At 37.3% G+C, this 126,848-nt stretch overlaps 6 protein-coding genes across 16 annotated transcripts; 3 read left to right on the forward strand and 3 right to left on the reverse strand.

The window, feature by feature from the left end:
- Positions 1-7,318: 7,318 nt before the first annotated feature.
- On the reverse strand, positions 7,319-11,248 carry LOC104601254 (3beta,22alpha-dihydroxysteroid 3-dehydrogenase). Its single transcript, XM_010264534.3, has 8 exons — positions 10,111-11,248; positions 9,475-9,624; positions 9,139-9,390; positions 8,372-8,467; positions 8,195-8,273; positions 7,961-8,070; positions 7,726-7,862; positions 7,319-7,620 (listed from the first exon to the last, which is right to left on the reverse strand). The coding sequence occupies exons 1-8, from the start codon at positions 10,633-10,635 to the stop codon at positions 7,494-7,496; spliced, it is 1,476 nt and encodes a 491-aa protein (XP_010262836.1). The 5' UTR covers positions 10,636-11,248; the 3' UTR covers positions 7,319-7,493.
- A 10,525-nt stretch (positions 11,249-21,773) lies between these two features.
- On the reverse strand, positions 21,774-24,704 carry LOC104601255 (E3 ubiquitin-protein ligase AIRP2-like). Of its 4 annotated transcripts, none has more exons than XM_010264538.2 (5): positions 24,200-24,704; positions 23,180-23,330; positions 22,999-23,065; positions 22,598-22,832; positions 21,774-22,163 (listed from the first exon to the last, which is right to left on the reverse strand). In XM_010264538.2, the coding sequence occupies exons 1-5, from the start codon at positions 24,262-24,264 to the stop codon at positions 21,953-21,955; spliced, it is 729 nt and encodes a 242-aa protein (XP_010262840.1). In that variant the 5' UTR covers positions 24,265-24,704; the 3' UTR covers positions 21,774-21,952. The 4 variants fall into 4 exon arrangements, with proteins under 4 accessions (XP_010262840.1, XP_010262839.1, XP_010262838.1 ...); XM_010264537.2 differs by having other exon boundaries at positions 22,598-22,868; positions 24,200-24,703; XM_010264536.2 differs by having other exon boundaries at positions 22,598-22,871; positions 24,200-24,703.
- Positions 24,705-42,517: 17,813 nt separating this feature from the next.
- DDB2 (damaged DNA binding 2) lies at positions 42,518-68,127 on the forward strand. Its single transcript, XM_010264539.2, has 11 exons — positions 42,518-42,869; positions 42,998-43,088; positions 43,287-43,414; positions 43,923-44,045; positions 44,142-44,230; positions 44,354-44,474; positions 48,789-48,880; positions 63,658-63,787; positions 64,157-64,405; positions 64,483-64,679; positions 67,666-68,127. Exons 1-11 carry the CDS (start codon positions 42,636-42,638, stop codon positions 67,889-67,891), a joined length of 1,680 nt encoding a protein of 559 aa, XP_010262841.1. The 5' UTR covers positions 42,518-42,635; the 3' UTR covers positions 67,892-68,127.
- Positions 68,128-71,153: 3,026 nt separating this feature from the next.
- Positions 71,154-106,935, forward strand: LOC104601259 (ABC transporter G family member 31-like). Of its 8 annotated transcripts, none has more exons than XM_088897491.1 (24): positions 71,166-71,702; positions 71,989-72,109; positions 72,264-72,352; positions 79,870-79,954; positions 81,419-81,581; positions 81,945-82,021; positions 82,107-82,251; positions 82,426-82,727; positions 82,832-83,113; positions 83,443-84,013; positions 84,096-84,199; positions 84,340-84,496; positions 84,585-84,650; positions 85,086-85,216; positions 85,299-85,631; positions 85,717-86,007; positions 86,092-86,175; positions 87,833-87,966; positions 88,106-88,333; positions 90,208-90,379; positions 90,484-90,571; positions 92,004-92,170; positions 92,307-92,450; positions 106,391-106,935. In XM_088897491.1, the coding sequence occupies exons 1-24, from the start codon at positions 71,377-71,379 to the stop codon at positions 106,490-106,492; spliced, it is 4,362 nt and encodes a 1,453-aa protein (XP_088753617.1). In that variant the 5' UTR covers positions 71,166-71,376; the 3' UTR covers positions 106,493-106,935. The 8 variants fall into 8 exon arrangements, 7 of the variants coding, with proteins under 7 accessions (XP_088753622.1, XP_088753617.1, XP_088753620.1 ...); XM_088897494.1 differs by lacking the exon at positions 106,391-106,935 and adding an exon at positions 104,153-104,229; XM_088897492.1 differs by lacking the exon at positions 106,391-106,935 and having other exon boundaries at positions 71,175-71,702; positions 81,401-81,581; positions 83,443-83,759; positions 83,853-84,013; positions 92,307-92,816.
- LOC148802226 (uncharacterized) lies at positions 95,134-96,244 on the forward strand. The gene is made up of 2 exons (XM_088897497.1): positions 95,134-95,788; positions 96,109-96,244. The coding sequence occupies exons 1-2, from the start codon at positions 95,134-95,136 to the stop codon at positions 96,141-96,143; spliced, it is 690 nt and encodes a 229-aa protein (XP_088753623.1). The 3' UTR covers positions 96,144-96,244.
- On the reverse strand, positions 102,581-107,937 carry CPT4 (Undecaprenyl pyrophosphate synthetase family protein). Its single transcript, XM_010264540.3, has 4 exons — positions 107,223-107,937; positions 107,022-107,089; positions 103,102-103,576; positions 102,581-103,002 (listed from the first exon to the last, which is right to left on the reverse strand). Exons 1-3 carry the CDS (start codon positions 107,676-107,678, stop codon positions 103,132-103,134), a joined length of 969 nt encoding a protein of 322 aa, XP_010262842.1. The 5' UTR covers positions 107,679-107,937; the 3' UTR covers positions 102,581-103,002; positions 103,102-103,131.
- Positions 107,938-126,848: the final 18,911 nt, after the last annotated feature.

The raw sequence follows: 126,848 nt of genomic DNA on the forward strand, positions 1-126,848 counted from the left end.
GTAACTTCACTTTTAAACAAACTGTTCGATTGTAACAGGTAACCAATGAAATGGATCCCCTATATATCTGATGGAAAGTTTAAAACTCATCCATGTGAATGAAGGAAATGGGTTTATGTAATGGCTAACTGAAGGGTGGCTGATTTGTTGCAGCAGAGATGTGGATTCGATTCCTGCGGTGCTGCGCTATTCAACAGCCCCTTCGAGGATTTGGGAAATATCACCAAATACCAAAAAAAAAAAGGGTTTATGTAATGAAGCTCTCAATAAATATATCAATATTAAACATTTCGGCTCCTCTCGGTCATTTCATTTGGTGGTAAGTTATTTACCTGCATAAATGCTTGTATAAGAAAAGGCCAAAAGTTTTTCCATTCTAATCCACCCCTTCCGGTAGGGGTTAACATTCGGTTTTATTTGATTAAAAGAGAATCGAATAAATCAAAATTTTAAAAACTGAAATAAAAAATGAAAATTAAATTAAAACCGAATTATAAGAAAACTGAATAATCGAAATCAAAATTTTTGGTTTAGCTTTCGGTTATTTTGGTTAAAAACCGAATTTAATTTTTAATATATAAAATATTATATATTAAATGATATATTGTATATTATATATTATATAATGCATTTCAGCTAATTCGGTTTTTTTGGTTAATCGAATTCCTAACTCTGAAAATCGAAACCGAAAACTGAAATTCTTAAAAGCCAAATTACCCAAAAACCGAAAAAATCAAAACCAAAGTTTTTGATTTGGTATTTCAGTTTTAACCGAATAATGCTCACCTCTACCTCCCAACCCCAGGTAACTATGACCAAATTGTTTTAAATTGATCAATGTAAATTGATAAAAAATATATCATGTCACATCATATATAAGAATCACTTCAACTAGAAAAATGTATGTATTGAGGATTGATAATTTTATAATTAAAGGTAGAAAGAAGAATGGTACCAAATACAACCTAAGTCCTAAGTTGTGCAAAATTGTGTAACATTGTGGTGAGCAGGTAGCACATACCTTCTAAAGTTCGGTTTAATGTATGCTACTGTTCTCATCAGTGTCTATCAGAAAATTTGGAATTAAAAACTGCATTTTCATCTTTTAATTTTACTTGAATGATAGATTTTGCATTTCTAATCCTCACCTAATTATCAAATACATTCACCAGCTTCTATCAACTGAGGCTCTCCGACCTAACCAAGCTCCAATTTATTAAAATACTCATACCCTTTAAGTACCTAGTTTTGCCAGTGGGGTCGACTGCTCAAGTTCTAATAGAAATAACCCGTTGGTAAAGCACAAAAAGAAAAAAAAAATGAAGAAATCAGGGTTTAAAAGGTTGCAAGCAGATTGGACAAAAACAGGCATGTCGAGGCCCCTTCAAAAATCAACACAAGTTGGCCAATTTGAATGTAATTTTGAAACAACTTTCCAACAAATTAAAACCAATGTTGTCAAGATTCAAGTGGCCAAATGTCAAGGCATGTATCCATTTGAAAACATCCAATAAGACTGGTTGAATTTATTACTCAAGTTACATGGGACAAATGTTCAATTAGTAGTCTTGCTTGAGATCAGTAAGCTATTTGAGAGAGAGAGAGAGAGAGAGAGAGTTCAAACATGTTAAACACTAAGTCACAATTCATTAATTATCAAGATCAATTTGATCCTCCTCCATTATTGAATCACTAGTTGCATCCTCCATGTGCCTTGCACTTGGAGGACCAGACAACCTATTTTGTTTTTGAATCAAAGTAGTTGTTAATTGAAGCTACCCACACTGTTTGCTATAGAAATAAAAGATCGATAAATGGAATAATACTCACAAGAACATGAAAAGTTGAAAGCATCAAGTTGTGATAGCCTTCAATACCATCAAAGTATCATTTCTCTGTACAGTTGATACCTTTGGGATACCTGTTTATATACATTGAGCATGTAAGAGGAATGAATGTTGATCATGGAGCTATGTGTTCGTCGCTTTACAGTTGGACTCATTCAATGAATTTCATTGGTGGCAATTATGAAGCATTCCACGTATATTAGCTACCTACTCTTATAATTAGATGCCCTCATTGTGGTGTTGCTATATGTTAAAACAATGGAAAACCTAATTTTAAATAAGCAAATTAAGAGAACGATAAAGAGGAATAGGCTGTAGGCTCAATTTAATCCCGACCTGGCAAAAAGTTGACCCAACCCAACCCGAAAACATAGGGCTAGGGTCTCATATTTAGCTACTTGAATGTGAAAATGCTCCGACTCAACCCTGGGTTGGGTTGGGTCATGGGTCAATCTGCTGACCTGATTGTCAGGTCTAATTGGGACTATTTATGCATTGTTAGAAGTTTATACTCTTTAATTTTTTCTATTTAGTCTTTACTCTTTCAATTGTTAAATGTTTAAGTTTTTTTTATTTTATATTTGGAATTTTAAGGTTAATTTCTTTAATTTTGATATTTTCATGTATTTTTTTTTAATTTCAATTATTTTGTTGGAATGACCCAAATTGACCCATGGATTAACTCTAACCTAAACATTTAGGATTAGAGTCTAGCATTTGACAACCCAACCTGAAATCAACCTGAAGTGTCTTAACCTGATCCACCCAACCCAATTGCCAGGTCTGGTTAAAATCATCCTCTGGCCAATGTCATGCTTCTTCAACTCAATATAATCCCCAAACTCAATATGAAGTTGAATGGGCTTTAGGCCCTGTTTGTGTTTCGTTTGTAAAAAAAAAAAAGGAGGAACATAAAGTTGAATTGAATATCATTAGTGTTGCGACCTATTATGACCTCTTGTTGTACGTGGTGTAGGATGCTACTGTAACGTTTAGAAGGATAAGAAAATACATGTAAGAAGGAAGAGGAATTTATCGGCTGAAGCGTTTGTTTGGAACATTGTTTTTAATTAGAATTTTGCTTCTGCTGGGTGAAGTTTGGTGCAATACAAGTAAATTAACTTGAATAGCACCAAACTCGCAATTCAGTAATACAAAGACAACGCAATGCAAAGAATATATAATGGAGAGAGAGAGAGATTCATGTCGGTTTTCAGTGGGACATCGGAGAAGCTCTAAAACCACCAATTGTTCTATAAAGGAGAAAGCTCAGAGAAGAGTCCAGATTCTCTACTCTGCTTACACTGATTGCACTTCTTGCACTAAGCAATCAGTGTTGACAAAGTGCTACATTATATGAAGACCGAAGACCCATATAAGAATAACTGTGTTTTACACCATAGTCCTAAAAATCTGTCACATAGTGATTGCTTAGTGTAGGATAAAAATGTTGGAAATCCAGAGCCGACGTAGGAATAGACTTGGTGCATCTATCATTGCTAAAGACAAAGCAATAAGTCATTCAATTTAGCCACTGCAACACTTTCATAAACCTATTGGTGACCACAATACAACCAATATTATTTCACATATACAGTTGGATGAATATGAATAGCAATATGGGGAAACCATTTCCCTTGTTTTCTTTCAAACCAAACACAATCTTAGTAAACAACTTTGAGGCTGAAAATTCTCTTATGCACAGACTCACTCTCTCTCTCTCTTTCTCTCTCTTTCCAAAATCAGCCACAACCATCTCTGCTTGCATCTGTAGCTATTCTCCATCATCACTCCACAGTAGGATCAACCCCATGGAACTCCAGGCCCTGAGCCTCTGACCAACAGGACCTCCTCACATGCGAGTCCAGATCTGCCAGTAACAGTTAAACAACCCTAGACACAATCTGAACTGTTTCCACCCATCCAGTCCCTACTCACCAGTACTGACCCGATAATTGTATTACCTAAAAAACAAATGAGTTGAATGGATTATAGCAAAGAAGAATGAATGTAGCTTAACCCCGCCCGTACCAGACAAGAGCCTAGGATACTGGCTATATAATGAATGCCCTGCCCCAGCAAATATATCCAATGAATCCCTAACTTCAAAAATCTAAAATTCTCTGTTTTCTGCCTTAGCTAGAGCTAGGGCTGGATTATTATTTGGTTTCTAGGACAACATCAAGATCCACTTTTCTGGTGCATGATGGCATCCTGATAGCTAGAGCAGCTATCTAGGTTGGGATGACTTAGGTTGCCCTTTTATGCTTAAAAGGGTTGCATCACTGGAGGACTCTCACAACCCATGACTAAATACCATTCTACTGTAATCTTTTGTCTTCGCTTGTAGGGGCTACCATCACCTTATCGGTGGTGGCTGAAACCTCTAGAAATTGAAGTTTGAAAAATGAGGGAATTCGACAATATGGGAGCCTTTGGCATAATATCAACTTAGGCATCATCTCAGATCAATTTGAATAATATAAACTTATTGACTTTATGCAGATATTGCTATATGTTGAATTGTGATTTAAATTGATGTATATTGTAGATTTCAAAAAACCATTTAATTTAAAAGCTTAAGTTGTTAGATGAGATCTTTGAATAGAGCGATAAAGATGGAACACTAAACCATTTGATCAAATAGGTCTTAAAAAATCTCAAAGAATCTTTCAACTTAAAAACTTCAGCTGTTAGGTAAGGTTCTTGAACTAGGCTTTTATTATCTAACAGTATATTTTCTGCTCTTTCTCACTTGTGGGCAAATGCTAAAGGCTGAACTACGTTTAATCCCTAATTTCTCTTGAGTTACTCCATTTTTGTGTGTGTGTTTTTTCTATTTCTCTATTGTTTGCCACTACAGTATAAATGTGAAATTACTTGAGAAATCTCCCCTCCAATTTATCATTTCTCTCTAATCTTCTGCCAAACCAAACAGCTAGCCTTCTTTGGATTGAATTCTAATATTGGCAAATGAACACCATTGACAGCCCAAAATGATCCCAACTACATATATTTGCTCAGAAGATTAAACTCTATCTAGTGTTAAAAAAGCTACTCAAGAATTTAGAAAAGAAACTAGAGATAAAAAAAGATGAATGAAACTTATAGAGAGCTCCTCAATTGTAGCCTGAGTGAGCAAATAATCAATCTGGGTTCAGATGAAAGAGGACAATAATAATGTAAACGTCCCCTTGGTTTTGGTGGTTTCCCAAGGGGGGAAAGAGGAGATAGGAGGAGGGGGAGAGGGTCATTTCATCATCTGATTGTGTGTGTGTGTGTTAAGTAACTGTTAAATGAATGATAATAGCAGAGGCAGGCAGCAACTTGGACGTTGGACATGAAGAAAGAAGAGTGGTAGTGGCGTTGGAATGATATAATACAAGTTAGATAGAAGAAAGGAAAAGACAAAGACCCCACTCGGCCACTCGCAGTCAAGATTGTACGCAATCAATCAGATGAGAGAGAGAGAGAGAGAGAGAGAGGGGACCGGAAAGGGGAAGAGTCCGGGCCAAAATCCAAATGGAAGAAAGCGATGCCGCTGGGATGCAACCAAAAACGGGCCACGTCAGCGCATGTGAACGTCCTTGTGTCCGTACCCGGTACCCCCCCACCCCCCACCCCATCAGATCTCTCTCTGAGAAATAGAGGAGGAAGGAAGCTAGGTTGTACCTTTCCACCACAGTGCACACGTGTATATGAGCAGCAGAAACACATTGGGAGGTGGAGCAAGTCAAATCGTACCGCTGCGACAAACCACACAGTCGCACACGTGTGTATCAGACCTCGTGTCTCGGAGTGGACTACGAGATAGAGAGCGAGAGAACGAGACTCATTGTGTACCGTGCAGATCACTTTCACTCCACGCTACAAGCCTACAACCCCAATAACCTAATGATACATCACCAAACAGCCTCGGTTTGGATCTGCTACCCATACAACGCTCCCAACTCCACCCCAACATGTCACTATAGTCCCAAATATCTCATTTATGATTAGAGGTTTGTGTTAGGGGTGATCATCAGAAATTAAAAAACTGAAAAATTATACCAATGTAATCAAACCGAAAAATCAGATTTCAATTTCGTGTTTTATATTTTCTATATATATTTCATGCATATTATATATATTTTTCATATGTATTAAACATATATGGGAATATCTCATATGTATTTAACATACATTATAAATTCAAAAAAAAAAACAAAACAAAACAAAAAAGACAGTGTTGGTAGTAGATCTGAAGTCAAACACGGTGCATATGTCTGACTCATTTGGTTAGACGTTGAAAGTTGAAGCCCAACCGTTGGATACTTAACCCAAGGATCTACGCCTGGGATTGCAACAGCGCACTGCATTCTGGACTGTGGAGGCCCGATCCAACCAGAACTGAACCAGGCGTTTCAGCCCAAGGTGATGGTCCACAGGCCCAAATTAATATCCTGACAGACATTGACAGAGCAAGTGAGCAACTCACTAGACTAGTACCCAGCTGGATTGGAATAAGTGGCGAAAGAATATCACCTACCCACTCAACAATTTGCATGTGGTTATGGTTGTTACTTGTTTTGATTGTCGGTCGTCCTGCTCTGCTCTGAAGTCTGAAGTCTGATCCATACAGCAACATGGGCTGGGCCAGACCCATATCCAGGCCTGAAGCCTCCCGCTACTTTTTGTAGTATTTGTTTCTTCATCGCTGGTCCAGCTCCAAGCCTCCAAGCAGAGTGAACACGCTTCGGGAGCCCCCATTCCATTGTACTCTTCGTAATGCAATCGCCGCGGATCTCCAAGGGGCCCCATCCCATGAGAATGAGTGGGGGATCCCTCGGTGGATTTGTTTACATAGGATACTTCATACTTGTTCGGTGGCCGGTGTGGGGACCATCTAGCCGAGTCAAATTGAGTCAAGTTCGACTCAAAAACTCGGAGATTGAAATTCAATTCACGTTCGATCGAGTTTTGTGCTTTAAACTCTGAATTCGATTCGAGTCAATATTTACATGCTAGTCGAGCTCAATTCGATTCGATTCGATTCTTATGGGTTACTTGAACTTAATTCAGCTCGAATCAATTATAAATAAATTTCTATTAAAAATTATAAATTTAGCTTATAAGACTAATCGATTCGACTCAATAATCTTTGAGCTGAAGTAGAGTATTTAGGGAGCCGAATCCAAATAGTTTGGGAGTTAGGCTTGGCTTGCTTACAGCCTTACACCCCTAGGACCGTTGTCCGTTGACGCCTGTCGGATCTCCAGATCTGAATTCCGGATCTATCCGATCGATTAGAGTAAGAGGGCACACAGGGATTACAATTCACAAATGTCCAGATCCCAACAGTAAAGAGAAACTCAGTCGAGCGACTGGTTGGGGGCTCGAGGAGGACACCCCCAAGGACACGAAAGAAAGAAAAGAGGAATGGTCGAGAGCACGACTAACATGTCAAAAAGATGAAATAGATTCTGTACTTCTTTTTCTACTACCGTAGACCTTATCTTATTTTATTCTTTCTTATCAAGGTGGAACCAGAATTACAACAGAGCATTATTTCTATATTCTAGAATTCTGATATCTTCCTTCCTATTCTATCTTCTCTTACATTTCACGTTTTTTCTCTTTTCTTCTTCTTCTTCTTCTTCTTCTTCTTCATTTTTCGTCTTTTTCTTCTGTTCTTGCTGCAATTTTCCTTCTACGCTGAACGTTGATTGGATATCGCTTGAGAGTCCTGGTGGTCGGGAAGAAAACCAGTTTGTCTTCGTCGGCCGGATCCCAGCTACAATCATTCGTTTAGCAATTAACAAGTTAATTTGTGAAAACCCAGAAACAGAAACGCAAAAAAATTTCATTTTTCTTTTCCTGGTGCATGTATAAATCATACCTGAAGCGGGTGACAAGGTGGTGGAGGAAGACTGAGATCTCGACTCGAGCAAGCTCATACCCAGGACAAAGACGTGGGCCTCCGCCGAATGGCGTAAACAGATTCCCTGTCGCTGTTGCTGCTCCCCCCGTATTACTCTGTTTCAATTATATTTTTTAGGTTACAAAGGCTCTCTCATTGTTTCATTGAAAAAAATAAATGAATGAGTTCAACAGAAAGGGAGAGAGGTGGGGACCTGCTGCCATCTCCAGGGATTAAAGGTTCGAGCATCTTTATAGTGGTTTTCGTCCAGATGCACAGCCCGAAATGATGCAAAAACTTTCCAACCCTTTGGTATGGTGTAGCCTGATAATAATTAAATAATATATTTTTAATTAATTTAAAAAGTTAAACAGTTAAATAAATAATAAATTAATGATAATAATAATTAGGCATTAATTAATAAGTAAGAATGTTAGAACAAACTGACCCTTGATATTGACATCCGTCATTGCTCTCCTAAATACACCACTAATGATGTTTGCCACACGCAAGGTCTCGTTAATCACCTAAATAATCAAATTGAAACACGTAAACATAATTAATTAATTAAGCAAATACAAAGTCAATAACTCATTAACCCCACCCCCCACGACGAAGAGCTTACGCATTGAGTGAAGGGCATGGACTTATAATCGTTCCACTGTAGGCTCTCCTCTTCTGAGTTTCGTTCCTTCCGAGCCCTGATCTGGTCGTGCTCCTCCTGCAAAATGCGAATCCCCCGGCACACGTAAGATGATGATGGCATTTGATTTCATTTCACGACCAGATGAAAAAGAGCATGGGAGAGAGACAGAGAGTAGAGGAGACTCTCTGTGATGGTTTTTGAGTAGAATCTTTTTCTTGGATTGAGAAAATTCTCCTTGGAACAAACAAACAAATTCCACGTATGGCGAAATGCTTAAAATACTAAAAACGGACGAGACCACTTGGGATGAGAAGGGAGCAGGGAGGTCGATTCTCTCCATCCAATCAAAAGCGCAGCAGCGACACAGAGAATCCTTCCCAAGGCAGCATGGGTCAACTATAACTTACTTCTTATTTTCTTCAATTGGACAAAACATTTCTTTTTTTTTTTTTTTGATAAAACGGGATAATAACAGAGATTGGACAAAACACTTCTGCCTCTGCCTCTGCTTCCCTGGTTACCTGCCGGCTGCCGCATCCAGGAAACCCTGTAGGCTGTAGCAGCTCGAGCTGCTAAGAGAATTAATTACTCCGTTTAAAAGATTAAACCAAGTGAGAAATTCTGGTCCGGCTTAACTGGATGGACCACAGCCACAACCTCACTCGACGACAAAACCCCAGGAGAGGGGGAAGAAGAAGGAATATGGAACAGAAACAGAGTCCGCAGGCAGAAAAAACAGAACGCACCATGAGCTGAGCCAAGGCGGCAGGTGTCTCAGTGAGAAACTTCACCGCCAGTGTCATAATGGTGGAGGTGGTCTCGTAACCCGCCACGAGCAGAGCCAGCAGGAAGTCTACGATCTCCTCATCCGAGAACCCGCCTTCCCCACCTTCCAATAGTGCTGCTAGCATGTCTTTCTTCTTGACTTCTCCTCCTTCGCTCTCCCTTCTCCTCTTCCCCACGATCAACCGGAGAGCCTCTGCCACCTTCTTTCGGGCCTGCGAGAAATGGGGTACATGTCAAATTATCACAACAGTCCAAGGAATGGAATTAGAAGAGTGTCGTTCAGAGTTAATAATTACTTTGATAGCTCGGCCATAAGCGCTGAAGAAGAAAGGCAAGGGAACGGAGAAGAAGCCCTCGATGAGGAGAAGGTACTCCTTTCTCAAGCTCTCAGTCCATTCCCCTGGATCAAAGCTCATCAGCTGCTTCACTGCCAAATTGAATGTAATCTGCGAAATACAAATTATTTCAGTTAAAGAAACACTTGCCTTCAAAAGAAAAAGGGAAAAAAAAAGCAACAAAATTGGTCTCGTTGAGGGAAAAAATGATAAAGAAAAACAGCAAGGCAGACAAGACCCATGCACACATCTCTTCTTTTTCCTTTTCGGAAGACATTTCAGGGGGAGCAAGGAAAGTTTCTGCACTGAAAAAGTCGCTCCCTTTTCTTCTTCCTTTTACTAACTTGCGCCGGGATGTACCGGATCAGGAATACAAGCTCGCTTTAGATTTGTAGCTTGCACTAGAATTAGCAGAGACAGAGAACAGAACAATTCGAAAGTTTCTACGGTTTCGTTTCGGTAATATGCGCCGGAATCAGAAGTGACACGAGGAAAATATCGGGACGCAACAAAGATGCAGAGAGAGAGACAGAAGCAGAGACAGAGAGAGAGGGAGGTGTATATTCTGCTAAGATGAGCCGTTAGCATAAAGCGCACCTTCTTCGCTTCCTCTTGAAGGAAAACATGGCCGGTCCAGGAGTCCAAGTTGAGCCGAACCAGCCGGTCGATGTCGACAAGAAGATTGTCCTTGATGATGGAGGAATTAGCGAAGCTCATGGTGAGGGAATGCATCCGCTTATGGAGGCTTCCTTTCATTAGCAATAGAGAATGCTTCCCGAGGAGGTTGGAGATGGAGGACGGGTAGCTGCACTCGAACAGCTTGCCTTCGTTCTGCAGTATGAACCGATTCGCCTCCGGGTCCGCTGAGAACACGGTCGGCTCGCCGAACACATGAGTCGTGAACAAGTTCCCGTACCGAGCCACCCGCACGTCGATGAACGGTTCGGGGTTCTCGGTCTTGTAGGCCGCGATGAGTTGCAGGGTCTCGCCGATGAGTGGGAAACCAAGGTTACCTGGCGGGAGGCCAAGTTTTCGATGTCTGAATCGGAAGTAACGGAGGAGGAGAAAGAGGAGATACAGAGAAGAAGAAGAGATGAGGAAACAGAGTAAGAGAAACTCCATGGAGAGAGAGAGAAAGAGACAGAGAGAAGGGGTTCAGAGTCTTCAGACTTCAGTGAGTCGCAGAGTGAAGATTTGAAAGCGCGCACGGGGGGTCTCTGCAAATATGCAGGAAAATCTAAAGAAGACGAGAACGCGTGGTTTAGTATCTGATAACCCTTTTCGGTATCTGTTATGTTTGAAAATAAGGATTAAGGATAAGAGAAAGCTTTGATGTTTTCTTTTTTTTTTTCTTTTTCTTTTTTCATTTATTAAAATATCCTTATAATTTCATAAATTATCGAAACCTACCATATAATTTGTATTTTATTAAAACACCCATATAATTTGTATTTTATTAAAACCTACCATATAATTTGTATTTTTTCATTTAATAAACTTTCCATCGGATGAAAATAACAATTTTAATCCTAACATCCATTTGAATAAATTTAATTAAAAGAAAAGAAAAACTTAAAATAAATCATGAGCTCATGTCGTTGAACATTTTGCATTCTATTTAGAAGATCATGTTACTAATTTTAGACGTCAAAACAAATACTTCTTAGTGAAAATTTGATTAATTAAGGTGGTGTTTAGAATCAATGTCGTTTTCTGATAAACATTTTCACAAAAAAAAAAATCTCAAATTTTCTATTTAATACCATTGTTGTTATTGCCACAGGTGTTTTTTCAATTGCTAGCACCATTAAAAATAACAGGAAAACATCAAAAAGCATGTTTTCTCATATCACATCTACCCTGATTTTTAAGGCATTGTGTAAGAAAATGTTTTTCAAAAAATTGACCAACCCTTTTTTAATAAAATAAAAAGTAACTTGCAGGGGTATTTTAGTAAAATAAAATTTATATAATAAATTTAAATAAATCTATCAAAGTATAAGAGTATTCTAGTAAATAAACCTTTTTCTTTTTTTTTCTCACTCTATCACTACGGAAGAAAAAAGAAGGAATTCACGTACCGCATAGTACATGACATAGGTACCAAACAGAGAAGTTCGATGGACGGTCCAGGTTAGTGTGATCCCACCTCACGTTTGGGTCCCGCTCAAGAAATAATGCCAGCATGACAATTCACAGTAGTTTAATTAATCCGATGATTAATCGGGTTGTTTTGGTCATCTGATCAGACGGTTTATGTTGCCATAGACCCTTTATTGGTAGAAGTCAAACCCACTTTGTAGTAGCAAGAAATTCCCCTAGAACTGGTCCAAGGCACTGTGACATAAAGCTGACATCTTAACTAAGGAGTAAGGACTTGAAGCTAAATTTTGAGTTTAATTCTTTAATAAATGGCTCGTTGATTTAGCTGAGATTTCAGTTGAATTGTTGATTAGCGAATAAAGGATTCCTTTGCTCATTTTTTGATGGTCAACCATATAAAATATTCCTGTTCTGCTTAAAATCAACTCTACTCATTTTTGAATTCCATGATCCAAAGAAAAAGGGAAATAGGAATTGGGGTATGAAGTTCGTTTTCTTGCACCCAGACAAAAGTTCTGTTGTGAAAAAACAACCTCAAATGACGTCCTCATTCTTGTTCACGCATGCATCTCCATTGATTCTGTTGTGAAAGCTGATGCAAGGCATTGGCAAATACATAATAAAAATCACTTTCATATGAGCGTGTTTGGCATCATGATTAGTTTTATTTTCTTAAAACAAAACAACTATAACATCAGCAAAATCAATATATTTTTGTTGATGTTGCAGTTGTCTTCAAACGATAGTGGGGGAACGCTAATCAATGAAAATTCATCAAAATATAAAAGGAGTCCGGATCTGCTCCTCACGCACCTCACACTGGCCTCGAAACATGTCCTGGCCATACATTGGGAATATCTCTTATAGTATTTATGAAAATGTACGGATAGACCCAATGCAGATTTTTGAATTTCATTGCAAAACTATAAAAATGTCAAAAACCTCCACTTTATACATCAATGTCCGCCCGTGAATTGGCATCAATTCTAACCTTTTACCTATCCCAACCGTATACTTTGGGCCTAAAAATTCTGACCCTGGGCTGAACCGCCATTCTCCCTAGTATTTATTATTCATGGGAGATGCTCCCAATACAAGGTGGGATGGGAGATCAGTGAGGCATGCTGTGTGAGGAGCAGATCCCAATTCATGCACAAGATGGTTTTAGTTGATCAGACTCTCTAGCTTGAGGTCTTTGAGTATCATACCACCCATTCTCACATTTGAGTCTTGACTAGACCTGTTCATAAGCCGGGCTCGGACTTAACTTTTGTCAAATTTTGAATGAGTCCAGCCCGAAGCCCGAGACGAATATAATGTAAAGTCAGGCCCAAAGCCCAGCTCATAAACAGGTCTAATCTTGACCAATCAAAAGTTCAAAACCGCCCCACAAATTTTGATGAATTAATTTTCATTCGTTTGTGTACTGTTAAGTGTAGGGAGGTTTGGACTCTTGGTGAATGCCCACTAAGTTTCCCTTGACAGTTAAAAGCATCAATTTATTATACAAAAGCATAAAATATATTCTTTTAAGTGATTGTTAATGAAATCTTAGACAAAGGCAACTTGCAAAGAAATAATTTTTTAAAAGAATTAAATTCAGTCAGTTTTCTTCTTGTTTCTAGAATAAATTGAGGAATCTCTCTCTCTCTATTTCTTTGCATTGTAAACTGACCTTTAGTAGGTGATACAATGCTAATCACCAACCCTTGTACCCTTAACGAAGAGGAAGGGAGGTAGTGACAAAGGCCCAAACGCATCTATCTCATCCACAACTCCACATGGTCCCCATAAGGGACATTTAGCTGTTCAATAATGACTGGACAACCCATGAAAAAGGATAACTCCAAGAACAATTCTTTCCCATAAAAGTTTAAATTATTTCTTTTGTTAATTCTTTACCATAGGGAATCCCATGAAAGACTCTCTCTCTCTCTCCAACCTTTGTCCATTTAAGCTTTTTCTAAGCATATCCCGAGTAATCAAACATTCTCGCAATCTCATAGAATGTTAAATCACAACATTCTTTAACACAAGTCTTGCCTATAGTTTTATTGTATCTGAATATTTTAATCATAGAAACTTGTCACTACCCCTTCACACAACATTTGGAGAATGTGCTAGGTAGAATCTTGTTATAGAGGAGATAGTAGGTTAATTAGTTGCCTTGATATTAATACAACTCTTGATGCCATCCTAGTAGTGGTTGGACAAAATTCTCAATGCTTAGATGCCATAAAAAAAAAGGAAAGAAAAGAGTACTGCAAAAATTGCACTAACTTAATTAAAACCGGATTAGGGCATTTTGAATCCTAAAACCTAAACTCTAAACCTCTAAATTCTTAAAATTCTAACATTTAACCCCTAAAATTTAAGTGTAAAATGCATTTAGTTGGACGCACGTATACCTGCCCTAAGATGAATTCATTTTTAATTTCCACTGCTGACATGCCCGTGTTTCATTGGGGATCACAAGGGAATGCTGCAACCGCGGTCACAGCAGATGTGAACTCCTACATTCAGAGACTATTTCAACACTCACCAAACACCACCTAGCTAAGACATAGACAATGCAGATTAAGCCATTAAACATGGTCAGCAAGTAGTGAATTGCAGAAACAAAAGGCAATCAAGTAAGTAGTTGGGGTGAATTGTACTTTGAAGGCCCATGAGCATCAGATCCTTCTCAGTTGGATCAAATCATATAGCCACCCACCCATGTATTGGGGCACACGTGCCTCATCATGTACATGGCTGGGTCCACCTAAAGGAGCCGACAGTCCTCCATGGATGGGCTAACAGTTTCTGTAGGTAGCTTCAAAACCATATGCCATGTTAAGTGGATTATATCCAAATTAAACGCCATTGGGTTGGGGGACCAATGGTAGTGCCCATTTGCCCTTCAAATGGCCTCCAATTTATAAATCCCCATTCCACTGTGGACTCATAATAAACAAGGTCGAAGCCCATTTAACAAGATAGCAACCCTCAGCACTGAGCCACACAACCACCCCAATTCATGGGCTGCCACTCAGAATCGGAGAGCTAAAGAAAGAAAAAGGGAGATTTATATTATGTTAAAGAGTACTTAGATACGATGAAAACTGTCCTAACATGAATGCACATGCCGTGCATTTGTAGGGAGATTAAGACGTAACATGTATCTCCATGATCAGATAGCGAAAGTTCAATTATTTAAAAAGCGGAGCCATCCATCTCTCTATACCCTACTTCTATGTCCATGTCCACTGATGTTAATGTTTTGGCTTCCGCCTTCTCCTTTTAAATCCAAACAATGCTTGCAAAACGGAATAGAAACTCCGGCCTGTTCATAAGTCGCTTTGGAAAAGATTCAAACAAAGCTTCGGCCTCGATTAGGGCAAATCCGGATCTCCTAAGCTAAAGGTTTTGTCTAATTTGTACACTAACCAATAAGAATTCATCAAAATTCAGTGGGGTGGTTTTGATTGGTCAGGCTCAAAAAAGTAAGGGTGAGTGGTCATGATGCCTAAAGATCTCACTTTTTTGAGCCTGACCAATCAAAGCCACACCACCCCACTGAATGAAGGTGGACGAGTTCTCAGTAGTTAATGTACAACTTAGAACAAAACCTTTAGTTTAGGAGATGAAGACTTGACTTAGACTTGGGGAAGTTGGCAGATGGCTTATTCTCAAAGGTCTGCTATGTCATCTACCCACATGGCAAATAGGTATATTCAATCTGGTCATCTGGGAGAAGTCTAGCTCAGACTTCTTTCTTATAATATGGATGATAAACTAATTAATAAGGCTCAGTTTGGAAAGAAAGAATACAACCCCAAATATAAATATGCAGAGTGATAAACCTTATATTTTATATTATTTCGTATATATTTGTACCTTACATATTTGTATTTATATTCTTTTTAAATTGGGCTTAATACTCAGTTTGGAAAGAATATAAAGGCAAATATGTACAGTCTAAGTACATACAAAATAATACAAAATATAAGGTTTTGTACTCTACATATTTGCATCTGTACTTTTTTCAAACTGAGCCTAAATTACATCTTAAGACTCTTAACAAAAAACAAAAAAAAAAAATAAACATTAATTAGTTGATTATATGGTTTACATGAATGCCAACATCTAGAGGTCTCTGCTTCATTTTGTTGTTTCCTGATCAACAAACTGATCATTCCTACCAGAAACAAGAACTTGAACATTCTTAACATAAACTAAGGCTCAATTTGAAAAGATTATAAATTCAAATATGTACAGTACAATATATTCAAAATAATAAAAAATACAAGGTTTTACAATCTACATATTTATATTTATACTCTTTCCAAACTAACCCTAATGTTTTTTTTTTTTTTTGCTTGAAAACGAAATAAAAGAAAAAGCCAAATTAGATGACTATTCATTGATTGAGAAGCATCCTAATGACACAGATAAATAGTGTATATGTATATATTATTGTTCTCTTTTCAGGTACAGAACAGAATATAGGAATTTGTTTGCACCGACAAAGTACCAAAAATAGAAGATTGTACTACTGCTATGATCTTTTCTTCTTTTTGTCACGGTTGTTAGGTGGCAGCTGTAAGAGGGTGTATCATGTATGTAATGTTCTAGATTTTTAGTTCCACACTGTTAACTGTTACTTTTGTTTCGAGGTGTGGCCAGCTTATTCACCACACCCCCCCCCCCCCCCTTCCCAAATAATAATATAGTAAAGCTGGGCATTTAGGCATGTTTCTTCCTGTAACTCATGGATTCGCTTAGCTTGATGACAAGCCTTGAGTGAGTAGCTGCATTGTTAACACTTGCGAATGTTTCACTAGGCTTTGTCTCTACTTGGATTGAAGAAATCTGCACCACTGTTGCGTAGGGTTGTTCATTAAAAAAATAAAAATCAAATTGAACTGATGAAACCAAACTGAAAATTTTGATTAATTAAATCGATCAGTTCGATTTTGGTTAATTAATATGATAAACTAGACTGGTTAACTGGTGGTACTGGTTCGGTTTGGAAAATAAGTCTACAGTTTGATTAATGAACACCCCTATATGAGTGTTACATTGATGAATTCATATTATTTTACTGCGAATAGAAATTAGAAAGCTGTAATAATTTGTAAATTTTGTATTATTTGTAACTAGTTTTGAAACAGGCCACACCCTCAAAAGAACGTGTGGTGTGTTTCAGAACCAAACAATCCGCATATTTTCCGCACTACCAAACACCTCCTTAGTGGCCAATTGATAACGAAAGAAAAGAAAGCAAAATGGACACGCTGCTTTTAAAAGCCCATTCCACATGGCCCAAGGAAACTCCACACATTGAGCCAGCTAACACTCACCACTATTTGCCCTCCAAGTCTCAAAGCTCTCTTGTCGTATGCTGTGTGGATTAAAGGAAAAGGCGAGTAGAATTCTCATGGAAACATCCAAAATATGTATGGACAAAGAAAACTATTGATGGTCTGTCTTCATAGAAATGAATGTTGGGTTGGAGTTAGGCCCAGCCCATTTGCAACCCCAATAACTGCACTCAACCCCTCACAATTTAAAGCCTTCGCTTTCTAGTTACTAATTCACGTTAAAGGAAACCTTTCTATTTATTAAAGGGGGATGCTGCCTTAGTACTACAAACGTGGTACTACAGTGTTCATAAAGAATAAGCAGTGATCCTTGATGCAACGACTAAGACCCATCTAAGAAATTTTGACAGTCCTAAATCCCTGACCCAAATTCTCACCAATTTATTTCTCACAACAGTGTTCATTGATCAGATGATGTTGGACCAAGAGAGTGCCCCCCCCCCCCCCCCCCCCCCCCCCAATAAATTGAACTGTCCATACTAGTAAGGAGAGTACGATGCTAAGGGACCTCTAGGTGCATAGAGTGAAAGTGATGGTCCTAAGATAAAGCTTTTCTTTTCTTTTGTTTCTTTGGCTTTGTTGGGTCCACATGTGAACAGGCTTGAACTTGTGACCACTCACATGGAGAGAATCAGGGGTAGGGTTGCAAAAGGATTCAAACAAATCTAATATAGGTAGAACCAAATTTGATTCGTTCATTTTCGAATTTGGATTGGAAATTATCTATTGGATTCGTATCGGATTCAGATTGTAATTGGATATTATTGGATTGTATAAATAAATGGAACTAAAAGATCAAAATATTATATGTTATTTATGGAATGAAATAAAAATGACTTTGATGTTGTATTTTTGGATACAAGTATACAACATAAAGTGAATTGAAAATTACTTGTATGAAATTTGAATTTATGACAATTTAGTAAAAACACAGCATTCAAACTATATTTACAAATAGACTGGATCTGAACTCGAACCAAGCCTATGGGCTGAAACAGAAATATCCTCCTGGCATGGGCTTGGGTTGAGCAGCCCATGTTGACTACAGATGGTGGAGCTCCTTATCAATTCTTCTAATGAATGTGACCTGTTAGTTCTATGACATAATTTCCTTGGGCTGAAGTAAGATGCAACTATGTCGATAGGTGCAGTTTCAATCCGCCATAGGCCTAAAGTTTCAATGAGAGAGTACCTAGTTAACCATAACTCTGTGAGTGCCCGTTTGGGAGCCTCCTCAGAGAGCCTCTCCCAAAATGATTGTCTGAAAATCAAAAACATAGCTTTCCGGTGAAACTTCTTTAAATGGCTTCTCCAAAGCAGTTCGGTGAAAGCACCTCAACCACTTCAACCCTCCCAATCGAGCCCTTAGAGCCTGTCTGGGAGGGCTTTCATGTAACGGCTTATGAATTTAAGAGGTCAGTCCCACACGGACAGCCCATAAGCTATGTTTGGTCAAAATCATGCAAAGCCCAAAATAGCGATCTTTCAGCCAAAAATATGGGTTTCTGCTGAAACTTCAGGCCCTTGATTCCCTTCTAAACGTTGCAAAACGACTTTCCTTTCTTTCTCATTTATCTTGGAAGTTAGAAGTAGGGGTCGATATGAGTCGAGCCGAATATTTGGCTATTTGAATTTGGCTCATCAAAACAATATTAGGTTCGAGCTTGTGCTTGATTCAATCTAGAGACTTGAGGTCAAATTCGGCTTGACTCAAAAGCTCCCAAATTCGAGCTCAATTTGTCTTGACTGAGCTCGATTGCAAGCCAAACTTCCTATAAAAATAAAAATTATATATATATATAAATGATTTTTTATTTTATATACAAAAAAATTATTTATTGTCATACACATAAAAAATAAAAAAAGTCATATGTATGTATATATGTATGTATATATATACATATATATATTATATATCAGGCTCGCAAGCTTCACGAGCCAAGTTTCATTGGATTTGAGCTCATCTCGATTAGCATGACCCTATATATCGAGCTTGAGCTCAATTCAAAACTCGGTTTAAATCAAACCAAATCAAATTTTTTACGAGTCAAACTTGAATAACTTATGGAAAACTCAATTTATTTCCACCCTTTGTTAGAAGTTTGAACATCCCTTTTTGGTTTTCCTTTCATGTTTTATAAATGGATTTTATAACCAATACCTAAAGCCTGATTTGTTTGACAAATAAGAACGATCTGGGCCACTCCAATAGGAAGACAAAAAATGTCAAAAGAAAAATATCTTCTTGAATACACCAGAAATCAGTTAACCTACGGTTTGGGAGGGATTTTGTATTTCGGGTGCATTGTGTTAATTGAGCTGCGGTGGTTGAGCATGGTGTTATAGAGAAGCTATTTAGAGTAGCATCATATTTGAGTAGTGCTTTGGTCATTCAGAAAGACTATGTTGACTTTCCAGATATTTACCAAACACAGCTTCTAATCATGTGGGGCCCAGCTCGAAACTCTAGATGTTGCATTCCGAAAGTCCTCCCAAATAGAGCAATTTTTTAATAAATACCCTCTATTTATTAATGTTTATCATTTTAAATAGAGGGTTATTATTTCTTTCATGGGGGTATTCTGGATTTATCCGGATGTGCCAAAATCAGTCCCCATTAAAACTAGAGGGTGTATGCCAATTGTTTTGATTTTCTGAACAAAATAACTGCCACATCAGCGACAATGTAAAAAAAAAACATTTTATCCTTGTAAAAATAGAAAAACTAGTTTATTTTTAAACAATGTTTTCAAAACTGAATCGGACCGGATGGTCGGATCAGAGAAATTGGGAACCGGCCATCTGATCGGTTCTGTTTCACCCCAAAACTGTTTTTGGCCAAAAACCGTTGATTTGGTCAATAAACCACTGACCCGAGTGGTCAAACTGTCGAACCATCAATTCTGACAATAGTTTTTTGCCTTTTTTTTGTTGTTTAATTTTTTAATTTTTTTGTTAGAGTGGGCTGTCCGTTTGGTCTGAACAATCGGACCATTCAACCCAAGAACCGGACATAGAACGGTTTCTTGTCTGGTCCTGTTTTAAAGAGTTCACATTTGCTCCCCATAAGGGGGCACCCTACAATGTCCCACAGCACATCCTCACCATGTATTGGGAACATCTTCCAATGATGATATCATCATTTGGGATACTATCATCGAAAGATATTTCCAATACACAACGGGAAAATGCTATGGGATGTTGTGGGGCACCCCCTCTGTGGGGAGCAGATCTGAACTCCATTTTAAAAACCTTGTTTCTGAATGACTCAAAGGGTATTTGTCCACATATATGATTTTGTGTTCAAATGAAAAGCAACTGCCATATCAGCGACAGTGTAAAAAACATTTTATAATTGTAAAAGTAGAAAAACTAGTTTACTTCTGAATCTCAAAGGGTATTTGTCCACATATATGATTCTGTTTTTCAAATAAAATACAATTGGCATGTCAGCAAAAACGATGTTTTATTTTTCAAATAATAAAATATTGAAAGGTATAGTAACCAAAAATAATCCAACTTCAGGTTCAAGCCTTTAGGCTTTCAACCATTAAGGAGCTCTCAGTCACAACTCAGGACCTCCTAGCAAGACCATCTTCATACCATTTTCACAGCCCTTTGAAGATTTGCATTGGGAATATCTCTTCATGAATAAAAAATAATAAAATACAAAGGTATTCCTAATGAACGGTTGCAAAAGGTTGTGACGATGGTGTGAGTCAATTTTGTGATGACCAAATCCAATTTTAGGGTAACTTCATAGATTCAGATGTATAAACATTAAAATCCCTCGTTTCCAAGCATTCCTCACAACACCTCCCAGCCACACATAAGAACATCTCCCTTACTTTGTATTGTTATTCATTGGGAGATATTCCCAATACACAGAGAGATATGACCGTGAGGTTGGTGTGAGAATGCACTCTATGAGGAGCAAATCCCAATTCATCATTTCCCAGATACTGATTGCCTGTCCTCATTTAAAAAACATGAAGCAGAAAAAATCAGAACTTCCAAATGCACGGAGTAAGTTTAGGTAAGCACAAGCACTTTCTAAAATGGAGCAAATTACTTGTCTAATGTTAGGCTATGTTAGGTTGAAGGATTCTTAAGAATGAAGGTGGTATCAAAGCCTGTTTGACCAAGTGTTCTTGTTGCTCTATTATAATTAATTAAATTTCAGAACAAGGTGTGGGTGGTCCTGTGCTTTTCCACATTTTAAACACGATGAACTTTCGTGTGAGCGGCGTTAGAGAATAAAGTCCAGGTTTTCTTTCATTGCCTTTTTCTTTCTGTGTTTTGGGAAGAGGGATATTCATCCTTTAGAGGCAGTTCGTTTCTACAGGCTCATCCATTGATCTTCACTAAGCTTTCCTTTACACCATTACCTTTATAAGCTCCCTTCAAATCTCTTCAATGTTGTATGTGAGAGTCGGTTTCAGTTTATCCAGAAAATCAAACAATGCTATATTGCCAAACCAAACTCGTATTAATCCGGATGTCTGGATCTTATCACCTCAATATTGAATTTGCAATTGGTCGTCAGTTTTGACCTATATAAGCATCCAATTTTCTATTAAATGCTAAACCAATTTACCAAACAGATTTATATATTCAGGCCCTGAATCAACTGTATTGTTAGCGACTTTTCTCCTCGGTGTTGGGCAAACTAAACGTCCACACAGTAAGACCTGACAAGGGATTTGCATTCATAGCTTCATACACTATTAGCAGTGGCTACATAATTGTCAGCAAAGGAACTGAGCCTTCTATGACATAAAAAAGGCAAGATTCAACCAATCTGAGATATGAATAATATATTATATATAAATTTAAAGATCCATGAATCAGAATGTGATGTTGAAGCCTGTTAAAACAATGGCGAACCAGAATTTACGGTTGGGGAGAGAGAATCATATACAACCAGGCCTCTATGTACAAATTCTTTCAAGCAGCTGTCACAGGACACCTCATCTGACATGAGAATCATAGGGAATAAACACAGGCTCTGGAATAATAAGAGGCAACTTATCTATGTACATGAACAGCCTCTTCAAGTTCTCCCTGGCAATAGAAGGCAGGTCAAGAACATCTCTGCTGTCAGTGTAGATCCAAAGGTCCCCCGAGTTCACTCGTTTAAGGCTATCCCGACAGAAAGGACATGACTGGGATCGTGCACGCCTGAAACAACCAAGACATAGCACATAATGAGAACCTATCATTATACCTAGAAACAACTCTTTTGAAGTCCACTCCCCAGGACCCCAACACAGGTGTATGAAGACATCTATGGTACCTATCTAACAGAATAACAGTGTGACAACAACTTAGTGATGCAACCAATTCACTTGGACGGAGGTAAGACCCATCCATTTCTTACACCTTTGGCAATCTTACTGAAGAGCAATAAATTGATAAAATTTATTTATGTATATCTGAGAATTTTTTTTTTTTTTTGGTTCTTTCTTCTTGCAACCTAAGAAATAAAGGACATGAACATTAATGATAAGAGTCAAGACAAATAATGCTGTTTCCTTTTAGTCAAATAAGTTGAAGAACATAAATTAACACAACTACAAAGAAAATATATCACATGAACATTAAAAGATACTTACCAATCACGATAACACTTCATGCATAGTGCATGGTTGCAATTAGGCAAGACAACCTTATTACTCATCTCCATACAAATACCACACTCCTCCTCCCTCTCAAGATCAAGTTCAGAGAGCTTCCCCTTGTCCATCTCATCCTTCTTCCTATACTTGGTTTTACAAATTTCTCTCTGTTTCCGGTCTTCTACATCAGTGATTCCTCTATGAAGTTGCAATAAAGAGGGAAATATTACAGCTGCCCATGGACAAACCATTCTTCTGAGTAGATGAACTACTTAGATAGGAAAAATAGAAAACTTATTTTCAGAAAATTAAAAAGGAGAGACAAAGACATAAATACATTAAATTAACAACAACTACACAAATTGAAGATCAAACATTTGCATCAAAGGTCCACTTACCATAAAATTCTCTAATACTGGCTTTCCTTTCATGAACAGACATAGTGGTCTTGCCATCCTCATAAGCCTGAGAAAGCAAGCCACATAACTCATATGTTAAGGATGGGAAATAAAACCAAACATGTAAACTGATCAGAACCAAGATCAGCACATGCGCACCTAGTAATGGAAAGAAATGTACCTTGTAAATAAGGATTCTAAGCAATCCAAGGGAACCAGCAAGGTGGCAATCAGTCCACTGAACAAGAAACAGAAACAGGCGTGCTGCTGGACTATAAGATAATCTCATTTGAAGACAACCACCATCATATTCCCTTGGATAATCAGAAGCCCTACATTCCACAATAAAATAAATAAATATTCTACAAGTTGAGAAATGAGGATTCCAGTTTGAGAGTGGCCAGTCCCTTCTAAAACGGCAGAGCAACCAATCCACCCTTCCCGAGACCCGAAAAGGCCAGGATTAGAACATGGCAATGACCTTATAAATGAATATGTCATAACTGGTTAAATATCCTCCAGAAGTCATACCATTAGAAAATGGGGAGGATCAAACCCACCCACCAGACAATATATCGGCTTGGAGGGAGGATTCAAAGGAAGCAAATTTATGGTAAGCAATAGAGAAACTCAATGGATCAAAATCAAACGACTGAGCCAACAAGAATTTCATGAGCACAGATATCTTATACCTAACCCACTGAACCCCAAGCTTAATCCGAAAATAGACTTCCCATATTAAAAGAAAGGTAAATTTCTATTCCTGATACACAGTACCCCCGCCTTTTGGCTTTGTTTGGGGAGAGAGAGGAGATGTTCAGAAAACGCAGATACAATTGGATCAAATGCCAATAAAGTGACTAGAAAAACCGGATTAATCGCCGGGAAGGACAATAAAAATGAAACAAAAAATAACTTAAAAGTTCAAATAATGCTAGACCCACCTAATAGAACCTAGAAGAAGAAAAGAAAAAATGTATCAAATTCAACAAATTATCATGGGCAAAGTACAACAACCCCACCCCTTACTCACAGACACATACATAATACTAAAATTCATTAAATTAGCGGGAAAAGAAAAGAGCAAGAGATGAAAGAACAGCCGAAACAAACGGAAAAAAATCATATGCAATAAGAAAACTAAAAGCGAGAGAGAGAGAGAGAGAGAGAGAGAGAGGATTATATGTGCAAAGAGACTTACAGAGTATTGGCATGCTGAATATCTGCTTCGAGTGCTTTTAAAGAATCCTTGAACAACTTTCGCATGGCCGCGATTCTCTCTGCAACAAAAATCCCATCCAACAACACAGAGACTCTAATAAACCCTAGAAGTTTCCTCCCTCCTTCACTCTCTCCCCCCACTCAGCTCTTGTAAACTGTAGATTCTCCGAAGGCCTAGAAATCTGCTCCTTCGTTCATCTCTTCCTTCTTCTTCCCAATTCAAAATTTTAGTTAAATAGAGGACTCTAAATTCATGACTTTTGCAGAAAATAGAAACTCTGAATCCTCTCTCTCTCTCTCTTTGCAGACTTTTAGAAGGTTTCACTGTGTTTGTTTGTCCATGACCCCAAATTTCTTCGAGGTGGGGTATTTGCGTGTCTCTTTGGAAGGTAATTTGAAATTACCAAAATATCCATGCTTTTGCCGGGAAACCTTTAGGCTTCCTATCTTAACGCCCTTGCTCAGTTGCTCCTCAACTGAAATTATATCAACGGTTATGGGCAACGATACAATATATCTGCAGCGGCATTAATCATACGGGGTTTCCAATGATACGACCATTCTATCTCCCAAAGTGACCCATCAGAAAATTTCCAACCTTTCGATCTACTTTTATCGTCCAGAATGGCGAATATAATAATAAAAAAATGAAGACCCATTAATAAATTATACTAGGGCAGTATCCATCTTCGCATCACTTTTCTTGGAAGACTGATGTTACAGAATCTTCTGCGATTCCTAAACCATCGATTAATATTCTGAATTTCAGTCCCCTAGGCTACAACTAGCACTCTCCCTTATAAACCACACCCTGCCCGTGAATTTGATGCATTTCCTTGTACATTGGAACTATAAAATTCTGATCCGGGCTGATTGATCATTCTCCCATTAATAGATTAATGGCTGATCAAGATTGATCAGGTCCCACTTGAGGAACGTCCGATGACTAAAAATAATCTGACGGTGCTGACTTTTCGTACAAGTACAAGGAGCATGTTTCATTGGTGGAGCAGCTCGGATCAACTATGTCCCGTTCTATCCCATATCCCACGTCAATGATATACATCTTTCAAAGCGACATAGGATTAGCTGATCGCAATAGCTGCTTACCCGGCTGTGGAAACAATAATAATATTTCACATTTACTGACTTGAGTCATTATCGTAGTTCCACAGCCCAGTCTTTGAAAACATATTTTGTCACCGATTTTGGCGTCTATTTTTGCGCGGTCTGTAGGCTATAGGTTATTTAGAAGCCAAGCCCAGTAAATCATGTCGTGGTTTTTTTACATTTGGTTTATAAGAGATTTAACCACCAAAAAAACATTGCACCAAAAAGACATGCGAAATCGTTTTAGGTTATTTTTGAAAAGTTTTAAATGAATTGTTTTTTTGTTTTTTTAATTAGTTTTCACGTGGAAATATACGCCTAAACCACATCATTTTCAAAATGTAAAGATCTTGATATAAAAGCTCATTAGTCTTTTGACTGTCAGAATTTCCAGAGGATCTTTTAAAAAAGACTTATAAACGGCTTTGCACAAATTAGTCTGAACTGGGCAACTAGGTTTTGCCTCTTGAAAATCTCAACATGAGAGCCTAAAGCCCAAGGATGAGGGAAATGGAACCTAACAGTATTTTTTGCCTTTTTTCCTTAGAAATTACAAAATGCCACTCTCTACCAACTATTTTCTCTTATGCTTTTTTCTTTCAAATTACAAGAATGCCACCCTCTTCTACCAATTCTCTCTCTCTTACTTTTTTTCTTTCAAATTATAATAATGTCATTCTCTCTCCTACCAACTCTCTCTCTCTCTCTCTCTTATAAATTACAAGAATGCCACTCTCTCCAATTGAAGGAGACCTCAGTTCGACATTTCGGCTACTAGGGGACCAGCAATCAAAATAGATATATCATCATTAAGCACATGCGTTGCACGTAAAAAAAAATCTTCATATTAATTACTTGAATTTTATATATATCATCATTAAAATAGAAATTTTTCTTCATATTAAGGCGATAAAGTCACGTGAGAAACTCTTGACTGTGAAATTTACACTAACTAGATAGAAATTTATAACTTAATTGTACAAGTGGTTGGTTCCTTTAACTCTTTTATACAGTTTTATTAATATTGTATAAGTTTGTAAGAAAAAAAAAATGAATGAGAGAGGGAGCAAGAGAAAGACTGAGGGAGAAGGAGATATTGACTGAGAGGGAGAGTGAGGGACAAGAATTGGAGAGATTGAGGGAGAACGAGAGAGAGAGAGAGAGAGAGCTTTTGATTTGGCTACAGCTCGAAGCTTAGAGAGTGGGAGAGGCAGAGGGAGCGAGAAATCGAGAGATGACCGTGAGAATGAGAGATAAGGGAGGGAGATCGAGAGACAGATGGAGCGGGAGAGAAATTGAAAACCTATTTTCCATATAGGCTTTTTGTTGTGCCTAACATGGATTAAGAGTCCTATATTGATAACAACCACATAAGCCTCTGATGACATGACAGGGTTTTTATAATTTGAAATGTAGAGTCTGTTGTTAGAGTTTTGTTGGTTTCTAAGCCAATCTACAACCTAATTTTAAATGTACAGCCAACTTTGACTATAATTTTCCCTTTAAACTATATATTTTAATTACATTATATAAATAATTTTTACTTATCACACTTGATTTTTGTTTGTCTATGATATCATTTGACCCAAACCACTAACCCACCACCCAAAAAGAAAAATAGTTTTATTTCTATATTGACATTAAATTTTGGATTACATTTCCATCATTGATAAAATTATTTCTTATGTATAATACTTATTTTTGTTCAATATAATGAATGAATGATATTAAAGATGTACCCAATATTTTATTTTTTATAAATGTATAACATTAGATATGCATACAAAATTTTCTCTCTCTTTTTTCTTTTTACTTTTGTGATTCTTTGTATTTTCTATTTTTAAAAAATTTATTATTTGACTATGACATCATTTCATTTCTAGGTGGATTTTAAATTTGGCCTTCAATTTTCATCATTAATAAAAAATACTTCTTACACTTCATACTTATTTATTTTAATTTTTATACTATTAAAATTATGGCATTATTCGTTAATTCATTTGACCACAAATGGTCGAATTCCTTGCCCACCATTGGAAGGGAAGAAAATGGTTTTGTTTTCAAAGTATTTTTTATACTATTAAAATTAATATTGTGGATTTAATTTCAATAATTTACTGATGAGAAAAATGTATCTTAAATATAGGATTTAATGAGAGAGAATAAGAAAACATTTTCATTTCCAATTGGTTTTAAATTTTACGTTCCATTTCCATCATTAATAAAAACATTTCTTATTTATCATATTTATTATTGTTTAATATGTATGTTAAAAATGTTCCAATTTTTTTAATTTCTTTTTTTTCATTTTATCTATTTTTAAATTGTATTATTTAATCGTGGCAAAATGGATCAACCCATTTGATCCAAATGGCTTAATTTCTTACCACCACTTAGATGAAAACACTATTTTTTCTAGGTAGATTTTAAAGGCATAAACTTTTATGTTATTGGAGTTATTAATTTATTAAATATGGATTTAATTAATTGAACTTAATGCTGAGAAAAAACAAAAATGACTTAAATATATGATTCAATGAACATGAATGCAAGTTAATAACTTAAATGTTGGATTTAATGAGAGGATTGAATGCATTGAATATATTAAAATTACCCATTTTCAACTCATTTAATATCAATAACCGATTACCCTATTTGCCCTCATTTTTTATCAATAAATTTAAATATAGAGGGGTAAATTTTGTCTCAAAGAATTCCAGAAATATTCTTGAGACCATTCGTGCTTTTTAAAGTAGTAAGTATATATATATATATGGGTCCGTTCTGGGACCAGTTTCTAGGTCAAATGGTTTGACCTTATGGTTCAAATGAATGACCCATTTTGACTTAAAATAAATAACATAAATAAAAACAGTCAAAAACCGTTGCTCGGGTCAACGGTTCAACCACCTGAAGCAACAGGTCACTGATCAAATCAATAATGTTTTGCCAAAAAAGCGGTTATAGGGTAAAATAAAGTCAATTACCTTACCGGTTCTTAGATTTTTCGATCCGACCATCTGGTGCAGTCTGATTTTCAAAACCATGCCCACTACAAGGCAGCGAATTGTTCTAAGATGAACAGAAATAGCGAATACATATCCTATCCAGAAGATCCTCTATCTGATGGGTGGCCTGAATCGGCCATAGGACCTATCCATATGGTATAAATGGTTGGGATCGTGTAGGGAATCTCCCTAGTTGACCCAATAACAAAATTAATCAAACAACCCTCTTGAGAATGTGGTATAGAGCAACATGGCTTAACGGATCGTTTTAATGAATAATAATAAACTTTACAATAACCAAATACAATATTCAAAATGAGGAGCAAGAGGCCCAAGATGTACAGAATTTACGTGTATAATTATTCAATGAACATGTTAGGTTGTTGTACTTTTCTCTACAAGTTTGATGGATCTATTGGTAATGTTGATTGGTTTAGGTATTGGTGGGAACACAGTCAATATGTGTTCTTGTACTTCAATCCATCTCTCTTTCTTTACTATCTATAAGATTACAATATATATATGTTTGGATGATGGTGGTAATAAGATATTTAATTGGGCAATATTTTTAAAACTGATCCGGAATTGAACTGCTTTTATTATTGGTTTTTAGTTTAGCAGTTCAACAATTTTAAATAAAAATAAAAATGGCCAAAAATCGGGTGAAATGGGCTGACAGTTCAAACATCCGAGTCAGTGGGTCACTGGCCAAGATTGACAGTTCAAATATACAGTCTGTCGAATCATCGACTAGCAGGGATAACAGACCAACTTACTTGAGGTGAGTTCAAATTAACCCCCCACAAGATTGCACCCCCCTCCCCCAACACCACCACAACGTCCTACAGCACATTCCTGTCCTGTATTGGGAATATCTCCCGATGATATCATTATTTCTGAGATTATCATCGAAAGATGTTTTCAATACACAGTAGAGATGTTGTGAGGGGCTGATTTGGTCTCACTTGAGGTAGGCTAGAGCTCTAAGCACGTGGCTAGTTGAAAGGGTTGTCTATGTAATGATTCATGAAGAAAAGAGATAGATTTGTCTATTTGGAACACCTTTCACAGCAGAGTTATGGTATGAATCACAGAAGAAGTGAAAGAAAAAGTTGAAGAATGAAAGGAAGAAAAGACTCAAGGGTACCTTTCACAGCTAACAAGTCATAATTAACCATCTAAGATGATAACTCTCTTTGTCTATTTTAAACTTGAGGTTATGATGGTTGATGTTTTCCTAATGGATAAGGCTGGACAGACACCACTAACACCCCATCCATTCAATTCTAGGAACTAAGATGTCGTGTTTGTCTTTCAGTCTTTCTCCCTCAAATAACTTTATTTTATGTTGGATTTCTTGTTTTATTTTACTATTTTTTGACTTTTAGGTGTTACAACAAATACTTTTGAGTTCAAAGTTACTCTAAACAATCATCTTTAGATGATTATTGATTAAATTTTTGCAGCATTTCTTTCTCGTGATTTTAGATGGGAAGGTTTTTTAAGAATCCGGATTAGTGGCTGTTTAATCAATAACTAGCGGAGGGGCCTGCTTCGCAGGGATTGGAATGGAACCGTCGGCCCGTTGATTTATTGATTCAATCATTGGCTAAAAACCGTTGAATCGGTCAATGATCTATTGATTTGAGCGGTTGAATCATTAACTCATTGATCCGCTTAATGATTTTTGGTCATTTTTTTAATTGAAAATCATCTAGGCAATTGATTCCATTTTATCCTAATCTCAATCCCTGACCAAAAATTGTTGAATCAATCAACGATCCATTAACCCAGGCAATCGAACCATTGATCCGTTCAATAGTTTTTGGTTATTTTTTTATTTTTTTTTAATTTTTTTGTCAGAATGGGCCATCTGTTCGAACCAAACAGTCGAACCGTCGACCCAAAAACCAGTGGCTAGAACGGTTCCGTTTTCAGGTCGTATGAGTCACACGCTCGAATGGCATAACACGTATGGTACTACTTAATTGACATAACACACTTTTTTGCTTGTAATTTTTTTTGTTAGAACGGGTCATCCATTTTTTTGTTTTTTTAATTGGGATCTGTCCAGGCAGCCAATTTCGTTTTACCCCAATCTCGGTCCCTGGCCAAAAACCGTTGAATCGGTCAACGACCCATTGACCAGAGTAGTCGAACCGTTAACCTGTTGACCCGTTCAATGTTTTTTGGCTGTTTTTTTTATTTTTTTAATTTTTGTTGTCAGAACAGGCCATCTGTTCGAACCGGGCGGTCAAATTATCAACCTGAAAACCAATGGCCAGAGTAGTTCCATTTTTGGGTCGTATGAGTCACACACTTGAATGACAACACGTATCATACTGCTTAATGGACCTCACACACTCAATTTTTTGCCTGTAAATTTTGTTGTCAGAATGGGTCATCTATTCGAACCGAATGATCGAACCGTCAACCCGAAAATTGATGGCCATAACAGTTCTGTAATTTTTTGCTTGTAATTTTTTGTTGTTAGAACGAGCCGCCCATTCAAAACAAGCGGTCGAACTGTCAACCAAAAAACCAGTGGGTAGAACGGTTTCGTTTTCGAGTCATATGAGTCACATGCTCGAATGACATAACACGTATGATACTACTTAATGGACCTCACAAACTCAATTTTTTTCCTATAATTTTTGTTGTCAGAACGGACTGTCCATTCGAACCAGATGATCGAACAGGTGGCCAGAACGGTTCTGTAATTTTTTGCTTATAATTTTTGTTGTTAGAATGGGCCACCTATTCGAACCGGACCATCGAACTATTGGTTGTCAAAATGTTATTAACAACATTTATCAATAATAGTAAGTAATTATACTATTTAATTAAATAATCATTAATGATAGTTTTAATAATATTATTTAGTTATTTTTAATATAACAGTAAATATTAAATTTATAAATAGTATTTATTAATAATATTCATTAAATTAATAATTACCAAAATTAAATTAAATTAACAATATTTATCAGTAATAGTTAGTAATTATAATATTTTATTAAATAATCAATAAAAATACTTTTAATAACATTTTAATTATTTTTAATATAACAATAATTACTAAATTTATTAATAACAATTTTTATAATTTTAATTTAAAGTAAAATTAAAGTAAATATCTATTTATTAACAATTTATAATAATAGTAATTATTAATTATAATCACTAATTATATATTTATTAAATTACCATAATAATTAGTAATTTATTAACATTATTTATAATTTTAAAGTAAATATCTTATTATTAACAATATTTATAATAAAAGTAATTATTAATTATAATCACTAATTATATATTTATTAAATTACTATAATAATCAGTAATTATTAAGTTACACTAATTAATTACTGTAATAATCAGTAATTACTGTTATTTATATGGCAGTAATTACTGGGTTGCTCTCACGTGGGAATCTTGTGAGTAGATTCCATTTCCTACAAGGAGAAAGTAGGGATGGCAATTTTCCCCATCCTTGGTGGGGACCCGACTTCCTTGATCCGACGGAGTTGGGGATGGGGATTGTTTAGGCGGGGCGAGGATGGGGACGGGGATTAATAAGAATCCCCGATCGGGGTCGGGGATGGGGATTGAGGTCCCCACCCCGCCCCGACCCCGATTATGTATATATATATATTTATTATTATATTATTTATATTATATATATATATTAAATATATATTGTTATATTATTTATATTATATATATCAAAACATATTTAAAAATTATTTATTTATTTTAAGTAAATTTATTTTTCAAATAAATACTTTTATATATAAAAAATTTTGAGGATTTTGCAGGGAACCCATCCCCGTTGGGGATCAGGGATGGAGGACAAATTTTATCCTTGATGGGGATCAGGGACGGGGATTATGATCCCCGCCCCGAACTCGCCCCGTTGCCATCCCTAGGAGAAAGCACTCCTAAAGATGGAAATGGTTGTGGATAGGGGTGAGCATTCGGTTTTTTTGGTTTAAAACCGAACTGAAAAAGCCAAAATTTTAATAACCGATTTAACAATATGATAAATCGAACCAAAATCGAAATTATTTAACTTGAGTCTCATTTTAACTTGAGTCTCATTTTCGGTTATTTCGGTTAAAACCGAAATTATTTAACTTGAGTCTCATTTTACCAAGAAAAAAAAAATGTATAGCAGTTATGTGGTTACTCATTAAGTCAAGCCTTCTCTCAATATGTGTTTTGTCCAAAACAGAGAAGAAGAAGAAGAAGAAGAAATTGGAGATGAATGGAGGAAGATGCAAGAGGACCGGAGCTTGGAGAAGATGCAGCGGCAGCCGCAGCACTCGCCAATGATGGCAAGCCTTCTATCAGTTCGTGTTCTAGCAAAAACAGAGAAGAAGAAGAAGAAGAAGAAGAAGAAGAAGAAGAAGAATAAGGGGTTACCTATCCAACTGATGTTTGATTGTGAAGACACATTGACTTAAGCCCTTTCTGATGGTAATGTATGAGAAAAGCTGAGATAGAGGCAATCTCTTTTGTAGAAAAATAATTGAAGATGGTTGGGCTTGTGAGGCAGGGCAGCCACTAACCATCTAGCAACAGTACTCTGCCACGCTATGGCAATGCTGATCCGGCAAAGTAGAGTAGAATTCAAAACAGAGAGGTAGGCAAATGCAAGTGAGAGTCTCTACTTTTTGACCTACTGGGTAGTGGGTTCAAACATTCAGCTGCTATTTTAATGTTTTCTTTCACTCTTTTACGTTAGTCTCTGCTTTTTGACCTACTGGATAGTGGGTTCAGGTGCTATTTTAATGCTTTTTTTTCACTCTTTTACATTTTTCTTATTTTGGAAACTAGAAGGCGCCATTTTACTTGTCTTTTAGTTGTTTTTCACTCTTTCATTCTTTATAAATTATAAAATAAATAATACTAAAAATATATAATTATAATTGTAAATCGGTTTTTTCGGTTAACCGATTTATAAAGTATGATAACCGAAACCAAAACCCAAAATACAAAAAATCGAACAATAAAACCGAAATCGACCGAATAACCGATTAGACCGAATCGATTAAATTGAAACTGAAATTGCGGTTCAGTTTTTCGATTTTGACCGAATTATGCTCACCCCTAGTTGTGGGGCATATAATATACACTAATGGCTGATGTGGGCAAGCTATTATTGGTTAAACCAATGTTTTCAATTTGCCGTTGATCTGGTTGGTTAAACCGTTTGAATTGTCACCCAATTAAAATTCTGGGTCCGATTTAGTCAAGACTTACCAGATGATCAAAAACCATTGACTTGGTCATGAACTGTTTGACCTTTGACTTATTCAATCCAGTGGTTGGATTGTGGGTTGCGTACTCAATGCATGCAAAACTTTCGGAGGTCATAACTTTGCACTCTAGTGTCCGATTGGGGTGTTTTTTTATTGGGTAACTTTTCGAGATCTATGCATCCCAATGGGTTATAGGCACTTTGCCCCACTATTTTCACAAAAAAACCCTTTCTTAGCCTCAAATTGCAAATTTTTTATAAATAAAAAATTAAAAATTGAATTGAAAAACGTAAATTAAATATAAAAAATACATATAACAAATCTAAAACATATCTATACATTATTTATTGCTAAAATATATTTTTATACATACAAACACATGTATATATGTATGTATGTATGTTTATATATATATTTGTATATATACATGTAATACATATATGCAATGATGTGGCACGGTACAGCCTGTAACACAGCATCAATTGGAAGCTAATACAGGCGTAACAAAATTTTGGATTGACCCTTGACCTTCAGCTCTAAATAGACATGTTCACAGACCAGACTTCGGGAAGACTTATTCAAATTTTGGCAAAAGTCAAATATGAAGCAGGCCCATAAACAGATCTAGCCCCAATATCAATATTATACATTACAGGACATGTTAGGCATATATATGATATTGGGTTTCAGAGTCACTGATATATTAAATATTTTCATTTTTTAGGATAATACAAGGAAATAGATTAGCACCTTCGGGGGAGGCCCCACCAGCAGTACCCGAGAAGATAACAAAGCTAAGATCTGATGGGCTTTCAGATATGAACTCTTCCTCACAAGCCACTCCTATATTAGCCAACCAATCCGCTGCCCTGTTGCCTCTTTGCGATGGGTGTGAGCGTACGTAATCCTTTCATGCATGCTTGCAATTTATTAGGGCTTTGCACTTGTCCAGTAAGGAAGGATGATATTGAAAAAATTTCTAACCAATCAGATATCATAAAAGTGTTGATCAATCAGATGGTATTTAACAAAATTCAAGAAGGGATTGTAATTGGTCAAAAGTCAAAACCCTTCCCGTATCATGTCTTTCCTGCAGCATGCATTTTCCCATTGTATATCCATTTGGCAGTGAAAGAGTTGCTTCGAAGTTCAGGAAATGTTTGGAGTTGGGACGTATCAAGTTGTAAAGAACCATCAAATGCAGTACAAACGCAGTTGGTAATTGTTATATATTATTCACTATAAATATGTATAATATATAAACGCAGTTGGGACGTACCAAATTCTCTTGGCCCATTTTCGTTACCTTTTTCTTTCAAACCAAAGACAGCGCTTTACACCATTTTAAACTACTATTCAAATGGGCCAAGAGAATTTGAGCAACCCATTCTGATGAACAGACGTCTGGACTATGCTTCACCAATTAATAGAAATTATCACTGCAAAATCCTGATCATGGAGGAACACGAAAACAAAAATCTTTATGCTTATTGCTTAACAGTTAACATTTCTCTAATAAAAACTATCATTAACAGGTTTGGATGATTAATTTGTTTGAAAATGACTTACCAACCTCTTCTTTTCTGACGGATGACAGCAACCAAAGCAATCACTAATAAATTATGCAAATGGTGGGAAGCAATCTGTTGCTTGAGAGAATGGTCCACGTAACACGGGTTACAGACAAGAGTAATATTTGCAACTTAGGCTGTGTTTGTTTGCAGCGCTGATCAACCAATATTGTAAAAGTGGTAACCAATAGGAGTACAATTTGGGATGGGCCTGGGTTGGGCTTTTTGTCAAAGTTTGAATGGGCCAACCACATATAGAAACTGTATGTGATTCTGGTTAATGGTTATTAGCTTCTTTTGCTCTTCTCTGCATTATCGTTAAGCCCAAAGCGGAGTAAAATGCTACCTCTGGCCAACTAACTTAAAAGCGGAGTAAAATGCTAACTCTGGCCAACTCTTCTCGGCATTATTAGCTTCTTTTGCTCTTCCCCATTTGAGGAGTTTTGACGTTTGAAGTCCGGAGAACTAGAGGAGGCCACTAACTTAAAAGTACTTGAGACTTATGCTCCTTGTACCTAATCTTTTATGGTGCTATGCGATGTTGATGTTAAGCATAGAGCGGGAGGATTCTTCAATCATTGAAAAATTACAGCAGTCTAAAAACAAAAATGGGTACTCCTATTTAATAAGAATTCCAATTACAAGGTGTAAAGGTTTGGGGTTTGGAAAGTTGAGATTAGGGCGATCAGCGGGTCCGGTCTGGATCGGATCTGGGGTAGAACCGAAATTGATTTAACAAAAAATATTAAGGAACTGAAACTGAATTACACCTTATAGGGTCTCTAATTGTAGACATAGAATTGAATCAATTGGTTCTCGGGACAATTGAGTTTGTTCCCACAGACGGCACCAATTGTTGCCGGTGGAAATGGGCCGAGGGCAACATTGTCAACTTGCTTCTGAGCCGAGGTGTGGCTGAGTAGTGCGAGGCTTGGTATGGCTGAGGGCTGGTAGGTCGGTCTTGCGAGGAGCAAAGGAGAGAAACGTCAGAGACCCCGGGTTGGTACCCGAGGTGGATGAGGCCTGAGGAATGAACACTCAGATGAGGCCACAAGGGAGATAAAGAGTTCTCAAGTCCAAGTCCTTGATTCTAGGGTCTAGATCCCATATCCTTACCTTGAGAAGGTTGCCCCCTATTTATACTTGAGTTTGCATAGAGGTAGGTGGGCACGGACGACCAGGATGCGGTCTGGCCTTGAGGGGCGCGACCATCTGGGGTCGTCGCATGCACCTGCGTCATTGGTTCCAAACTGCACGCCAACCTCTACTTTGTGCACGCCCTCATTGGGTCCATCCTACGCACCGTTGTTTGCCACGTGCATGCATGCCATAGGTCCGGGTCGTGTGTGCCTACTTCATTTGCCCCCCACTCTCAAGGCCATGGTAGAGGTCTTAGCTGAGGACCTCGGCTTTGGCCGAAGAGAGTGTCACCCTTGCTAGGAGGCACTGTGTGGCTTTCCTTGACAAGGACCTCCGTTTCGGCTTTGGAGGTTCTGGGGATAGCCCATCTTGGGAGTGTAGAGACGTCATCTCTGGCTTAGGCTTCACTGGAGGTAGCCCGGTTCGTGAGCGTATAGATGTCGTCCTCGGCTTCAGAGGGCTTCTGTTGTCTTAGTGGCAATTACTTCGTTGGTTTCACTTTTTGAGAGGGTCGTGTAGGGCCGAGAAGTGAAGGCATTAGCCTCAGCTTCAGAGAGCTCGGTACCTTGTCTTGTGCGGGTACGAGGCGCATGTGCCCCCCAGTCACGTGCTTCACGAATGAGCTGACAAGTCAATGCATTGGTCAGGTGTCGGCCTTGGCCAGTCATTGTCATGCAAGGTACGCATGTCGAGTGGTCATGCCATTGTCGTGCACGAGATAAGCTTTGGTGTTAGGTACTATCCGTCCGTGAGATGGATGAAGAAGTATTTCTTTGCGTCTTGTACCGAGGGCTGGTCGTTTAGGCTAGATTGGGGAAGATCCGGGCCGAGCTCCTAGTGGAGGAGGAAACTTTGGTGTGAGTTGGCCTCAACTCCATCCTACGAAAATGACCGCGACAACGACGACAACAACAAGGATACTGACAAGAAGCCATTGGCCCCGTCCTACGACAAATACACACCACTCAACTCCACCCGAGCGCATATCCTCATGTAGGTAGGGAAGAAGGAGTACATGAAGTGGCCTGGGAAGATGAAGAAGAACCCCAAGAGGGGTAACCCAAGCAAATACTACAAATACTAATGCAACATCAGCCATGAAACCGAGGGCTCTTACGAGTGTCAAGACGAGACCGAGTCCCTCATCCGTCACGGGTATTTGAAAGAATACGTTGAAAGAGACATCACCACCTCGCCCCTGCAGCAACCGTAGCGGGCAAGAGTAGTAAGTGTCATCACCAAGGGCTCGACCACGGATGTAACCCTGACCGCGGCTCATAAGAAATGAGAAGCACTCGGCTCTCCAACATTATGCTCACTTGTGCCTCGCATTAGGAACCCCAATGACCTCGCAATGTATGATCGACAATGTAAACAAGTTTAGTGGAAATTTTTGTAATGAAGCAAGCAAGTTTCTCTCACCTCGTATCAAGTCCTTAGTGTATACGTTCTTATCTCGACTGAGTAGCCGAACGTAGCATACAACCTTCACCAAGTTTACACGCTTGGGCTGGATGCCAATCCAAGGCGCACGATCCTCAGAGGCCATACACCTAGTCACCAGGTTCTCCTCGTATTGGACGTCGGCCCAAGGCATATGACCCGCAGAAGGTTACATGCCTGTTCACCTTTTTTAGCAAAGGATCCAAGGGACCTCGGCCGCAGTTAACGCACTGGCAGTTGATATTGGCCTTGGCCTTGGAAGACCTCCTAGCAAGCGAGTTTTTATCCAGGCTAAAGAGTCGGCATCGGCCCTCTGCTTAATACGAGTCACGGTAGAACAAACACACTAAAGAAAGCGATGCCACCTCGCCAAGACAAGGGCACCCCACAACACCAAGAGAGCTAATGCATCCACTTCCCTTTCCTTCTCGCTAAGGAAAGGGGTCCTGTGTCCTTGGCGGTGAAGCTCGGCCTCGGCCTAGTTCACTTGAGTTCTTGAATGAGTGACTTAGTGAGCGATAGATTTTTGCAACTTGTGACCTCTCGGAAGGGGGCATCGACCCCTACACGCATAAAAAGAAAAAAGAGTGCAAGCACAAAAAGGCACAAGGTATGCAAAAATTATACTTCAGGTCGGCCTTCGGATCTTGGCGTTCTCCTTGGCTGGCACAGGCCGCCTCGCTGACAGGGTGACCCTTTGGCGGGTACACCTCCTTGGCTTGGAGCCTCATCACCTCAGACGCCTGGAGCCTTTCATCCACTGCCTTTAGCGCGTCTTTCGATCCTTACCAACTCCTTCCTAGTCGTGGTCTCGGCCTCAAGAGCCTTCCTCAGCCCCCATTCCTCACGCATGACCAAAACGATCGACCCCTAATCGCTCTTTGCTTCGGCTAACACAACAGAAGAAAGGCAAGAACAAAGAACTCTAAGTAATAGAACAAGTACTCACCTCAGCCATCCTTATGGGCAATATGACCGAAGTGCCCTCCTAGCCGAGGTGGCCTCTCATCCGGTGCCTCCCCACCTCGGTGCCCGTTTCCCAAACCGGTCCTCACCCGGCGTCTTCTTCAACGGCTTGGATTTCTTGAAGTACGACCCTCCTACCGAGTACCGAGGCGAATGGAGCTGAGGCTAGCTCACACAAAAGTTTCCTCCTCCACTAGGAGCTCAGTTTGGATCTTCCCCAATTTGGCCTAAACGACCAACCCCCGGTAGGACACGAAGAAATACTTCTTCATCCATTTCACGCACGGACAATACCTGACATCAAAGCTTGTCTCCTTCATGGCCACGACATGACAACCCGATGTGCATACCTTGCATGACAGTGACTGGCCAAGGTCGATGCCTGACCAATGCACTGACTCATCAGCTCATCCGTGAAGCACGCGACTAAGGGGCACATGCGCCTTGTAGCTGCACAAGACACGATACCGAGTTCTCTGAAGTTGAGTCTAATGCCTTCGCTACTCAGCCCTCCACAACCCTCTCAAAAAACGGAATTAGCGAATTAATTGCCACTAAGACAATGGAATCCCCTTGAGACAACATCCACATGCTCACGAACCAGGCTACCTCCAGTGAAGCCTAAGCCAGAGCCGATGTCTCCACGCTCCCGAGATGGGCTATCCCTAGCACCTCCAAAGCCGAAGCGGAGGTCATTGTCAAAGAAAGCCACTCAGCGCCTCACAACAAGGGTGACACTCTTCGACCGAAGCTGAGGTCCTCAACTAAGACCTCCACCACAGCCTCGAGAGTAGGGGTTAAATGATGTAGGCGCACATGATCCGGATCTATGGCACGTATGCATGTGGAAGACGGCAGTGCACAGGACAGACCCAATGAGGGTGTGCATAGAGCGGAGGTCGACCTGTAGTCCAAAACCAATGATGTAGGCGCACGAGGCGACCCCAGATGGCCACACCCCTCAAGGCTGTACCGCATCTTGGCCGTCTGTGCCCACCTATCTATAGGTCGCCTCATGTATAAATAGGGGGCAACCTTCTCAAGGTAAGGATCTAGGATCTAGACCCTAGAATCAAGGACTTGGACTTGAGAACTCTTAATCTTCCTTATGGCCTCGTCTGAGTGTTCATTCCTTAGCCTCATTCACTTTGTGTCACACCCGAACTAACTTGACTGTCAGAGTCTCCACCTTAGGTACCAATCTAGGGTCTCTGATGTCTCTCTCCTTTGCTCCTCACAGGACTGGCCTACCAGCCCTCGGACTACTCAACCACACCTCGACTTAGAAGCAATTTAACAATGTTGCCCTCGGTCCATTTCCATCAGCAACAATAATAATCAAAATAATAATTATATATATATATATATATATATATATATATATATATATTTGTATGTATATATAGGCAGTTAGAACCTATTTTGAACCAATAATAATCAAAACAATAGATTAAGAACTAAAACCAACCTAATCGGTTCAGGTCCATTGGGTGAGACCAAACCCATTGATAGCCCTAATTTAGATCCAAGTCTTGTGGTTTCCTATTTCATGTCAAGCATCTCTATTGAACTTCACTTTCTTGCCATTAGGGGTGTCAATGGACCAGTTTTGGGTTAATCCCATCCAAACCAAAATCAATTTGGACGAATTGGATGGACCAATAAGACATATTGAACTAAACCAATTCAGATTTAATGGCCCGAAAGTATTTATTGGATAGGATTGGACCTGGTCCACTCGTAATAGATTTGGGTTGGATTGAAACCAATATCTGGTCAATTAATAAAAGATAAGAATACAGGTCTTGAACAATTAAACAGCCCAAACATTGAATTGGACTAATCCAAAATGGTCCAAAGTCTTCATTGGATTGGATTGGACCTGATCCATGGATTCATATTGCACCAGATTGGATTGGATAAAATCTAGTCCAATTGGCATGCACCTTACTAGCTACCCTCTCATTCATCTCCATTCCATTGGCCGGATTGCTACTATTGCATTAGCTGCCTTCCTCTATTGCTCTATCAGAACCCTCAAAGCGGTTTCTTCCTTCATTATTAGAAAAGAAGCAGACCCCCGGTCAATTAGAAAGTCGATAAATTTCAAGCTTGTTTGTTTGATGATAAATTCTTTTTTTGAAGTAGTTTAAGAATATATGGGGTACCGTCTTGTTTGTTTGTTGGTTCATCGAACACTTTGAAGAGCATGCTTTGAAAATTAAACAACAGTAAAGGGCATTTTTGACCATTAAAGAAAATTCATCAATCCCATAATATTTCACTAATAGGCAACCTCGTTGTGTCAAGTGGGGCCCTTGACAGGATATATATACAAGGTATATTTAAGTAATTTATCCTCTAAAAAATGTCTTATTATCTTGCATTTCAAAATTTTTTTAGCACCTTACATAAAAATTTCAACTAATTAATAATATTAAAGACATCAAATGATCTATTTATTTTTCATTGATTGATATTTCACAAAGTATATTTGTCAATAAGTAGTTTAACAAGGTTAAAGATGTTACTATGATGTGATGTATCACTTTATCATTGGTTAATTCAATTATGTTGCAATCCATAGGATGCATAATAGATTTGGCCTATATTGGGATATTAAATAAAGTATGATTAAATTAAACTTAATGGGATCAATTTCGAATAAGAATTCAGATATAATTGGATTCTTTGCAACCTAATATTTTGTCATTAAATTAAACTTTCTTTTTTTTTTTAACAAATGCATTAACAACAAAACCAACATGAATGGCACTAATTAGGGGTGGTCCAAGTTATTCATGAGCCATTCAATTGGCCCAGTCAAAATTAATAAATTTTTAACAAAGCTTGAACTCAATATATAGGCTTGTCAAGCTTAAATAGTATGAAACTCAACTCATGAGCCTAATCAAGGTTATATTTAATATTTTTAAAATTTTATATAATAAAAAAATGATTTATATATATATATATATAATAATAAATAATTTTTTACATGTATCAATTTTTATATGAATCATATTCATTATTGAGTTTGAATTGAACCGAACTAGAATATATAAACTTTTGAGACGAGTCACATGTAAAACTGAATTCAAATAGTTTAATATTCGGCTTGACTCATATTAAAATGCATTGACTTGTTTTTTAATAAATGCATTAAGGATAAAAACCAACATGAAGATGAATAGCAGTAATCAGTCTCTATTAAGCTCATGTGACACACATGACTGTAACATGACCATAGTGGAGATCAAGTGACCGCAGCTCAATTGAGAGTCCAGATCTCCTCCTGCTCACAAAATACATTCCAACCCTCTATGACGAATCTCACGGTTCCAGTCTCATGTTAAGATGCGTGGTATCGGATGATGTCGGTAAATTGTTGGAACGTGTTTGATGGCAGGAGATCTTAACTCGCTCAATTGGATTTTCAAGAGACCTGAATCTGCCACGAGGATTGAGGGGAGTTGGGATCTCTACCAACGAAATACCCGTTCCAGCATCGACACCACACATTTCATACCTGATGGGTCCCAGCTTTAAGGGTTTATGGGTTTGGACCGGGCTACGTTCTGTAGTCCAGGAAATAAAAAAAGGACGGATGGTAGGGGGAGTCAGTGGCAGTTAACAAGCCACGTAAATCTCGCGCCATGTTCTATGTGTCAAGATGAAATATCTAAAATAACCCTTATGTATCCCGTATTATATTTGTTCCCTTGTCTATTAATAAGGGTAGTCACTGTAATCCATGATTTATTCTTTACACCCACTATAAGTTCGTTGTTATGTCTCCCGCGAAAATTCAATTCAGCTACTTTCTCACTTTATCTCACACTCACGCCTCTCAGATTCAGAGTCTGTTTTATCTTCTTTTATATTCTTCCTCAAATCCCTGAAGTTTTTAAGAAATGCCCCTGCAAACAAGGAGGACGAGGTTTCCTAGAGTAGTTATAGAGAGGGATACGGATACAGAAGAAAGTTCATCCGAAGAAGAAGAAGAGGAAGAAACGGGAGTGGTGGATGAAGAAGATGTTACCGACAACGAGAATGGCGGAAAAGTAGAAGAGAAGAGCTTGGATGCTTTGCATTCGAAGAATAAAGGGAAAGCCCCGATAACTATCAGTCTCAAGAAAGTCTGCAAAGTACGTCATTTTCGTTTACTCTCTAGGGTTTGAAATTGTTGTTTTTTCCTTTACTTTTTTTCATTGTTTACCTTTTGTGATCTCTGTTACACTTTTCTTTAGCCTCGATATTTGTTGTTTTGATTCAGGTGTGTAAGAAAGCGGGACATGAAGCAGGATTCAAGGGCGCCACTTATATCGATTGCCCAATGAAACCCTGTTTCCTATGCAAAATGCCTGGTAAGATTTCGACAAACTAGTGCAGTCATTCTGTTTCTCTTATTATGTCCGCGAAAAGAGCTACCTTTTTTTTTTTTTTTTTCTATTTCTAGTTATTGACAATTTTCCATGGCGTTTATCTGTCCAAGCTACAAACATCTTCTTCTTCTAACAGTATTTGTTTTTCTGGTTGTGTCTTTTATCTTTTGGGAATTGAAGGGCACACTACAATTACTTGCCCACATCGAGTAGCCATGGAGCGTGGAGTCATTCCGGCACCCCGAAGGAATACCGGTTTCCCTTTGGATTACATCTTCGAACGACAGCTTAGAACCAATGTTCCTATGGTATGCCACTTATTAAATGCTGCATTGTTATGTGGCCCTGAGAGGACTGGACTTGCTGATGATGCTGAGATGTCGTATGTTGGATAATGTTAATTTAGAAAGGGCTTACTTTTGATTCTGATCCCGGTTATCTGGGGTCCTGAGAGGACTGGACTTTTTTTTTTCTTTGTGTGTGGCCTTGAGAGGACTGGACTTGATACAGAACTAACCTCCTGCATTTTGTTGCATGAAGTGTCTGGTCTCAGACTTGAACTTGTGTTACTTATCACACTTGTCAGACTGAGATTTTACCATCTCACCAAGCAATGCTCCCTTTTGTGCTTCTTCTGCTAATGTTTACTGCCCTGATGGCTCATAGCACTCGGGGCTGTATGGCATTGACAACAGGTTCTTGTAGAAATTGATTTTAGCATGAATTCTTTTCCTTTTCTTTTGGTCATTGGAATACCTCTAAAATTTATTTTGGAAATGATGACAAATCTCATATTCATTGCTGTTTGTGTAATAGATCAAGCCACCATTTGTGATCCCAGATCAACTGGACTGTGCAGTCATTAGATATCATAGTAGACGTATAACTTGCTTGGAATTCCATCCAACCAACAATAACATTCTCTTATCAGGAGATAAGGTGGGCATTGCATACTTTGGCTGCATGGTGATATTCATTTTGTTCTTGAAGACTTGATCATTGACATTTGTCAGTTTTTTCTTTTTAATTGGAAAGAAAGGACAACTTGGAGTTTGGCATTATAGCAAAGTCTATGAAAAGACGGTGTATGGAAATATACACTCTTGTATACTTAACAATATTAGGTGAGCATATATTATGTAATTAGGATTATGCTAATTCTTCCTCTTTCCTAATTCAATGGTTATATTTGTATTTTCTTTTCCTTTATAACAAATCTGTTACCCCAACTTCTGTTGGCCATGCAGGTTCAACCCAACAAATGATGAAACTGTATATGGAGCATCTTCAGATGGTACTGTCAGTAGCACTGACTTGGAGACTGGAATGTCATTTTCTTTGATGGACCTGAACCCTGATGGATGGCAGGTAATAATTTATTTTCTTCATTTGTTTTCCTTAATTTCCTACTTTCTTTGTAGCCATAGTCATGTATTCAAGGTTGACATTTCAGTTCACTCTTGATGAGGTCAAAGTTTAGCTTTTTTTTGATTGAGTATTTAATGACATCTCCCAACTAACTTACAAAGCATTTTCTGTTGTTCTTGAAATTTAGAATTTTCTGAGCCCTTGAAACCACTCAGAAACTGATTGAAACTTGGAAACTTTTTAGGGTAGCTGACCTACGTTTTCAACTTTACAGAACTTATGCATTTAAAGCTATTTTGAAATTCTTGAGCAGATGCAAGAGTTCTATGAGCACCGAATCATTTATGTGACATGTTGTACAGTTATCAAGTTTAGGTGTATAATTATTTCGTTGTAGCTTGATCTTGTTTTCTGATTTATTTCCAACTGGAAAGATATTCTAAGATTTTTAAATTTGGAACTCGCTGAATTCTTGCAAGGGAATTTATGAACTGTTATCTTTGTTCGATTGAATGTTGCATCTAATCTCTCAAATGGGCAGAATGTCTATATTGGGAAAATTTCAGATTCTATCACTCCATCAATCCTTGAAGGACACTTATTGTTTTCTTTTTTTTTTCAACTTGGTTGTTTGATATAAATGGACATTTAATATACACAATGAATTCCATCTTTTTCTATATGATGTTCCAAGGTGACAGATAAATTTTAACGCATTTGTTTTGGTATAGGCATATAATGCTGTATTTGGTAGTAATCAATTCTTTTTCTAAAGTACTTTCACCTATATGTCCTAGAATCTTTTTCCCCTTATCTTGATGAGTCAGATTTCCTGATGTGGATTGGATTCCAACTCCTTTATCAATATCCATGTATTACTTTTCAATTGTCAAAAAAAAAAAAAACAAAAATCCATGTAGTACTTCAATCCTTGCAAATCTCGATCATATTGTTTGATTCCTATGCTTGCAAATTTGACAAATTAGAATGTTTGAATGCTATATGAAACTCTTTTCTTTACATCCCCTAACCATCTTGGTTGAACCTTTTGGCCAATTGGGCATTTTCTATTCTCAAAATTTAGAGTTTTCTGAGTCTCAACAACCATTTAGAAATTGCTTGGAATATTTTAGAATAGCTGACCTATGTTAAAGTTATTTTGAAATTGCCAAGGGGAGAGAGGAGTGAGATGTTTAAAATTATTGGTGCAATGCTTTGAGAGGATATCCAATTTCAGTGCATTTGGGAAAAAGTTGCTTGGCAGGACTGGACATGGATAAGGATGTGGTAAGGAGATGTGCATATATATTGGGTTTTTCTTCTTTTAGTGGCTGGTTAAGTATTTGTGCCTACCGCTAGGGGTAATTCTAAGATTCTGACCTTTTGGAACCCAATGTTGGACAGATTTTCTAAAATCTTGACTGCGTGGAAAAAACTACATTTCCTTGGGGGGTAAAATCATTCTGATTAAATCCATTTTTTCCAATCTACCCATTTACCACCTCTTAATGTTTAGGATTCTATCTATTGTGGCCAAGAGACTTGAAAAGATTGTGAGAAACTTTCTATGAGAACTTGGAGAGATAGAAGGATCACTTGATTAATTGGAAGGTAGTCACTAGAAACAGGATGGAGGCTTAGATTTGGGTAGGTACTACTTGGGAATTCTTCTCTTTAGGGTAAGTGGCTGCGGAGGTTCTCTATTTGGCTCAAACAAACTAATGCATGTGGTCATCAAAAGTATTCATGGTGCTAATTTACATGGCTGGGATGCGAATTTGAATGCAATAATTACTTTGTTTTCACATTAGAAATCCATTATCGCATTACTACCCACTTGCCTACATTTCATCAGATTTGATGTCCTATCATAGAAGGATCACTTGATTAATTGGAAGGTAGTCACTAGAAACAGGATGGAGGCTTAGATTTGGGTAGGTACTACTTGGGAATTCTTCTCTTTAGGGTAAGTGGCTGCGGAGGTTCTCTATTTGGCTCAAACAAACTAATGCATGTGGTCATCAAAAGTATTCATGGTGCTAATTTACATGGCTGGGATGCGAATTTGAATGCAATAATTACTTTGTTTTCACATTAGAAATCCATTATCGCATTACTATCCACTTGCCTACATTTCATCAGATTTGATCTCCTATCATGTAGCAAAACCTGATTTTGGAAAGACTTGTGGAGTAAATTCTGTGTTTTATACCCTCTTTCCATTCATTAAGATGGCTTAATCTTTGATTGTGGCATTGTGCCTTTCACATATTGGACTAACATGGGACTTGGGACTAAGAAGGAGGCTTTGGGGTTTTGGAACATTGTAAACCATGGCTTTATTTGTATTTCTATAGGGTGTCTATATTGATCACACCAAGTCTGATTTTACAACTTGGACCCTCAAGTCCTCTGGATCCTTCACTTTTGCATCTTTTTTCAATGGCCTCTCTTTGGACCTTAGCACAGTGCAATTTGTGCTGTTAATGCTATTTAGAGAGTACCAGTGCCACCTTAAGGGTAGTGATTTTTGTTGGGAGGTGTTTCATAATAAAATTAACATTTTTGAGATTCTACATGGGGAGAAGACCTTACTTGGTCCTTTCTCCACATGTTTGTCTATTGTGCAAGGCTAATGGTGAAAACTCTTTCCACTTGTTAATCTCTTGCAATTTTGTGTCTGCTATCTAAAAACACTTCTTTTCTTTGTTTAGTTTTAGGTGGTCTCCTCAAGATGATTTGAAAAGTCTTTTTTGAAGTTTTTTTCTTCTTCCCTACAAAGAAGAGAGGCAAAATTCCTTGGAGATGTATAGGAGTGGTTGTGCTGTTGTGTGTTTGGAAGGAAAAGATATGCATGGCTGTTCAGGGACAAGGAAAGGGGTATTGAGGAAATAATAGATGATATTACAGTTAGGGTAGCACATTGGATGGAGACATCTAACCTATTTGCTCTTTTTTCTTTTAATGATCAGCAGAAATTGGAAGCTGGTGGTTGATTCTGCTCTGATCAACCACATAATTGCTGAATGGTGCCCTTCACCCCTACTCTACTTTAAGCTGAACTTTGATGGTTGCAGTAAAGGCAAACCTGGTGTTTTCAGGGACAGTTGGAATTGGGGACTCACAAAGAGCAGAACTAGCAGCAACTCTGTTAGGTCTAAGAAGGGCACGATCAACGGTAGAAATATCATTGTAAGCAGGATTCAAAGGTTGTCATTGGTGGTTATATCATAATCTGGAGGGCATATGGCACTACAGACACATGGTGAGGGAGATCAGGGAGCTGATTAAGGAGCTAGGAACTAGTTTCAAGTGGGTACCCCTATCAGTTAATAGCTTGGCAGATAGCTGTTAAAGCAAGGGGCAGAGAGAAAATACTTGTTTTGGGATCTGTTATCTGGCAATCGGGGGGCGGGGGGGTTGTAATCTACTAAAATGGGGGTGGGTAGCTGAGACTATCTACGCTGACCATATAAATACGTTATGTATATAATTTGATATTTTTAATAATAAAATTTTGACAGTTACTGAAACAAAAACTTATCTTCTGAATTACTTCTAATTGGAATTATATTTTAGAGACTTTCAAATTTACAATTTGTTGAATGCTTGATTGGGAATTTATGAACTGTTATTTTTGGTGGAACCAATGCTGCATTGACTCTCCTAAAGTCCTAAATGGACAATGCATCTGTATTGGACATTACTTGTTTCAGATTCTATCATTCTGTTATGAACCTTAGGACACTTCTACACATTGTTTTCTTTATTTTTTCAGCTTGCTTGTTTGATACATAATGGCTTCCATCTTTTCAGATTTTCCTATATTATGTTCTAAGGTGGCAAAGAATTTTTTATACATTCATTTTACATGGGTACATAATGTTATAATTGGTATTACAAGTACTTTTCTCGTACATGCCCTGTAATCTTCTTTTCCATTATCTTGATGAGTCAGATTCCCCGATGTGAAACTCCTTTATCCATATCAATGCGAAATTACAATCCTTACAAGTCTAGATCATATTGTTTGGTTTCTAGTGATAGAAAAACATGACAAATTAAAACATTTGAATACTATGCAAAGTTCTTCTCTTTGCATTAGTCAACTTGGTTGATCCTTTTAGTTAATTGGACAATGACAGTTCTGTGGTAGAAATTTTTAGGTAGCAGGACTTGATACTAGGCTTTCCTAATATAGAAAAGAGAAAAAAAAAAACAAAAAACAAAAAACAAAAAAAAGTCCATGTTTATTGTATGGACTGCTTACATGATTGTTTTGTATCTGAATGACAGCATTTTTCTTTGCCTTAGGGTCCAAGTAGTTGGAGGATGCTCTACGGCATGGAAATTAACCAAGAGAAAGGGCTTGTGCTTGTGGCTGACAACTTTGGATATCTTTATTTGTAAGTGTTCTATTTTATTGTTTTCTTCCTCTATGTGTGTGTGTATGTGTGCACATATGCATGTGTTGTGTGCTTGTGCATTTGTATCTATGTGTGCATGTATCCAGGACACTTAACTATAAAAAAGTTGGATATTTGTCCTTGAATTTTTTTACTTATTTATTTTACATATGGTTGCCTTATTGTTTCACTTCATAGACTTATCTGGTGCTTGTCTTTTGCTTTGACTTGTTATTTTCCTCTTTCTATCTGTGTTGAAAATCTAAGTTTTAAACTGCTGTTCAACTTGGAACAATGAATGGGTATAACTTAAGGGGCTATGATATAATTTAATACATGGTTTGTCATTCATCCTTCATCTGCCCAATAACAATGTCTAACGTTGAGAATACTTAGTTAATATCTATTATAACTTAGGCGATTGATGCAGGATAATAAGGGGAAGAAATTCAATCTAACTCAATTTACACATTTGGTTGACTGGGTTTAAGGATATATTGGTTGGGTTTGTATATGGTTAAATTCAAGGTTGATAAAGTTGGTTAATGAATCATGATGGTGTTTTCTACACATTGATTGGCATTGGGTTTCTGTTAAATGGGATTGCGAACCCTATATTTGGCATGGGTTATGTATAAGATTTGCTAAGCACTGTTTGATAGGGAAAGATTAAGGTTTAATTTGTTGATAGTTTGTGGGCTGTTGTTAGGCTTTTAGGGTAGACATATGGCATGAAATGTTATTTAATGGATGGAAATGAGTGATCTATAATAAAAATGTGTAGGGTTGTAGGGTCATGTAATGTTTTAAGTTATAAGACTTGAGGAAGGTTTCGCTGGAGCCAATGGGATATCGTGAGAACCAAGATGAAGGTTTTATTTTTAAGGTTGTTGTGGGTGTAAAAGGAAGGTGCTCCCAAGAGGCCTGATGTTATGCCACAATGGGGCTTTTGGCCTGCTTCCCTAATGGAATGTTCTTATTAGCTCTAATTCATTGAGAAGAGATGAGGCTTCTACTTTATTTGGATAGAGTTGTTCTAGTAGTGAACCACAACATGGAGGTCTTAACAGAGCCAAGCTCTCTTAGCTCTCCCATAGAAGTTCAAACGTAGAACAAAACAAATAAAATTTAATTACAATTGGGCCCAAAAAAAACTTATTGACCCCTTGTTTTACTAAATCACCCCATTGATATTGGGGGTAAAAAACAATTGATTTATTTAAGAGAATGTGTGTGTTGGGATTGGGTGGGTTTTTGGGGATTGTAGCTTTAAGAGATTGTTGCATGAAAGAGATATAGGCCTTGATTCCATTAAGGCATGTATATATGTTTTTGGCAGGAATTGCAATCATACAGAGTCCATTGCAGATACTGAAGTTCATTTTTTGTCGGTGTAAGACAATGGATTCATCATATAAGTGCATTAAGTCGGTTGACCCAATAAGAATCTGGGCTAGACCGGACTAGTGTTTTAAAAGGCATGGGAGGCATACGCCTGGAGGTGCTCCCAAAATGCCCCGATGTCACAGGTGACTCCTTCATCGCGCCATCAAGCACCTACAGTGAGCCATCTGAGTGCCAACCGCGTGCCTTCATGGTGTCAACATGTGTGTCATGGGTGGGTTTTGCTTGTATTTTGTAAGGGGGACCACCAATGGCGTTATTGTAATTACTTAGTATGCTTTTCCATCATTTTGATGCTTCCTATTGTCACTCCCCCAAAAGCTTAACGTACTCTTTGAGGGGAGGTAGGTAGTCGAGTGAGCTCATAAGCGTGTAAAGGTTAAGCACGAGATCCCCTCGACACTGTACTGTGTGCTTGTGCTTACCACTGATTAATGCAATACAAATAGCCTTTTGCTAATTCGTGTGCCATCTTGTTGCCTTTGTGTGTGTGTTTGCTTTGTTTCGTAGGCTTACTCGCCCATTTCGAGTGCCGCACGGGGCCCCAATGATTACCCCCTTGACACCGAGGCATATGCCAGAGGCATTGACACCTCTGAGGCGTATGCCTCAGGTGCAAGAAGCGTATGCCTCATGTGCTTTTTTCATGAGGCGTGCTAGAGGCGTACGCCTCATGCGCCTCATGCACATCTTATATAAAAATGAACCTTTTCTCACAATAGAAAAAGGAAAACAAGGGAATATGTCGAGGGTGGAAAAATTGCATGTAACCATTTTATACTAATGGAATTACAAGTGGGATGGAAAGAGACTCATCCACTGCTTTTCTCATCTACGATTTCTTTGTAGTTCAGTAGTAAAGATTTATCGTTGCTTCTCTACTTCCACAGAAGAAACTCTTAACTGTATTCTGCCGCCTAACTAGGGGCACCCAAGGAGGTAATAGTCGAGGGATAGAGCAACCCCATAGAAGATGAAGGGGAGGATGGGCGAGGAGAGTAACTTCAGGTCGGCGGTGAAATGGAGATTGGATCTAAGCATTGAAGCAAAAAATTTCCTATTTGAGCAAGGAAGAACAAAGGGTAAGATGTATCTGAAAATCAGAGAAGGCAGTAGGGCGACAATCTTTCTACCAGAGGAAGCATGCTTCTGGTTGAAAGGATTTGTTGATGGAACAATTATCACCATAAGGGAAGAAGGTTGGAGAGGGTGTTTTATCATGGTGACAGAGCATTTTGGAGTCAACAAAAAGCAAGTGATTTGCATACCGGAAGGACAGAAAGGGCAAGGTTGGGCTTCCTTTGCCTATAATATTCAGGCGTTTCTCTTGGAGGTTGAGAGGAAAGGTGCAGAAGAATCTGATAGAAGCCCAGAGGAAATTAACAGTGCTCCGGAATCTGGCAAGGAGCAAACTCCTGAAATCCTGGTTGCTAGCTCAGTTGAACACCGGAGAGTAGCACTTGAAGATGGGAGAGGGAAGTGAGAGCACAAAATGGTTTTGATGGCAGAAAGGGTAGTAAGGGACTGGTCGAAAGTATTAGATTTAGTGGCAGTTAAACTGGGTCTAGAAGGTGATGCAGTATTATTACCTTTTGCTGAAAAGAAAGTCATTCTAGATATTGGTGGTAAGAAACTGAATTTCGGCACTGCACAAACAGAAGAAGGATTGATATAGGTCTAGAACTGGGTTCCAATCTGCAATGAAGTTGAGGTTGAAGACAATAGTTTCTTGATCAAACTTTTAGGGCTACCCTTCAACCTCTGGAATGAGCCAACCCTAGGAAAAGTTGTCAGAGCTTTGGGTGGTGTTTTGTTGGAGGCAAACATGAAGAACCTGCGTGCTGTAGAACTCAAGGTTGCAGGGGTTAAACCAGATAATCTGCCTTGCTCCTTCGAAGTGCTCTCTGAAGGCGCATGGTACAAAGTGTGGCTAGCCTCAGAAGCTGAGGCGCCTCTTTAGGGAAGACGAACAGAGGTAGGGGGCGGAGATGATGTCGCAGGATGGAGGACACATGGTTTCCAGGGACTGGTGGAGAAGATTGATTTGCATGGGAGAGTGAAAGAGGAAGGGGAACAGTCACAGGGGAGTTCCAAGTCTCGAAGCCTTCCAATTAAGGCTATTAATTCAAAATTTTTTGAAACTGGGAAGAGTATTGGTGATATCCCCTCCTATGCTGATGTGGCAAGAAGGGGAAAGACTCTGGCAGGTCCTATTAGAATTGCTTTTTCCGAACCAGCTGTAAGAAAGAGTGAGCCGGTTGGAAGCCTAGGCGAGCCGAAAGGTGAACCGTCTAGCTTCTCTAGAGGCCCACGTGACAACTTAAGTGGTCAAGTGTAGACCTGTTCATGGGCCGGGCCGGGCCGGGCTCGGGCCGGGCTTTTACTGTGTATTAACAAATTTTTTTAAGGCTCGAGACCGAGCCCGGCCCGACCATCGGGCCTACAATTTGGGCCCGAGCCCGGCCCTCATAAAAAGCCCGAAGCCCGAGCCTAGGCTCGGGCCCGAAATTTAGCCTATATTATTATTATTATTAATGTTGAAGCAGCTGAATAAAGAGAGAGATAGATTGAAATTATAAAGAAAAGAATAAAATATATATATATATTAAATTATAAATATATTTTAATAAATATTATATTATTTATATATTTTATATAATATATAAAATACATATTATATATTTTATAAAATATATAATACTGAGTTGGGCCGGGCCGGGCTTTTTTGACAAATCCCGAGCCCGGCCCGAAACACAGTCGGGCTTACTGTGTTAAGCCCGAGGTCAGGCCCGCGGGCCTAATTATATGACCAAGCCCGGCCAAGGTGCGGGCCGGGCCGGGCTGTCGGGCTACCCGGCCCATGAACAGGTCTAGTCAAGTGGGGCGGGTAAGGGAATGGAAGGCGATAGACGAGAATTTTCGTCTGTCATCTTCTAAAACGAGTTTGGCCGAACAGGAGAAGCTACAGAGAAATCGAACAGAAGGGAGAAACAAAGCTCTAAGCTGGATTAGTCAATTGGCCAGTGACGAGCAAAAAAGCCATGATATCGATCGCCCAAACCTGCGCTACATCAAGAATAAATTAGAAGAAAAGGGAAGAAGAAGACCAGGGATGGATTAGTTGCAATTCTGAAAATGATTATGATGAGAACTCAGAAGAGATTGAGAGTCTGGGTAGCTCGGAAGAAGAAGGACCCTACGAAGACCAAAATAGAGGGATCCTAAATCTGGAACACCTGTTCCTTGGGGATTCAGTGGGAGAACAACGGAAGGAAGTGGAGGCTCGGGTGTACGACACAAATACTGATAACAGAGCAGCCCAAAGCCCAAAACGGGGTGAGCCCCTTCCAACTTCTAGTGCTCTGCAAGAGTCAGTGAAGGTGGTAGTTCCAGTTAACTTAGATTTGAACAAGGGTACTTCATAGAGAGGTAAAGATCTGGATACAGGAAGAGGTCTTTGTGTTAACCAGTGGACGGGGAATAGATCCCTCCAAACCGAGGAAACAAAGAGCTCCAAATTTTCAAAACTGGAAGTGACAACCAATTTTCCTAACTTGCATGTCTCTCACAACCCTCAGTCAATCTCTGGTAATTCCATCAACTCATTCAATTCAGTTTTTGTTATTGATGTGTGTTTTGTGTCCTTTGTTCCAGATTCCCCTCTCAACCATGAGTCGGAGGCACATGGATAGATAGCCACAGTGAGACCACAAGGGGAGACCGAAGGGGAGGAATTGATGGGGATAACATGCAGGGAGGAAAAAATTTGGGGGATCATTGAGAGCCTAATGGGAGAAGTGGAGAGGAAGGAACTATAGAGGGAGGTTATAGAGGAGGCTGAAAGGGTCAGTGGTGGAGAAAATGAGGAAAGGATTGAGAAGACTCTTAGGAGTGGGGGGAGTGAAACAAGACAGAAAGAGGAGACCGGTAGGGAAGAGTCACTTGCAGAATTTGTGGGTAAGCTGGGGTGTAAACTGAAGAATCCGAATGATTTAAAAGCTTATCTCCAAAAAAAGAGGACAGTAAGATCAAGAAAAGAAAGTTGAGTGAAGTTGAGAGATTAAGAATAGACAGTGAGGGGGATAAGAAGTTTGAGGTGAGAGGGGATAGAAGGAAAGGGTTGAAATAGAAGTTGGAGGGGTTAGGCCTGAGTTTCAAAATTAAAATGAGAATCCTAAGTTGGAATGTGAGGGGGTTGGGTAGTGCTAGGAAGAGAGCAACAGTCAAAGAGGTGATTAAGAAGTTTAACCCGGATGTGGTATTAATTCAGGAGTCCAAAAGAATGGAATTCGATTGCAGATGGGCAAGAAGTGTGTGGAGTTCTAGGGGGATAAAGTGGGCGGTTGCTCCCTCGTGGGGATTCTCAGGTGGGGTTATAAGTTATAACATTGTGGAAGGAAGAGGTACTAATAGGAGTGGAGGAACTAATAGGTGATCATTTTGTTTCTCTGAAGTTTAGACAGGTGGAAGATGGGTTTGAATGGGTACTAACAAATGTATATGGCCCCAATGACTATAGGCAGAGGAAGAATTTATGGGAAGAATTGAGTGATATTAGGGTCCTCTGGGAAGGACCATGGTGTGTGGGAGGGGACTTTAATGTAATGCGGTTCATAGAGGAAACCAACAACCCCAGGCAGAGAGTGACAACAAGTATGAGGAAATTCAACCAATTAGTGGATACATTTAAGCTGAAAGAACTTCCACTCCTAAATAATAACTTCACCTGGTCCAACCTTCAATCAAGGCCAATATGCTTTAAGCTGGACAGATTTTTGTTCTCAATAGATTGGGAGGAACATTGGGGTAATCTAACATCTAGAGCACTCCCAAGGCTTACTTCAGATCAGTGGCCTATAGTGTTATGTAAGGAGGAACTGAGAGGTGATGGACCTACTCCATTCAGGTTTGAGAATATGTGGTTGATCCATCTGGGGTTCATTGAGAAAATCAGAGAGTGGTGGGAGCAGTTTAATCCGGCAGTAGACTGGGAGGGAATGAAATTCCACAAGAAACTTCAGTTCCTAAAATCACAAATAAAGGAGTGGAATAAGTTGGAGTTAGGAAGAATAGAGGAAAGAAAACAAGTATTGCTAGTGCAGATTGAGGAATTGGATATGAAGGAAGAAAGGGGATCCTTTGGAGAGCAAGACAAGAAGTTGAGATGGGATCTGAGGAGGCAGATGGAAGATATTTTGGTTAAAGTGGAAATAAGTTGGAGGCAGAAATCCAGGTGTAAGTGGCTAAAGGAGGGAGATAGAAACACTAGATTCTTCCATTCAGTGGCAAATGGTAGGAGGAAAAAGAATTTCATATCAAAATTGGAAGTAGAAGGACCTGTCTTATCCCACCCGGTAGAAATTGCTAAGGCCTTAGTAAATCATTTCAAATCTACTTTTAGAAGACCTTTAAATAAGAAGGTGTGGTTGGAGGGTTTGGAATGGCCAACTTTGAGTGCAGAGAATAGAGAGTGGTTAGAAAAGAGTTTTGATCTAGAGGAGATAAAGGAAGTAGTATTCTCAATGGATAGGACAAATGCTCCGGGTCCAGACGGCTTCACAATGGCTTTTTATCAGGATTGTTGGGAGGTTGTGGAGAAGGATCTTGGGTCAGTCTTTGATGAGTTTCACAGAAGGGGAATAATTAATCCGGGGTTGAACTCAACTTTCATTGCTTTAGTCCCAAAAAAGAAAGAGGCTTCACAACCAAGGGATTTTAGACCTATCAGTTTGGTGAATGGCTTGTATAAAATAATTGCAAAATTCTTGTCTCTCAGGATAAAGAAGATCCTTCCCCTCATTATTGCACCCAACCAGGGTGCTTTCGTGGAGGGAAGACAAATCACAGATCAAATCCTCATTGCTAATGAGAGCTTGGAGAGCTTTAGGAAATCTAAGAACAAGGGAGTGGTCTGCAAATTGGATTTGGAGAAGGCTTATGATTTAGTTGATTGGTCTTTCTTATTGAAGGTGTTGAGAGGTTTTGGTTTTGGAGACAAGTGGTGTAAATGGATATGGGGTTGTGTTAGGACTTGTAACTATTCTATCTTGGTGAATGGAGTTGTGGTTGACTTCTTTCTTGCCTTGAGAGGTATAAGACAAGGAGACTCACTCTCCCCTTTCCTGTTCACCTTGATTGCTGATGTACTTGGGAGATTAATCCATAGAGCTGACTCGAGGAATTTAATAAAAGGTTGGCATGTAGGAAGGGAGGAGGTTCCACTGACACATCTGCAGTTTGCAGATGACACAATCCTGTTCTGTGAAGGTGGGGACATAGATTGGATCCGGAATTTGAAATTGGCAATATAACTTTTTGAGCAGATGTTTAACCTCAAGGTGAACTTTGATATGAGTTGTGTAGTGGGAGTGAATATGGAGGAGAGGGAATTAAGTGAATATGCAGGTGTGCTAGGGTGTGCAATGTCGGATTGGCCTTTGAAGTACTTGGGCCTCCCCCTAGGAGATAATCCTAAGAATGAAAGCTTCTGGAACTCGTTAGTGGAGAGATTTGAGAAGAGGCTTGCATCCTGGAGGAAAAATTATCTCTCCTTAGGGGGGAGAATCACCTTGATTAGATCTACCCTAGCTAACCTTCCTATCAACTTTCTGTCAGTGTTTAAGATCCCCACCAAGGTTTCCAACCTTTTGGAAAAATTAATGAGGGACTTTTTTTGGGAGCCTGGAGACGAAAAGAGAGATCATAGGGTGAGTTGGGAGGTGGTAACCAGAGGTAAAAAGCTAGGAAGCCTTGGGATTGGTAACATTAAGAAAAGGAATATGGCCTTGTTGGGGAAATGGTTGTGGAGATTTACAATGGAAAAAGATAAGTTGTGGGCTAAGATTGTGGTTAGCATACATGGGCTGGAAGACAACGGTTGGGATCCTAGAATTGCTACAAGGGCTACAGTTGCTTCTCCTTGGAAATCCATTCATGATTTGCTTCTAGCTTTCTCCCCTTGGGTCAGGTATGGTCTTAACTCTGGTAATCGAATAAAATTATGGGAACAGACTTGGGTAGGGGATTCACCTCTGAAGGACCAGTTCCCCTCCTTGTAGGCTTTGTTAGACTTGAAAAATGAACATATTTCTTCTTTCTTAGGTCCTTCAGATTCCACCTCTGGTTTTGGTTGGAACCTAGGTTTGAGAAGGGCAATTAGGGATACAAACTTGGACAACATCTTATCTTTGTTATCCATCCTTGAGAATGTCTTCCTGGATCCTAATAAGGAGGACACTAGATTCTGGACTCCTTCCACCTCAGGTACTTTCTCTTGTGCTTCGTCAGCCTCCTGTCACATTAGGGGTGTCCTTTCCAGTTAAAGAGATCTGGAGCAAGTCCATTCCTCCTCGGGTTGGTAGTTTTTGTTGGAAAATTCTCCTGGAAAGATTTAACACAATTGATTTACTTCAAAAAAAGAGACCCAATTCTTGCTTACTTCCTAATTGGTGTACTCTTTGTAAAGCTGATGGGGAAACTGGTTACCACCTTATGGTTTCTTGTAAGGTTGCTAAAACTATATGGGAGTGGGCTCTTTCGCTCTTTGGGTGTTCTTGGAATCCTCCCAAGAGTGTCCAGAGGCTGTTCTCTCCTACGTTTTTCAGTTGGCCTAAGAAGAGAGGGAAGATTATGTGGAGGAGCATTAGGGCAGCTGTATGTTGGTCCCTTTGGGAAGAAAGAAATTTACGAATTTTCTCAGACATGGACAGATTCTTGGCAAACCTATTAGATCTAATACTTTTAAGGGCTGTCCATTGGCTAAAATCTCTGGAGCAGTTTTCAAACTTTCCTGTAGCTGACTTATTAAGAAATTGGAAAGAGATAGCTACTTCTGCTATGTGTAAGAGGTCTCCTAGTCCCTCATGGTCCCCTCTTTTCTCTGGATTTATAAAACTGAATTTCGATGGTAGTAATTTGGGGAATCCAGGACCTTCTGGGATTGGGGGAGTGTTCAGGAATGAGGAGGGGGTTATTATTGCTTTGTTCTCAGGCCCCATTGGGGAAGGAGACTATCTTAGGGCTGAGATCCTTGCAGCTCTGGAAGGAATTTGTTATGCAGGAGAGAAGAATGGAAGAAGAGAGAAAAGAGAGAGAAGAAGAGAGAACTGACAGCAAAAAGATACTGCAGGCGGCGCAACTTCTTTAATATATAGACTAGGGCGACAACAACTAAAATAAGGAGTAAAAGTACAATAGTACCCCTACAGTACTATACATAGGAAAAAATAACAGCTGTTAACACTCCCTCTCAAGTTGGGACATAGATGTCAATCATGCCCAACTTGTCACATAAATCATGATGTCGTGAGTGGTGTAGTCCTTTCGTAAAGATGTCTGCAATACTTGTACAGTTTTGCATCTTCATCACACTTCCAGTCCACACTTTGATAATGATCTAACTCCTTCCAGACAGAGGTCAAGTCTGAGTAGTACACAGATAGACACCTCTCCCCCTGTTTACAAGTAGTCAATTCTGCCTGTAGCTAGTAGATTTTTGCATAGTGTCGCAGTTCCGAATATGATGATTTTGCTTGTTCCCAGATCTCATTTGCCGTTTCAGCCTACATGAAATTCCTTCTTATTTGAAGTTGCATAGAAACTAAAAGCTAAGACATGACCATGCTGTTTTCTTGGTTCCATCTGTCATATTCAGCACTCCCAGAATGTGGTTCTTTGATTCTCCCGTTAATATAACCTATCTTTCTCCTTGCAGTGATGTACAACTTGATCCCTCTTGACCACTCTAAATAATTTAAACCATCAAGAGGAATAACAGCCATGGGAAAGGATAGGTCCACACCCCCACTCATTCCATTCAGCATTGAGGAAACACCGGATGTAGCAGAATCTTCACCACTCATGATTTCAGATTCAAAAACAACTCTTAAATGGGGTACACAGCCTTAAAGAAATTCAACACCGAGGGGGAACGAATTTTTTTTTTCTTCAGAAACACACCTCCTTTTGAAAAAACACAGGTGCTGTTACAGCACTAACAGGTCACTTTCTGACCTTCAGTTCACCATAAAAGCTGCTCTTGTAGCACACAAGAGGTACTGGTCACTTTCTGACCCACAGTTCACCATAAAAGCTGCTGTTGTAGCACACAAAAAGGTCCTTACGACCTACAGTTTCACAGGGATCAGTCGACCCCATAAAAAAGGAAAGAAAGAGGTGCTGATCACCTCACATCCAATTGGCAGACCTAGTACAGGTTCTGCCCTGGCACACGACCAGAAAAAAAGGTAAGAGAGAGAGAGAAAAGTTACTTCAGTGTGTGAGATCTTCAATCAGCCGAACAGCAGATGAGGGTGGCAGATCTGGAAATCTGGTGCGAAGAAGAAAAAAAAACTGTTCACTCGACTTCTCCTTTCAGATCTGATAGTCCCGCTCTGATACCGTGTTATGCAGGAGAGAAGAATGGAAGAAGAGAGAAGAGAGAGAGAGAAGAGAGAACTGAGAGCAAAAAGATACTGCTGGCGGCGCAGCTTTTTTAATATATATACTAGGGCGACAACAACTAAAATAAAAAGGAGTAAAAGTACAATAGTACCCTTGTGGTACTATACATAGGAAAAAATAACAGCTGTTAACAGAATTCAAAAAGCAAGGGAACTAAATATCAGACATTTGGTCTTGGAAGGTGACTCGAAGGTGGTGATTATCTGGCTGAAGGAAGAGGACAGTGGCTTGTGGAGATATAACAATGAAAAGAAAGAATTCTGTTGGTTGGGCAAAGACATTGAGATACACTATAGGTGGGTGAAGAGGTCTGCCAACTCATTTGCAGATGGGCTGGCCAAGCAGGGGGTGAATAGGGAGGCTATCTTCTAGGCTAATTTTTGACTTTCTGTCTTTGTTTTCCGTTGTTGGGGAGTTAAGTCTTTTTACCCTCCCTATTGTATGTAAATCTTCACAAATATTCACATCATTAATAAAGTTTTACTGTTATTGATAAAAAAAAGGACAAAAAATAAAAGAAAAAAAAGTAAAGGAAAAGAGAAAGAAAGAGAAGAAAAAAAAAAGAGAAAAGGATAGAAAAGAAAAGGAAAGGGAAGGGGAGAAAAGATAAGGGGAAAGAAAGTGGTTTGCCCCCTGCCCCTTCGGTGCCCTCCAGCCCCCGCCCCCCTTTCAACTAATCTTATGCATCTTTATTCTTTTTAATATAAAATATTTTTATTAAAAATAAAGCAAAAATGAGATCCCCCCTTCCTCTTCATCCTCCTCCCCTTCCTCCTTCCTCCTAACCCCCCTCCTCTTAAGGAGGTTTGCGCCTCTTGCATTATGAACTATGCCTCATGCCTCTAGGTAGTGGAACGCCTTGCGTCACGCCTCCACATTTTAAAACATTGGACTGGACCTATTCAGGCTGATTATCCACTTGAGAAAAATAATTTACAAACAATTCAAGAGCTAGAACTTTCTAGAATGGTAGCATTTAAGAACATTCCAAAATAGCAATTAAACGATGTGCATTAATTTAAGTATAAGGGAAAAATAGGCAATATATATATATATATAAAAGAAGATTCTACAAAATGGTCCAAAATATTATAAATAGGGCCCCATACCTGTATGGGAACCCATTATGGAGAGGAAGAAACCCATATTCTCTCTCTCTCCTTTGAATCACTGACTTCTCTCCTTGGGAGTGCCATTCTTGTCCTGACCTTCGGAGTCAAACTACCAACACTGCCTTAATGAAGCCTATTGGCTTACAATGGGTAACTAAGGTATTTAATTGCACTGTATGAAAGAATACACACACACACACAAATATATCATACATGATACATCCCATTATATAGGCCAAAGAACTCCACCTATCTCATTTTTTATTAAGCTTTTCATTTGAGCCCAAAGGAATTGGTACCTATTCACCCCTTGCTTGACCAATACATCAGCCAAACTATTTGCCGACTTTTGAACCCATTGAATTGTTACCTTTAATTCCCTTGCTAGCCATCCAATTTCCTTAATAGTTTGTGTATGTTGCCAAATTGCTTGGGTATTGCTTTCTGTCCATCTAAAACCACTTTTGAGTCCCCCTCTATCACTATTATGATGATATTCATTGATTTTGTCAATCTCAAGCCTTGTAGAACTACTACTACTAACTTAAGCTCCTGTGGAATCTCCAATGCTGACTGGGCTTGAGTACATTGTTGAAGTAGTTTCATTTCCATCTCTAAACACACTACCCACTTCAAAAGTCTTAGGTTGCCAATGTTATTGCCATCAAAATTGAGCCTTATAAATTTGCTGCCACGTGCTAGGTGGTTCCCTCTGCCTTTGAGACATAGCTCTAAAGGTTAATGAGCTGGTCACCATTTGTCATCCTCTGAAGATATAATCCATTGAGAATGAGAGAAATATTTCTACTTATCTATGTTTTTTATTCAATGCACCACTTTCATTGTTATTCAGTCAATAATTGCTTCCTTAGTGTGATTATGCCCGTTGAATATCCTTGTATTCCTTTTTTTCCCAAGTGGTTCAAATGATGGTTACCCTACAATGCCATATAAACCTCTCCCTTTTCCTTGGCCACTTGAATGTAGTCAGCTTAACATACTGCCATATTTGATGACGTCCACTTGCAACCAAAGAGAGAGAAAAACCACTCCAAAAGTCAAGTTAAAAATCAACAGGAGATTGACAAATGGTAAGAAGTCTCTCCATTTTACATATTTTTGATGCCAATGAAAATAAAGGTTTGGAAAAAGTTCCGTTTCAAGTGGTGATTGCTCTCCCAAACAGTAACTTGGTGGACAAATAATTAAATGAAAAGATAAAGGAAAGTAGAATAGCTCTATCTAAATTGGGAATGTATAGGAGATCTGCACCATCCTAGATTCACATGCACTGTCAAAGAGATATAACACCTATAGAATGATGAACAGAATCCTAGAGCTTTAGACTCTCATTCTATATGTAGAATGATAGGGGAAATAAAACTATAGATGCACGGCTAGAAACTTTACTCTGCATACTCTTTCAAACTTCGATGAAGACAATAGGGAGTTACCCGTTGCTTTTAGATAGTATTACCTGTGTATTTGGCTCAGGTGTTAGATGTCTAGATGCTACCAGGTATCGTGCTTGCCTATGCTTGGGGTGGGGTAAGGGTCTGCTATTGGAGCAGGAAACAGAACTTGCTAGAACAAAAAGAGAAAGAATGGGTTACTTGGAGATTCAGTGACAAGAGATGATGGAAAATGGTGAGATGTGAACTATGGAGACCATCTTGTCTAAGTAAAATCCTACATAGAGATCTTTTTCTCAAAAGCAAATTTTGAAGATACTCAACTCAACCTTAATCCCAACGATTTGGGGTTGGCTACACGAATCCTATCCTACCATTGTGCTCTATCATAACAAAGACAGTTTTTAAGATGCTGATAAAAAAGATGATTTCTGAAGATTGACTATATGAAAGTAGAACCTTGCTGATAAAAAAAAAAAACCCTTAAGGTGTGCTTATGTAATGGTCCTAAAGGTTAAATAGCTTGACCTGATGCTTTCCAACACTCTTAAGGCTTTTGGTGTATCAGTTGTTGCCATTTCATATCAAGTTCAAAAGTTAAAAAAAAAAGGTTAGTATATCAGCTTTATGGTTAACATGTCTTGGGATTTCTTGTTTAGTGGTGCCAATTTAGCTGCCAATACTCTTCACTTGTATCATGTTGATGTTATTGGCAAAATGTCATGGACTGTTTTGCTATTACAAATGCTGTCAGCAAGGTATTCATAAAAAAAATGCTGTCAGCAAGGTTCAAAATATCAAAATGTATGTCTATCATATGATACATATCACTTTTCAGGGTAACCGATATGCTCATCAGTAAAGGTTAATTGACTTTATTTGTTTTAAATGCTGTTTCATGACAAGACAAGTCCACTGACAAAATGTCAGACCAAAAACATAAAGAGGTAGATGAGTTTCAATTGAATGAAAGTCTTGGTGCACAGATTTTGCATGTCAAGAGTATTGATATTTTGAACCATGGCTGTCAGTGAGGTTAACATTATTTGATTCCAGACTGTTTGATTTCCTAGATGTAAACCTACATAGAGTGGTTGGGAGGGGTTGCTATCTCCCAATTATTGTTTTTGTTTCTGTTTTGTTTTCCTTCCTAATGGTTATTTTATCTCTTCTTCCTTTTCTTAAAGGGGAGAGGATGCAGAAGCTAGTAGACTTGGGAGAGGAAAGCTAAAGTAGTAAATATGAAATTTAAGGCTACACTCTTATTTGGGGACTGAATATTATTCCTTTTGGAGAAGATTGATCCATGATTTTTCTTTCACTTGTGTAAAGTCTGTTAAGCTATATGGCCAAATATTAGGTTGATTCTTCCCATATGACATTTTAGGGTGGATATGCGCTCAAACAACAAAGTTGGGGAGACAATTTTGATTCATAAAAAAGGTAGCAAAGTTGTTGGGCTTCACTGCAATCCTGTTCAGCCGGAGCTTCTTCTAAGTTGTGGAAACGATCACTTTGTGAGTTTTCCTTTGGGTTTTGCTTTTCCTTTTTATCTTTGTTACCGCCTTCTTTTTCGTTTTGATTGATTGGCAATTGATGTTCTATTTATTTGGCCTTCTAAATATCGTATTATTTCCCTTATTGTATTTTCTATTGAGAGTTGCTCTTGTATCAGCAAAACTTTTACTTGTGCAAGTTGTAGCTGTCAAAGAGTCAAAGAGGACATCATTGAATGTTATATTATGCATCAATTTGTTATTTGAAAATGTTCTCATTCTGCACATTGAGGCTTGAACACTTTTTTCCATGAGTTTACAGAAATTGTTTTCTTTTGTAAGGTTTTACTATATGGATGTATAAGTACTTCACAGTGAACTTCCTCCCAGGCTCGTATATGGGATATACGTAGATTAGAAGCTGGAGCTTCCCTTTATGATCTTCCTCATGGTCGTGTTGTCAATTCTGCATATTTCTCTCCACGATCTGGAACCAAAATCCTCACTACAGCCCAGGACAATCGCCTTCGAGTATGGGATTCAATCTTTGGCGAGATGCACTCCCCAAGTAGAGAGATTGTACATAGCCATGATTTCAACAGACATTTAACCCCTTTTCGGGCTGAATGGGACCCAAAGGTGATTGTGCATGTATTTGGAGTTTCTACTATGTAAAAAATTCTGTCCTAAAGCTTCTAAAATGAATGTATTTACAGGACCCGTCAGAGTCCCTTGCAGTAATTGGCCGTTACATCAGTGAGAATTATAATGGAGCTGCCTTGCATCCTATTGATTTCATAGACACGAGTACAGGCCGGCTGATTGCTGAAGTGATGGAACCAAATATCACAACTATCAGTCCTGTTAACAAGTTACATCCACGAGATGATGTCATGGCATCTGGGAGTTCAAGGTTCTGATTCTATACCATAGTCGTGTAAATTTGTGCTTATGTTCCTGTTTTTGCTGAGTTTTTCTTATTTTTTCTTATTTTTTTTTGCTTATCAAAAGAAATTACTTAATGATTGAAATAGTGAATACAAAGAAGAAAGGACCCCTAAATTTAAGTGGCTAAACTATAAAAGAGACAAAAAATGGGACCCACATAAATGAGAATGCCCCTTCCAAAAACAAAAGGAGATACACCTTGCTTTGCTCAGCCCCACTCTTAGCAAAGAATTATCTGATCATGGCTCATGGGATCCATCTGAATCATCTGCTGATCATGGAAAACCCAAGCTTTACTGATTCTAATTTGGTGCCACATAGACCAGGGGCTTTTAGTATCACCAATCATCCCCCCCAATAAAGAATTTAATGAATTCTATTTTCATTGTACCCAAAAGTATATTCTTGTTTTTGCTTCATGCTAGTTCTTGTAACTTGATTCATAATCAGATATTGCCACTATGATTCCAGCAGTCCAGTTATGAAACGGGAGGAAAGAAATCATTGAAAATAGAATAGTTACAAAATCCCAATGAAACGGAACCTCTGATATGATATCTGAAAATGAGTATGAAACCTCCTTCCTTTTTTTTTTTCCTTTTCTTGATTTCCCCTGATAAGTATTTTTAATTGTTTTTATCGATCAAAAAAATTGTTGTTTTTCCCTGATAAGAAAGCTTAAAAACCAATGAAGGTCTTTACAGTGTACCATCCTGTACACCCTTAATGCCAGTTAAATACAAAATTTAGCTAGCCCATTCAAATCTCTCAAACCCTAAGTCCTAAAAGGCTAGTAATATTGGCAAATTTATGACCAAAAGACCTTCCTCAAGCCTTCAAATATTCTTTGGTTTCTTTTCTCCAAATCATCCAATAAATGAGGGATGACAATACTATTTGGCCTGGAAAAAGGGAGAAAAAAAAGATCCCAAAGGCTTTTCCAAACTGATGTGCCAATTTGCATGACTCGATGATTTTAATATGAAAACCTTGTAATAGAAGATGAGCCACAAAAGGCTTTTGCATATTTGATGACCTCAAATGCAATTAGGTTAGTGGAATAAACAGCTTTTTTTGAATCATTTTCTTTTTGTTTTAGCCAATAAGAAGGCCTTCCAATTTCTCGAAAAGGAGAAGTAATGCATATATAGAAGTGAAGAAATTGAAAAATACAAGTTCTCTAAAACATTTTGAGGAGTTCATGAGGAGTAAGAGTAAGAGGAAGGAGGGAACTAGCTCTTAAAATGAAATTCCCACAGAATTCTAAGAGTACTGGGCAATAAAGAGGTAGAAAGAGAAGGGAAAGGGGCTTGCAAAATGGGAATCTCATAGTAGGATTATGAAAAACTCATTTTCATCAACAATGAATTAGAAAATCTGTGAGGATACAGGATAAATCGCATGCCTTTAGTTTCTTTTTTTACTGGAATTCAGGGATATAATATAACAATGCGGATCATAGAATCATTGGATAGTGATATAACTTTCACAAAACCTAGTTTACTCAAGAAAGCGCAACTCAGCCTGAAAGCAAGTGAGAAGGCACCTGAGCAAGAGCAAGGCTTGAGGTCTTGAGAAGATTAGGGAGTCATTTGCAAACTGAAGGAGGGTAATAGGATCACTGTCTGTCAAAATTTTGAAGCCCTCAAGGTATCCACCTGAAACTGTTTTACCTATCTACCTGCTTGGGTTCGACTATGATATCGGAAATATATGATATCTGAAAATTTTTTGACCAATCAACTGGGATCATAAACGTTGTAGCCAATCAGGTGTTATTTATCAAAATTCATGGGTGGGTTTTGATTGGTGAAAACTCTTCCTATATCATGTCTTTCCCACATCATAGATTTTCCCATGCCTGCTTAAGGCCTTCACCATAATAATAAAGAGGAATGGGGAGATTGGGTCACCTTGCTGGAGACCCCTCTTGGCAGCAAAGAAGCTTCAGTTTTCCATTCACCAAGATTGCTAATTTTGCAGCTGCAAGATAGCACTGGATCAATTTACGTCACTGCATACCGAAACCAATCTTTTGAAGCAGGTAGTCACCAAAACTCCACCGGACATGGTCATACCTCTTCTCCATGTCTGGCTTACAAATCACTCCTGGCTTCTCAGCTTTGAGCCTTGAATCTATGCATTCATTTTCTACCAATGCGCCACCCAGGATCTATCTCCCATACACAAAAACACCTTGTGAAGGGGAAATGGTTGGGCTTAGTACACATCTTAGCCTATTTGCTAGCACTTTAGAGATGAACTTGTGAATACTTCCAATTAAACTTCTGTCTCCAAGCTCTCTCTTCCATGCGAGACAACTGGCAAATCTCTTCTCTAGCAAGGTCTCTTTGACTGATCTCCTTATATGATAAGGGGCTTCTTCTTTTGAATCTAGAGCCTTTAACGTCTCTAGCCATTGCTGCTTTCTGGATTGGATACAACCCAATCTGATGAAGTAGACTTGAGGTGACATCAACAAATAATATCAATCTAGTATTTCTAAATCATACCCTGGTGGCTCTATGGAGAGGAAAGTCTTGAGGAACAAGAAAAAATCTTAGGAGTCCTGAGCCATTTAGTACAAAAAAAAAATGTCAGCATTTGAAGATATGTTGGTACTACTTTATTGATGAATAATCAGAGTTCTGAGGGGATTGCACTCTTATTTCTCTTAGGCTCCATAGATTCAATCCACAAGGGATGGAACAATTTTCAGACTAAATATTTTAGCTATTATAACCACCTCTTTTACACTGAATACTTTGTTTTCTTCTCTTTTTAGTTTGCTTTGATGTGAATGACTGCAAGACAAAGTTTGAAAATATAGTGTCCTTTATATATCCTAACAAAGCAAACATTAAATAAAAACTCTCATTTTGTGTGTCTATGCTTTTTCTTTTTTTTATTAGTTTACTTGTTTAGTTATTCTTACTTTGTTACTATTTTAGGTCAATTTTCATTTGGAAGAACAAGAAATCTGAGCTCCTTGAAGGGAAAGATGAAAAGAAGATTGTTCATTGTGGAAAAGCTGGGAAGAAAAGCAATAAAAAATTTGGGGGTGAGAGTGATGATGACTCTGATGCTGATACATTCAGCTCCAAGGGCAAGAACTCTAAATCTAAGAGATCTGAATCAAAATCATCTCACACTTGTCTGACCAAAGTAAAACGCTAAGATGTTGAAAAGTTCTAAAATCCAAACCATATGAATCATATAGGAAGATTCCATTTTGGTTGGAAGTTCTTGCCAAACTTGTACAGGCTGCTAACATGCTCTACTCGTTTGGATTTTCTTCTTTGGTACATTCCTGTCCCTATCAGCTGTTTAATTTTGTATAGCTCTCTTTTTGAATTACTTCTGTTGTATTACTTATATTAAATGCAGTTTGTTTTTTTGGTAAAGCTATTAAATGTAGCTTGGACATTGGGAATTACAACCTTGTTTAATTTTACTAATATTCTCAACGGTAGTAGCTTTTAAAGTTTTTTCAGTAGCACATTCAGTCCTTGTCACAAACGCAACCTTGAGAACGTGAAACTGACGCAAGTATCCATCCAAAATAAAACCTGAAACTGAATTTAAAGCCTTGGAGCAACTTATGAATTGGGAGGGCGCTACAATAATTCTCCTGCATGGAGAAGCTATGCAGCAGCCTATGAACTTGAAGTAGGTTCATTAATTAGTGCCCGTTTGGGAGGGCTTTTGCACAGCGGCTTCTTGTGTTTTGAGATGGGCCCCAAATGGAAAACGCAGAAGCCAAGTTTGGTGAAATTCAAAATGCAGGTATACCCTTTCTGAACGTTATTTTCTCGACTGTGGAATGAAGCTACTGCTTTTATGCAGCGGTTCAATTGAAACTCAGAAACCCTCCCAAACAAGATCGGATTCAGTGCTCACAAGGTCGTGCTCATACTGTTCTCACAGCCTTTAACAGATGTGCATTGGGAATATCTTCGTATTTGTATGCTTTTCTTCATGGGCAGATATTCCCAATGCAAGGCTGCAAGGGACTGCAAAAGGTTGAGCATGGTCTTGTGAAGACCAAATCTGATTTCCTCCCAAAGGCTCTTAGTCTCATTTGAGACAGGAGGGCTCAAGCTTTGGTTGAGTTGCTTTATCTGAAGCCACTAAAAGAAAGCTTCATGCAAGTGGCTTTGAAATAGTTAATTTGGGCTCTCCCAATTTTAAATCAATAACATTGCTTATAGGTATGGTCACTTCAAACTTCAAACTATGGATATGCTTGATATTGAAAAATTCAGCATCCAGCATTTAAAATTATGAGCTTGGATCTCTGAAAAAAGAAAAAAAAGGAATCCTATTTCTTCCTCACAGAATCCTCACCCATTTCACATCCCATTGCAGCGGGAGATGTTCTAATCCAACTAATTTATACCATGTTTTATTAAAGAGGTTGACAAATATAGGTTTTCATATTAGTTTGGTTTTAGGCCAAGGTCTATGCTCAAGATTGGTCTAGGTTGACACTAAACCCCACCCAATCCAATTAATTTATACCCATGTTTTATTAAAGAGGGTCAAAAAAGTTGACTATTGAAGAGAGGTGGGGGGAGATAATTAAGAATGATTTTATTAGAGAAGAATAATGAAAGATTTTGATAAAGAAAATTAAGACATAAGGGGGCTTTTTATGAGGAGACATGTGAGGGCCAAACGATTTTCAAAGAGGGGTCTTATGAGAGAATTAATAATGATTTTATTAGAATAATTATAGATTTTAATAGAGAAAATTAAAACATAAGAGGGTTTTTATGAGGAGATATGTTTGTACATTTATCTTAATTAGACTTTATTAAGGAGACTAAGATATATAGTTATATTTTGGTATAAATTCTTTATTTTTAATATTTCATGAGGAGAAAAAGTAGACTTGTGAGGCCCATGGTGACTGGTAATAGACCCTTGGCCTCCACTGCGGCACCATCTTGCTGCTCAAGAAATACACTTTAGCAAGGTTTACAAGGGAGCGATAATAGAATGGTCTTACCTCTTACTGATCTATGCTCCCTAGTCATGGAGCTGTTTTTCTTAACTATGGTTGGACACTGGGATGATGTGCAATTTGGTTTACTTATTTTATTTTATGGTAAAATAGTTAAATTAGTTTGGAGATATTTGAGTTAATAGGTAATTCATCCAAAATTCAAAATATCGATACGTTCGATACGTCGGTAGGAGTGTATCGAGCGAATCGATACAACATTTTGTGCTTGTTTTTTATATTTTTTTTTCACAACCGCTTCAGGGGGGCTGGTTTAGGGCTCCACCCCCTGAACCAGTCAGACCCCCGATACACCCACAGTAGGGGCGTATTGGAAGGGTCCCGGAATGATACGTATCGGCCGATACGGACCGATACATATCAATACTTTGAACCTTGAATTCATCTAAGGGTAAATTCAGTATTTTAAATCGTTTTTTATTAGGTTTCTAATCTCAATCTAGCAGAAGGGGTGTAGTAGATGCTACGGTGTCAAAAAGCTTGGGGGAATTGATAGGGGAAGTTCTAGCAACTATAAAAAATTTCAAGGGATTTCCTCCTAATGGTCCTCACACTTATCTCACAGCACGTTGCAGTTGCACATTGGGAACATCTCCCATATTTGTATGTTTTAATTCATGAGGAGATGTTTCCAATGCACCGGTGCTGTGAGAACCATTCTATAAGGAGGAAATGAGGCCTTAATTTTGAGGCCATTGTTCAATATGCAATTACACCTACATTTTTTCTCCACTTTTCTTGCACTTGCATTCATACTGTGTCAAATGTTCCCTTACATTTGCATAAATACCTATTTAATAAAATGCAGAACTTTGTATACGATATTTCTAAACCTTATATTTACACAATATATATTTGTATTTGTACCCTTCCAAGCCTAAGAGATTTTGAGTAGTGTTGGGCAAGTTTTTCCGAATGGTCTTCTGGGTTTTGGCAAACTCAAAAGACCAAAACTCAATCTTTTTTCATTTGGTAATGAAAAGGTGGAAAGTTAAGAAGACAGGTGCAAGAAAAGATCCAAAATGGCTGAAAACACCGAATTTCAAAAAGCTTGAAATGTAAGTTTTGTCGTCTTTCTACGTGCCAATAGCCTCCTAAATGCATTTTTAAAAGCCCAATAGACCAGGTTGCTTACCACATTGGTCTTGCTGAAATCTCTTCCTAAAAAGACTTACCGACCTGCACCTTGTTGTTAGAGAATAAAAGTGTTTTGAGCGATGACTTCACCAGACAGCTTTTTAACTTAAAATGATTAAGCTTAGGTCGGATGGTTTCTTGTTATTGTGTCTAGGCCGGTACTTCTCCACACTGAAAGGCTTTCACGTCACCTAACGAACGGCTTAGTTTAAACAGTTTCTTGGTATCGGTAAAAGAAAACGAACTCTTTTTCACTTCTTTTTAATGCAAAATGACGAGTTAATCACGTAACAGGTTGTAACTCTGGTTTATAAATAGAAGGTGTCAGCCTTCGTTTAATTGCATTAAATCACAAAGAGTTCGTTCTCTGTCAATTCAAGAGGACTCCCTAACCATCTCTCTTCAAAATTCGCGGCCCCGCTCGTAGCCTGTTGAATTCTGCTCTCTCTCTCTGGTTTTCGGGAGAGAGAAAGATACATCTTCCAACGGTGATTATTTCATGGCGGTGTCCAATCGAAGTGAGTATTTCGATATCGAAATCGACAGTAGAAGCGCGTCCTTCTCGTGGCAGTCTGATTCGCTTGTACAAGATGAAGAAGAACTTCTCTGGGCTGCAATCGAGAAGTTGCCGTCTCGGAAAAGAATGAACTTCGCAATCTTGAAGAACGCTTCTTCGGATACTGATGGAGGAGAAGCGAAGCCGGAGACTATCGATGTCAGGAAACTCGACCGTTTCGGTCGTGAGCTCGTCGTCAAGAATGCTTTCGCGACGGACGAGCAAGATAACTATAAGCTCTTATCCGCAGTTAAAGAACGTCTTGAAAGGTATCGTCATCCAGAGAGAACATCTCTGTTAATTTTCTCGTGAATCTCATACTCTTTTATCAATCATCTCTACTGATCTTTGACGACTTCTCTGTTTTGGTTTCTCTGATGTTTCTATCAACCATCTTATACTCTTTTTGCAATTTTTAAATTCCTTTTATTTGAGTTGTCATACTCTGGCGAATCTGTGTGTGTATGAGAGAGAAAGAACCGCTCCAAACTGCTTCTCTAAATCAAGACTTTCTAAAAATCTATAATTCTGGACTGACATGATTCTAGAAAACAGAGTCGGTTTGGAGGTCCCGAAGGTAGAAGTCAGATTCGAGAACCTGCATATCTCGGCCCAGGTACAAACCGGCACAAGAGCATTGCCCACATTGGTGAACTATACCCGTGACGCAGTCGAGGTATGAGATGCGATATTCTTTGATTATCAACTTTGATTTTTTTGGTAAGATAAGATTATCATTCTTATTATAAAAATCTCTGATTATCGTTATTTATTTATTTATTTTTGTTGAAATTCTATGATGATCATTCGTAATTGTAAAATTAATGCAGCAATTACTGAATAGTTTGAGGATATTTCGTCCCAAAAGGCACACGCTCAACATCTTAGCTAACATCAGTGGTTGTGTGAAGCCCGGAAGGTATAAACCATAAACTATTAATTAGAGGTTTTTGAGTTTCAGTTAGGGTTACACTTTCGGCTTCCAATTCACGGCGGATAGAGTGGGTAGGAATGTAGTATTTCCTCTCTGCAGTATGCCTCTATTTTTTTTCTTTTTTTGGTTTTTTCAGGAATAAAATCCGCGTAAATTTGACACATGCATTTATTATAAACTATGTCACATTGATGTTCAATGATGGGCTGGGCTCATGTGAACTCGAATTTCCTAATCACAGAATGGTCCCTGCACCCACCTCATAGCACGCATATATTGGGAACATCTCCCGTGCATATTTGTATGTTGGCAATGCAGGGCTACAAGTGGGTTTAAGAACCATTATGTGAGGAGGAATTAGTATTTGGCTCATCTTCCTTTCCAACATTAGAGAGAGAGAGAGCATTTAGCAATGTCCCAAAAAAGGCATTTGTTTTTTCAATGTCCACTGCTCATCTCCCTTTATTGAGAGAGAGAGAGAAAGCATTTAACAATGTTCCTAAATGCGTTTCATTTTTCAAACAATGCTCCAAAATGCATTTCGTTTTTCAATGCCCAATGCAAATCTCCCTCTCCCTCATTGAGAGAGAGAGAATTTAAAAAATGTCTCAAGGCATTTACTTTTTCAAAGTGAGAGAGTGACAGATTATTTAAAATCATATCCCCTCCTCTTCCATCGTTAACCTATTTAAGTGTGTTTAAGGTGGGATTTGGGATTTAATTCCGACATTGAGAATCTTCTTACGACCATTTAAAAATAATAAAATTATTTAAATATTATACAATCCATTTATTTTATTCAATTATTAAAATCCATTTGAAAATAATTACAATTAATGGACTAAAAATAATTAATAAGAAAGCAAGGTTCAAAATATCGCAACCTATTAATTCGTATTGGCCAATACGTATCATTCCGACAAGAACCCGATACGTGGAACATGTATAAATCTTTCGTTTCGTTTCTTTTCATATGTATCGGCTACGAGTCCATATTGGGTTGTTTCGGATCTGTGTCGGTCAATATGGGCCCGAAACAATCTTATACAGTTGGATCTGTATCATTAATCCATATTTAATACCAAATTTCTCATTAATGTCATTTATTTAATTCTAATTTCTCTTTTATTAATTAGCGAGTTACTCCAAGGCAAATTTAAATTTAAATTTGAATTTTAGCACCTAATTCAAATTCTCTCATTAATTCCTTTAATTAATGATTCCATGTCATTAATTTTGTTTTGTTAGTGTAAAAACTTCAAATTTTAGCTATAGCAAGATTCAAACCTTGGTCACTTGATTTTAAGTTTTAACAACCACAAGTTCGCAAATGAGCAATACATACTTGTTTGCTATGATTATATGTATTTTTAATTTTAAGTAAAGTTTCACTTAATGAGTGACAAGTTTTTATTAATAAATTCTAGAATTAATTATTAAAATTTATAAACTAATAACTATTATGATTAATTATATTAGTTTCTGAAAAATGGCATTTACATTTTAGTTTTTTTTTTGTTCTTTTTACACTTTAGTTATTCCACCATTTTTTTAACGGTTACTAATTGTGTCCCGACATGTCACACTTAGACCTGTTCATGGGTCGGGTTGGGCTGGGTTGGGCCGGGCTTTCACTCTGTATTAACAGAATTTTTTAAGGCCTGAGCCCAAGCCTGGCCCGACCATCGGGCCTACAGCTTGGGTCCGAGCCTGGCCCTCATAAAAAGCCCGAAGTCCGGGCTTGGGCCCGAGCCCGAAATTTAGCCCATACTGTTAGTGGCTGAATACAGAGAGAGAGAAAAAGAGAGAGAGAGAGAGAGAGATTATAAAGAAAAGAATAAAAAATGTATATATTAAATTATAAATATATTTTTTAATAAATATTATATTATTTATATATTTTATATAATATATAAAATATATAATGCTGAGTCGGGCTGGGCTTTTTTGACAAATCCCGAGCCTGGCCCGAAACACAGTCGGGCTTAGTGTTTTAGGCCCGAGGTCAGGCCCGCAGGCCTAATTACATGACCAAGCCCGACTGGGGTGTGGGTCGGGCCATTGGGCTACCCGACCCATTAAATTATGGTTTTTTCATTTAAATGACTTATTTAAAATCATATAAAGTTTGTAAATATAGTTAGTAATATATTTTTTAAGATTTTTTATTTGAAATTTGTACCATATTTACGTGTATCTTAATTTTTCGTCCATATCCATACGTATCCCAATACGTCTCTTAAAATTGTCTTTTTGATAAACCTTGCGTTTTCGATACTTTGAACCTTGATAAAAAGCAAAAATTATTATAAATAATAAAATAACCAATTTGTATTCTATATAAAAATAACAAAGGTAATAATGTCTCAATTAGAGTTCTCATGAGGCTCTTACTTATGAGTTATGATGATCATTTAGATTTGTCCTAACCCTATTTGCAAATTTGCGGACAAGCCAAAACGATAGTCCCCTTTTTTGCCTATTTATATTATAAGTAATAACTAATATAATTTAGATAGTATTTAGTAAACAAATATAATTTAAATAATAAAAATATTATCTAAAAATATAAAATGAAAAATCATAAACAATAAAAGGAATAAAGAACAAATAATACTCTCTAACTTTTATTTATATAAATTAATAACTTAATTACTAAATACTAAGTACTAAGTAATAAATCATAAAAAACAAATAATATTATTTAAATAATAAAATAAAAATGTTATTTATAAAATAATAAATAACAAAAAATAATGACTAAAACTAACTTTGTAAATAGTAAAAAATTAACAATAAAAATCATAAATAACAAAAAATAATAAATTTGAAATTTGAAATACACTATTGTTGGCTTACAATAATTTATGATATCTTCAATTATTTTTCTTAGGGCAAAGGTTTTCATTTCCTTTTAATCCCTTTGGTCATCATATTGGAAATCGAGTTTTTTCATGCATTGCATAGGACCCCTACTAGTACCGTATTCTAAAATGCAGTTATCCGCATGACCACATCAAGTTCCTCATATTGCTTTCTGACCCCTTTAGAATTTTATGTTTTTTTGTTTCCTGAATTTTTAAAATATCAAGTTAAATATGGGGCTATTTACTTATTTAAGTTCACCCACAACCATTTTGGTTCTTACACATGGTATGACTTGCACTATGGTTAGCATGGTTGGCGTTACCAGGTTTCAAATATACAGATATGGCAATTTGAACTAACTGGCCACGTTCACCCTCCCCATATCAAATTAAGGCATAGTTTGGGTCCCATGGTTCATTAAATGCTTTCTAATAAAAAAGGTTCATTAATGTTGTAAAATGGACAGGAAATATGTAACAACTAGTCATGTTTGTTTTGGTAAAAGGCTATTCACGTTGATGGAAGAACCTTTTATTTAATTTTTTCCATCCCGAATGCCCAATCTTCCAAGATAAACTCGAAGACGATACGATCCAATGGATAATCTGATCTTTTGTTTTAACTCAAGGTCCACAGTAGATTAGTTGAACTTATAGCTGTTTTATGGGTTGTGGGTTCAACTATTTTGTAGGAAGGTAGAACCAATCTTGGCAGGGTAGGTTCTGCTTCCAGCTGGTTTTTCCTTGGAACCAAACCGAACCACCAACTCATGCCCACCCCTAGTTTAGACCCCAGTTTTCTTCATGTAGTTTTTTAACTTTATAGGCTACCTTTTGACAAAATTTCATGGTTTTTAAGTTAATTTAGGCACTGCTTCACCAATTTATCATCTTTTAATTGTTTCCTTAGAACGATTTGACATACAATTTCATATTATATTGCTATTTTCTCGATTGTTATACTTTTTCTTAGTTTCCTAGTGTGATTTCTCTTAAACTGTTTTGTTTTGAGCAATTCCATCCACTCATAGGAAAAAATTATTTTGTGGGATTTTATCCATGAGAAATGGATTGATAATTTGGTTACAACTGAGTTGGAACTTTGGGAAATTGGATGGGTAACCTTACGCTAAAGTGTTTGGAAACTTGAAAGATGATAATGAAGTGTTCAGCATTTTTCCTTAAACGGATTTTGCCATTTGCATTTTCATTTATGAGAGGTTAACCCAAAGGTGGCCCCATTACTATTTATTGGGTTGCAATTTTCATTTTCATTATGAGAGGTTAACCCAAAGGTGGCCGATTACTATGTATTGGGCTTGCCAGTTGCATTTTCATTTATGAGAGGTTAACCCAAAGGTGGCCCATTACTATTTATTGGGTTGCATTGCATTTTCATTTATGAGAGGTTAACCCAAAGGTGGCCGATTACTATTTGGAATTGGAACAAGACTAGAAAGTGAAGTATATCTGAACTTTTATGCCCAAATAAGTAAATGCAGAGAAATACATGGATATTGCATGCCTTGTTTAGGTGACGGTTTTTTATGTCGTGGGCTTGTTCATTCCTCAATCAAGCCCATTTGGTTTTGGATGAATCATGTTAGTTATAAAAGGTATATAAATTAGACACATTTATTGGGGCTGAGGAATATGATATATGCTTACCTTTGATGAACTTGCTCAGCCCGCTGATGTAAATGAAAACAACATGCAAAGGTATATAAATTGGCATGAAGCCAATAAAATGGAATTATCAATTATTCAGGATTTTGTCTTAGAGAGTTTAAGGCTAGGAACTTATTAAAGTATATAAAAACCCCAAGGGTGATTGAAGTAATTTATTGGTTCTGCTAGAACATTAATTGTAAACCTGTTTAATTAGTTTTTCCCTACTACTTTTAAACTTATTAAATGGATTATTTTTTATGTTTTACTAATACAAAACCTTATGGAATATTTGTAGTTAGTGATAGTGATTAAATTAGTGGGAGTTATATAGGCTGCACGTTGATTGAATTCTCATTGTACATTTGACAAGTTTAGTGATTTCTCGATTTGTTTGGTTTTTTTATATCCTTGGATACATTTGGTCAGTGGAAGTGATTGGATTTGTTTATTGTTTGTGGTTTTGCATTTACATTTGTTACTATACAATTGAAGATGAATCTTTGGTTGGTTTATATGCCAATTTTATTCTCAAAAGGGAAGATGTACTGTGTACTAATTTGGTTCCCAAGGGAAAGTTGCATTGTGTACCAATTTGGTTCCTAAAGGGGAAGTTGTGTTGTGTGTAAATTCGGTTCCCAAAGGGGAAATTATGTTTTGCTTATGGAACATGTTTAGTTCTCAATGGGGTGGGATTCTATAATTTGGAGAATTGGTCCATAGAGTTTCTTAGACCTTTAGTGGGTGTTGGTTGCTCACAGGGAAATCTATTGGTCAATAAGAGCTCTTAAATGGATAGGGTATTCAAAGTAATGTTTTAAAACACAGAGGTGTGATGTGAGGCGTTCCAGTACCTAGAGGCGTGAGGTATAGTTCAAAACACAAAAGACGTAAGCCTTTCGAACACAAGGAGGCGTAAGCCTCCTTAAGAGGAAGAGGGTTAGGAGGAGGATGAAGAAGAAAGAAGGTTCTCACTTTTTTTTTTTTTTTAATAAAATCTTTTATATTAAGAAGAATAAAGATACATAACATTAATTGAAAGGGGGGTCTTGTTGAGTGACCATTGTTGGAGGACTATATTCAGTTTACTTTTGGTTATGAAATCTGATCAAATGACATAATTCACATACTATTTACACTTAGGCTATGTTTGGTTTGAAGGAAAAGGTAGGAAAATGGACCAAGCCCTTCCTTTCCTTACTTTTTCCTTTAAACCAAACACAACCTTAGGGAAGACAATTTTCCGAATGCCTTGATATGAAAATGGACCAGTATTTCTAAAGAGAGTGTGTTCCTCTATGTCAGGTATTTGTGGTATTATTGGAACTTAGTTTGGTTTGCTCTTCATGAAGCAGATATTTGGACTTGGTGATCAATATAAATGAATGTGGTTTTCAAATAGGATGGCTACTTGATAAAATTTTTGTCAACTCGGATTTTCTTTCCTTTCAAATGCTTTTCAAAATTAAAGGAAATGGGTACGATATTCCAAGATATCAGCTCTGAAATTGACCCATAATTAATTATTAAGTATTAAGAAAAGTGTCATATATAGAATGAAATTATGTATGTATGTATTGAAAGAAATCCAGCAAACTAGAGAGCTTCTCCTTCATATACAGGGCATTCTATTTATTTATTTATTTTTTAAGAAATAGAATCTAAGAAGTGGGCATTCCCCACTCTTGCATATAAACTTCCTTACTTAAACGTGTTTATCCACTCTTGGAAAAAGTGAGAATAGTGATAACTTTAGATACATGGCAATCCATAAAAAAAGTATCCATTTCAAGTTAATTGTAGGTTACCTATAAATCCACACCATTTGTTGGACCCATATTAATATTTGTAATTCAATTTCCTAATTCAAATAAAAACATTATAAAGACTTTTAAAATTATAAGTTAAATCTGCATTAATCATTTAAGTTAAATAAGAAATTCAAATTAAATCTGGATAAATAGTGAATCTCAAAGAAAATATTAAATAAGAAATTCAAATTTAATATACATTTATATTAAAGGAAAAGCTTCAAACTAAAGAACGTGTCCCTCAAACACATGGGACTCTATCTTTTTAAGAAATAGTGTCTAATATGTGGGTACTTTCCATTTTCAAGCAGAAGCTTTTTTCCCTAAACATGTATCTATCCACTCTTATAAAAAGTGAGAATAGTTAGCTCTATTCTTAGAAAAAGAGTTAATTTTAGACACATGGCTATTCATAGAAAAAAAAGTATTCATTCAAAATTCAAAAGGATGTGGGGTCATATTAATCTTTGTAATTTAATTTTCTAATTTAAATAAAAGAGTCACTATAAGGATTTTTAAATTACAAACTAAACATGATTTAATTATTAAAACTAAATAAAAATAAAAATTAAATATAATTATTGGATTAATAGTAAATCTCAAATAAAGTAATACTATTACAAAAAAACATAAACACTCAACCATTTTCCCTTCCAGCCAATCTAACGTAGCAGTTGTTTTATGAAAACAAAACCACTTCAACTCCATTTGGGAAGAGTGCAAATGCTGGTTCAATGCATATATGTACTCTGTTTCAGTTTTGCTAGTGTTTGACAAAAATGCATTTGTGTCTTCAAAATGAAATTTCAAGATATGTTTGCATTCAGAATGAGAGCAAAATTTGAATACAAAAATGGACACGTACTTTTTCACTCAAAGTGATTAATGTTAAAAAGGTATTTTCCAGTCTCAAGATTTATATTTACACCCATTACAACTAAGAAAGTAAATTGGTATGTGATTAATGTTAAAAGGGTATTTTCCAGTCTCAAGATTTATATTTACACCCATTGCAACTAAGAAAGTAAATTTATCAATGCAAAACTAAACCAACTTTGTTTTTGCATGGACCAGAATGCACTTTATATATTTGTATTTGCATTCTATTTACACTCTTCTCAAACGGAGCCTTACATTTATTGTTCTCTTTTGTAAGGATGACATTGCTTTTGGGCCCTCCTGGTTCGGGAAAATCTACCTTTCTTCGAGCTCTCGCTGGGAAGTTCGAGCATGGCTTAGCGGTTAGTGCATTTTCCCATCTTTAATATTTGCATGCATAATTTGCATTCATGGGAATCAATATGGTTTTCAAAACCGGTCAGGTAATTGGTTTCGTTTTTCCCCAAAAATGGGATATCTCAAAAACCGTTGATTTTTGTCAGCAAACCGCTGACCCGGGTGGCTAACCGTTTGAACGATTTTGCCTATTTTTTCAACTCAAACCGTTCGACTTGGTAACCGGACGCCTGACCGGTTCGGTCTCCGAGTTGATTTTAAAAACCATGGGAATCAACATTGGTTGCATTTTCAAACCCTGACTGAACTTTTCTTACTTTATGGGCTACACAACAGGGCAGCCCATCCCCCAACCAATCAGTTGGCACCTTGCAAACGTGGCTAAACTTGTTCACATGTTAGTTTGGTTTCATGGCTTTGATTGCTGTACACTTTTTTTCCCTCATGATACCAGTTCCGTTCTCTTACCCACATGTACTCACATGACATCACAGCCACACTTGGAGAATATTTCCTTTACTTGTATGTTATCATGCTTGGCATATGTTCCTGATGTATGGTTATAGTGTCATGGATAGCTGTGGGTAAGGTTCTTGTGGGTAAGAGATCCAGATTGTAATGGGACTATACATCTGGGGAGTCAGGGACAACCCATCCCAATACCCTTAACCCCTCCTTGGTGGGCTCGAATCTGCTACTCACAAGTTGTTCCGACATCTCTACCCACAGAACATTACAGTTGTGCATTAGTAAATTCTCCCTTTTCATTCATAGGGAGATGTTCTCAATACATTGTGATGGTGTTCCGTGGGTATAGATGTGGAAACATTTTGTAGGTAGCAGATTGGGAGTGCTCCTTGGCTCCCCCAACACTAGTGATAACGGGATTTGATCCCTAAATCTTCAATGCAACTAGCAAGAGAATTTACCAATTGAACCACCATCAATTGGTTGATCGTGATACTTGGTGGACCGTTCAACCATACCTATTTTGCGGGGTATATTTTGGCTGATGTATCCGTTTGTGTTTTTGTTTTCAAAAACAGAATACCATTACCTAACACCCCCTCCAAGTGGGTCCACTCTAACGGTTCAGGACTTGTTGGACTGAGCCACCATCATTTGCTAAGTTTCATTTGAGCGTGTAACTGAGTAGGTAGTCTGTTATATCAGCACTGATGAATTGGAAATTGGAATGCCATATCAAACCGAGTGTTAATTTACACAGAATTGGAATGCCATATCAAACTGAGTAGGTAGTCTTTTGATGACCAATCAAAACACCCTCACACAGGATAGAGTAGATAAAGATCAATGGTTTTTTAAACTTTTCTCCATTCATAAAGATATTAGTTGATCTTTCATCTTCATTTGCGTTTCCCTGAAAAGTTCAGGAGATAGATATTTGTATACATGCAAGAGTATTCTATAAGTTTTTATTGACTCATCAGGTCTTCTTCTCCCCTCAGAAAAGCGGCAACATTACATACAACGGACATATGCTTAATGAATTTTGCGTACAAAGAACTTCTGCCTACATAAGCCAAACGGATAACCACATTGCAGAGCTAACTGTCCGGGAAACTTTAGATTTTGCTGCGAGATGTCAAGGTGCAAGCGAAGGCTTCGCAGGTTTGCTTATTACTTTCCATCACATATTATTATGTTGAAAGATTATACACTTTCTAGATGTTCTAGTGAATTTGGTTGCAAAAGAGAATATGGAGTGAGTTCAACGTAAGGAAGTCTTACCTTGGATTTGTATTCTCAAATCCCAACTTTCTTTCCATACTTTTTGTTGCTAGATATGATGATTTATTGAAAAGAGCTACTGTGGTTTTCTTATAAGAATATCTGTAGACATGTTACTTAGGAAGCTAATATGTGATTGGTTAAAACTCGCTACTAATGATCATGAGTACTTTAACGAGTTGTGTCAGAACTATGATTTTCAGTGCAAAGTCTTACTCGTTGTTTCATCACTAAAAACTGTAGGATATTTGGAAGATTTGGTCAGACTGGAGAAGGAAAAGAATATACGTCCAAGTCCAGAAATTGATGCATTCATGAAGGTTCCTATCTAATCCTTCCTCTTGAAGCTCTTATCTATTCCTTTTTTAATCATTCTCAAATTTTCTGAAATTTAATTGAAAATAGGCATCATCTGTTGGGGGAAAGAAGCATAGTCTTTCAACGGATTACATCTTGAAAGTCCTTGGTCTAGATACATGTGCAGAAACACTAGTCGGTAATGACATGCTCAGAGGTGTCTCAGGTGGTCAAAGAAAGAGAGTTACTACTGGTAAAAAATTATCATCTATCATACATCATTCTACTGAAAGCCAATAAATTCTGCTTGACCGTCAACTACAGAACCAATGACCTGAAAGTCATGCTCAATTCCACATAACCTTTCTTTTTTTGTTCAAGAATATTTATGTTAAATTATTATTCTTATGTTGTCATCCAATTTCAGGAGAAATGGTTGTTGGACCAAGGAAAACCCTGTTTATGGATGAAATATCTACTGGACTTGATTGTTCTACAACATACCAAATTGTAAAATGCATACGTAATTTTGTTCACCAAATGGAGGGTACTGTTTTGATGACCCTCCTTCAGCCTGCTCCCGAGACGTTTGATTTATTTGATGACTTAATACTATTATCTGAAGGACAGATAGTTTATCAAGGTCCTCGAGCACAAGCATTAGATTTCTTTCAATCATTAGGCTTTAAATTGCCACCTCGTAAGGGGGTTGCTGATTTTCTTCAAGAGGTACTTTTTTTTTTTTTCAAGAGGTATTATTCTTTATGGTCAATATTTTAGCCTGTTCTAAGATCTAAGGCCTCTCTGCCCGAATGGATCTATCTTATATCCAGGTTACCTCCAGAAAGGATCAAGCACAGTATTGGGCCGATCCTTGGAAACCATATGTGTTTCTCTCTGTTTCAAAAATTACAGATGCATTCAGAAACTCTGAGTTTGGAAGGTCTGTGGAGTCCAATCTTTCAGTTCCATATGATAAAAGGAAGAGTCATCCTTCAGCTCTTGCCAAGACAAAGTATGCTGTACCAAAGTGGGAACTCTTTAAGACATGCTTCACACGGGAACTTCTATTGATTAGCAGGCACCGGTTCCTGTATATATTCAGAACATGCCAAGTATGCTTTAATCTTGCCATATTTATGAGTGACATTTTAAACAGAAGAAATGTTATTTGCGAAATCTCTCTGTTTTTGATCAATAAGTAATCAAATAAATGCATTAATAAAAGAAGGGAAATAAGGATAAAAGGGGTCATGAGTGGAAAGACCTAGACAAGCACCGGTTCCTGAGCAAGGACGATAATCCTTTCTGTTCTTTAGTAACTATTTCATCTTTTCGTATTAAATGCTTGCATATCAATAACATTTAGCATATCAAGGAAAAAATGCACTTTTAGGCCACTTCTTGTCAGGGTGTTTATAACAGCATTTACGTATTTTCACAGGTTGCATTTGTTGGATTTGTTACATGTACAATTTTTCTACGAACAAGATTACATCCTACAGATGAAACAAATGGGAACCTTTACCTTTCTTGTTTGTATTTTGGTCTGGTGCATTTGCTATCCAATGGATTTTCGGAGTTACCAATTATGATATCCCGATTGCCAGTTTTCTTTAAGCAAAGAGATAATTTCTTCCATCCTGCTTGGGCTTGGTCCATTCCTAGTTGGATATTGCGTATACCCTACTCAGTCCTGGAAGCTGTTGTGTGGTCTTGTGTTGTATATTATACTGTTGGTTTTGCTCCTAGTGTTGGAAGGTATTTTTTTTTTTTTTTTGCCAAGTTTAACATTCTTGTTGCTGCATTTTGTTTTGAAAGTTTTGGTACTTATCAACTCTCAATTGTTATTAGGTTTTTCGGCTTCATGCTCACTTTCTTTTCAGTACATCAAATGGCACTCGGCCTCTTTGGCATGATGGCTGCTATTTCACGGGATATCATCATTGCTAATACATTTGGAAGTGCTTCCCTACTACTTGTATTCTTATTGGGAGGATTTCTCCTTCCAAAAGGTTGGTTTAATTAATTTGATTTCATAAGTTGAACAACAATTTACTGAAGCTTTCCTTAATGATTGAGTGCTTTGTATTCCAGCAATGATTAAGCCATGGTGGATTTGGGCTTTCTGGTTGTCACCATTATCATATGGGCAGCGTGCAATTTCAGTCAATGAATTTTCAGCTACAAGATGGATGGAAGTATGCTCTTTAGTACTTATACACTAGCAATTTGGTTAGATCTTTGTGCTTTATATATTTGGCATATCTCCCAAGTACTTAATCATTTGGACAACTGTTGAATAAGACTTACAAGTGTTGTTAACATTCTTACTTGGCAGCGATCTACATATGGAAACACTACAGTTGGATATAATGTTCTCCATTCACATGCTCTACCCAATGCTAGTTACTGGTATTGGCTTGGTATTGGGGTTATGTTGGCTTATGCAGTGGCCTTCAATAGTTTGGTGACCCTTTCCTTGGCTTACCTTAACTGTAAGTCTACAAGGACTTCATGTTTTATGGAGCTATAGTTTAATTGTCACTTTTTCTTCCAGTAATGGTATGTGGTTCTTTATTACAGCTCTGAGAAAAGCCCAGGCTGTGATTGCATTGGATTGCAGAGAAGATAATTCAAATAATGATCATGGTCAGTGTACATTCTTTAAAACTTTCACCAATATATTCCAAATTTAGGACCCGTTTGGTTTGCGGGGATAGGGATCTGGAATGGGGAAGAGAATAAATTATTCTTATTCCAACTTTTTGGTTGGACAGAATCGGAATCCCACTCCCATTCCTGGTGGAATGGCATTCCCCCATTTGAGGGAATGGCCATTCCCTCCCCCTCCCTTGGGAATGAAATCCCATTCCATCTGATTCCAATTCCCATCCCCATTCATGTTTGAACCAAACAAACTGGGGGAATAGACCATTCCGATTCTGATTCAAATTCTAGCTGTAAACCAAAAGGACCCTTACTTCAGTGCATCTATTTTCTCATTAGATTTTTTCATACACATGTGATTTGCCAATACGTGTCTAGTTTATCATTCTTACATTAACAACAACCTGATTTTTGCAGCGAGAAGTCCGATACCTGATTCAGAGTCCTTATCTTTTGAAAGTAGAGCTCCAAGGAGGGGAATGATCCTTCCATTTCAACCACTATCAATGACATTTCATAATGTTAATTACTTTGTCAACATGCCTAAGGTAATTTTGTGTAGTAGCTTTATTTTCTTTTTTTTTTCTAGTGCACATTTTAGTAAAATTTTTTTTTCTTTTTTTTTCTTAGGAAATGAGTTCAAAAGGGATCCCAGAAAAGAAGTTGCAACTATTGTCAAATGTCAGTGGAGTATTCTCCCCTAGTGTTCTTACTGCATTAGTTGGTACAAGTGGAGCAGGGAAAACCACATTGATGGATGTGCTTGCAGGCAGGAAAACTGGTGGATATATAGAGGGGGATATTAGGATATCAGGGTACCCAAAAGAGCAAAGTACTTTTTCCAGAATTGCAGGATATGTTGAACAGAATGATATTCATTCTCCTCAAGTTACAATTGAGGAATCCCTTTTGTTTTCTTCATCTCTTCGCCTTCCAAAAGATGTCAGCAGAGAAAGCAGGCGTGTTAGTGTCTAAGAAGAGTAAACATCTAAAATATATGCTTCTTACAGTTTTTTTTCTTAATTTAATCCATTATTATCTATTGTAGGTGTTTGTTGAAGAAGTTATGACATTAGTAGAGCTTGATACTCTAAGGCATGCTTTGGTTGGTTTGCCTGGGACCAGTGGCCTATCAACTGAACAAAGAAAACGCCTAACAATAGCAGTGGAGCTTGTTGCAAATCCTTCCATTATTTTCATGGATGAACCTACATCTGGATTAGACGCACGAGCAGCGGCTATTGTGATGCGTACTGTTCGTAATACTGTTGATACTGGAAGAACAGTGGTTTGCACAATACATCAACCTAGTATTGATATATTCGAAGCATTTGATGAGGTGGCTGAGAAGTTTTCTTTGTTTTTCATCCAAAGTACTCCTTCAAACTATAACTTACATATAATTCTTGTGATTGTGGTGCAGCTACTTCTTATGAAACGAGGGGGTCAAGTTATATATGGAGGGAAGCTTGGAGAGCACTCACAAATTATGATCAACTACTTTCAGGTACCATTGAGTTGATTGATATAGTCAATTGTGTGCCATTTACCTTCTCAATTCAAACATTGTGGAGAACAGTTATGAATTTCACTTCAAACTGAAGAAATAAAAATAAATTGTCCCATTTAGAGTTGTAGTTATGCAAAGAACTTGCATAAGTTTATTATCTTGGGTTCTCTTCTCCAACTCCTGGTAACAAAGACTCTTACTTATCAAAGAACTTGCACAAAATGCAGTTGTTTATTCATCTAAATTTATGTGTTCGTGATAAACATTACCCAACTCAGCTCAACAAAGCCTTGTCCCAAGTTACAAACTATATCAGGTCGGTTAGACAAATGTGATTTTGCCATTCCACTCTATTTTCTGATCATATCTTTGAACCAAAAACATGTAAGCCAGATTTGGCACTCAATACATTTGTGCTAAATTTGTATTTGAATATGAGAAAGTATTAGTTAATTCACCCTTAGTTTAGGATTTCCTTTCAACCAAGGATTCAAGTTTCCATGAAATCTTATAAATATTGAGATTTCGTTCTATTTTCAGGAGTGGCCATAACGAAATATATGGAGCATAACAAAAAATGATATAAAATAGGAGTCTAATTGGTTATTTGAATAAGATGTGTTTAATATGAGATAGAAAAGAATGAGATGGATAAAAAAGGAAAAAAATAAAAAGAATTTGAAATATATATCTATATATATACTATTTATTTATTTATATTTATTAGTTTTTCTTGAAATTCTGAGCAGACTTTGAAAATTTTCTGAAATTTCGGTTTTGAGCCAGGTTGATGTAAAACCAAAATTAATGTAAACCTTTGGTTTTTGATGTACGAAAGCATCTCTTGGGCTTTTCAGTTCCATTTATTAGGTGAACTCCAATATGGATCTCTTTGATAACAGCTGAATTGGTTGAACTGAGTGCTCATTGCTTTGTCTTTTAGTGGACACCATTAAGTGCTGGGCAAAACTCCTTAATGGCTGAAACATCCATTTAGGAGCTTGCCCCCTCAATGACTTATTCCGTAAAAGACAGTTTTAAGCTATTCAGTTCAGCTGATTCAACTGTTATCAAACTGCACCAGTGCACCTAAGAAAAAATGTGATGGCACTTCTGTTAATCCATGGAGAACTCCTGCATTAAGATCCTCACTTCCCTCGATTGAAGTGGGTTCTCCAAACGCAGTCAGATGGAGTAAAGGTTTTGGAAGTGATCCACATAAATTGTCTAAATGCTAAATGAACTTAGACTACTATTGGATTGTTGTTCACCTATTTTGTGGGTGAGTCCACTACCCCAAACGTTTCTCTTGTGAAGGAATTTCTTTTATAATTTGTTTTCTCTGATATGTTTTCACATAAAAATCTTATGACTGATGGTTTCATTTTCCCTTGCCATCTAATCCTCATAGTAGTCGTTATTGCCCCGCCAAATTTTTGTAAATAAATTCATTTTCATGTAAGTAAGAAATATTTTTGTTTTTTCAAATTTCAAGTAGTTGTTATATTATTTTTTTATCAAACTTCAATATAGTATTAAACAATTGATTAATAGAAAACAAATTTATTGATAAGTTTCTGTAAGCTTGGCAACTTATTCAGTTGCTTTGTCCAAGGAAGAGTGATTCAGCCTCATATTTCATTTCCATGCACAGGGACTTCATGGAGTCCCTCCCATTCCCGATGGTTATAATCCTGCAACTTGGATCCTTGAGATCACTACACCAGCGGCTGAGCAAAGAATTGGGCAAGACTTTGCAAACATATACAGGAATTCTAATCAATACAGGTAACAGTGGTCAATATTGTTTGATTTGTTTTCTTTTTTTTTTTTTTGAAAATGGTTGTTAAATGGTTCCCCATTTATTTGCTTATTCTTATATTGTATGATACTTGCATTAACATTATGATTTGAATTTTTTACTTAGGGAAGTGGAAGCATTGATTGAGCATTTGAGTATTCCAGCCATTGGCTCTGAGCCCTTGAAGTTTTCTTCTACATATTCACAAGATAGCATAACACAGTTTCGGATTTGCTTTTGGAAACAATTTCTTGTATATTGGAGAAGTCCCCAATACAATGTTGTGCGGTTATTCTTCACTATAATGTGTGCGTTCATAATCGGTTCAGTGTTTTGGAATATTGGTTCAAAAAGGTGATTCCTTTCTTCCTTTTCATTTATCTTTGATGGATAATTTTTTTAATCATTCTTATCGTGTTATGAGATGCATTGTTTAGAAAACACGCGGATTGGCCAGTTGGACCAGTTAAACCATGATCGGCCCCTAGCTAGTTTGGTCATACCCTAAAAACTGTTGTAAATGAAAAATCGGTTTTATGAAACCACCCACCTAGGTCATTTATTTTAAAAACTTAAAAATTAGCCATCTATCAACTGCATGATTATATGCCTTGTTAACCATTCAACCTGGTCATTGATGAGATGTTAACTGTTTCTTGCTCTTTGGCGTAATTCTTGTATTGATGAGATGTTAAGGATAATTACTTATATACCCTGTACTTTTAGGAAACTACTTAAATATGCCTTGTAGTTTGATAAACTACTTATATAGCCTTGTTAACCATTCAACCATTATAATTCAGAGAAGAATTTGAAGTCCAAAAATTCAGAGAAGAATTTCTAGCACTAGGAGTCGCCATTTCAAGCATCAAACTCAAGAAAATTTCTCCTATCATATTTTTATAACAATACATGAGAGAGGAAACTGTTTTGTTTCTTAAAATTTCTCCATGCTAGTTTAGTTATAAGTTTATAACTGAGTTCAAATTAGAAGAGTCTTTGATGCCAAGACCACTGTGAACCTTCTCCAGTGCAATTTGAGAGCAATTAGAGAGCTGAATCTTCTTTTCACTGGTACTTCTCCAAAGAAGTCCTTTTTACGTAAGCAAATGTATTTCTGGTCACTCTGCTTTTATAAATTGGCATACTCAAATGCTTAACATTTTGATAGGAATCCCAAAGGAACCTTCAAATTTCGAGGGGCATGTTTTAAAAATTTGATGAACAGTCAAGAGAATTTTTTACACATTTTGGTTCATATATACTGTTGAAAAATCTAAAGTTGAAAACCCAAAGACCTCAACCTCAATTGTATGATAGGTTAAAAATATAAGGAAACCTATGAACCGCAGTTTTGCAGCCCAAAGTCATCCAAATCAACAAGCTCTAGGGTTTCGGTTTTGAAGAAGATGAACGGTGTTTTCATTATATATATATATATATATATATATATATATATATATATATATATATATATATATACGGCTCTATACATTTTATAAATGGTCTGTTGATGTCATGTGGGGCCACACGCATAATTAGTTTTTCAAACTAAAGGATATATTTAAGTAGTTTGGTAAAGGAATATGGTATGTATAAGTAATTATCCCTTGTAATTATAAAGAAGGGACTTTGAAAGTCTTGAAACCCAATCCATTTTTTGGGCTGTCAGTGGACTTTGAAAGTCTTGAAACCCAATCCAACATCTTTTTCAATTATTTTGGATTCAGATGACCCATTTACATAATTGGATCAGATTTGGACTTTATAATCTGCATCCGATTAATAATTGAATTTTGGATGCAGATTTAACCTATTCATTTCCATTAAAATCCAGGTTCAATTATTTTATACTATATATTCAATATATAAATTATATTATATATTTATATAAATAAATAAGTAAAAATATACAAAAAAGAAATTATAGCTAATAACTTTAGGAACTAGGAAGAGAGAAGAAACAAAATGATATGCTGTCTAGATTGCAAATATAACATTAGGACATGATCTATGGACTATTTTCTGGTTGAGTTTAGAAAAGGGAGAACAAGATATTCACCTTTAAAAAGCATAAGAGGTGGGCAAATGATTGGCCAGAATAGTATAATTGGCCATGTAGAGAGAATTGCATAAACATGGCTTCCTTCTTTTTCTTGGTTCTTTGGAATGTAGAGTTAAAAAAGGCCATCAGTGTTATTAACCAGAACTTTATAAATATTTTGCAGGGGCACAACACAAGACTTATTTGTGGTGATGGGAGCTCTTTATGCCTCCTGCTTGTTTCTTGGAGTAAAAAATGCTTCTTCAGTACAACCAGTAGTTTCTATTGAGAGAACAGTTTTTTATAGAGAAAAAGCAGCTGGAATGTACTCACCATTACCTTATGCAGCAGCACAGGTAGGAGTGTTAAGATTGGATGAAGTTTTGTTTTCTTTTTTCTTCCCTAAGTTTGGAATAATTTGTGATTTGTATATATGTATATTTATATGTTTCATCAACAGGGTCTTGTAGAATTACCTTACATTGCCATGCAAACAATATTATTTGGTGTTACAACATACTTCATGATCAATTTTGAAAGGACAATAGGTAATACTTGATACCCTTATGCCATATGGAATCCAAAGCTTGCCCGTTATCTCTTTACAAATCCTTCTTATGCTCCTTTCACATCATATTATTTTCAAGGATTGTATTAAATTTTGACTCAAGAAGAGGCCAAATAATTTTGAAGATAAATCATGAATGAATGACAAATAATTGTTTCTCCGAGTTCCAAAACATTCATCCATGGAAGACTTCATAGAATTGTTTTGCAAAACTCTTGAAGGATCATCATTTTATCCATTGGAGATGTTATGGTCCCACTTAATTCTTCTCCTTTTTTTATGTGTTTCAAGATTTTTTTTTTTAACTTCACTCACTACTCCAAAAGTAAAAATCTTGCACTTGGTGGGTTTATTTGGTATTGTGATCAACTTATGTGTGAAGAAATATGTAGGGTTTATTTGGTATGCACATGCATGTGCACACACACTTGAGGAAAAGATCAAAAATCTGTTCTAATGTTGAGTTTTGAGAGAGATGGATTTAGACACATCTTTCTTTTGGGAAAATAGAAATGCAGTGAGAAGTCTTCTTGCTGTAACTAAGTAATGGTGTCAAAATTTTAAAACACAAAATTTGCATCTTCAAGTAAGTTGAAACACATTCATATCCACACACACTTGAGGAAAAGATCACAGATCTGTTTTAATGTTGAGTTTGAGAGAGATAGGTTTACACATCTTTCCTTTAGGGACATAGCAGTGCAGTGATAACTGTTCTTGCTGTAAAGAAGTAATGGTGTCAAATTTTAAAACACAAAATATGCATCATCAAGTAACTTGCCTTGAATTTACCAAATTTGTTGGCCCAGGCTTCACTATTACATTTTCCTCCCTATTTACACTTAAAAAAATCTACAATCAATTTGCACTGGTTACTTTAATGACTTGTAAAGTGCAACCTAAGTACAAGTGATATTCTTGGGAAAATCTATGATGCGAGAAAGACATGGTATTGGAAGAGTTTTGACCAATCAAAACCCACCCATGAATTTTCATAAATAACATCTGATTGGCTACCACGTTTATGATACCAGTTAATTGGTCAAAAATTTTTCAGACATCATATCTTTCTGATATCATAGTCGAACCCAATATTCTTTCCTTTAAATAATGGAGGATCATAGGTAACTAACTATCAAGTCATTTGATTCTTTAGCCCTTTAGATGTCTAAGATCATGAAAACATCTTTTTGTTTTTCCATTCGTACTGTTTTATAGTTTTCCAATAAGCAACCTAGAGGAAAAAAAATAAGACAGATTTCTATAGAATCCACCCAAATTTAACATAAATCCTTTCCAATCTTTCACCTGTCAAGCCACTGCCTCAAACTTTCTTAGTCATGTTTTGGTTAGACTTGTAATGTGGCTGATTTATATGTAATGATTCAACAAGCATGTGTCATGTTTTGCAGGAAAATTTCTGTTTTACCTTCTGTTCATGTTCCTCACGTTCACCTATTTTACATTCTATGGGATAATGGCAGTTGGCCTGACACCTTCTCAGCAATTTGCTGCTGTTGTTTCTTCTGCATTTTTCTCTCTATGGAATCTTCTCTCAGGCTTTCTCATCCCAAAACCAGTGAGTATCCATTTTTTATTGGTGCAACTGAGTCAATCCCCAAGCTTTATCTGTTGGCACTGCATTTCATCTATGGGGAAATAAATAATTGGAAGAATTTTATAACTTCTCATTCATGTGCTTTATGCATTTTCAGAATATTCCAGGATGGTGGATCTGGTTTTACTACATTTGCCCTGTGGCTTGGACTCTTCGGGGTATCATAACTTCTCAGCTCGGCGATGTGGAGACCCATATTGTTGGATCTGGGTTTGAGGGGTCTGTGAAGGATTATCTGGAGGTTAGTCTAGGCTACAGTTCTGGGATGATTGGTGTTTCTGTAGTAGTGCTCTTTGGATTCTGTATATTCTTCTTTCTTGTCTATGCATTCTCGGTCAAATTCCTCAACTTCCAGAGAAGATGATGAGTGCAGAGTTAGGGGAAACTAGTGCTAAATAATGTAGAAAGGGATCCAAATTTAGTAATATCAAAATTGACATTGTCATATGGTACAAGGAGAACAGATTGCAATCAGAGGAAACCTAATAGGAGGTTCTTCATTCAGATTGCCAGTGGCATGATCAACTCTACCAATACCCAAAGTTAGCTGAGGAGGACAACCTTCTAGACAATGTTCGAAGTCACTATATACAATTTTAGTTTTGCTCAGAATCTGAACAATCAGCATTTTATCCAAAAATGGATTATAAATGAAGCATTAAATTGAAACTGTTTTCAGATAGAACTAACAACATAAAAGCAATATAGTTATTTCAAGATAGAGAAGAAAGAAAAATAAAGATCAATGCACCCTGTTTTTATGTACTTGTGATGTGAAGTTGGTTGCAACTTGCAAACCAAACATTTAGCCAAAAAAACAAAAGATCGAACATTTAACCAAATCATTGGTAGACCACTATTTTGGATGTACTCCAGACACAAAGGGCATAGGAGGCCCTACATCATCCCTAAATCTGGATTTCCCAAAATGACAGATCAAGATTGACCACAAAAAAAAAAGAAAAAAACATATTCTTTAATGATTCTAATCAGTCAACCAAGAGCCTCTAGGGATAACTCTATAGGAAGATTTTCAGGATTGAATGGGTGCTGAATCATCATATTAATGGACATTCATGGAAACTTCAGATTTGAGTCTTCCAATGATCCTAGTTATCAAATGCGAGGCACTTCATAATTAAGCCATTAAGTTACTCAACTTTCAACAATGAAGGGCATCATGCTGCTCTTGTGGCAATGGTTAAGATATTAAAATTTTTGTTCTAGCATGGCTTTTAAGGCTGAACCACTGAAGATATAATGTTTGAACCCGTTTCTCTCTAGGGTGAAAGGAAATGAGGTCGCAGAGTGCATTCAATGCTTGAGGTGGGTCTCATGCAGCATTCCATATATGTGAATGCACAATAGAGTAAGATACACGATAAAAGAAACTATGTATATTTAACACTTCTATAATAAATATCATTATCACCACCTTTGGATGATTAACAAAGACCAAAACAATCACTACTGCTCCATTTGGTTTGAAAGAAAATGTATGGAAAGGTAGGGAAACATGTACAAGGATTTCTACAGGTTTATGCTAATGGTGGGAAGCAACATGTTGCAGTGTTGCTTAGGAGAATGTTCCACATAACACGGGTTAGAAGCAAGAGTAATATTTGCAACTTAGGCTGTCTTTGTTTGCAGTGCAGATCTGAACCAGATACAAATTTTGCACCCGGTTCAGCTTTGCATTAGGAGTGATCATTTCAGCCTGGCCTGCACAAGCCCAACCTGGAAATTCCTGGCCCAACCTGATGATATATTTAAATATATGTATTTGTATATAATGTATACATATGTATATATGTTATTTTATGTTATATTATATATTTTATATATAATTACTATAGTATAACACTAAAATAAATTTATATGCATATTATATTCATACAAGAAGACAAAAGGAGGGCAATGTGGGTTGGTGCTCTGGAATCCCCCTGCATGCGTGGAGTGAAGTATCCTTCAAAGTGATGGGGGATGGCTATAGTAAATTCTTGATTGTTGATGAAAGGAATAGCAACTGAGAGAAAATCGACATTGCGAGAATTTTTGTGGAGGTCAATGAGGTCTCTACCATTCCAAGTTGTTTAGTTCTGGCTTTACAAGTGAGAAATATGACCTAAGAATTATTGCTGAGGGAGAGGATAATACCTTTTTCAGAGCATGTGCCAAAAGGAAAGTGTTGGAAAACGTGGGGTTACTGGTTCAGATCTGAAAATAGAATTGTATATATTCCTAGGATTGTGGAAGAATTGATTTAGAAAGTTTTTTCTTTCTATTTCTTTCTTTCTATTTTCTCTTCTTTCTATTTTTTCTTCTTTCTATTTTCTTTTCTTCCTATTTTTCTTTCTTTCTATTTATTGCAGCAGCTTACTGTATAAATATGCCCATTGGCAATAGAATGAAACATATCAGTATTCTACCATTCCAAAACATGGTATCAGAGCTCTAGGTTTGTCAACCTTGAGATTTTTTCGGCCTTCATTGCCAGTTTTTTGTGTTTTTCTCTTTTGGCCTTCAGTGTTGATCTGTAACCAGAAGTGTTCCTTTATTCTCCTTTCCTGCTGGCCTTATTTTTCCTCCATTAACAATGTCCGACATGACTGCAACAAGTGCTCCCGTCCAAACCGATGAAGGAGCAACAGATTCTCATCCTCACACTGGTGATTTGCAGAATACTCAGGCAACATATAGACTGAATGGCCAAAATTACTTGAAGTAGTCACAACTAGTGCGTACCTATTTGAAGGGAAAAGGAAAAATTAGTCACCTCCTTGGAACAGGACCAAGGTTGGGCGAGCCGAATTTTGATGCTTGGGACGAAGAGGACTCCATGATTATGTCATGGTTGTGGAGTTCAATGACACCCAAGATCAGTGATACTTGTATGTTTCTTCCCTCTACAAAGGCTATTTGGGATGCTGTCCGACAAACCTATTCCAAAGCCCATGACTCTGCTGCAAAATTTATGGCATGAGCTTGATCATTATCGGGTTCTTGAGACAAAGTGCGCAGATGATGCTGTGATCTTGAAGAATTTTATTGAAAGAGATAGGGTGTATGATTTTTTGGTCGGACTGAATGCTGAATTTGATCAGGTCCGAATACAAATTCTTGGCAAAGAAGAAGTGCCTCCAATGAATGAAGTCATAGCCCTTGTCAGAGCTAAGGAAAGTCGCCGTGGAATCATGCTTGAGCCTAAGATCCCGAAGGCTCAGCCATGGTGGCAAGGGGAGGAAGTTACAGTGGTTCAAAGGGTGAGAACAATCACAACTTGGCTCGTGACACAACCACCCGTGACTCTAACGATAACCTCTAGTGCACCTATTGCAAGAAGCCCAGACACACGAAAGATCGGTGCTGGAAACTTCATGGGAAACCTCCCACATCCAGCAAGGAATGGGGAAATCGAGGAGTTTCAAAAGGGAGTTCAACAGGCCCATAATGTCTCCACAACCCCGCAGCAAGAACACTCAAGTCAGGGACCATTTAATAATGAAGAAATTGAAAGGCTAAGGTGCTTCCTGAAATCCTTGAAACCAGGAAGTGGTTCTACCTCTCTTGCTCTCTCAGGTGAGTCTTTATCTCTAGGATTACATGCCTCGGCTAGTGTTTTTCCATGAATTCTTGATTCTGGAGCTACTGACCACATGACACCCTCTTCACTACATTTTCTCACCTATACACCCTGTCCTAATAATAGAAAAATTTCTGTTGCTGATGGTTCTTTCATCACAGTGGCAGGGATTGGGAATATTCAAATTACTCCATCCCTATTACTTAAAAATGTGCTTCATGTTCCTAAGTTATCCACTAGCCTTATCTCTATACATAAACTCACCCAGGATGTGAACTGTAATGTTGTGTTCTTCCCTTCTTACTGTGTATTTCAGGACCAGGTTTCGGGGAAGAAGATTGGACTTGCTAAGGAAAGAGATGGACTCTACTACCTTGAAGCAACCAACAAATCATCTCACACTGTTATGCATGTCACACACGAGTCATTCTTATCTACCTCCAATAAAGACTTAATTTGGCGTCATCATTTCCGTTTTGGTCATCCTTCATTTCCGATTTTAAAAACAATGCTTCCTTCCTTGTTTAAAGGAATTGATGTTGAAACCTTTCATTGTGATGTTTGTGAACTTGCTAAGCACAAAAAAGTTTCTTTCCCAATCAGCAATAAAAGATCTTCAACTCCTTTTTATTTGATTCATTCGGATATATGGGGCCCTTCTCAAATTCCCAACATTACTGGTTCCAGATGGTTCATCACCTTTATTGATGATTGCACTAGGCTCACATGGATTTTTCTTCTTAAGTCTAAATCTGATGTGGGTACGATTCTTCCCAACTTTCATAACATGGTCCAAACTCAGTTTGGTGTGAGAATTAAAAGGTTTCGATCTGATAATGCTATAGACTATTTTAATCAAAATTTGTCCCCATTTTTTTCAGAAAGAAGGCATTGTGCATGAATCCTCCTGTGTTAACACTCCCCAACAGAATGGGGTAGCTGAGAGAAAAAATGGCCATCTTTTGCAAACCACCCGAGCCTTTCTCTTTCAAAATCAGGTGCCAAAACAATATTGGGGGGAAGCTGTCCTTATTGCTGCATACACCATAAATAGACTACCATCTAAAGTTGTTGACAACCGAAGCCCAATACAAGTCCTTTCTCAATTTTACCCTGATATTCGAGCCTCAAATAATCTCACACCAAGAATTTTTGGCTGCACTGCCTTTGTTCATGTCCATAATAAGGGAAAATTAGACCCACGAGCAATCAGGTGTGTCTTCTTGGGATATTCCCCAACTCAAAAAGGTTATAAATGTTATCATCCAGCCACCAGAAAATTCTACACCTCCATCGATGTCACATTTGAGGAAGGAAAATCTTTTTTCACTCAACCTTATCTTCAGGGGGAGCCCTCATTAATGGAAGATAAGGCATCGGATCTACTCTCCCTAGATGTTTTACCCTCCTCACAAACATTCAATCGTCAAGAATCACATCCCTCTGAGTAACATTCCTCTGAGTCCCACATTCCCGAGTCTCAACAAGAGTCAAACAACCCGACCATTGAACCAAATTCGGACACTGTTAACCCCAGGAATGATGTGCATGATAATGTGAGATATATGCAGGTTTACTCTAGGAGGAAAAATCCAGATCCTCAACCTGTGCAAGTCCAAGATTCAACTCCTAATCCTAGAACTGAGGGATGCTTAGATCCTAAACCTACACCTTCACAGTCTGAGTATGAGTATGACCTACCTATTGCACTGAGAAAAGGAACCAGAGAATGTACCAAACGCCCATTGTACCCTTTAGCCAAATATGTATCATTCCAAAGATTCTCTAAATCCCATAAAAGTTTTCTAGCCAGCCTTAACACCATTCCAATTCCTAATACTCTAGCCGAGGCACTTTCTAATAAGGAGTGGAGAAAAGCCATGAGAGTGGAAATTGAGGCATTAGAAAAAAACAACACATGGGAAGTTGTGGATCTACCAAGAAACAAGAAGACGGTAGGTTGTAAATGGGTGTTCACAACTAAGTACAAATCTGATGGGTCATTAGAAAGGTACAAAGCACGCCTGGTAGCCAAGGGATATACACAGACTTATGGGGTAGATTATCAGGAGACTTTTGCCCCAGTAGCTAAAATGAATACAATAAGGGTGTTACTATCGTTGGCTGCTAACTATAATTGGGATTTGCAACAGTTTGATGTAAAAAATGCGTTTCTCCATGGTGATCTAGAAGAGGAGATATACATGGACATTCCACCAGGTTTTGGAGAAGGCATTAAAGGGAACAAAGTTTGTCGGTTGAAGAAAGCACTATACGGTCTCAAACAATCTCCGAGAGCATGGTTTGGAAGGTTTACGAAGTTAATGCTGAGTACAGGTTACAAGCAAAGTCAAGGTGACCACACATTGTTTATCAAACGCACAGCCTCAAGGGGAGTTACTGCACTATTAGTCTATGTGGATGATATAATCGTTACTGGGAATGATAAAAAGGAGAAGGAAGCATTGAAAAACTGCCTTGCCAGAGAATTTGAGATAAAAGACTTGGGGAGACTAAAGTATTTTCTCGGATTTGAAGTTGCACATTCTAAACAAGGCATCTTTATCTCTCAACAAAAGTATGTTGTTGATCTTTTGAGAGAAACAAGAAATATGGCATGTAAACCAGCTTTCACGCCTATAGATCCCAATCATTAACTTGGAGAAGCCCACGAGAATGCAAGTGTAGACAAGGAGATGTTCCAAAGACTAGTTGGAAAACTCATTTATCTTGCACATACACGATCGGATATTGCATATGCTGTAAGTGTAATAAGTCAGTTTATGCATAATCCTAAAGAAGTTCATCTGCAGGCTGCTCATCGAATTCTGCACTATTTGAAAGTCAATCCAGGAAAAGGAATTTTATTCAGAAGAAATGGAGGACTGACTCTTGAAGCATATACAGATGTCGATTATGCAGGAGCTCTAGTAGATAGACAGTCCACTTCTGGTTACTGTACCTTCTTAGGAGGAAACTTAGTCACTTGGAGGAATAAGAAGCAAAATGTAGTGGCTCGGTCAAGTGCAGAGGCAGAATTCAGGGCTATGGCACAAGGAGTGTGTGAATTACTCTGGTTGAAGATAATTTTAGAAGACCTGAAGATTCCACGAGAAGAGCCTATGAAACTATATTGTGCCAACAAGTCAGCCATCAATATTGCTCACAATCCTGTTCAACATGACAGGACGAAGCACATCGAAATTGACCGACACTTTATAAAAGAGAAACTGGACAGCAAGTTGATTTGCACTCCCTATGTGTCTACAAAAGGACAACTGGCCGATGTACTTACTAAAGGGCTCAATAGTACAGACTTTCGAAGAATTATAGCCAAGCTGGGAATGGAGGATCTCTATTCACCAGCTTGAGGGAGAGTGTTGGAAAACGTGGGGTTACTAGTTCAGATCTGAAAATAGAATTGTATATATTCCTAGGATTGTGGAAGGATTGATTTAGAAAGTTTTTTCTTTCTATTTCTTTCTTTCTATTTTCTCTTCTTTCTATTTTTTCTTCTTTCTATTTTCTTTTCTTTCTATTTATTGCAGCAGCTTACTGTATAAATATGCCCATTGGCAATAGAATGAAACATATCAGTATTCTACCATTCCAAAACAAAAAGGAATTCTGAAAAGCCTGAAACAGGGTTGGAGCTTCAGGATGGTTCCTCTGTTGAAGAGGGGAAGTCAAAAAGTCACTTGAATGAGGAAGACAATGGAGGGGAAGATACAAGGGGCATAGAGGTAATTTTGGGTGGGGCAGGGACTTTAATAGAGAGGCACATGGTTGGAGTTGGCAAGGATAATATGAATAGGTGCAGGTTGGAGGGTGGGAGTTTAGGAGCAGATTTCAAGGAGATATACAAAGGGCCACAAGGCTTGTTTGAGATGTTGGATGTTGAGAGTGGGGACCAGACCTTGAAATCGAGACTTAAGAGGTTTCACAGTAGTTTTAGGAGCAACAAAATAAAGGTAAGAAAAAGATATGGCACCAAGGTTTTGCAATTCAAGGGGAGAAAGAGAAAGAGCGATTTCCATAGGCTTTGACCCAACAAGGCGGAGGATTAGGTTTGGATCATCACTAATTATGACAACTTTGGAAGAAACTGTGAGCCTGTAAAACAAGGAGAGTCGAACTGATGGGAAGAAGCTTCATCATCTTGCATGCGGTGAAGCTATATTCGTTCCAAAGGAGAAAGATGCTAGGAGATCGGAGGAACAGATAAAGATTAACCGGCCTTCAAGTAGGTTTATTTGCTTTTGCTCTTTTGTGGAGGAAATTCTTGTTGATTTGCCCCAAGTGGGGCGTTTGGTGTCATCTGATAGAGATTCCACTAGGGTTGAGGGAGATAGGGGAGGAAAGGAGGCTGGGTAGAGAAAGGAGAGGAGGGAGTAAGGGGGGATGAAGGTTCTCAAAAGAGGTACAGAGGAGGGGGGATTTGAAGGAGGGGAGGGGAAGCTAGGCAGTTGTAAACAAGCAATCAGCCTAAAGAAGCGAGCAAAAGAGACGAGAGTTGAGCAATCACGCATACGAGAGTCAGCTTCAAAGTCTTTGAAGAAAGTAAGAGAGTTGAGCAAGTTCTAGCTTATCCACGTGTCAAAAGTTCTTTTCATGTTTGAAAGATGGTTTGGTTGGTCCTAGTCCTACCAACAAATTCAAGAAAGTTTATAAGAAAAAAGGCTCAAAAGATAAAGCTTTAAAGATGAAAGTTGTTGAGATCAAGGGAGCCAAGTGCCAAGATTCACAAGGGGTTCAATTGCAATAGACATCAACTACTAAAGAAGGTTTGGAGTTGAGGCCAGAGGTTGAGGATGAGGAAAGGAGTAATCGAAAAAGTGAAAATGGCTCAATTGCGACTTTGTTAGTTAGCACGGGAGAAAACGGGGGGAAAGTGGAGATAGATTGTTTGGTTGATAGGGATGTCCAATGATTTAAAAGGCACGCCTATGCGCACAAGTTAGGCGCATTTCAAGGTAGGTGCCTCTCCCAGGTCCTAAGTGCACGCTTGGTGCTCCATGCGCCGCAGCCCAGGTGCACGCTTTTTTTGCTTCGAGAACCCCCTATTTGGTAGTGTTGTTCATTCACTCATCCTAATAAAATGTCTTCTTGAAAAGCAATAAAAACCATAAAATCATTATTTTTTGTGTGAGAACTAAGAATTTAAGGCCTAACGTGGACTTGTTTGGGCTTGCCTCGAGGGGCGTGGTACAAAGGCAGCTCGGAGAATTAGGAATGTAATAAGTTTTACATCACATTAGCTACTTGAAGTAATGCAATTGAGAAATAAAGAGATTTTGGGTTTTATATGCTTGAAAATGTTTTATATATTTGATTTTATTTTTAAATTCTCATTTGAATATGCTTTACATATTATATTTATGTATTTTAATATTAGATAATAGGTTTTTTAAAACATTTATTTTAAAATTAAAGTTTATATTTTTATTAATATTATGTTTAATATTTTTTTATTTTTTGCATTTTCTTGAAATTTTTGGCTTTTTTTATTTTTTTTTTATTTTTTGTGCCTTGCGCCTCAAGCGCAAATTGACCCTTGCGCCTTACGCTTTTAAAACACTGAGGATGTTAGGATAAGCAAGAACTTAGGTTTGTTTTATTGGGGAGGAGAGGAGTTTGCCAGAAAGGTTTTCGAAGCTTTTGAAAAAAGCAAGAGGGAAGAAAGCTCGAAGAAGATCGTAGTTGGGGGACGTGTGGAATGAGGAAGGAGTTGAAGGAGATGGACAAGATGAAATGCTCAAAGAAGAATTTTAAGCTTTTTCTGTCTCGGGGTAGCTTTCAATTGCTTCCCTCCAAGTAGGGGTGGATTTGAGTCGAGCTAAGCCGAATAGCTAGCTATTCGAGCTTGGCCCACCAAGAAAGTATGACTCTCGAGCTCAAGCTCGGTTCAAGCTAGAGGCTTGAGCTCGAATTTGGCTCGAGCGAAAAGCTCGTAAGCTCAAGCTCGACTGTGAACCAAATGTTTTATAAAAATAAAATTTATATATAAAAAAGTATTTTTATTTGATATTTAAAAATTAAAAATTATAATAATTAGTTATTATTATTATATATAAAAATAAAAATATTTTATATATAACATTTTTATTATATATATATATATATATATGTAGAAGCTCGATTAGGCTCGCGAGCCTTACAAGCCAAGCTTTATTAGGCTCGAAGCTCGGTTTAAACCAAGCCAAGCCGAGCTCGAATAGCTCATGAAAAGCTCGGCTCGTGGCCACCCTTACCTCTAACTTATGATCTTAATTTTTTTTATTTTTTGTTATTGAAGGGTGGGTGTTTATCTTAACACCTTTTTTTGTTGTTTGTACCCATCATTTTTCTTTCAATAAAATTTTTCTTTTTACCTTTAAAAAAATGCCATTTAATATAAAATATTATATATATAAAAGACAGACCTAGAATCAAGCCTAGCCTGGCCTAGGCTTATGTTTCAAGCCCAAAACCCAAGTTGCTCCAGGCCCGGACCTAGGCTATAGCCCTTATCATAAGTGCAAACCCTGGTCGTTCTAAACAAATAACCCTCCTCCACTTCTATTCTCTTTCATATAAGGTGGGGATACACATTATTTTACCACCTATTTTACTTCTCACATACAAATAAGGCAGAGTCAAATATGAAGCAAAAACAAACCAGAATTTACACTCAGCCTATTTGCACTCTCCATGCATTTACACCCGTGCAAATGAATATTACATTGCAAGCAAATTGTAAGAAAATTGCATTTACACCTATTTTACATGAAACCTTATACCACTTTGGAGGATTGTTATTGTAAGTAAGATAAAAGAAATGGTGCTTACATAACTTCTTCTCATATTGTCTTAAAAGAACCAACATATCAAGTAAAAGGCCAATATGTATATCATTTTTATTATAACTGATTCAAACATAAAAAGAAGACAAAAGAAAAGAATAAAAAAACACTAAATTATCATTTCTACCTTACACCAAAGCTCTCCCATCTAATAGAAACATACAATTGAAAGAATTTCACCGATACATCATATTATATTTATAAAGTAACATAAATTACCTCACGATTAACCATACACATATTTATCCTTTATGTACTTGCATTTGTTTCTTATTCATGTCATTTGTAACTTGAACATAGCAACAGTCTGCTGAAAGAGGAAATGCCAAGCTAGAGAACCGTCAACCATGCCATGCCTAGCAAAAGTCCTGCTTGAACCAAAAGAGAAATTTAGAGAAGGGGAAATGTAAATTTGAAAACATGAACACTGGGAATGAAATGAAATTATTTAATTGATAGGTCCAGACCTAGTCTTTCCCTTAAGTCAAATGAATTTATCAATCACGTCCCCCATAGCGTCTTTGCCTTTGTTGAAATGAATGTAGAACATCTACAAACTCCGTTTCTCCAAAATCAGGCCATAGTGATTGAACGAAGAATAGTTCTGTGTAAGCTAGCTGCCACAACAAGAAGTTGCTCACTCTAAGCTCACCACTAGTACGGATAAGTAGATCTGGATGGGGAAATTCTGTACATCTTGTTTCTAGTTCCTGCTCAATCACATCTGCAGTGATGTCATCTGGTGTAATCAGACCTTCTTGCACTTTGTGAGCAATGTTTTTGCATGCTTGTACAATGTCATAGTGCCCACTATAACTAACTGCAACAATCAGATGGAGCCGTGTGTTGTTTCTTGTGATCTCCTCAGCTTCAGCTATAAGCTTCTGTAGGGACTTTGGTAACTTTGATGAATCACCAATTACAGATATCTGGATTTCCTCCCTGCCACAACTCACAAGGCAACCATGTTTCAGTGTCATGGTCATACATGTCACATTAAAGAAAATCAAGAAGTAAAGACCAGATTTTCTCTGAAGGGAACAACAACAGGAAAATAAGCATACATGCAACTTCCTCCAAAGAAGCAACAACTTTATCTTGATGAGCTCACCAAGGAAATGGGGTTTATAGCTGTTTATATAGACTAACAGACAAATGTATTGCATAATATTTAAACAAACCTATTACTTAGAAGCCTGACTGCTTAAACACATGAAGTGCCAGCATAGAAAATAAATAGAAAGAAAGGCATGCTACAATGACAGAACCCTCATAATAGCAGCAATGAGTTGCCCTCCTAAGCTGCCACCTGCCCAAGTAAAGAAGATAGAGACCCACTATCAGATAGGCCTCGCACTAAACAATACTCATACAAGGACTCAGCACAAAGCCACAAACAAATGATCTAATTAGAAAATTAGACTCTATCTAATGGTGGATGAGCTACTTTTAAACATCCAAAAAAAGAATTTACAAACATGGCTGAAAGTTATCTAACGTTTTTGATCTTCTAAGCAGGTGATCTTTCAGGTGAGACCAATTTGATGGTTGGTCTAGATTCTCTATAGATGGGACACAGAGTGGTTGAAGAGAAGGTCTTCAATGCAGTAATAATAAGGGCACCCTCATTCCATCATTAACTGATACATTCTCAATAAAGTGGCCATAACATGCTTAACATGTTGGATTTGTGTGATCTTCATCTTGTTGGATGGTAACTTAAAAGAAAAATGTCCATCCAATAACTAAAATCATGCAAAATGAATAAGTTTTGACCCATCAAAAGCATGTCAGAAGAAAAAAGAAAGATGAACCTAAGACACCTAAAATTATTAAATATTATAGCAATTCCTATTCTAACACAAGAACTAAGGTTGTGTTTGCAAGTTTTAAGTCTAACCTCTGGATAATTAAATCTGATTGGGATAAGAACCTTTTTTTTCTTTTTTGAAGAGTCTACCTTTGAAGTCTGTTTAGACTATCATTTAGATTTGTTGATAAGAGTGGCTATTCAGTCTTTTTTCTTTGAACATGGGTACAAGGGGGTACTTTTTTCATGATAAAAGTTTTAAAAGGTTAACAGAGTAGGGGCAACACTTTCGGTAATAAGTATACAACTAATAAGTGATAAGTGGTAATTCAGTCACTCATATCTTGTTGGATGGTAACTGAAAAGAAAAATGTCCATCCAATAACTAAAATCATGCAAAATGAACGAGTTTGGACCATCAAAAGTAGGTCACAAGAAAAAAAAAAAAAAAAAAAAAAAAAAGATGAACCAAAGACACCACCTAAACAACTAATAAATGATAAGTGGTAATTCAATCATTCATGTCTTGTTGGATGGTAACTAAAAAGAAAAATGTCCATCCAATAACTAAAATCATGCAAAATGAATGAGTTTTGACCCATCAAAAGCAAGTCACAAGAAAGGAAAAAAAAAAGATGAACCTAAGACACCTAAAATTATTAAATATTATAGCAATTCCTATTCTAACACAAGAACTAAGGTTGTCTTTGGAAGTTTAAAGTCTAACACCTCTGGATAATTAAATCTAATTGGGATAAGAGCTTACTTTTATGTTTGAAGAATCTAGCTTTGAAGTCTGATTAGACTATCGTTTAGATTTGTTGATCAGAGTGGCTATTCAGTTTCTTTTCTTAGAACATGGGTATGAGGGGTACTTTTCATGATTAATGTTTTAAAAGGTTAACAAAGTGGAGGAAACACTCAAGTACACAACTAATAAATGATAAGTGGTAATTCAAACACTTACCAATTAGAGTAAACTTTCAGATATGAGTGAACCTATCAAAGTAATAAACAATGAAGTGAAAGGGGGATAACCACTTATGTGATTATCTTTCAGATGTGAGTGGCAATATTTCATACTACCAAAAGCCACCTAAGACTTTGATCATTTTTTCCCTACATCTTGTTGTATAATGGTTCCCAAACTGACGAGCATGAGAAAAAAGGTTTGAGTCTGAGAGTGGCCACTTTGTGCAAAGAAAAAAAAAAAGATGCCAAAGGTTGGGTCTGTATACAGTCCACCCCTCCCAGGACCCCAAATAGCTAGTACCAACATTGGGTAATTGCCTTTGTTTATCATCATCATCTAAGCCTTATCCCAACTAATTACCTTCTTCATAATCATGTTTAAAAATTCCAAGTGATGCCAAAAGAGAAGTTCATCCCAAAGGGCTCGTTAATTCTTGTAAGCATCTCAAAGTTAAGTCAATGACATATTAGGAGATAGACCTTTAATTGGATTGATGGCAGATAATACCATTTTATCAAATCATATAAAATTAAAACCTGATTGTTCTCTATCTAATTTATCGACAATATAAATTAGTTATGAGGTTCGTATAAAATGATGAACCCACTCAATGTAGGAAGCAGTGGAGTTCATCTGGGATGTTTAGTTTCACAGAATTAAACCCATATGCTACTTTAATTGTTTCTACTTTGGATCAACAATCTCACAGATTTTTGGGTAAACCATAACTTTGAGTTATCGAACCAAATACTAAGAAGAAAATGAAGAAAATGGTATATTGGAACCAATTTTTTGATTCATTTACCTAGTTGTGCAAATCCCTCAATATCCTTTTCATTTAAATTGCCTTTATAACAACTACCTCACAATGTTCCAGAAAAGAAAGTGAAAAGGACCAAGATGCAGATTCATGCCCCTAACTATTCCAATCTTATAGTAAATATTGATGCAAATTAATTTCACTTGCTTTCAGGCCAACCATCTATGGATGTGTTCCACAATTGTTGTGATTTCACTGGACAGAAGTTTGCATCTTATGGATATGTTGCAGGCTCTAATTGTGGTTCTTTACTAAAAGCAAGAGGTGGAGAAGGGATCAATAAGGCAGTTTAGAGATGGAGCTGATATCTTTAAGGCAGCCGCCAGTGTTTCTTTCTCGGACCTTAATTTGGCAAGAAACACCTTTTTAGCAATTGTAGCTCTTAAGGGACGCTTTGACCCGTTGGATTGGCATCCTAGGCCTCTTCTGGATTATATTTTGTCATTACAAGCATCAATTTTGGACTTATCTTTTGTTAACCATGATGCATCCTGTAATACTAACCATGTTGTTCAATGTTCAGCTCAGGAAGCTATGCCTTTTCTTGTAGAAACTGGTTGGTTTGATACTCCTCTCCGGTCTCAGGAGGTTCTTCTAAAGGACCTTCTATTAGTAATACTAATGCTTGGTTATATACTTATATTTGCCCAAAAAAGAAAGAAAAAGTGAGTTATATTTATATAACCTAATTTAGAAAAAAACATGCATCTCTTGGAATCTACTTATTCCCCTAACCATCAAATTCCGTAGTGCATATCAACCAAGAAGACATATTGGAAGGTACCTGACGAAATTCTTCAGGTCTTCCTTTATTCCCCTCTCAAACAGACCCATCAAAAAGTCAACCTCCACCTGAAATTCAACCGAATTAACCAAGAGAATATTCAAAAAAAAAATTGATATCCAACACCGGAAATAGTACTTCTCTATGTTATTCTTTTGGAAGGGGGGAAAAAGAAAAGAAAAGGAACTAGACCCTACTGACTTTGGGCCGTATCCAATTTTCATATGAGAACGCGAAAACGGTGAGAACCCTGATTCCCCATTTGCGACATAGCTCCATAAGCTCTCTTAGAGCCCGAACGCCAGCTTCGTGACCCGAAGACAACGGCAACCCCCTCCGCTTTGCCCACCTCGCGTTACCATCCATTACCACAGCAACATGCCTCGGCAACGATTCTCGCCGGAGACCAGAGGGCAAAAGCCCTTCTTCCGCAGGAACTCCGGCTTCAGTAAGTCTTACATTGGAATCTTCCTGTTCATAGTTCAAATCTGCTGTAGCACCGAGAGCACGATATTTAGGAAGAAACATAGAAAGGAAGGGCCGCGAGTCATTTCTGCATCTGTGAGATCGATGGTGGAGGATCAATGAAGATGGTTTTGATTTGTAAGGCCAAAGACTGTTGTCAATAGGTGAAAGCAGGAATTGCAGAGACAGCATTGTGAGGATTAGGGTTCGGCCTGAGGGAGGGAGAACGAAGATTAATATAGAAATTGTATGTGGTTCTGGTTATAAGTTTCTTCTTCTCTTCTTTGCATTATCATCGAATTTTGCCGCGGAGGCGCGGATTTTTCAAACAACAACGTACACTATCGTGAATATAAATACTTGCTACTTCTGCTGTACTCACCGAAATCGGTTTTGGTGCACACAAAACTGTGCTTACAGCCTTACACGGTTCTCACAGCCTTTTTCGCCGGCCAAGCGACTACATGAGACCCACGTCTTAAAAGGTGGTCCAGTGTTCCCTCTTCAATCACACCAATGAGATTTTGTCACGTCATTTAAGATAAGATCCACGAGTGACATGGCGACTTTTTATTGCTAACTGCAGGACATCCATTTAATAAGTACTTAGAAAATTTTGTTTACACGTGTTCTTTAAAATACCCTAAGTCTAGATTTGGGACTTGGGAGCCTCTGCACATAATATAATTCAGGTCCTTGTTTGTTTTTTCAACTAAACATATTGAGTGTAAATACCTTTTTCCCCACACTCATTATCAAATATCATTCACATCAGCCTACCAAAACAGTCCAGCCAAAGTTTTTCCCATTTTGACATAGTGTAAGTGCTCATTAAATATGCTTTTAGGATGCTCTGCCTACTATATCCCGATCAAGTAATCACAGCATTGTAAACACGTTAATAATTAGCACTTGAATTTTTTTATAGTGATTATTTTGGGAGATTGACGATTCAGTCCGTTAGAATTTACAGGCGGGCATTGTTGCATAGGGTGGAAGTAATTGATATTTTGAAATGTTGTAGGTCTGTAGTTAATATTTTGTATTTTTTAAGCCATTTGATGGTGATTTTAAAAAAAAAATGCTGGTATGCTGAATCATCTCATTGCATCTTTTAAAAGTACAAGTATTAAAAATTCAAGTGGAGTAGACCAAGTCTTTGGCTTAGACAAAGAACAAGCCCTTTTTGTAATCGAATGAACCACACAATTACCTGTACGATAGACAAATGATATAGAAAAAGAGAGAATAGTCGCAAAAGACTCTTGCACTACTCGACTATAAAGTGGTGAATGTGCTAGGAAACCACTAAGGAGGGGTTCAACAAGAGAGACTATCTTTTGTGTGTTCCTTCTAAAACGATGGTAGGGATCTGTAATTCAATGGCTAGTTTGATGCCCTCAAGCTAGGAAAGCTAGTGCCTCGATTTGTTCTATGGTACCACATTCAGTGTTCATGGCTCTAGCCATCCATGCATGTAAAACTTTCCTCCTAAGCCTCTAATGATTACTCTGATTCCAAAGTAATGCGGACCCATGGCTCCATCAACATTCAGTTTTAGTACATTGGGGGGAGGGAGAGAAGGGGTATCTTTTTGGTCTGTGCAATGTAAATTCCAGATTTCTTCATAGTGCTCTATAGCCTCTTATAAGACTAAAGTGGGGTTAAACTTTTTACCCTCAAAAACCATTTTATTGCGAGCTTTCTAGGCATACCATAATACCAAAGACCCCAAAAGAAATTTGTCAAAACCAGGGGTTAGGACAATAAGAGTGTCATTGACTTCTATAACAATCTCTGGGGTGATGAAAATTTGTTGAACATACTTCACAACATCACTACCTATCTCATTCCAAATCCTTTGAAAGAAAATAGTCGGTAGTCCATCTGGCCCCAAGGCCTTAAGAGGTCCAATTTTGAAAAGTGCATCCTTAACTTCCTCAAAGGAGGGTACTTTGCACAAAGATTCATTGTCTTCGCTACTTATCTAGCTAAGGATGACATCATCTTGGATCTGCGGGAGAATTGGGTGGGAAGATTTGTAGAGGTGCTCGTACAACTCCCTCACAATGGTAGAAATTTCCTCTCTATCTGTTGTCCATGACCTACCACTGTTTTGTAGTCATTGAATGCTATTTCTTCTTCTTCCATTAGAGGCTAAGATGTGAAAAAAAAAAGTATTTCTATCCCCTTCTTAGAGCCAAGTAACATGGGGATCTCTACGTCCAATACAATTCCTCTGCTTCTAACAAGTGGTTAAGTCCAGCTCTCAGAGACAACTCTCACTTCTTTGTGGGAGCATCAACACTTCCATTTTGAATTTCCCGTAACTTCTCTTCAATGTTATGCATTCGTTGGCAAAATTTGCCTAGAATCTGCCTCCCCCATTGTGTTATGTGGATTTTACAAGTCATGCACGGAACCCCTCGCTTTCTTCCAAGCTGAATCAACTTAACCATTAAAACTGGGTTCCTGAGTCTAGATTGCTTTAAACCTTGGGCTGCCCACCTAATTGGTTCTATTTGCACTTATGTATAAAACAATTGGAAAATGATCACTTCTGGGTAGAGGTGTCAATTGGATTGGATTTGGTCCAACTCGGTCCAGTCCAATGTGAATCCACTTACAAATGAACTAGATCCAATTTAGTCCAAATCCAATCCATTAAAATGTAAATGGATTGGATCCAATCCAAACCGAATGAAATATCAAAAATCATATAAAAGCACTTTTGTCATTGAAAAAGCACTTTTGTAAAAGTGCTTTGATAATGAGTACTTTCATAAAAGTGCTTTTACTGAAAATACATTGTAAAAGTGATTTTGTAAAAGCACTTTTAGAAAAGTACTTCCATAGAAGTGCTTATAAAAGTACTTTCATAGAAGTGCTTTGATAAAAGTACTTTTGTAGAAGTGCTTTTGTAAAAGTACTTTTATAAAAGTATTTTTGTAAAAGTGCTTTTGCAAAAATACTTTCATAAAAGTACTTTTGTACAAGTGTTTTTATAAAACCACTTTCATAAAAGTACTTTTGTAAAAGTGCTTTTGTAAGAGTTCTTTCATAAAAGTACTTCAAAGAAAGTGCTTTCGTAAAAGTGTTTTTTATAAAAGTACTATAAAAGTGCTTTCATAAAAGTACTTTTATAAAAGTACTTCCATAAAAGTTCTTTTATAAAAGTGATATAATAAAAGTGCTTTTGTGTAAAAGTACTTTTGTAACAGTGCTTTTATAAAATGGAGGCATGTGAATGTGGGGATCAAATCCACATGATTGCAAGCTGGCCTTGAGCTGGCCCTACCTGATCTATTATGAGGAAGGGTCTGGTTCCAAATTCTTGGAACCTACCCCCACCCAAGTTGGTTCCAAGGGTCTAGGGGTTTACCCTACTTGAACCGACCGTGAATCGGCCTTGGTTGGCCTTGGGGGAACCAACCTTTAAATCAAACTTGCCTTTAAATAAACCCCAAAATATTTTTAAGGATTTAAAAGTTTGAGCCCAATCACTCATGGTTACAAAAGCCATGGTCTCACTTGACCATCGAGTTGCATAAGTGATTTGATCATTTGTTTTCATTTTAATATTTATGTGTATAATAAATAATATAAAAGGTAATATTTACAAAATTTAAATCCTAATGACAATTTTTTAATCATATATTAATATTTTATGATAATCTACATATTAAATTACTCAATTTAATCAATAATGATAATATAAATTTTAAACTATGTATTATCATTATTGAAAATCAAGTTTTTAAAGGACATGTTTCAATTTTTTTTCTTAAAGAGAGTAAAGAAAGAATAGGTTCCACGGGTAGACCCTGGAACTGCCAAGATCAAACTGACCTTAACAAGGTAAGTTCCTGTTACAAAAACCTAGAACTACCCCCTACAAAGTAAGTTCCTACAGAGTTGTGCCATTGAATCGAACCAAACCGACCCATGCCTACCACTAGTCGTCACCCCTTAAACCCCTTGTAATATTTATTATATATGTGATATTGATCCTTTTACATATCGTCATGCCTTGTCGTTTTTATGAAAAATTTTGAATGTTTGGCGAGGTGCCTTTAAGATCCTTAATAAAAAAAGCAATTATACTTACAATTTAATAGCGGCCAAAGTTCTCGCTTTAATAAATACCCCGTGTGCACAAGGTTTTTTATGGCCTTGTGGGTTACTATGAATTTCTATGTTCTATGCAAATTTTGCTATTTTTATCTGAAACATATGTTTTCCTGGATTTCCCATGAATTTCTATATTTTTTCTGTAATTTTTGTTATTTGCAATATGATTTTTTGGATTTTCTATTGATTTGTGTCTTTTTGTAATGCCAATTTTTTAACTAAAATATATGTATCTTTGGATTTTCAATCAATTTACCTGTTTTTTGCAATTTCAGCTTGTTTTGGATGAAATATACGTCATATTATTTCCTTTAAATTTCTGTGTTTTTGTACATTTTTTTTCTATTTTTGGCTGAAATATATGTTTTTCAATTATCTTCATTTGTTGTGTTTTTTCTTTTGTAATTTCTATCATTCTTGTGTTTTTCGTAATTTCTACCATAAACACTTTCTTTGGTTAAGTTGGGTGGATGGATTGGTATTGGCTGATTTTCTATGTTCAAGGTTCATCTTTGGGCCACAATGGCCAGGTTGCCATCTGGGATATATGAAAGATTTCACTTTTGCTAAAAGAAAATTGAAGGCTGATGGTGACTGTATATAAATGTCAGCTCATTTAATTCAAGGTGGGGCCATATATAAATAAATCAAAGGTTTTGATTTTATTGTTTCAGTACAACGCTTCAACAGTGCCATAACCATTGTGATTTGTCTCAACAAAGAATGAACTTCCCTATCTTGACTCTTGAATCACACTTATTCGTAGTCTGAAATAGGAGAATGGAATGTGAAGACCATCGATGTTAGGGAGCTTGATTGTTTCGGGTGAATCTCATTAGGGGTGCAGCCCGAGCTCGGGCTGGGTTAGGTCTGGTTGAGATTAATGCAATCCAATCCCAGTTGTTGAAACCCCTAACCTAATTTAGAACTCTGGGTTTGGTTTAGCCGTTCAAATTAGTCTTGAGTGAGGTTAATTTTTTTATTTCTTTTTATTAAATGTATTTATATATATGATGTTATCTGGTCTGAGGTGTTTTGAATCAAGATCACAGTTAGATAATCCTGTCAATTGGCGAAGCCGAGGTGAAAAGAGGAATCTATGCAACAAGATATAAAACAAGAAAGTGATCAGAGGCTCGAGGAATTGTTCCCCTAATAGGCATTCCAATGCTCAAGTCAGTAATGGAAGAGGTTGGATGGTCGGGCTGAGCAAGTGAGAGTGATGTCGATTCGAGCATAAACAGAATAACAGTATGGAGGCTGAAGAGTCAAAAGTCCCTTACCTCGAATGGGGTTTACCTATTTATAGTCGATGATTTGTGTCTTACTCGGATGAGACTTTCGAGGTTATTGGGATGAGGTTGTCCGTCAAGATCTTCGAGATAAGTCCTAATCTCCGATGGAACTGTCCTCCTTATCCGTACGAGGCTCCTCTTTCTTGATCGTACTTATCCTTCCTACGTAGTGCCGACGTGGTCAAAGAGATAAAACGGCCGTGGAGGTGACATATAACACCTAGGGCCAGTTCAACTATAACCCAAACAATATATATTTGTCTACATAAATATTAAATACATATTTTTATGATATATACACATGCAAATATGAAGTTAAATCGGGTACAGGCTACGTTGGTCAAGGCTTCAATGCTTATCCAATACAAAGTTAAATTGGATTAATACTTTTGAACCTTTCTCTAACCCCAAACTTCAATCAAATGCAACCCAACCCTATTTTTCAGGCTCGGATTGGGTTAAAACAATCCAAGTTGCAACCCTAAATACTATGTTTCTTTTGTCACCATCTCTATCTTTCTTACTCTGGTTTTTCGTGAAAACACTCCAATGCTCCATGACTCTGGTTTCTCGGGTTGTATATTTTTATCGAGGGGGAGATGTTCCTAATCTAATGTACGGACAGGGCTGTGAAAAAACCATTACCGGCACAAGCCAAAATTCCTTCGTGGAGTTCAAAATCAAACCTTTTATTTGATGAGGTAATAAAATCGGAAAGTTGATATTTTTCATTAGTCCAAGTTGCAAAATCAAACCTTTAATTTGATGAGGCGTGTTGAATTAAATATTTTGCTCGTTGAAAGTCTATTTTTTCCTTGTCATTTGCCCAGTTTTCACTTCTCACACTACGGTCGTCACGGTTGACGTAATCAGATATTCACGTGGCATATGTCATGTAACTGTAAGATCTCATACCACATGAATCAGAATCACACCATAAATGGGCTAAGTTGGCCACGTGGGCCCACCGCATGCCAATCACAATCACAAAAAACTGGTAGACACACACGCACCCAACATTAATATTGAATAATTAAGGCTTGAACTCTTTTGTCATGCTAACGTTCAACCAACCTGATTACGTGCAATTGAATAAAGGTCTTGTTTGGACATTTTCATTGTTCTGATGTCCAATTATTTTAATTAGAAGACAGAAACAACACACAAGCAAGTACAAATAGATCGACCACATAAAACAACCAACGACCAACAAGAAGACAAACTGGCTTAGGCAATCAAGAACAAACCAGCTAACTGTCCCGATACAACGGAACAGTTAACACCATCAAAGCTATGAATAAAATTAACCCAAGAAGGAATATTTTTCACAATAAAAAAAAAAAAATCATTAAGGCTGTATTTGGTTTAAAGAAAAAAAGTAAGAAAGGAAAAAGTGAAAAAACCTTTTTAAATCTTGTATAGATTTTTCTGACTTTCCCTTCTTTTCCTACCTTTTCCTTCAAACCAAATATGGTCTAATGCCCTATTAGCTAAGAATAGGATCATACATATTTATGCACGACTGTTGGATTGGATTACAAGTTTTACCCGATAACAGTTGCCTTTCTTTTTCACATTCTTATGCCTTGCAAACAGAGCAGAGCAGTAAGACATTAATTGATAATTAAGCGGCTTATTAGGAGTGTTAATGGACCGGTTTTGGATGGTTTAGATCGACCAATAAGACATATTAAATTGGACCAGTTCAGACTTATGGTCCAAAGTATTTATTGGATTGGATTGAACGGATTGTGATGGATTTATATTAAATTGGGTCAGCTTGAATCAATATCTGATCCATTGACAGAAGATAAAGAATACAGGTATCAATGACCAGGTTTAGATTAGAACAAATAGTAATTTGAACAGATTGGATGGTCCGAACATTGAATTGGACCGGTCTTAAAACGGTACTTGGGTTCTCAAGCTGGTTCGGTCGGAATTAATCTGTTAATGTCGTCATGGTGATGGCTAGGTCGTTTCAAGTTATTATAGATCTGTTTTGTTTTTCTTTTCCTGTTGGTTGAGTTTGGTCTGGTTGTCTTTGTGTCTCTATGAGAGAAAACCTGATTTCGTCTCTTATGTCGTTTATGTTTCTTGTGTGCTCTTGCTTCGTTGGTTTTGTGTGTAGTGAAATTTTTTTAATTACCAAAAGAATAATGAAAGTATAAGCTGTGCACATGCATGCCGAACAAATCGTTAAACCATAATCAGTTTTGATGAGGGCAGATTTGGCCCTCCTGTGAAATTGTGACACGTGGCACCTCGTGACAACTAGGCAAGCATCCAGGCAACAACTTACCAAGTTGGTCTCCCCCCCGGGCACCGGGCTGGCTGGCCTAGCGCGACCTGCACGCGGCCTGGCGTGGCCTGCGTGCGGCCTGCGCGCGACCTACGCACGGCCTGCGCGACCTAGCCAGATCAGCCTGCCACAGGTGCCGACTTGGCAACCTGGCCCGGACACAGGCGCCGACCTGGCAATCTGGCCCGGACACAGGCGCCGACCTGACAACCTGACCCGGACACAGGCGCCGACCTGACAACCTGACCCGGACAAAAGCGTCGGCCTGGCAACCTGGCCCGGACACCGACCCGCCGACAGACACAGGCGCCGGCCAGGCAACCTGGCCTGGACACCGACCCGCCGACTGACAGGCGCCGACCTGACAACCTGGCCCAGGCGCCGACCTGGCCGCCTGGCACAAGCGCCAGCCTGACAACCTTGAGGAGCTCATCACCGTACCCCGGTTTTGACGGGATATGACGTCTTACCATTTGAAGGCTTTTTCACCAACCTAACCCACGAGGGCACCACTATATAAGGACTCTGACCCCCAAAGCCAGAGGGGGGAAAAAAGTATGGTAACCTCCGCTCTCTAGCTCTCTCATTTCTCTCCAAGCCCTCTGTAATCAGAATGCTAACTTAGGCATCGGAGAGTCCCCGCCGGGAAAATACCCCCGGGTCCTCTGATTCAGTTCCCGCAGGTCCCTCAGCTCCCGCCGTCTACAAAGGAGAGAGAATCACCTCACGCGGAGGGTAGTCGAGTTGTGCTGCACCAGGGAGCTCCACCATCCTCTGAGTTGCAGACCGCCTAGGAGCAAGTCAAGTGACGAGTTCGCCATCAGGCAGTTCGCCACCAGGCAGTTCGCCATCAGGCAGTTCGCCACCAGGGAGCACTGCCGGGCAGTTCACCACCAGGCAGTTTGCCCCCAGGCAGTTCGCCACTAGGTAGCTCGCCACCAGGCAGTTCTTCACCAGGGAGCACTACCAGGCAGTTCGCCATCAGGTATTTCGCCACCAGGGAGAACTGCCGGGCAGCTCGCCACCAGGCAGTTCGCCATCAGGCAGTTCGTCACCAGGCAGTTCGCCATCAGGCAGTTCGCCACCAGGCAGTTCGCCATCAGGGAGCACTACCGGGTAGTTCGCCACCAGGCAGTTCGCCATCAGGCAGTTCGTCACCAGGCAGTTCGCCATCAGGCAGTTCGCCACCAGGGAGCACTGTCGGGCAGTTCGCCACCAGGCAGTTCGCCACCAGGCAGTTCGCCACCAGGCAGTTCGCCCCTAGGCAGTTCACCACCAGGGAGCGTCACCAGGCAGTTCGTCACGAAGTAGTTCTCCCCCAGGGAGTTCGCCACCAAGTAGCTCCTCACCAAGGCACGTCACCACCAGGTCAAACACGAGGTACTTAGCCAAAAAAATTTATACATCACAAAAAATGGTACGTGATCAAAAACGGTTACATCAAGTTTAAAACAAAATAGCTTGTCAATTGTCATTTTCAAGAAACATAAAACCGTTCCTTCCTTCAAAATTGGTTATACTTAGACGTCGACTCAGGTGTTTGACCAATACAGAAAGTTGCACCTGAATCCTTGCCATTACCTGAAAGGTTTGAATTTGATATTCCCATATTGGACTGAGATTTGAGAAATGGAATCACGATCCGTATTCAGGCAGATCCACTCTTTCTTGTATAGCTGGGTGCATGTGGCAATCATACCCACTTTGACAATCAGGCTTAGTTTGGAAGGAGTACAAATGCAAATATGTCGAGTGCAAAACCTTATTTTTATATGTATTTGCATTCGTACTCTTTCCAAACTCCAAACTGAGAGAGAGAGAATTATTTATAATTTCTGATAATTTACTGTTTATTTTGGGTAAATTTGAATAATTACTAATAATTCCCAATAATTTTAAATAATTACTAATTATTTACTGTTAAATAATTAAAAGAAAATAAAACAAATTATTGATAATTTCTGGTGATTTCAATAATTACCTATAATTTTCTGTTAAAAATAAAGAAATTAAAATAACAATAATTTACTATTAAATTCCTGTAAATTTGAATAGTTACTGAATTTCTAGTATTTCCAATATCCACTGACAATTTACTATTAAATAATTAACATAAAATATCAATAATTTTCTATTAACTTGGGTAAATTTTAATTATCACTAATAATTTTCAATAATTAATTACAATTTATTGTTAAATAACGAAAATAAAATAAAATAAAAAAGTTTACTGTTAAATTATGGTAAATTACAAAAATTACGAATTTTTTGGTAATCTTCAATAATGGATATTAGTTAATTAATAGTTAAAATTTACATTATACTTCAATTTAATCCCCGAGAGTTTATGATCTTTTTGTTGTAAGGTGGGGACCGCTAAATGAAGTGAGGATATCTGGATGGACCCTCACCGTAACCAAATGGTCATGGGATGGAACTTTGATACAGTGGATCCAAACGTCATAATCTTCCTAATCCTATTCCTAAATGAGATATTCCATTTGATCTGGTCTGATGTACCTTAAATGTTGTCTCCGCATGCGGTGTGTGGCCTACGTACACTCCAAATTTGATGTGCATGTTGATTGTTGAATTCGACGTCTGCGATCAAGAAACACCATTGCTTCTAAAGACAAAACGTGCTAAAGAGAGAAACACAAACTAAATCTAGATTTCCTAAAATCTCTCTGTGCTCAAAGTCGGCCGGAGACGTCGCCGGCGATTAACAACATGAAAACCAACTCCTTATAGGTTCGAAAATACCTGGTCTGGACGTGATTGACCTCTGCAACGTGGGGAGTTGATATTGGTGCAATTGGAGAGGTTCCGGTGGCGGTAGGAGCCAAGATGGAAGGCCAGTGGAGACTGAACGATGCTTGGGGAATAAGCAGTGGCCGATCTGGTGGTTACGATTGTGATCAGAGCAGGAGATGAAGCTAGGGTGATGAGGCCTTGGTTGGTGATAGGGCTGACAAACTTTAGGTGGTGGAGACGTTAGACGTAGGTGCCAATTTGATTCAGCAACGGTGGTGCCTCAACTGTGAACTCCATTTGTGTGAAAAACAAAGGTGGCGATTCCAAAATAAGAGCGGTTGCTCATTTGGAACGTAAAAACTATGATCTAGTAATTCGGAATATTGGAAGGAAGAAGACTGTGAAAGCCTGAGGTAAGAAATTAAAGAAGGGAAGGAGGAGACTATTTTGTTAAGTTTCATATATACATACGTTGTTGTTCGGGTTTCCATGAATAATATGATTTTTAACTCTACCTTGCCATGTGGCCTATTAGGAGGACTGGGTAAGGAAAGGGAGGAGAGAGAGAGAGAGAGAACGGATAAAGTGTAAAAGATAAAGGAAAGAGGTTAAGGAGAGAGATGAGAGAAGGGGGAATGGAAGAAAGAGAGAAGTACTGCTGATGTGGGTAAAGTTGGTGAGAAACATGTAAAGTATTGTCAATTAGGTGTTTGTTAGTTGTTCCACCCACGATAAAGAGATGGGCGCAAATTACGCCTATGGTGACGCTCTGGTTTATAAATAGGTGTTACTTTCGTTTAATAGCATTAAACCGCTGGAATAACAGTGTTTTGCACCATTCATCATTGATATATTTAAAGCATTTGATGAGGTGATTGAGAAGGTTTTTTTTTTTTTTTAATTCAAATACTCCTCCAAACTATACTTTTCTTGTGATTGTTATGAAACGAGGGAGCCAAATTATATATGGAGAAAAGCTTGGAAAGCACTGATCACAAATTATGATCAACTAGCATTGAGTTGATATATATATAGTTATTATCATCTTTGTGTTCCACTTATCATCTTAATTCAAACAAAATACTTGAATTAGTTTTTCTTTGAATAAGATGGATAAAAAAGAAAAAAAATAATTGAAAAAGAAATATATTATTAGTTTTTCTTTGAAATTCTGAGAGGACTTTGAAAATTTTCTAAAATTTCGGTTTTGAGACAGGTTGACATAGAACTAAAATGTAAACCTTTGGTTTCTGATGCATGAAAGCATCTCTTGGGGTTTGCATTTGCATTTATTAGGTAAAGTCAAGTAAGGGTCTATTTTATAACAACTGAATCGTCTGAACTGAGTAGCTCTTTTGCTCTGTCTTTTAGTGCACACCATTAAGAAGTGGGAAAAACCGAAAAAATCCTTAAAGACTGAAACATCATTTCAGGAGCTTGCCCCATCCTTAATGACTTTTTGTGTAAAAGACAGTTATAAGCTATTCAGTTTCAGCTAATTCAAATGTTATCAAACTGCACCTAACAGAAATGTGATGGCACTTCTGTTTGTCCTTGGCGAACTCCTGCATTAAGATCCTCACTTCCCTTGATTTGAAGTGGGTTCTCCAAATGCAGTCAGATGGAGTAAAGGTTTTGGAAGAGATCCACAGAAATTGTCTTGAATGCCAAATACTACTATTGGATTGTTGTTCATCTGTTATGTGGGTGAGTCCAATGCCCAAGAACCTTTCTCTTTTGATGGGGTTTCTTTTATACTATGTTTTCTGAAATGTTATTATAGATAAAAATAAAGTAAAAACAGTCTTTTGAGGCTATGAATGATGGTTTGATTTTTCTCTTGCCATCACCTCATCCTCATAGCAGAAGCTATTGCCTTGCCAAACTTTTGTTAACAGATGCATGTGTTTTCATACGAGTAGGGAATACTTTTATTGTTTTGAATTTCAAGTAGTTGATATTATTTTTAGATTGCTTATTATTATTTTTTTTTTACCAAAGTTCAATATGGTGCTATGCAATTGATCAACAGAAAAAGAAAAAAAAAAATTATTGACAAGTTGCTACAAGTTTTGTTCTTTTGAAGTTATGGTTTAGTTTAGAAGGAGTAAAAATACAAATATGTACAGTATAAATACATACGAAATAATATAAAATATGAGGTTTTGCACTCTATACATTTGTATTTGTACTCTTTCCAAACTGAGCCTATATTTCTCTCTCGTTTCTATCCTATGGATGTAGTGTTAAAAATCATATTTTATAATTTTGAGAGCGATGACCTAGGTGACAACTTCTTCAGTTGCTTTGTACAAGAAAGAGTGATTAGGCGTAGGCCTCATTTTCATGTCTTTGCACAGGGAATTCATGGAGTCCCTCCCATTGCTGATGGTTATAGTCCTGCAACTTCGATGCTTGAGATCACTACACCAGCTGCTGAGCAAAAAATTGGGCAAGACTTGGCCTTACCAATATTACAGGTAAAATATTGGTCAATATTGTATCATTTGCCTCTTTTTTCTTGTTTTAGAAAGGTTTGCCAAATCATTCTTTCATTTATTTGCTTTTTCTTATATAAGAATAATATCCTTCAATTAAAAATCTGATTTGAATTTTTATTTAGGGAAGTGGAAGCATTGATCGATTGAGAATTTGAGTATTCCACAAATGTGTCAATTAGAAAGATTTGGTCCAACCCGATCTAGTCCAATGTGAGCCCACTTATAAATGGACTGGACCCAATCCAATCCAATCCATTAAAATGTAAATGGATTGGATTGGATCCAATTCATACCAAAAGAAATATAAAAAATTATATAAAAGAACTGTTAGCATTGAAAAAGCACTTTTGTAAAAGTACTTTGATAAAAATATTTTCATAAAAGTGCTTTTACAAAAGTACTTTATTGAAAGTATTTTGGAAAAGTACTTTTGTAAAAGTATTTTTATAAAAGTACTTTTATAAAAGCACTTATTGAAAAGTACTTCCATAGACTTTTATAAAAGTACTTTCGTAGAAGTACTTTTATAAACGTAATTTCGAAAACTACTTTCGAAAAGTACTTTTGTAAAAGTACTTTTTGTAAATGTACTTTTACAAAAACACTTTTCGAAAAGTACTTCCATATACTTTTGTAAAAGTACTTTTGTAGAAGTGCTTTTGTAAAAGTACTTTTATAAAAGTACTTTCATAAAAGTGTTTATGTAAAAGTTGCTTCATAAAAGTGATTTTCTAAAAGTGCTTCCATAAAAGTTCTTTTGTAAAAGTACTTCTATAAAAGTGTTTTCATAAAAAGTACTTCCATAAAAGATTTTTGTAAAAGTGATTTTATAAAAGTGCTTTCATGTAAAAGTACTTTTATAGAAGTTCTTTCATAAAAGTAATTTTGTAAAAGTGTTTTTATTAAAGTGATTTTGTGAAAGTGCTTTTATAAACTACTGTAAAAGCTCTTTCATAAAAAGTACTTTTGTAAAAATGCTTTTGTAAAAGTATTTTTATAAAAGTGCTTTTATAAAAATGTTTTTGTAGGAATGCTTTCGTAAAAGTACTTTCATAAAAGTGATTTTATGTTGTTTTTCAGTTTTGATTGATTTCAAATTTGACAAGGGTTTGGCCTCATGATCGGATTATTGGAAATTTGGTTTAGGTCTAATTCAAACCAATAAGAATATGGATCAATTTATTTTGGATTGGCCCAATCCAATAATTATAATGGACCATCCAAATCCGATTTGATAAGGTTTGGATTGGATTGGATCCAAACCAAAATCAGTCGATTGATACCTACCACCCACTAGTTCTGAGCCCTTGAAGTTTTTTTCTAGGGGTAGCCACAAGATGAGCTCAAGCCCAATATGTAGGCTCGCTTGCTAATCAAGCTGAGCTCAAGCCCAGTGAAGCTCATTTCGTGAACCTAATCAAGCCTACTATAATAAATAAATAATTTTTATTGTACATAGATACATACATACATATATATATATATATATATATATATATATATATATATATTACTTTTTTTGTATAATAGTAAATAATTTTTATAATTCTTAATTTTTGGTATGTAAAATAAATAAATTATTTTTATATGTATAATTTTTATTTTTTAGAAAAAAGATTCTCTTGTGAAGTCATAACTTTTGTTATTTTTTTTCATGGTTTTCGAATTGCCATTGACCCGGATGGTCGGACCATTTGGTTTAGGAATCGTCCAGGCAATCGGTTCTATTGTACCCCAAACCCAATCCCTAGCCAAAAACCATTGAATCAGTCAACGACCCATTAACCTGGATAGTTAAACCGTTGACCCATTCAACGATATTTTACCATTTTTTTATTTTTTATTTTTATCAGAATGGGCCACCAATTCGAATCAGACAGTCAAACCATTGACCTGAAAACCAGTGACCAAAACGGTTCCATTTCTAGGTTGTTTTTAAAACCACGGTTTTTTAGCTTAATTGTTTTCCGATACGGACATGTGGTTGTGGTGGATTTTCTCTTGGGTGATAATCTCTAGTCACTGTCCTTCTATAGTTCTCATTTTCATTTTATCAACTTTTTTATTTTATTACAAAATATTGGACTATTGGTTTAACTTTCGTCTCAACAACAATGTCAACATCATCCAAGTGGAAAATAAAATAGGAGAGTTGGACTTGGATGTAGTCAATCCCATCACAATTGAGCTCAGAACAACTACTCACAAGATGCTACCACAAGACATTCAGTCACACATCAACATCTTTCGTACTTGTATATGTAATTCACGAGGGATGTTCTCAAACTGTAGTATCTAGTGGGCATCTGATCGATTCATTAGAATTGGCACCACATGATGTGGATTCTCTTCATAACTTGACATACTCAATAGAAAGAGAAGCAGAACTATAAAGAAAAAGAAGGAAGACGGCTTAATCTCATGTTTAAATAGAATTTGCATTTATTTTAGAAAACAAAAATAAAAAGATGTTCTAATAAAAGAGTAGTTACACTTGCAGATAGAAAAAAAAAAGAAAGAGGAATTTTAAGAATTAAAAGAAAGTTAGGGGAGAGGTGAGGACTGAGTATTGGTCTTCACATGATAGAAGAAGGTAAGAGAAAGAACAAAATAAAGGTTTTGTTAGGTACCTCAATTTTTTTGGGTTGATCAATATAAGTTGGTGAGAAACATGCATGTATTGTCACATCACATATGAGTCACTTTACCTAAAAAAAATGCATGTTTAGATATTAACATTTATAGTTGCCAAATAGAAACAACAATTTGTATTAATTAATAACAAAAATATAAAAAAAAACATTTCAGGTAAAAAAATATATCTCTTACCAATTTGTATTGACCAACCCATTAAGGTTTCAGATAGTAGCAAACACATTCAAAGAAAAGAATAGAAGGAACACGTGCCTAATCTAAGGTATGAATTAAATTGTATAAATTATTAAAAAAAATAGAGAGAAGCCACCTAATAGTCTCCCTCTCCTATAACATATATCACATGATGTATTGTGGTGTTCTTGAATTAAGCACCAAATCGATTAAATTTTAAATTTCTCATAAAAAAATTTCCTTTCCTCAAAAAATCGATTATAACTTTAAATTTTCCTTTACTAAAAAAACTTGATTAAATTTTAAATTGAATCAACCATCGTCTTAGGGGTACAACTCAAATTGGGTTGGGTTTAGTTGACCTCAACCCTAACCCAACTCGACCATACAATATGTAACCCTAGCCCAACCCGAGTAACCCCATTTTAGCAATCGGGCTGGCCTGGCTAGATTAACAAATGCATTACCCAAAAAAAAAACAAAATTCTAAAATCGTTCTTGTGGAATGACTTTTTCAGATCTCATCAAAACTAAAATTACATATAAATTCACTAATTCTTGAAGATACTAATAGGGGCATTTAGGAGTCATGTTCGGTTGAACCTAATTTTATCAACCAAATTATTGGGGCAGTGAGGTTTTGGGTTGACCATTAAAAACCCCAATTACCCCAATTTATGATATCCCTTCTTTCCCACTGCTCTTACTGATTAGACAACGTGGCTATGAAGTGTGATGTCACAGTCTGCATCTCTCTTTGCCTATAAACAGTCATGCCAAGTTCTTCTACCATTATTGTTTCTATTGAAAATGTTTTGAATTGATCAAATACAAACCCGGCATACACTTATTATTTTAGGCTATTTATGGCTGAAATAGAGATATCTTAAAAATACATGTATGAAAGCTATTAATAAAAATATTAAATTGATTTTTAGGTTGAAACAACAATTATATTAATTATTTATAACTGACTCTAACATATGATTTGACATCAGGTATCTCTCATTTAGGCCATGTTTAATATATTTGATATATTTTAAGTTAAGATTATTTATTTTTATGAATTATTAATTGATATTTTAATTTACATTTTATAATAACATATTTATTGTTTAAAAAATGAAAATATTATTTACCAGACATTTGAAAATTAATTATTTAGTTGATTTTCTTGTTAATATTAAAAACTGAAAATAGAAAAATTTGATATCAAATATAATTGTTGCATATGTTTTATGTCTTAGACTTTAATAGATAATAAAATAATAATGGCTTTGTACATGCATTATTTTGTAAAAGTCCATATAATATGTGTCTTGAACTCTTGATTAGTGCATTATCAAAAAAAAATTGTATAATATCTATGCATTCTACTATATTAATTATAATATATTTCTTCATATATAGGATTGGAATATACAATTCCCATGCATTTATACATTATTTGTAGTTATTTTGACATTGAACTTATTGTTAATAATATATTTATAGAATTTGTATACATTTCGCTATCGTATCCAACCATTTTCAAATTTTTTGTGTGTACTCATTCATGCGTTTCCAAGCATATCTGTATCCGTATTCAAATTGTTTGATATGATGCCCGATAATAATACTTTAAGCCTTGAACCTAGGTTTAAAGTATTGATACAAGCTGATATGTCGGATCAATGCATTTTTCTCTATATTTTATTTTTTACGAATCTGATTCAGAGGGGCCGGTCTACCCCTAAACCACTGTGTTACCTGAAACACCCCTATAGGGGCATATCGAGAAGCCCCCGATATAATATGTATCGACTATCAATACTTTAAACCTTGCCTTGAGCCCAATCAAAATAAAAAGGAATCCTCATAAACTTTGGGGTAGGCTGTAGTAGTTTTTGCCCTTAGAGACCACATGCATCTGGTCTTATGGGAAAACAAAAACTACCACCATCAATTGAACCTTGAAACCAAGTAGCCAAGTAGACAAGTACCAACTATATGGAATAGTCTATCTAAATTGATAAATAAATATCTTGGAAGAAAAAGGACAAAATAATAGAAACAATGACTGAACTTTGTTATTTCTCAAAATCTGATGATTTTCACAACAAGAAGCTGTTCTATTTGTAGAGCTAAAACCAAAGGGATAAGTGCTTGAAACTAGGAAGTGCAACCACCAACTCCTAAAAACATGCAATTTACTCCTAAAATTACATATTCTCTTATAAATCAGATAACAAAAAAAACAAACTAAACCACTTGAACAAATTCCTATTGACGAGGACAACTAGGAGAGTTAACAGAAAAAGAAACTACAACCACTTAAACAAATTCCTATAACTAGGAGACTCAGTAAATATTTCAACATAAATCATATTAATTTTGCCATTCTGTTATATTCAATAGCATATCTATTGCCATTCGCTACTTTCCATGGAGTAAAGGGAATAATATCTTCCAAAATTGTTATTTCTAAATCTTAAATACTTGGTAATTTCAATTTTTTTCATAAGCAGTGACGCCTCTCCTATCCTCCCTCCTTACTTCATACTATTGTTCAATATTCAATTACGTCTACAATTCTTTTCCTATTTTTTTCTTACACTTCCGTTCTATCGTGACAAGTGTCCCCTCACATGTGCATACAGATCCACCCATGTGATAAAACACCCGCCATACACCGAATCCAAGTAAAAGAAGTAAAATCAAAAGTCGCAAAGCTTCTACTTTTCTGTTGCATTTACTGTAGTTGACCCTATTAAAATGAATTTATTAACTCCATTTACTGTAGTCGCAAAACAATTTCTGTTGCCCTCTATAGTTGACCTGTGCAAATTAAAATTAATTTGGTTACATTTAACTGATCAATAACATATATTGAATTGTACTTAGGGGTGTCAATTGGATTGGATTGGATTTGTTCCAATCCGATTCAGTCCAAGTGAGTCCATTACAAATGTATGTGGTTCAATTCAGTCCAATGAACATTTTGGATCGGTCTAGAGACCGTTCAATCTGTTCAAATTTCTGTTAATTTAGATTGGTTTTAACTCAAACTTGGTTTGTTTACACCTATATTCTTATGTTCTATCAATGGGCCAGATATTGGTTCAGTCCAATATAAATTTATTATAGACGGAGCAGGTCCAATCCAATATGTCATATTGGACTCCTAGTCCAACCCAAAACCGGTCCATTGATACCCCTAATTCGACAAATCCAGACTTAATGGTTCAAATTATTTATTAGATTAGATTGGACCTAAACCATCCATAATAGATTTATATTGGATTGAGTCAGATTGAATTCAATATTGGATCAGGTTTGGGTGGGAATCAATCTAAATTAAAACCAATTTGAACAGATTGAATAATCCATACATTGAATTTGATCCGGTCCAAATTGATCCAAAATATTCATTAGATTGGATTGAAGCCAAGGTTTTTAAAACCAAACTGGACAATGAACTGGTCAGGGGTCCGGTTCCCATGTCAAACGGTCTGACTATTCGAACCAAATGGATGGCCCGTTCTGACAAAAAAATAAAAAATGGTCAAAA

This window comes from Nelumbo nucifera, chromosome 2 (assembly GCF_055504915.1).
Source record: "Nelumbo nucifera cultivar China Antique chromosome 2, China Antique-T2T, whole genome shotgun sequence".
In the NCBI taxonomy this organism is placed as follows: domain Eukaryota; kingdom Viridiplantae; phylum Streptophyta; class Magnoliopsida; order Proteales; family Nelumbonaceae; genus Nelumbo; species Nelumbo nucifera.

Excerpts from the sequence above, each read along its gene's own strand:
- LOC104601254 (XM_010264534.3), bottom strand. The coding sequence starts at position 10,635 with ATGGAGTTTCTCTTACTCTGTTTCCTCATCTCTTCTTCTTCTCTGTAT. Across the intron at positions 9,391-9,474 it reads CTTATGGCCGAGCTATCAAA|GCCCGAAAGAAGGTGGCAGA; the intron begins GTAATTATTAAC and ends CATTTCTCGCAG. Across the intron at positions 7,863-7,960 it reads ATCCCTGGAGATGGCAGCAG|AGTAATACGGGGGGAGCAGC; the intron begins GTCCCCACCTCT and ends TAATTGAAACAG.
- LOC104601255 (XM_010264536.2), bottom strand. The coding sequence starts at position 24,264 with ATGCGAAAGTTGTTCAAGGATTCTTTAAAAGCACTCGAAGCAGATATT. Across the intron at positions 22,872-22,998 it reads CAGTATTAGAGAATTTTATG|TAGTTCATCTACTCAGAAGA; the intron begins GTAAGTGGACCT and ends TTCCTATCTAAG. Across the intron at positions 22,164-22,597 it reads ATGAAGTGTTATCGTGATTG|GCGTGCACGATCCCAGTCAT; the intron begins GTAAGTATCTTT and ends TGGTTGTTTCAG.
- DDB2 (XM_010264539.2), top strand. The coding sequence starts at position 42,636 with ATGCCCCTGCAAACAAGGAGGACGAGGTTTCCTAGAGTAGTTATAGAG. Across the intron at positions 44,475-48,788 it reads TGAACCCTGATGGATGGCAG|GGTCCAAGTAGTTGGAGGAT; the intron begins GTAATAATTTAT and ends TCTTTGCCTTAG. Across the intron at positions 63,788-64,156 it reads GTTGTGGAAACGATCACTTT|GCTCGTATATGGGATATACG; the intron begins GTGAGTTTTCCT and ends ACTTCCTCCCAG.
- LOC104601259 (XM_088897490.1), top strand. The coding sequence starts at position 71,377 with ATGGCGGTGTCCAATCGAAGTGAGTATTTCGATATCGAAATCGACAGT. Across the intron at positions 79,955-81,418 it reads AGTTCGAGCATGGCTTAGCG|AAAAGCGGCAACATTACATA; the intron begins GTTAGTGCATTT and ends TTCTCCCCTCAG. Across the intron at positions 92,171-92,306 it reads GCTTTCTCATCCCAAAACCA|AATATTCCAGGATGGTGGAT; the intron begins GTGAGTATCCAT and ends ATGCATTTTCAG.
- LOC148802226 (XM_088897497.1), top strand. The coding sequence starts at position 95,134 with ATGCTGTCCGACAAACCTATTCCAAAGCCCATGACTCTGCTGCAAAAT. Across the intron at positions 95,789-96,108 it reads TACCTCTCTTGCTCTCTCAG|GACCAGGTTTCGGGGAAGAA; the intron begins GTGAGTCTTTAT and ends TGTGTATTTCAG.
- CPT4 (XM_010264540.3), bottom strand. The coding sequence starts at position 107,678 with ATGCTGTCTCTGCAATTCCTGCTTTCACCTATTGACAACAGTCTTTGG. Across the intron at positions 107,090-107,222 it reads AAAATTGGATACGGCCCAAA|GTGGAGGTTGACTTTTTGAT; the intron begins GTCAGTAGGGTC and ends GTTGAATTTCAG. Across the intron at positions 103,577-107,021 it reads GACCTGAAGAATTTCGTCAG|GGAGGAAATCCAGATATCTG; the intron begins GTACCTTCCAAT and ends GAGTTGTGGCAG.